This window comes from Rattus norvegicus, chromosome 18, assembly GCF_021556685.1.
Source record: "Rattus norvegicus strain SHRSP/BbbUtx chromosome 18, alternate assembly SHRSP_T2T, whole genome shotgun sequence".
NCBI classification, from domain to species: Eukaryota; Metazoa; Chordata; class Mammalia; order Rodentia; family Muridae; genus Rattus; species Rattus norvegicus.
In genome coordinates this window covers 5551149-5695327 of record NC_141551.1, presented here as the reverse complement: position 1 = coordinate 5695327, position 144179 = coordinate 5551149, and the positions used below count along the sequence as shown (strand labels likewise).

The 144179-nt window shown below is 43.2% G+C and overlaps 4 long non-coding RNA genes across 4 annotated transcripts; 2 read left to right on the top strand and 2 right to left on the bottom strand.

The window, feature by feature from the left end:
* Positions 1-33078: 33078 nt before the first annotated feature.
* LOC147999664 (uncharacterized) lies at positions 33079-35402 on the top strand. Its single transcript, XR_015642480.1, has 3 exons — positions 33079-33345; positions 34415-34494; positions 34567-35402. It is a non-coding gene; the product is annotated as an uncharacterized LOC147999664 (long non-coding RNA).
* An 862-nt stretch (positions 35403-36264) lies between these two features.
* On the bottom strand, positions 36265-45418 carry LOC108348747 (uncharacterized). Its single transcript, XR_015642479.1, has 3 exons — positions 45222-45418; positions 41309-41496; positions 36265-39293 (listed from the first exon to the last, which is right to left on the bottom strand). It is a non-coding gene; the product is annotated as an uncharacterized LOC108348747 (long non-coding RNA).
* Positions 45419-45537: 119 nt separating this feature from the next.
* On the top strand, positions 45538-53005 carry LOC108348847 (uncharacterized). The gene is made up of 4 exons (XR_015642478.1): positions 45538-45672; positions 48017-48241; positions 50270-50411; positions 52190-53005. It is a non-coding gene; the product is annotated as an uncharacterized LOC108348847 (long non-coding RNA).
* A 21533-nt stretch (positions 53006-74538) lies between these two features.
* LOC147999663 (uncharacterized) lies at positions 74539-106310 on the bottom strand. Its single transcript, XR_015642477.1, has 3 exons — positions 106155-106310; positions 84083-84336; positions 74539-75926 (listed from the first exon to the last, which is right to left on the bottom strand). It is a non-coding gene; the product is annotated as an uncharacterized LOC147999663 (long non-coding RNA).
* Between the last annotated feature and the right edge of the window lie 37869 nt (positions 106311-144179).

Sequence of the window (144179 nt, the reverse complement as noted above, 5' to 3'; positions counted from 1 at the left end):
GCTCATGTGGAGGACTTCAGGGTGGACTTCTTTACTGCTTGAGAACTTCTTACATGCACATGATAAGTTTTGATCAAATCTATCTCTATCCTCTCCCCTTGAACTCTCCACCCCAGTGCCACTGTGGTTCTCAGTACCATGTGCTCTGCTTTGAAAAGATCCACTGAGTCTTCATGGACATGGGGTTGGAACAGGGGTTGCCTCTCAAAAGCCACATTTCTGAATAAAACTCAACTTTCCTCTTCCCCACAGCCACAAACTGCCATTAGCTCCTCAGCTAGAGGTGAGATTTTGTGACTTCCCCATCTTGGGACTTTCGTCTAGCTTGATCACATATAGGTCTTGTGACTGCAGCTATAGTTGTTGTGAGTTTTCATTTGCAAATGTCTTGTCATGTCTGGACAACACCTGATGTCACAGAGGACATCCAATGCGAGTGGACGGAGAAGGAGTGGAGAGGCTTTCTAGGCATGGGGTAAGAATAGCTAGAGCTTTGAGGAGCCAGTTCTCTGCATCCTTTGCTTAAATCCTCCTCTGAGGAAGACAGAGAAGCCAGGCAGACTGTCATAAACAGGAACAGTGGACTCCCTACTTCTTTTGGCCACAAGAGGTTTGCATCCAGCTTTTGATGGGGCCCACATCCTGCACCTTACAGACAGAGGGAAAAATCAGATATGTGACTTTTTGTGGAGAGAGCCCCCAAAGGAGGAGGAAGAGCTGCATATTATCCACTTTCCTATGCTCATGTCTCTCTGCTTTCTCAGTAGAAGCTGAAGGTAGGGTTAAATAGTGGAAAGTATTCAATTTGTGAAGCTGGATGCCCCAGCAGTCTGAAGGCCCAGAAAGTGGCTGATCTTCAGTCCACATTGAAAGGCTGAAGAAACTGGTGTCTGACGTCAGGGAAAGATGATGGCAGCAGGGGTGACGGCAGTGGCGGCAGCAGTAGGATAGATTCACTCACCAGCATAAGCCAAGGCAAAAAATTGCTTGGGAAATTGCTTCTGTCTGTAAAGTGGTATGAAGTCTAGAATTAATAAAATAAAAAAATGAATAAATAAAAATTTAAAAAAACAACTGCTTATGTACATCAGACTACACTTAACCCAAGACTTGTTCCTCAGAGCTACACTTAACCCAAGACTTGTTCCTCAGAGAGGGAAACCACCGAGGCCAGTTTTATCCCTTCACTTTTGCTCTAGACACAAATTCCAGGCTAGAGGGACTAGGTGAGGGAGATGTCAGATGGTGTGGTGCTCAGAGCTCAGGGAGGAGACCCTGGCTAGAGGCTGCAGGGCAGAGGAATTGGAGAGAACAAGTAGCTACTTTGACCAAAAACCTGGAAATGTCCAAGGAGGTCTGCCTGTTTCTCTGTGGGATCCCACAGTGTGTGTAAATAGAGGATGTCACATCCTGCTGAGCAAGGACTGACCATAGTGCCTCAAGGTCACACAGCAGGTAGGAGAGTTGGGCATTCAGACTTAGTCACCTATCCATGAACTTAAAGCCAGTTAGGAATGACGGCATATGTGGACTCTTAAGTTTTCTGCCCTTGAAGCAAGAAATATTTTGCTTCTTGATACTTCTTATACCCTTGCTGCTCACTTCTCTCTTCCTCATAATATTCCTGGAGCATAGTATGTGCTGAAACACAGTAGGTGGTGGAACATACTAGGTTCTATATTTGTTGGTTAAATCTATGAAGTTCAGCTATGCACTTAACAGAGGGTTCTGGCGGATACAGACCAGACCCAAAGAGCTGTGTGTTTTGTAAAGAGAATAACAGATACAATCCAGGCCAGTCATGGAAGGAAGGCGTTACCCCATCCCCTCCAGTGATACGTGTGGGTTGCAGGCTCTTCTACCTAGACCTGATTCAGCTTCAGCACCTGCTTGTGGGAAGGCTGCGGGCCATTTGTCTGGCAGGGTTTGAGCTTCTGGGAAGTATGGAAGTTCTTATTAGATTATTGACCTCAGGCAGCATGTTAATAATACTGCCCAGAATTGTGAATTTTGAGTCCCAATGTCTCATAACATATTCATAGAAGTTTAGAAGAAAAATTTACAAATCCAACAGCCCTAAACATCAGGTCATGAAGAATGTTCCTAATTTTAGGCAAGTGTGAAGTGATGTCATTAGGGTAGTGTCGGGGTTGGGAGTCATGAGTCACCCTAGAAACTCTTTGATTCAATGGGGTACATTCATTCTGTTGAAGAGTCAGCTTCAGCATTTCAATGGACTTGGTTTATAGATGTATTATTAATAACACTGTTAAGTTCCCAAGCTGACCTGACTTGACTCTGGTTTGCTTTCATTCTTTATAGATATTATAATTGTACTCTTTGTTGATTTGCTTCTTTTTCAGCAACCTGGTGACTGTTTAGAACGCTGTTTTGAAAGGGTGTCACAATTTTCATTTATTATGAAATGCAGCATTCAAGCTCTGTTTGTTTTTGTTTTCTGAAGCTATGGTGCTGTGTGAAAACACACTCACTCAGTTCTCATTGTTATTGATATCCAGTCACTGAGTCCTGAGCCAGCTAGCAACTGAAAAAGTTCATGTGTGTGTATTTATATATTATTATGAATATATGGGTATTTATGTACTCAGAAAAGTTTATAAAAGTCACCAAAACCAGATGGGCAGGCACATGCCTGTAATCTCAGCACCCAGGAATCTGGGGCAGTGGCTTATAAAATGGCACTGTTTCAGACAAAGAAAAATCACTAATAATATGTTCTCAAAAATAAATCACTGTAAGACTCCAACCTTCTTGTTGTAAAAAACAGTCTTTCTATAACCTGAAATCTTTTATGAATATGAATTTTGGGTGGTTTTAATAGGACTTTTTCTCTAATTGATTAAAATGACAGTTCTATATACATAATCACAGTTGTTTCCATTTGAACCCATAAATGGTCTAAGGATGTTTTCAGAATGTTACAAGAGGATGCGAGTTTCCTGTGGTCATGCAGGCTGCACAGGCAGGCGTTAGAACATCCACCTGTGTCATGACTGCAACATACAAAGCCATCGTCCCAAGGAAAAATAGTCCTTGCAAAGAAATCACCCCTGGCAATGCTCAAGGATCTTTTTAATTAAGTGACATGCTACCCTTGGGGAAATAAAGTATGCCAAAGCATCTTTTTTTGCATTTTTTAAACCCAAACAGAAAACAGGGTCAATATTCTTGCTTACCATCTATCTCTCTTTAAAACCTTTTGCTACATTCCCCCCCTCTGTGTGTGTAGGTGTGTGTGTGTGTGTGTGTGTGTGTGTGTGTGTGTATGTGTATGTGTATGTGTACACGTGTGTGTGCATGCATGTGCCTGGTGCATGTGTAGATGTCAGAGAACAACTTGAGAGAGACCGTTCTCCTACCCTGTGGCTTGAACTCAAGCCAGGCAGCAAGCAGCCTCAATTTTGTTGAGCCAGCTCCCCATGACATCTGTTCTTTAAAAGCCCTTTACACCTTGCTCAGCTCTTACTAATGGACACACTTCTTTGCAGAGCATCTATGTGACAAAAGAGGAGCTCTTCGTTTCAGGTGCCCTACACACTAGTGTACCTGGCTGTGTTGCTTAACACTTTTATTCCTTTTTTATAGTAATCCTGTTCATTACTGGAAATGAGATGTGGTCTTTCAAGTATAACATTTTGTGTAACTTGGGCCTCCCTGTGCATGTTTAACCCTTGATGAGAATCATAACTATGTAGATGACTAGAGAATGTAGATGGCCTTGTTAAATGTGCACTCATGTGTCACTAAGGGGATCTTTCCTTGGAAGCTGGAGAAACTACGGGCTCCACTCAGTCTAAAGTTGTAAAACAAGGAATCCTAGTTTCATGGTGTGTGGCTTATTTTCACCCCAGACACTGAAATTTCTTATTCAAAAATAACTAACATAAATTGATAGGCTATTTAGGTTTTGTGAATCATACCTACTGGTTTTCAGGAATTATGGGGCAGGTGCATCAGGAGGAGACCGATGGCTTTTTGAAGGATATAATCTTTATATATAATCTTTATATATGTATGTGTGTGTGTGTGTGTGTGTGTGTGTGTGTGTGTGTGTGTGTGTGTGTTTATTGGCCTACTGCTTTGCTGCTTTCACTGCATAATTTTGCTACCATCGGGGCTATCATAAACAAAGAATGACTTGTGATATATGATAGCCACAAAAGCCCTATGTTTGATATTATATCTTCTGATGATAATTAAAGCTATCAGAGAGGATTCAATATATTCAAACAACCCTCATAAAGAAAGTGATATGTACTCTTGTTCCAAAACTCTGATATTGATTATCAAGATGAATCGATCTCATCTTGATATTCGTATATCTGGAGTCCATTCACTCGTTCACTGTGGTAAGACAGTGAGAATACTTTAGTAGTGAGAAGAGAGCCATGCTAGTACTGTGATGCGAGATTATACATCAGGAAGCACTTTGCCAGACATCATTTCGGTTCATTCTTACGGCTTCTCAGTAACTTTTAGGCACCTGTGGCCAAAGCAACATCTCCCTAGCCTGAGCTAATTCTCAAGTCAATTTGCTGTTTTAAGTCTATCATAATTTCATAACAGAAAATTTAAGGCAGAAACCTGCAAGTTATGTGTGATCTATGGTAGAATGGTTGATAACCATGCTAAATCCTGGCATGCATGTGTGGTTTGACAGGGGTTAGACACTCTCAACATCTCATTACATTACATTTTCCATGCACCTGCTATTTTAGTGCATTTCTGATAATATCTGTGCTATAAAGTAGCATGGATTAAAGAAGCCATTGGATGATTAAAATACTTATAATAGAAATTTGAATCACTTCCCAAAAGTAGGCATAAAATAATAATCATAGGTGATGTTTTAATTAATTGTAAAAATGCACTGAGTTCTGGCTGGTTCGTGAGGGTTCCAAGAGAGAGAAACATGCTTGAAAAGTCTACTTCTCCAGTGCTTTGTGTTCCAAGGTTTCCCTGCAGCACTTGTGTCCACATAACACAGATCATTCAATTTGTCCGAATCTCATCATCACTTGTACTCGTGTTGCAGTTGTAGAAGGTCTGAACCATTTCTCTAAGAGTGGAAATTGAGAACAGTTATGTGTCACGGAAACATACCTTCTCCGGCCCATGTACTGAATGAACACTTGGACCTCAAATGGCAACACTATTTTTGGAAGGTTCTGAAAACTTTAGAAGTGGGGTTTTATTGAAGGAAATAGGTCACTGGGGTCTGCTTTGTCACAGTTCTCACCTTCACTTCCTGTTTCCTAACTATCGTGAAGTCAATACATTCTCTCTTCCCCTACCGTGATGCTCTGCCTTAGCAGAAGGGCAGACTCAACAAGGCAGAAGACCACGGTCTAACATCTCTAAAATCGTGACCCAAACTAAACATCACATCCCTGTGAGTTGCTTCCATCGGGTATTTGATTAGGGCTGTGCACAACTAGTGAATACAGCAGGCATTTCCAGTTAACGTGTCCACAATGGAGAGCCTAGCAGACACTCACGGAGTCATTGGGTCATATGAGTTGGGAGAGATATCTTAGGACTCCCACAGAATTTGTGGGAAGTTTGCCTCATCCCAAGGGAGTCAATTATTTTTCTGGACAGTGTAACTTGTTAAACAAGCAGATCTCTTTCTTCCCAATATCACTATAGGTCTTAGATCTTCCAACGAAGAATCTCATGTGAAGTCACTCTCACATCCACAGGATTCCCATTCAGATCCAGACCATCACTATCTGATGATCCATATTCTAGGATGTCCATCTTCAGGTCTTCCCAATGTTGGTATTTAGTCCTTTGTTTGACTCAGACTCCTCTGGCCAATACCAGACCTTGTGAATGTCCTTCCAGATGTAACACTCAGCTGTGGTCTGACCTATGAGGAAAACAGTGAGAGAGACCATAACGTCCCATAATTGGGCTATGATTTTTCCTATTAAGGCAGCCTAAAATTGAATTAGTTCTTCCCATTTCTGTAGCACATTGTTGGTTCATAACGAGGTTATTGTCTAAAACAATCTCTAAATCTTTTTCAGATGAACTGCTTCTTGAAAACTGTGGCCCATCCTCATCTTTAATTTATGAAATTCATTGTTTTAAATCAAGTTTAGGGCTTTTATTATTTAGTTCTTTTTTTAAATGATCAGTTTAGCCCATTATTTTGGGTGTAATTGTTTGCTATATTTTTGCTGCCTAGAATCCCTTTGAAGAGTGACTCCTTTCCAGTGTTTAGTCCTTGCTCTCTGTGAGGACACAGACTTACCAGCCCAAGGAAGCATTCAGTCACCACACTTGGTTCAGCAAACAGCACATGGCATCAAAGTCAACATCTGACTTTGTCAAGTCTGACAAGTCAAAGTCTGATTTACACCTAAGCCTTGAATTGGAACTCTTGAGCAAAGGATCAACTTCCATTGTGGCTATTGAGCTAGGAGAAAAGAAACCCGGAGATGCTAACTGCCATTTTGACTTTACTTGGGAGGAACAATCCAAAATAAATAAATAAATAAATAAATAAATAAATAAATAAATAAATAAATAAAGCAAGTAAAAAGAAAATGCCATCAAAGTTGTATTAGCAGAGTCTGATTCTTGATCACATTACTGGCGGATTAGCTCTCTATGCCCAAAGTGACTGATGAATCTGAGGGGCTTGTTTTTGAAAATTAAGACACAAGTGCTCTTTGAATCAAGAGTATTGAGAACAAGGTGGGTTTAGTTAACAATTCCAGGTTTATTTCCTTCGTAAATCGATCAAGTAAGTATACTTTCTGCATTAACCCTAGTTATTCGTAAAAATGTCAAGTGGAACAATATCTTTCCATGTTTTTATCAGTTAACAATTTTGATATTATAATTGTTTAAATCATAGGGAAATTAATCTACCTTCTGACTTTTTCTTCTACATTTTTTATATAGGGAAAGATTGGGGGCATTTAAAGTGTGTGGTTAAACAAATTTAAAGAGATGTTATGCCTTGAAAATATTTATAAGCTAGTGTCTGTAACTCTGTAGTGATATTAAAGTTAGATTGGCCAATATTACATTCTTAGGAATCCCCATAGGTTTATTGACTCAGACTGCATTTTTGAGCATAATTTACTATTTAATAATTCTGCTTTTGCATCTGCCCTTTGAAAAAATATCACATTCTTCAGTCTGCTTGCATGGTGTGTGCGTGTGTGTGTGTGCGCGCGCGAGGGTATATGTGTGGTGCGTGTGTGCATGTGTTGGTCTATGTGTGCATGTGTACATGTGCATATATGGGTGTGTGCATGTGTTGGTCTGTGTGTGCATGTGTGTGTGTGTGTGTGTGCGTGTGTGTGTGCGCGCGCGCGAGGGTATATGTGTGGTGCGTGTGTGCATGTGTTGGTCTATGTGTGCATGTGTACATGTGCATATATGGGTGTGTGCATGTGTTGGTCTGTGTGTGCATGTGTGTGTGTGTGTGTGTGTGTGTGTGTGTGTGTGTGTGTTTAAACTAGAAGGAGACATTATGTCATTTTTCCTCAATCGCTTCCACCTTAGTTTTTAAGACAGGGCCTCTTACTGAATCTGAGTTTTGCTGTTATGACTAGAAAGGTTGACTGAAACACAGGGGTCTCCCTATTTATGTCCCCAAATGCTGAGGTCACATGTGTGCATACGCGTGTGGTACCTAGCTTTTAGGTGCATTCTGGGAATGTGAGCTTATGTCTTCATGCCTGTGCAGCAAGCCGTTTACCATTGTGATATCCCTGCTTCTCTCTCTCCGTGTGCATGTCACTGTGCACTCAAGAGTGCAGAAGGCATCAGATCCTCTGAAGTTACAGGCTGTTGAGGATGCCTGGCTTGTCACATGGGGCTGGCTGGCATCTGAACTCTGGTCTGTAAAATCGTATTTGTATGTCAGATGTAATCGTCGTCTCCAGATTTACTGCTGAATAAGTTTACTCCTTTTAGTTCTTTCTGAACTCTCACTGGCTGGTTCAACTCAGCTGTTCTGGCTGAAACTCCTCTCCAAGCTGACTGATTCAAGTTGACTTTTCTTAGCTTCTGCCTTTTCCTTTCTTGCTCTGCCTGGTCTCAAATGAATTCTGGCAATATGTTCTAATATTCTGGCTCCTTTTCATTCTCTGGCTTGTTCTGTCTTCACCTGTGTCTAGCTTGTTTTCTCTGCAAACTTTATAAAACTGTCCTGGTAAAACATACAATCTCCTCTCTGTCTCTCTGTCTCTCTGTCTCTCTGTCTTTCTGTCTCTTCCTCCTCTTCCTCTTCCTCCTCCTTTTCCTCCTCCTCTTCCCCCCTCCTCTCTTTCTCTCTCTTTCTGAAATCTTACTCTGATTGATTATTTTTGTCTGCCCCTAAATTAGAATCACTTTCAAACATGTCTGCTGCCTTCTACAAACCAACTTGACCTTTATTGTTTTGGATTAAGTGTGTCTACTAAGGATGTGTCTGTATTCCAGCTAGATCATACTGTAATCCAGGGTGTGTGTGTATCTGGCTGGAGCATATCTTTGGATGTGACTACTTGTCAGAGCTGTCATGTTGTAGATAAAAATTTCTCTACAAGCTCTTCATGATTTTGCATCAAGCACCTTAAGCTGCCAGACCATCTTTCCAGTGTTCCTTCTCCCTGTTTTAATATCCCTCAAAGGTGGCTGAGCAATACGGACCACAAATTCCTTGAGTATACTGGACAGACCTCTTTGGAACTAGAAACTTGTATTATTTTTCACCACATTCTTCTGCTCCTTTTAGAGAAGATAACCTTTTCCTTTCCGCATGGGATGCTATGTCTTTTCATGCAGGGGAAAAGGCAACATGCAATTTAATAGCCTCACCCTTTGTCACAGCATTAACCTTAGCCTGTTTCCCTAAGGGGTCTGCTCCCTCCATTCCTTTTGTATCAGGCAGCGCTGAGGAGTCATCTGTTGCTTGTGTTCAGATTGCCTTGCGGCCTCACCTCACTGCAGGCCATGGTCTCCTTCATTACCATCAGGCACGCCAACCTTTCACCCTGCTCCGGACAGCTTTCTGACTATTTCTTTTGAAATTCTCTTTTAGAGGCTGATTTCATTAATGAATTCTCTGTAGATGTGTTCTAACATTCAGTGATGTCTGCCTGCCTCTTTTCTTCATTGTTTATAGAGTCATATGGTACAGCCAGGTTTCATTTTAGAAGAATAACCTTCCTTCCTGAACACGGAGGCAGACAGAATGGAGCGAATATGCTTAAAATGTGAGAACTGTGAAATTATTAAAAATGCCAATCAATGGGACTTGTCTTAGAGTGTTCTTTAGCTGTGTGTTCAGCTCAGTAGTAAAGCACCTATTATCGTGTGTGTCTTTCTATCAATATAGATATGGATTAATTCTAAAACTACGCATCATAAAGCCTGATATGGTCCCAGAATTTAGAAGGCAGAGGGAAGGGGAATGTGAATTCAAGTCAGCCATTGGGTTGTAGCAAGTTTGAGGGTATCCCAGGCTGTAAAGACAGACTGTGTCTTTTCAGATGCGAGCCTAGGTTTTAGTGGTGGTCCCATCTCTCCAGCCTAAGAGACTGTATCTTAATCAAGCAAGCAAGCAAGTAACCAACAATGAGTAACAACAAAAACAAACAAAAATTTAAAATTAGTAAAACTTGTAATGTATCTTTTAAATTTTAAGCATTTAATTTTTTTCTTTAAATTCTATGTGTGTCTATGTGTATCTGATTGTTAATATGTGCATGTGTGTACTGGTGTGCAGATGCCAGAGGTTTGGATCCAGGTGTGTACAGCCAACGTGGGTGCTGGAAACAGAATTCGGGTCCTCTGCAATTGTACCAAGATCCCTTAGCTGTTGAGCAATCTCTCCAGACCCTGGTTTCTTTTGCTTTTAACAGTGTGTATGTGACTATGTGGGGGATGTGTCCATGACTGTGGGTACCCTCAGAGGTCAGAAGAGGGTATCAGATCCCCTGGAGCTGCCTGACATGGATACTAGGAACTAAACTCCTGTCTTTTGCAACAGCTGACAACTTAACTACTTGAACCATCTCTCCAGCCACTAAACATGAGACACCAGTGCTTTAATAAAATTCAGTGAGAATAAGCTATCTGCCAGTCATTTTCTATTGATGGTTTGAATAATTTTTAAAACTTCTTCATTAAATCTGTTTGACTTGTTTTTACTTGAATTGATTCAAGAAGATATTTTTGCTACATGTATAGAATCAGGGCATTGAGCAGGATTCTAGACAAAAAGTGACAGTGTTACGTCCCAACCCAGCACCAACCCATCACATGTATCAGTAGTTGGTATACAATCATGACAGAAAGGATCCTATCACCGGAGGGAAACGAAATCATCTCGTTCAGTTCCTTTCTTCTCAGAATGAGTACTCAAGGTTGTGAAGTTGGATCATCTGTCCCAGGATGTACAGCTGAGAGGAATGTCTAGTGAGGTTTGCATTTCCACACCATGAAGCAATGATGCCAAGGCCTCCTGCTGACCAAGATATGAAATATGGCCACAGTTCTCTTAATGTATACATTACAATTGAGACTGGCTTGGCTTCTTTAATGAGCCAATCCCCTCTTGTGTTCTGGAGACTCCCTAGAGATGCTAACACTTTCTTCAGCCTGTCATTGATGGTGCATGGCCTCAGCTAGCTGGTCATTTTGGTGGCCTGTCACTGGTGGCTCCAGCCTGTGTCCTTGTGTCCAGTGCAGTTGGCTTTCTGTCGATGAGGTTCTCAGTTCCTTCCCAAGCCTGTTGCTCATTCATTACATTACCTCGTGTTAGGAATGGCTCCAATCTTCCTGTTAACTTTTACATCATAAATTCTAGGGCCATCATATCATATTTTTCAATTTTTACTGAAAGTTGGAGGAAATCAGAAGGAAATCACAACATGGGAATATTAAAAGTCATTGCTAGGTGAGATTCTGTTAGGAGTGTAAGCTTCCCCAGAATATCCTTTACTGGGGATGCCCATGTCCTTTTGGTGTATCCCATTGGGAGACGTTCATTCATTCATTCATTCATTCATTCATTCATTTATCATTTGTTTCTTCTCTGGAGTGTGGGTCTTCAGACTTCACAACTATCCTCCCCCCGGATAAATATATAAATAAATAGGACACTATCTGTTGCTATTATCACGTGGGATTGCAAGGCTTTTGTTTATTCTCCATAACCCGATGGAGTAATGCTCTGTTGATGACAACATGATTTTTTTTCTGTTACTGAGCATGGAGAAACCAAGCTGGCACCCAACTAGGAGCATCACTCTTACTAGCACCCACGCATGCTACTGCAGCAGAAAAAACAATTATCAATATCATCCAGCTACAAACTCCATGACCTGCATAGCTATGTGCCTGCAAGATATACTAGTGCAGTAATGCCACGAATGTTATGGGTAGCTGGCCACTTTTGGCATGGATTTAAGGCCCACTTCATGAGCTGGAATTCATATTTGATACTGCCAAAATGACCAAGAACCTGAAACTTGCCAGGCCATGAACCCTGGGAGGAAGCTACTGTGAGTCTTCTAAAGGAGCATAGCAGTAAAGTGGCTGCTAATGCTATAATGCTGTTCACCAGAACATTTCTCAACCCTCATTGGAGACTCCTTTTCTGCAGTGGATGGTAAGTAGCACAGAGATCCAGGACAAGACAGTGTGTACAAAGTGAGAGGCTTTGGAGTGTCCTTATCTCTCCCCTCAAGGCTCAGGGATGGTTTGAGGAGGCAGAAAGGTTGTAAAAGTCAGAGGTGGTGGCTAACTCCAAGGAAACAGTGTCATACAGAAGCAGCAGGACTAGGACTGATGCCCATTTAAACTCACAGAGAGTGGGGCAGCATGCACAGAGAAAACGCCATCACAGAGCTAAAGAGGGAGACACAGAAAGCCACCCTTCACTGCGAAGTGATCTGCAGTTGATACCTGCTGGGAAAAAGAAAATCAGTTTTCTCTAGTGAAATGCCACTGGGTATATTAACCACAGTTTATTCAGGCCCAGTGCCCAGGAGTAACTGGCAAGCATAAAATGGATAACGTGTTTATTTTTGTATGCTTTTTGTTTTGTTTTGGGTATTTTTATCTTACTATGTTTTTGTTTTTAGAGTTTTTTTCTCCTTTTTAATTTTACTTTTTTTTTTGAAAGAGAGAAATAATAAGACTTTGGGTAGGTAGCATCTGAAAGGAGCAGGGGATGGGAAAGAATATCATGGAAATATACTGCATGAAAAATTGTTTTGTATGTGAGGCAGTGTCAGATCCAGGTTCTTGCAATATATTTAGTAATGTTTCTGCGCTGGGGTCAAACTCAGGGTTTTATGCATGCTAGGCAGGTGTTCTACCATTTGCACTACCACCTCAGCTTCCACGACTTACAAAGAACACCACTTGTGGTGGTTTGGATGTGAATGGCTCCCATAGGCTCATAGGTCTGAATTCTTAGTCACTGGGGATGGAACTGTTTGAGAAGGATTAGAAAAATTAGTAGGCATTTCCTTGTTGGAGGTGTGTCACTGGGAGTAGGCTTTGCGGTTTCAAAAGCCCGTACCAGACCCAGTGTCTCTGCCTGCTGCCTGTAGATAAGTCTATAAAGCACTCAGCTACCTCTCCACCACCATGCCTGTCTTCTTCACACTGTGATGACCATGGACGCCTGTCTTCTTCACACTGTGATGATCATGACGCCTGTCTCCTTCACACTGTGATGACCATGGACGCCTGTCTCCTTCACACTGTGATGACCATGGACGCCTGTCTTCTTCACACTGTGATGACCATGGACGCCTGTCTTCTTCACACTGTGATGACCATGGACGCCTGTCTTCTTCACACTGTGATGACCATGGACGCCTGTCTTCTTCACACTGTGATGACCATGGACGCCTGTCTTCTTCACACTGTGATGACCATGGACGCCTGTCTTCTTCACACTGTGATGATCATGGACGCCTGTCTTCTTCACACTGTGATGACCATGGATGCCTGTCTTCTTTACACTGTGATAATCATGGACTGACCCTCTGAACTGTAAATAAGCTGGAAGCTAACTGCTTTCATGAGAGTGGCCTTGGGCATGGTGTTATATCGCAGCAATAGGAAACTAAGACAACAACCTTATTGTTTCTGTTCATTAAGTGTTTATAATAGGGGTGGGGCATTGTCTGGAACCAGACAGATGCCCAGCAGTTAAGAATACGGTTGCTCTTGCAAAGGACTTGGGCTTGATTCCTAGCATTCACATCAAATGGCTCACAACTGCCTGGACTCGAGTCCCAGGGAAAATGATGCCCTCTTCCAACCTCTGCCAGCACTGCAGTCCACATATTACACTGAAATAAGCACAGATAAACACACACTTATACATAAAACTTAAAAAATACACATCAAAAGAAGAAGGAAGAAGAAGAGGAGGAGGAGGACCTAAACATATAAGAGATTTATTTATAAAACAAAGAATCCTAGTGGATTGTATCTGCATAAATGTGACCTTATTAGAGTAAAATTTAAAATGTAGTGTGTGTGTGTGTGTGTGTGTGTGTGTGTGTGTGTGTCTGTGTCTGTGTCTGTGTGAGTGCAATGTATATGTGTGCAGGCGACTGCAGAAACCAGAAAAGGGGGTTGGATTCCATGGAACTGGAATAAGAGGTGACTTGTGGTCCTCTATAAGAACAGTAAGTGCTCTTAACCATTGAGTCATCTCTCCAACCTACTAGGCTTACATAACATTATAAAAACTAGGGGTTCTGGTAGTTAGTTCTAAGACGCACTCATTTGCTTGAATTACTCAACATGAAATTGTAAATGAAAAGGGTTATATTCTCCAGGTTTGAAATATCTTGACATTTTCCATTTCATTTTATACTTTTACCCACAATTATTGACACAGTGCTACCTTCCTGTTTCTGAGTTCCTACTGTGTGCTGACTATTGCACTAAGTGCCTGTTGTACATATCTGTTTCATAGTCTACAATGAGCCTATGAAATACAAAGGTTAATAATAGCCTTGCTCTTTGCCCCAGACACCTTTATATGCAAATGCTCATTGCAATTAAGGATGTTTAGACAAAAGAGTATACTGTGTGACACAGTGTAGTTTGTTTGTCAAGATTTTTGTTGTAGTTTTGCTTGTATGTTTTTGTTTTCTTTTGCAGGGGAGGTCGCAAGGACGGAAGGCACTTACAAAGGAAAGAGGCAATGAGTTGGATTGGGATACCTTATGTGTAAGCCACAAGGAGTTAGTGAAAACTTTTTTCAAATGTCTTGCTTCTAAAATGAGAAGATTAAAGTTCAGAGATGCTAAGTGATTTTGACAAGGAAGCACAGCCAGGAAATTATGTGGCAAAGGTTGGAAAATAGGTCCGAGTGGACCAATGCTCTGTCTATTTCCACTATTAATATGTCATCATCACAACTGAAAATCTGCTTGTCATGACAGTTGTGGGGCTGGCCTTCATCCAGGACTGTACTGCCAGTGTACTGAGCACTTGAGATGTAGCTTGCTTGAATCAAGATATTCCGAATGTATAAAATATACACTAGCTTCCTAAGACTCCATACAAGAATTCAGAATGCAAAAACAAGACCCTCATTAGCTATGTTTTATATTGATTACTTGTTAAAATGGTGCTATTTTAGACAGATTAGATTAAATAGTACATCTTATTAAAATCCATTTTAGCTGGTTCTCTTTATCTGCCTTGATGTGCTATTAGAGAATGTAAAATTGCATAATTGGCTCACATCACAGTTTCCATTGACCTGATGTAGAGGCTTCAGCTTGAGGAGACCTGTGGAGGTGCTTCAATGCATGGGATAACTGCTTTCTTTTAATGTCAGTTTACAACTTCTAGGGACAATTCTGCACGAAAATATCAATGTGTCTAAAATGGCTTGACCGAGTGCTATAACAAGAACGCCTTGTTTTAGATTTTGGACTTTTGTAATCCCAGGCACATGCTCTTCTTGCAAATAACTACATTAGTAAGATAACCTCTGTATACTCCTGAAACCAAGACATGGAGTTGGTGCCACCCAGGACTGCTCTGGAGTGAGTGCTGGGGTAGCAATCACTTTTCTTATCGCTATAACAAAACACCTAGTGAGAACAACATAAAGGAAACAGGGTGGTTTTGAGTCCAGGCTAAAGAAAGTACAGTGTCTACCATGTCGAGCAGGCAGTGTAGTGGGAGGGTAGGGTCATGTTGCATGCCCATTAAAGATGTGGAGAGAGATGACTTCCGGTCAACTTACTTTCTCACTTTTCATTCATTCCAGGACCCCAGCCTATGGGAGGGGCAAATACTGTTCAGGGAGAGTCTTCTTGCCTCAGTTAACCTCTCTGGAAATGCCTTCTTGGATGCCCAAGGAGGTTGCCCCCTAGGTGATTCCAAACCTGAAAACTGACAAAGGAGATTAATGGTCAGACCTGGGAACCCACAAAAGCTTGCCTGGAACGACCAGATGCTGAAGTCGGGATGATGGAGGGGCAGCCCTGCTCATTGAATTTGCTTTGACTTGTTCTGTCTGTAAAGGAGACAGACAGCCTTGTAGATATTGGCATATGGAGTACTGCAAACATTGACTTTTATTATTGGTTTAACCAGTTCACTGCTAAGAAATCAAAATGTGTAGGGCTTCTATATAGCAGGCCAAGAGGAATTACAATTTTCTCTTTCTCCTAAAAGGCCAGACGTTGGAAGCCCTGTCTAATAGCACATGAAAAACATCCTTTACAATACAAGGTACCTCCTCTGCCATCAGCTTCTCCCAGCCACATCCTCCTAGCTCCACAACACAGATGCGAGGAAACAAATCTTTGGATAATGGAAGAGACTGCCTTTGCTGTGATGCTCTTGGCCCTAATAAGAGAGAAACAGCTAATGATCCCTGCAGATTCATTTTAGTCAACTTCAGTAGAGTGAACAGAGCCACCGAGGAGACAGCAGGGCTAATTCAATTAAAAGAAATAAAGAAATACAGCCTCCTGTCAGGTGTGCTGCACCCAGTTGTAATCCCAGAAGGATCTTGAAGCCCAGGTTAGCCCTACCTCAAAACAACAACCAACGAACCAAACAACAACAAACAAGTAAGAACAGTGCCTTTTTAAAAATTAATTAATCTATTTATTTATTTATTTATTTATTTATTTATTTATTATTTAGTTAGGGTTTCACTGTTGTGAAGAGACATCATGACCAAGACAACTCTTATAAAGAACAACATTATTGAAGATAACTTACAATTTAAGAGGTTCAGTCTATTGTCATGGGAGAATTGCAGCGTGCAGGCAGACACGGTGCTGGAGGAGCCGAGAGTTCTCCATCTTGATCCGAAGGCATCCAGGAGGAGTCTGGCTTCCACAAGCAGTGAGCAGGAAGGCCCCTTCCATACTGGGCAGAGATTGAGCATAGGACCTCAAAGACCACCCCCAAGTGATGCACTCCCACCAAAAGGCCACATTTCTTAATGGTGCCACTCACCATGGGCCAGGCATATTTAAACCACCACAGACAGAATGAAGAAGGGAAGGGAGAAAGGAAGGCAGGGAGTGGAAGAAAAAGGCAGCCTCCAACACTTCTCCTTTCTGGGTCTGTGGAAGTCACTCTTGGATTCCGGGTCTGAGTCTTAGGTATGTCTCTGAGTTCAAGTTACGTTGGTACTTATTTGACCAACAGGTCCACACTCTTGACTAAGAAGCTCACACTGGTCCAGACTTGTCAGCAGTGACTTTCCAAGGAGCAGGGGAGACAACACAGCTTCCCCCAACAGAGGTGAGAAGAACGCCTCCTCTGTGCTGTTCTCCTTACACCAAGGCTTGCAAAGTCTTGCCCAGTCTTTTTTCATTCCAGTGGCTGCTCAACCGTGTAATAAACTGGGCTGCATTGGAAGCTCCTGCTTGGTGTGAGGCTGGAGCTGGGTCAGGAATATATATTTTTCACAAACATTGGCAGAATGGCTGAAATGTTCAGATTTTCAGAGTCCTCACTAAGTTGCTTGTAAGTGTTTCTGTTAGGATGAGAAAAAAATATTTATGGGGGATGTATAATGAGTAAGAGGAGCCTGGCACAGAACCATAATCTTCCACAGGTCCACAAGCAGAAGAAGATGCAACTCGGCTAGGTGTATGGGCTCAGGCGAGGGGGAGAGAACTCAGGCGGGGAGTGGGGACAGCTTTTGCCGCGTCTGCTGCTGGTCCTTCTCCTTTCTGCCACTTCCATTGCTGTGGCTGGGCTGAGCCAGCAGGAGCCTTGACTACCTGGTAAGGGGTGATTTGGGGAGAGCAGATCTCTTCAGCTCTTATGACAGAGGCTCTCAGATGATGGAATAATTCCTGTACATTTTTAATCCTGAACGCGATTCTTAAATACAGTTTTTGGATGGGTCAGTGCCTGACAGCAGGTGCTTCCTATTGGTTTGACCTGAGAGCTTGGGAAGACCTCATCTACATATTTGGGGGCGTGGTCCTGTTTCTATGACTGGTCTGTCTTGAGCCTACCTGACCTGTGGTCAAGTCCTCACCTGTGGAGGAGGGGCTTGGCACTCTTCCCTAAGGACTGTTCTTTCTCAAACCTCTCTACAGAGGTCAGTTGGGGGCTGCAGCTAGTGAGGCCTTGATCTCCTGGGAGACTGGGAATGCACATGTGGATTGGACCTATTTCAACCAGGAATCAGGGTACCTTTCACAGCCAGCCATCCCACATGTGTGTATGAAGGTCCATGTATGTGTGTTTGTGCATGTGGGGACCAGAGATCAACCTCGGGTGTTGTTTCTGAGGCCGTCCACTGAGAGAGAAGGAGTAAAGGAGGAAGAGGAACAGGAGTAAGAGGAGGAGGAGAGGTGAGAGGAGGAGGAGTAAGAAGAGGACGAGGAGTAAGAAGAGGAGGAGGAGGAGAGGTGTGTGGAATGCAATGTGCACACGTGTTAGGTGTGCATGTTTTTTAACATTTGCAAAGACCTGAGGAGGATGCTGTGTGTCTTGCTGTTACACTCCACCTTGTTCCCTAAGATGGTGTCTCTCATTGACCCTGGTATTGGGTTACCATCGGTGATCCTCCTGTCTCTCTGTGCACAGCACTTGGAGTGTGGATGTGATGACTGTATATAGCTTTTGATGTGGGTTTTGTAAATTTGAGCAGAGATCCTCCTGACTGTAAAGCATGTGGTCTTACCAGCTATGCTATCTCCCCGGTCCAACTCCTTTTAAAGAGGCGGAGTCTCTCTCTCTAGAACTTGCTAAGTAGGTTCAGGGCCAGCTGAGCAGCAAACCACAGGGACTCACTGCTCTCTGGTTCCCTAGGGCTGCAATTATAAGCTGGTACCATGGTGCCTGGCTTCTGGGAAACCAAGTCAGGTTCTGGGGCTTGTGCAGAAACACTGTGTCAACTGAGCATCTCCCCAGCTCTCCATTCAACAAAAGTAACCAGATTCTAAGGGAAATCCAGTCTTGCAAGGGCTGTTACATCTGTTTATTGATTTAAAAAGTTGTCCTGTAAAAGACATTCAGAGGACCTTTGCCAGTGGTTAGATGATCTGTGTGTAGAAATTACTGTCTGTGCCTCCTGCCTTTGCGGAAAACAAACAAACAAACAAACAAACAAACGAACCCCCAACAATTAGGCAGCCAACCAACCAGGGGACTGCAGAGATGACTCAGAGTTAAAAGCACATACTTTATTATTATTATTATTATTATTATTATTACTATTATTATTATTACTATCATTATTATTACTATCATTATTGTTGTTGTTTTATTGGATATTTTAAATTTACATTTCAAATGTTGTCCCCTTTCCTGGTTTCCTGTCCATAAACTCCCATCCCATCCCCTCCTTCTGATTCTATGAGGGTGTTCCCCCACCCATCCACCCACCCCTTTCTGCCTCCCCACCCTGACGTTCCCCTACACTGGTGGATTGAGCCTTGGCAGACCAATGGCTTCTCCTCCCATTGGTGTCCAACAAGGCCACCCTTTGCTACATATGCAGCTGGAACCATGGGTCTGTCCATGTGTACTCTTTGGATGTGGTTTAGTCCCTGGGAGCTCTGGTTGGTTGGTATTGTTGTTCTTATGGGGTTGCAAACCCCTTCAGATCCTTCAATACTTTTTTTAATTCCTCCAATGGGGACCGCATTCTCAGTTCAATAGTTGGCTGCTAGTATTCGCCTCTGTATTTGTCATGCTCTGGCAGAGGCTCTCAGGAGACAGCTATATCAGGCTCCTGTCAGCATGCACAACTATGGCATCAGCAATATTGTCTGGGTTTGGTGACTGTATGTATATGGGCTGGATCTCCTGGTGGGGCAGTCTCTGAATGGCCATTCCTTCAATCTCTGCTCCAAACTTTGTCTCCATATTTCCTCCTATGAATATTTTTGGTTCCCCTTCTAAGAAGGACTGAAACATCTGCACTTTGGTCATCCTTCTTGAGCTTCATGTGGTCTGTGGATTGTATCTTGGGTAATATAAGCTTTTGGGCTAACATCCACTTATCAGTGAGTGCATGTGTGGGGTTTTGTTTTGTTTTGTTTTGTTTTTTGCGATTGGGTTTCCTCACTCAGGATGATATTTTCTAGTTCCATCCATTTGCCTATGAATTTCATGAAGTCATTGTTTTTTAGTAGCTGAGTAGTATTCCATTGTATAAATGTACCACATTTTCTGTATCCATTTCTCTGTTGAGAGACATCTGGGTTCTTTCTAGCTTCTGGCTACTATAAATAAGGCTGCTATGAACATAGTAGAGCATGTGTCCTTGTTGTATGTTGGAGCATCTTTTGTGTATCAGCTCAGGAGAGGTATAGCTGGGTCCTCAGGTAGTACAATGTCCAATTTTCTGAGGAGGCTCTAGACTGATTTCCAGAGTGATTGTACCTGATTGCAATCCCACCAACAATGGAGGAGTGTTCTTCTTTCTCCACATCCTTGCCAGCATCTGCTGTCACCTGAGCTTTATATCTTAACCATTCTGACTGGTGTGAGATAGAATCTTAGAGTTATTTTGGTTTGCATTTTTCCTGATGACTAAGGATATTGAACATTTTCCAGAGGACCTGAGTTCAGTTTCCAGCCCCCATCATTTTGAGTAGCTCATAGCCATGTACCTGTTTCCAGTTTCACGATTTTCCATGCCCTCTTCTGGCCTCTCCAGGTACCCACACTCATATGACAAACTTAGTATTCCCTCTCTTCCTCTCTCCCTCCTTCCACCTCTCTTCACAAACACACACACACACACACACACACACACACACACACACACAATGTATGCATAAATGCACACAAGCAAGATGCCAAGAAATAGAAATAAAATAACAGCAGGACTAAGGGCAATGTAGAAAACAGTCACAGAGTGAGTAGGAGGAATGCAATGTGATAAGCAGGTGAACCAGATAAAAGCACAGGTCAAAAAGAAGACATAAAGGATAGTAATAATAAAAGAAACAAGGCAGGAGATGTGGAGCGAGTGAATGAATTTTCAAGAAACGAGTTACATACAGCTGCTGAAGCATGTGGTCGTAGAATGACCAGATACCCAGATCAGGGGCTGTTGGCCCAGTGGCTTTGTCTGCCCAGTGGAGAAGCCTGTCTATACTTTGCACCCTGCCAGAGTGGGTTTCACTCAAGCTGGTTCCAGCTGGTCTGAGGCAGGGTGGTGTGCTCATGGGGAAGGAGATGTGTACTTTCCCTTTTCTAAATGTTTAGAGGAAGCTTCCTTCAGACACATTCTTACACAGACTCCTGTAGCAGGCAGAAAGAACAACCCCTCCCCCTGTCCCCCAGCTCTGCCCAGTTCAGGGAGGGGTGGCCCTCGGACTTCAGCTGTTTGCCTAGAATCCCAGGCACAGCTGTTGAGCCCACAGAGTGTAATTCACCCAGGAGGCCTCCTCTCTGTGGCCTAAGTAGGAGATGACCTCATTAGCTCAGGAACAGCTGCCACTGTCAGGACCACTCATGAGGGAGACTGCCTTCTTTCCTTTGAGTCAGAGAAGTCTATTACAGCCCCCACACTCCTTGGCACCCAGAAAGCCACATGGAGGAAACTGTCAGCAGAGGACATCTGGGCTGTAAGGCTGTCATGCACATGTGTTTGTCTACACTCTTTTCCCAGCCTCTTGCTCCTATGTGGGTCTGTACTGAATCATCAATCCCCAGGAGGGCAATGGCCATTGACCAGTTGATTTTGGTTAACTAGGCAATGACATTGTCACAACACCCATCACTCTGTTCTCTCTTCAGTGCAGGGAAAGGCTGAATCACAGAGTCACCCTTAATGGACTTTGATTTCCTTCCGCAGCCCTTTTCTGACTCCCTGCCATGACCAGGCCCTTGGTGTCTGCTTCTCTGGAGTCCTCACAAGGAAGGGCAGCAACAGCTACACTGCCTCATGACTACAGATCGGCCAGCGACGGTTGGATTCCATAGACATACTGTTGTCTGCACCAGGCAGAAGGCTAAGTTGGTCCTCAGCAGATGCCCTTGAAGATAGGTGGGACCTATAATGTGCTTCTTAAAAATTGAAGCCGTCCAACTGATGGGATGTTATTACCGTCAGTGGGCTGTGGTCTGAAGGCATTGTGAAGTGTGCTGCTGCAGAGTATGCTCTCTGTTTAGTCGACTTTCTGTTAATGAGACACTATCCTGGGTAGGTTTGATCTAATTAGATGATCCCTCTGAAAGTAAAGGGAGAGGTCAAAGGTGAAAGAAGCCAGTGAGTCTAGCACCTCCTGGCCTTGAAGATAGAAGCTATCACAAATTCTAGAGTGATGAAGAAATGAATTTTGGGCAACTACATGAGCATGGAAACCACAGCCCAGACTTCATGCCTGCCCAAACCTTAATTATAGTCAGCAGCTGAGGACACCCAGCCCAGGGGTTGTACCCAGACTCCTGACTCATAGACTGTGGGATGACACACACTAGTGTCTGTCACTAAGTAACAGGAAAAGCCAACAACAGAAAGAGCTATGCATCAACAGCAATGGAGATGACATCCTCTGAAGAAGGAAGGAAGCCATCGTCACAGTCTATAAATAGTAACAGTAGAGGAGATGGGGCCACTGCTTTGACATTATAGTTGGGGCCTCCTATATGTGATCTCTAGCTCTTACAACTACTTAAGCAGGACAGATCGTTTAAAGGGGATACAAACAGCCTTGATAACGTTCAGTGGTATTTATACTTTGTCAAATGCTGGAGGTGTGGTAGCATTGGGCAACAGAGATGCTTCCAAAGTCATTGCTTTTGTGAGAACTTTCCTTGGCAACAGCAAATGTGAGATGGACAACGTCCTAACTATGTTTATATAAAGCAGTTAATAACTATAAAACTTTCAGAATACCCCTGGCCACCTGGTCAGAAAAACATCATCAGTTACATACATGAGGTATCATACTTCTGAGTCAATGTTCTTGGTAGTGGCCATGGACAACAGCACATTATTGTATTAATTTACTTCCCTGGCAAACACAAATACAAAATCCTTACAAAGTGTGTACACTGTTCCTGCCATTGTGGTGGATGCTATTAACACAAGTGAAGGACCAAAGAAACAAAGACCTTAGCTTGGCAGAGCTTTCTCTCATGGTAGATGTGATGGCTACTCTCAGTGATCATCCTGGTGAGATCTGGAATCACCTGGAAGCCTGGCCTCCAGGCATGCCCTTGGGAGAATTATCTTGATTAGGGCGACTTAGATGGTAAGACTTGCCCACTATAGGTGGCACCATTCCCTAGGCTAGGATTCTGGACTGTTATAAGGAGAAAATGATCTGAGTGCTAACATTCATCACTGCTGGTCCAGTGTGAGCCTGCTGCCTCAAGTTCCTGCTGCCCTGATTTGTCTCCATCATGGAATATTACCTCGAATTGTAAGTCAAAAATAAACCCTTTCTTCCTGAAGGTGCTTATGTCAATGTATTAAGTATGTTACCATAACAGCCAAAAGAGTAACTAAGACACGTGTTTATAGACAGTAAAGAAAATGCATGATAGGATACCAGCATTTGTTAGTCTGCTTCCTGATCTCCTGCTGTAGATAGAGAATATGGGATCAGTGAGAACCTAGTGAGAGAGTTTGCAGTGATCCCACACAAGCAAGAAAGGATGGTGTGCTAGGTGCGTTATGTGACGATACATGAGAAACACTTATGAATGAATGAGGTAACAGCTGACTGTTGTAGCAGAAAGGAGACCCAGGTACCAGAAGGTGGACAGAGAACCAGAGACGAATAATAACAGTATACACTCCCAGAGGCCTCAGGGCAGTGCCAGCTTCCTTCCTTTGTCCCCCAAAGTGGTCTCATCCTGCACAGGTCGAGGCCACAGGCAGAGCTGGACTAATGTTAGCACACAGATGTTTGCTTGGGAGAAACTGTTTAAAGGCTTACATTCCAGTTTGAATAGAAGTGACTTCCCCAGTAGCGGAAATCACAGTTCAGGTTTCACTTCTGATCTGGAAACAGCCTGTACCTTCGGGGAAGGAAAATTTCATAATGAGTATTTTGTCAAAATGTAAAGTCACATGCTAGCATAACCAAGTCCAGGTTGGAAGTCATGTTTTGTGTGTCTAGAAGATAAAGAAGAAAGCTCACTCCAGGTCAGCTTTCAGGATGTAGGTACTTCCTTTCTTGGGTGCTTTTAGGCTGTGTGTGTGTGTGTGTGTGTGTGTGTGTGTGTGTGTGTGTGTGTGTGTACTTTCCTGTGTCTGTGGAGGCCAGTGATTAATGTCACATGTCTTCCTTTATTACCTTTCACTCTGTGTGTGTATCTATCTGTGTTTTGTATGAATGTGTGCATGTGTACATGAGTGGCTGTGCTTGTCCCTGCAGGCATGTGTGTGGAGGCCAGAATTTGATATCCCAGTGCAACAGGGTCTCTCTCTGAACCTGGATCAGCAATTCAATCAGATTGGTCAGCTAGCCACAGAGCTGCTTATCTCTGTCTTGCCTTCTAGAACTGAGCTACAGTGGTGTGTTCTACATGCGTGTGAGCTATATGAGTGCTGAACCTCAGAATTTAAGTCCTATGTAAGCGCTTTACCCACAGATACACTGTTGACAGATGCACCTTATTATAACCAAACCACGGATCCTTCTTTGGAAGCACCCCATATTCAGTGAGGGATCTCAGAGCTCAAGCAGCTCCACCCACCTGTGAACCCAAGTTCTCACCTGGTCCTTTCTCATATCAAGGGCGTTTGATTCACTGATAATGGATTTGATCATTAGAGCTTGTTTCCTCCCCGTGTAACCTCAACCTGCTTCTCTATCGTTTCTATTCATTCTTTTCTCTGGACAGTAACTTGGACCTTAAAAATGAAAGACTAGAAAAACAAAATATTCTGATGGACCTCGCATCTGATCTAACTTTTATTTGCAAACCAGGGAACCTTTTGAGTCTGTGCAGGGGGAGAATGATCAGAGTTGGTATTAAATACATAGGTTTTGAAATTGCCTTAGAAGTTTCATCAAGTTAAATCAAACCTGTGGTGTGAAGTGACAGCAAGAGGGTTTAGAGATGTCTGGGCGAGCTGGGATGAGATTTCCTTCTTCTCTCCCAAGGTGGTTGTCAGCTAACAACATTTCTGAGGTGAACTTAGCCAGTTTATGTTCAGGTCTCCTGAGCCAAAAATTGATATAAGAAGCCCTTCCCCTTTTGTTAAATGAAAAATAAGTAGCCGTCCCATTTAGAAGGTCTACCTCCTTCCCCAGCCTTCCTGCCATGTCAGGAGACCCTGGGAAAGCATTTACTCCACTGGATCAGTTAGACCTAGCTGAGAGAATTGCAGATTCCACAGTAATTGATGGAGATAGAGCTTTCTGGGTGTGGGTACAGAAAAATCGTCCATCCTAGGATACAAGGCAGGAGGGAGGGAAGGAACACAAAAGGGGGAGGGTAGGGAGGAGGAAGAGGAGACAGAGTAAGGAAGAGACTGGACCTCAGTAAATCCATTTCAATAGACTACGGGCAAACTAATGTTACAAATACTATGTATATGTTTATTAGCTACCATGGAGGTCGGGGTGGGTTTGCAGTCCTATGTTGAGACTTGTATTGGATTAGTTATAGGACAATAGTTTTACAAAACAAATTTTGTTTAGTTGTTCGCAAACACACACAGACACACACACACAGACACACACACAGACACACACACAGACACACACACACACACACACAAGCTTGTAAGACTGCAGGCAAGTGTGCATGCACAGGTGTTTGTATGCATGTGGCAGCAGGAGTACAACCTTGCTTGTGCTTCCCCTGGAGCTATCGAGCTATTGACATTGTTTACTGAGACAGGATTTCTTCATTGGCTGGGAGCTTGCCAATTCGTCTAGGCTGGCTGGCCATGAGGTCCTTATCTCCCTATGCTGGGGCTACACGCCGGTGTCATCGCACCTGGGCTTTTTTCTCATGGACTCAGGGATCAAACTCGGGTTCCCATACTTGTGTAGCACTTTACCAATGGTGCCATCTCTCCAACCGTAGCGTCCTCCTGTGAAGAAATTCTGGGTGTCGAGTGCATGGAGAACACTGTGGGTCTCCAAACCTGGCTAGGTGCAGAATGCAGGCTGTTTCCTTTAGTGAGGAGCGAGTGACTATGTCAACCTTCCTGTCCTGTGACCTTCATGTTAGGTAAGCCTTTTATTGCAATTTAAACAAAGATTCTCAGGACAAAACATTTTATCTTCAAGGATCTTTGGAGGAACCAGGAGGCAAAGTATTTTGCCCTCAATATAAATGAGCCTCTCTGGCGGTTTATTGGCAGATGGATCTAGGTGACAATAGATTTCTAAATTGAATATTCTGCCTTTGGAATGGCCTCTGATATGCATTAAGATCGTATTGTAATAACCACACCTCTCAATTTGTGCACATACACTATCCTGATTACATTATCCATCAATCTGCAGGACAATTGTCAGACGAGCCTGCTAGCTGAGCGGGGAGACTAAATGAATGTTTCTTGGCACAACCCTGACTAGTTAGGCAAGGAGAATCTTTTCCAGCATCCGGGAGGATGCATCTGACACTGCACCATTAGCACTTCTCTCTAAGTGCTGTACGTACTGAATTCCTTTACTCTTTCGGAGCTGCAGCTTCTAGACTTTTCCACCATATTGTTGGCATGTGTAAGGATTATTGGAAATATAGATTTCTGATGTGTACTGTCGTGTATTTCCAGGGGTCCTTCCCTCTTCTCCCCCCACTTGCTTTCTATCTCCTTCCTACCTTCTTGTCTTCTCTTCACTTTTACTTGACTTTTGCAGTACTGAGGATGGAACCCATGTCCTTGTGCTTGCCAAGTACGTGTTCAACGACTGTGCTGCACCCCAACCCCTTCTCTTTCTACCAAGGGCGGGACAAGTGCCAGTTGCTGTTAAGTAACACCAGTGCAGACTCTGCCCCCTCTGTGAACTTGCAGAGAAGTGTGACATCTGTCTGACCTCATCTTCCTCTGTCTGTACTGTCTGTAACTTAGCCACCTCTTCACGCCTTGGACCTCACAGGCACAAAACAATCTCACCTGTATCTAGGCATGGCTGGACTGTCTTATATATCCCTTTGTTATTGTGGAAATTAGCATTGTTCTTCTAGGAACCACACTGTGTGTGTGTGTGTGTGTGTGTGTGTGTGTGTGTGTGTGTGTGTGTGCATTCCTATGCTCATGTGTGCAGAGTCTATACAGATGTATATGGAGGCCAGATATTGAGGTTTGACGTCCTTCTCAGTTGCTTCCCACCTTATTTTAAGAACAAAGTCTGGACAGTATTTTCCTATTGGCGTGACTGTGTAGCTATGCCAGGAGCTCTGCCTCCCAGCAATGCATCTGGCTTTTTAACATGGGTGCTAGGGAATAAGACTCTGGTACTAAGCCATCTCCACAGCCCCACGCTGGTATTCTTATATGTATCAGCTGTGCTTTGAAAGTATGTGTGGACTAAATTTAGAGTATCTGGCTTACTACTGAGAGCATGGTCCTTCAGTTTGGTCCTTCAGTTCTTCATGGCCACAGTTCTTCAGGAAAGCAAACAAAACTATAGGGTCTTTCAGTGTCTGCAGTGGATTGGGTTAGGGACTCTCTCCAATGACCCCAAATCTGTCGCTAGCTGCTTATTCCTTCTAAAAATGGGTTAGTGTTTACACATAGCCTATGCGTGTTTTCTCTTGTGCTCGAATCATCTCAAGATTCCTACATAACCTAACACAATGTCAGTGCTATGGTGATAGTGATTACAGGATGCCATATAGCCAATGACGGCAAGACAAATAGACTGTGCCAGTTCAATAGATGCATCTTCTTCTGAATATTTTCATCTCGAGGTTGATTGACTCCATTGGAGGAAACAACAAATGTAGAAAGCCAGCTGTATATTCAAATCACACCAAAACTCTTGATTACTCTTGAAATATTTTTTTATTTTATTCTCTTGCTAATTGGCTTTTAAATTATTTCCCTTTATCTCCATAATTGGGTTATTGGTCATACCTGTTTGTTTCATATATAAATGGTTGCAATAAGATGTACTTTTTCCATGTTTAATTTGCCCCAGTCTTCTTTGTACAGCATTGAAGCTCTTTATGGGTAATGGGAGAACCAAACAATAATATATCTTGCTTTCCCTTTATAGTTCTTTGAGCTATTATCATATATTTTATTTTAATCCAATTACAAGTTACATACTAATGGTTATTATCATTAGATTGCTAGTTATATATTAAACGGGCTTAAGGGTATAATTTATATTTTTATCTTTTAGGTTGACATAAATGGAATTATTTATAGGGTATGATATTGTAATTTATAGACTGGGCATGGTGGCATATGACTTTAATTCAAACACTTGGGAGCCAGAGGCAGGCAGATCTCTATGAATTTGAGGCCAGCCTGAGTTCCAGAACATCCAGGGCCATACAGTGAAATCCTGTCTTGAAACACATGCACACACACACACACACACACACACACACACACACACACACACATAACACACACATTATATCTATATCTATATCTATCTCTATCTCTATCTCTATCTCTATCTCTATCTCTATCTCTATATCTATATCTATAATCTATATATGGGGCTGGGTGTTCCCATTGTAGATTAAGACAGGTTGGAGCTGGGCATGGTGGCATGCACCTCTCATGGTAGCAGTTACAGAGGGGAGCAGGAGGATCAGGAGCTAATGATTTGTGGGTTTGTGGACCCCTCACACTTCACTGTGTGGAGAGTTTGAGTACAGCTTGTTCTGACATGGCGTAGTCTCAGAATCCTGGACAAACAAAACAAAGAATATAGAACAAGACAGGCCACCTGAAGGGGAGGAGAGTTGCTTCCTCTAGTCTGTGTTATGTTTGGGAGGAGAGGTAGGAGTAGTGAACAAATTGAAGTGAGCAGTACATGGCAATAAAGTTGATCTGAGTAATGGGTCAAGACTTGGCGAGAGAGCTTGGAGTCTGGGAGGACTCTCAATGGGCTCTACCATTGAGAGAGGTGGTTTACCACCACTTCAGAGGGTTTTGTTGTTGCTTTTGTTGTTGCTTTGTTGGTTTCCCTTTTCCGACTTCCTTGAATTTCAAGAGAGTTAGAGGAAAGGACTCAGGTCCGTTTGGGAATGTCTCTCCAACAGCACGTCTTGCTTATCCCTCTGGATTGGGACCCAGTTGCATTCAGGGCAGAAGCAGCTGGGTTTTTGTTTGTTTGTTTGTTTGTTTTGTTTTGTTTTGTTTTTTTGTAAACATGGCAAAGAGCATGGTGAGACTGGCTGGGTAACGTGTTTGAATTTTGAGTACAGGGGTGAGTGCTGTCAACTCTCCTTTCCTTGCAGATGTGGACTCTGTGGGTGTGAGAGGCCATGTTCAGTGACAGCTGAGGAGACTTTCTCCCCGTTCAAGCATAGTTTAAGATGTGTTTCCTGCAAGTGAGCTTTCACATCCCATGTTGCATTCCCACCCACCTATAAGTATAGGTAAAACTATACTTTTTGTGATCCTGTGATCACATGTGGTCCCAGTGCGATCAGTGAGAACCAATTGCAGTGAAGAATACCGGTGAATGCAGCTTGGATGGAATTCCTCACAGTTAGGCATTTGGATCAAGAGATAAGTGTCCTGCTCATGAAGCCCCATGACTAGGCTAGCAATCGGTGTGCAGGTAGCTGAAGTTGTACATGTATCATCATCAGCAACTGCATTAGAGAAGCCATCATTTTGAGGTCTCCCAAGAGAGGAAGTGATATATGGCAAGTTCAGCTTATTGTTCAGTTAATTTTGAATATGTCCTGCTTGCACACAGCTGCTACAGTGGCCTCAGGTTGAAACAACAGTCTCCTGGACAGCCAAGCTATTTCCTCTTCTTCTTTCCCAGGATAGGGAACTGTTACACTGTGTTACCCTGTGGAGCACAATCGGACACATTTGACTGGGGGAGGTCTGTTCACCTTTGCAGCATTTGGCCTCTTAGCAACTATGACTTTGTTGCATTTGTGAACTCTTGTAGGTTTACTTAAGTTTCTATTTTTACAGGGTAGTGGAAATGGCTCAACTGTCCTGACATTTGAAAGCATAGAGTCCAAAGATGTCCTCCTGGCAGGTCGCAGGAGTCAGAGTCTCTCCATCCTGGGCAGTTGATGAGCTTCAGGCATCAGATGGTCATGTGGCAGGTGATGAAGACAGGAGTGCCAATGCAGTAGAGGCAGCAATGGGGACACTTAGAGGGCAAGGAAGCCTCTCACAAGGGCTCCCTGCCTAGAGAGTTTGTGGGACCACTCGGGACCACCGGTTCCTGTAACTTTGAGTCCTGGTGTCTGGTTCCTAGGAGGTAGGGTAGACTACAGAGTGAGAGTGTGACATTATCAGGACTAAGCTTTGATGGTGCCGGGGTCTCACCAAGCTCCCTGACCCCTGATGTGTATGTTGTCAACCCTGTATCCTCTGCTCTATAAGCAACTGCCCGTTCACTTCATTGTTTATTGTTGTTTCTGAATGTTCAGTTTTTCTTCCCTTCCACACTCAAGTATTGTCTGGGCATGGCGTGTTGAATAAAGCTCTCCACATACATCCTGTTAATGAGGGGGCTTTGTTCCTTTTTTAAAAATGCTATTCAAATTACAGCCCTGAACAATAGGGCAGCATACATATACCAGGTCCCCATTAAATTATTATTTTTTAATAGTGGAAATGTTTCTGAAATTGACAGGTGCAATGTACACACCCTGTGTAGTCATACATTATTACTTTGGGGTAGTGGGAGGGGCTGAGAATATGGAATAAAACAGTTCTCAGACCTCAGCAGTCTATAGTGAGGGCTCTAAACATGTACTTACGCTTTTAAAAAAAAATCTAGAAAATGTAGTGATGATGGGGGCTGAGAAAATTCACCTTGTAACAGTGACTAAATTATTACCATTGGCAGGCTATTTGAGAGAGACACACATCCCCAAAGCTAGCAGTATGTTGGTTGCTTTTTGATCTGGAACGTGTCCTTTGTCCATCCTTTCCCACATTGCAGAATTTGCTAGGTGAAGATAATGACTTGGAAATTTGAAAATCACCCTGAATAGCTGCCCTCGGGTCAGTGGCACCTGGTTAAGATGAGAAAGAAATTGACAAAGATCAAATCCCCGACCTCAGCCTTCAAGATGAATGGCTGCGTTTCCCGGCTTGCCTTGCCTTCCCAGATTCTTCCATTGCTCCCGAGTGAGATGCTCAGTCCGATAAATCACAGGCTGCTCACCAGTCACCAGAGCAGGCAAAGAGAGCCATATGGAAGGAAGCGAGGATGGCCCTCTGTCACTTCTGGCTGATTGCCATCACCTGGACACTCAGCACTCTTTGCTGAGGGAATGTCTCTGTCTTGCTTGCATAGAGGGCTGGCCATCCCAGAGCTCTCCAAGCAGGATACAACATCGAGCCATGTTGTCATGGTTACTTAGCCATTTCCCCAGAGTTGTGACATCAGTATCTCCAAGGGGCAAGAGCTCTACCTCATGCATATGCATGTACCCGGCAGGGGCCTGGCCACATCTGAGCATCTTACAATGTTTCTAGTAAAAAATGGCGGTGAGGAGGGAGAGGTGACATGGAGAGTGGAAGCAATGTGACTGGAGCACACGTTGCTAAGTGAATAAATAAAGGTGTTTGCTGCTTGCTTTGGAGCAAGGCAGGAAAGGTTAATGTTGAGTTGGGATTTTTTTTCTTTTTCTGGTTTTAAAATAACCATCTGATGGCTCACACTGGGCCCTCGCACTTTCAAAAACCTTATAATTTCTAGGGCAATTTTCGTTCCACTCCCAACACACCTCGTGGCAAAAATATGGTTGGAGAAACCATGGTGTGTATCTGATGGGAGATGGAGCTATCCTGAGGCTCACAGTCAGTCATGAGGCTTAAATGGAGACTGCTGATCTCAGCTCCGAGCCCTACGCTTGTCCTGTTTTGAAGGGCTCCATTCTCTAGGATACCAAGAACTTACAGGCAAAAGACAGGGACTATTCACTGGAAAATGCCACATGACTGCCTTTTCTAATGGGAAGTGGTTTCTTCCCATGTGTGGAGATTGCCAGGGTGGTGCCTGCATTTACAACATCTTGAGTGTCATAGTAAATATCGAACTGAATACATTTTGCATCCTGGGGATTCAAAAGAAGGCAGACAGTCTCCGTCCTGGACACTGCAAATTTAGCAACAATAAACTGAGAAGTTAACATTTTGTCAAAACAAAACAGAGATGCTTAAAGAATGGGCACTGCGGGGGACAGTACACTCTAGGAGATGTCATGATGCTTTAAATGGGTGACATCTCCCTGGCCTGGTAGCCTGTATCCTCATGACCATGCCAGTTAGAACCACCCAACATGGGCTCATCTGACAGGAGCCGGGTGTGGGTGGTGAGGAAGGGAAGCTGAGAGCCTGGGAGCTACCGGGCCGCAGCACCACAGCATTGCCAAATAGAGCAAATCCTGCAATTGTTTCAGAGTGGTTTAGCAGCTATGGAAACAGAAACTCATAGGGAGTCAGGAACATGACCTCCAGGTCACATGTAGGTCAACTATCAGTGTCAACAGAAACGGCCCTCAGAACTTCTGTGATACCCTGCTACTGAAGCTAGCCCAATGGGAGTCTTGGCTTTTTATACTGGTTTTCTGCTGTGGCTGTAACAAATTGCAATACACTTAGCAGCTTCAAACAACAAAAGGTTAATGCTAGACAGTCCTGTACACCAAAGTACAGTGCAGGAGTTCTTTACGATAGTTGAGATCAGTGGCTTCCTGTTCTGCATTCCTGCTAGGTGATCAAGGAGACCAGCTATTTCCTCATTCATTTGGGTTTTGGGGGAAATTTGGGTCTGCAGATAGACATTCTCAGCTTGTGGAGACACCCTCTGCCTTAGCTCATAGCTTCCTTTATCCATCCTCACACATGATCCGGTAAAGTGATTCTCACATTCTGAGTGGTTTCTCTGTGCAGCCCATTCCTTCTCTAGCTCTACCTTTCACCTCTGCTGCTGCTAAAGGCTTGTGATTACTACACAGGTAACCTAGAAGGATTTTTCTATCTTAATATCTGTACCCTTAATTCCATCTGCAAAGGCCCTTTTTTAAAAAAATAAATATTGACTCTCACAAAACCTGTGGTTTTGTTTTGTTTTGTTTTTTGAAGATTTTTATTTATTTTATGTATACGAGTACACTGTTGCTATCTTCAGACATACCAGAAGAGGGCATCAGATCCCATTACAGATGGTTGTGAGCCACCATGTGGTTTCTGGGAATTGAACTCAGGACCTCTGGAAGAGCAGTCAGTGCTCTTAACCACTGAGTCATCTCTCCAGCCCACAAAGGCCCTTTTGAGCCACATGTCACTAGCATGCTCACAGGTTCTGGAGTGTCTTGGAAAGGTTGTTATTCTGTGCGCCATATAACCTTTCATTTGTGAGCAGAATGATGACACAATGGAACAGTGACCTATTGGCAATCATGACTTCACAAATGACAGAATGCAAAATAGCTTTGTCATTTATGACATCAGAAGCTGGGGGTGAGAGAAGCTGGGACATTCCCAAATGAGGATGACACTGTTGTGAAACGGGCTGGAAAAGAATGAGATGATTTTCCCCTTTCCTCTTTAAAAGGAAGCTTCCTTTTATACATGATCTTGTTATGTAGCTCAGGCTCGACTCCTGGCAATTCTCCTGCCTCAGCTACTGGAGTAGTGAGATTATAGGCATGTGCCACCACACTTGGCTAGAAGGAAGCCTTTTTGAGAAGGAAGGAAATCAACTCCAACATAAACAAAGATTGACAGAAACTGCTAGTACCCCAGTAAGTACTTGATTCTGGGAGCTTTGCCCATGTATCCAGGGACAGGATCAGATCACATGACTACAGCAACTTCTTATACACACTTTTGTGCACACATCTGGGTTCTTTTTCCTGTAGTGTTATTTAGTAGAGGCTGTACGTGTCCAAGACAAAGGTCAGTCAAAGGATGATGGATTGAGGTGAATCCAAATATGTTTCTGGGGAGAACAGTGTTCCGGAGTTCTAGCTGTTGGTAACTCACGTGGATGCTTGAACTGCAATGAGCCACATGGGAAGGGACCACATGGATGCCAAGGCCATTGTTTCAATGGAAGATGCTGCCCCCTATGGTGTACCCGACCCTGAATCAGATGATAAGATAATGCCTGTGTCTGCTCCTAAGAGGAGCATCTCAGATGGGATAGATGCACCTCAACCCAGGAAATAGGCTGAACATGGAATATAGCCAGTTCTTCTTTTGCTGCTTACATTAAATAAAATGTATATGCAGAATATTGTGCAAACAACCAGCGCAGGGCTCGTCGAATCTTCACAAATGGCACAATCTGTAGAAGCAGCAGCCGGATCAGGACAAAAAAACTTTGCCAACAAAGGGGACTATTCATTTTCCAGTGTCCACCATCACTGTTTACTCTGCCTGGGATCTGGAGTGCGTACCCTGGCCACAGTATGAGTGAGTGAGTGAGCTGGTGCTGAGGCCTTGGAAGCAAGAACACTACATCCTCCAGTTCATTGGAGGATGTTCATTGCCACCTCTGGTGGGAAGCACACACACAGTTTTCATTTCTTACGAGTCATGACTATCCCAAAATATAGCAGGGAGTAAACCAGTCAACTTCCATTTCAAATGATGCTCCAACATTCACTGTAGAATATAAGTATTAGACATGGTTCTTTAATAATAATTTACTTAGGATACACAAAATAATAGAGAACTAACATGAAACACTGTATGAAAATATACATGAAGACGTAAGCCAGAGCTTTTGATCTTGAGGTCTTTAGAGGTTTATCTGAAGTCGTTCTGGTGGTCTTGAGAAAAGTGGGGTGTGCCTGCCTTCCCCCACAGATACATGCAAAGAGGCTCTCAGTCATCTTCTCAGCATACCAGGGTCCAAAGAAGACATTATGTGGAAAGCAGGATTTGGGGTGAGTGGCACCTGGTGGCACTGGGGTTAACTGGGTGATAAAGGCAGTAACATTTCAGTGGGTTCGTTGCAGGGTTAAGCAGGGGATAGCCGAATTTAGGAAGAAGAACAGAGGAACACCTTGAAGCAGCCTATGAAGAGGGAATCTCTGAGGCCTCTGAGCGCTATGAGGACTAACTTCCCATGTTCATCCAGGCCAGGCAGGGTCATTCACAAATGACCCCAGACCGAGAACTGCAGCAGTTGAGAAGGCTGGCCCTGTTTCAAGGAGAACCTGGCATTTAGCTTCACTGCTTCTTTGATGATTTCAGCCCAAGGAAGATGGATGGATATTCAGAGAGATGCAGACTTCAGCTCACTTAGGTCAACTACCCTGATCTTTAAATACTGGCTCACTGGTTAGCATAGTCCTTGAAGGGACTAGAGGGAGAGTTGGCTTTGACTATGAGAGACATTGAGCAGTATGTCACTTGTTAGAGTGACATAGAAGCCTGCTGCACCTGGGTTCGGTGCCTCCCCTCAAATTGACACGTAAATATGTTTTGATCGGAACAAGATGGCTTGATTAACTGTGGAAAAGCACACAATAACTATTTTCTTAACAAACAATCAAAATCTGCTAAGGAAAAAACATGCCTTCTTCCCCTTCCTGATCCTGGGGTTTCTTGTATTTGTAATGGCGGTGGAGGGTAAGTGGTGTTTTCCTCTGTAACTGGGACTTGCGTTGCCAGCTCTGAACACCTACACAGCTTCCCGAGGTATTGTCGCTTTTGCTTTGTTCCACAAATGCTGACTCCCCGCTCCCCCTGGCAATGTATGAAAATGTTCCTAAGGATTACTGATAACCAAAACACTATGCCACATACCCGGTACAAAACTGATCATTCCAGTAAAAGAGGGTCAACAGTATGGTGTGGTGGTACATGCCTGTAAATCCCAGCACACCGGAGGCTAAGGCAGGAGGATTGCTGTGAGTTTACCACCAGCTTGAACTACATTGCAAGGTCCTATCTCAAGCTCCCATATTCCCAGTGACAGAATCCATGCCATCCTTTTGAGGAGTAGGGAGCAGCTGCTTGGTCTGTGCTCCCGGGCTGCAGTTTGTAGAGTCCAGTGAACTACTGAGACCCGAGCGCTAATGACCCTCCAGGAGCCCACTGTCCCGGCTGTCATCCTTTAAAGCCTGTACACACATAGACAGAGCTGCAGAAAGATACCATTTGCTTTTCCATATGAAACCAACTTGGGTTTTATCAAACATGACCCTGTCCATTATACCTGTAAGTGAACTGCACTCTAGTAGGCCTCCAGGCTTAAAAGCAACCTCCGCCAGATCCTTCCAACCTACGAACAGCAGCAGCAGCAGCAGCACTGAGAGCTGCCCTCTTCCCTCACCAAGACCCAGAAGACCTTAGGCATAGAATGAGCAGATGGGGCTGGCCTCAGATGTGCAACAGATGACTAATTTATGTTTTCTTCCTTTAACTGGAAAATAGTTCTCCATTAGAGACACACTGCAGTTCAATCTGCCTTCCTGCTTCTCCCTGGCCATGATCAGACCATGTCTTACTTACTCCTTGGCTTGCCTACTCTCTGACTAATGTCTGTGGTCACACACAATCTTAACCCCTAACAATTGTCTTCCAACACTGTTGTCTCCATTCCTCCTAACACCTACTGGGTTGGTTCATCTCTTTCCTCATTTCAGAGCACTCAGGACTGTGGAACAGGGTGGAGTGAGTCATGGTTTTTAATGACAAGAACACCTGAATGCTGGGAAAGGAAAAGCTGTGCACTCATATTTAGTTTTAATAAACTTCTACAATTAGTGGAAATTTGATAGAAAGGGACAGCTTGCGATACATAAAAGACGTCCAGCTGACAAAGACAGAGCCGATGCCCATTACACTAATGTCTGTCTCCTCACCAACATTGGATTCTTCACTGTTTTGGCATTTCAATTACAATACACAATGGTTTTATAAAATTTACACATCTGTGTGGTTCTTTCTTGTTCTTCTGAAAGCTTGAAGCTTTTCACACGCATCCCTTGTTTCCCCAACATGCACACGTGCTATGATTTCACCAGATTTTCGAAGAGTTATGTGTTTGAGTGCCTGTACTGGATCATAGCATCTAAGGATGGATGTATTTCTAAACTGGGTAGTAGACAAAATAGATGATGTTGGTTGGGAGATCATAGATAAACTCTGTGAGAATAAAGGCCTAGTTGATCTTGTTACAACAATCTCCATCTGAAACAGCACAAGTTTTGATAAAATTGAATAAATGAACACATTAAAGATCACTTACAGAGACAGTAGTCTGGTGGTGATGACCTCTGTAGAAATGTCCATATCTAAATCCTTCAAATCTGCTACTATGATCTCAGTTGGAAAAGATGTCTATGCATATGCCATTAACTTAAGGATCTGAAACTGAGAGCAGCCTAGATTATCTGGGTGGACGCTGAATCTAATGACATGTATCTTTCAGAAGGCGTCGTGGAGCATTAGACTGAAGTTGAAAGAAGGTGCTACAAATGCAGGCACCAGCCAAGCACTGCTTGGAAGCTAGTGGAAGACAGACTCTTTCCCAGAATCCCCACTGACATCTTGATTTCATAATTCTGATCTCCATAACTGTGCGAGGATACATCTCTGTGGCTGTAAGCCGCAGGCCATGGTAATTCCTTATGGTAGCCGCAGGAAACTGAAGCATGAGGCAGGGAGTGCTCTGGAAGATGGTCCTGGCAGGACTGAACACCGTCTGGTGGATTTCCGGTGAGATCGTGCGTTCCCGCATCCCTTTCCAGTCGAAGCAAGGAACGGCAGAGGCATCTTTGAAGTGTCCTAAAGGAGTAGCTGTTTAGGCGTGGGCACACAGGCTGGTGGTGTATAACTGTAACTCCAGAACTGGGCAGGCAGGAGCTAAGAGACCTCCAGTTTGAGTCCAGGCTTGGCTGCATAGAAAGTGCCTGCCTCAGAGGACCAAACAAAACCAAGGAACCAAAAAACACATAAAAGAAAGGGGGAAAAAAGAAAAACGGAAAGGAACACGGAGTCGGGGGGAAAAAACCTAACTCTTGACTCTGGTAAGTCACGCAATGCTCAGGTCTGGGCCGAGAGCTGGCACTGTGTGCAGAGGGACCTGACCCTCCCAGCCCTTGGTAAATATGGAACGCCTTTAATTTCTAGAGCTCTGAGAAGGGTAGAGTCGAAGAATCCCTTTTTCAGTTGGAAGGGAGACTCACGATCATTTTCAAAGCTAGATAAATACGATGGACTAAACGCACACTCCTTTCCAGAGGAAACACTGGAAGGAGGCAAGACTGCCCCAGCCAGGCGGCCACACAAGACAGCTTCACCGGAAGTGAGAAGGATGTCTTCCTGACGAAGGCCTCTTCATCATAGTTTGTGTGCAACCCCAGATACCTGGATGCTATCACCGGAATCTTTCCTCACTCCTCGATAATGGTAGCGTTTGGAGAGAAGACAAAGGGAAACAGACAGACCCGGCTTGGCTTTGTCACCTGAGGCAGCCAAATGGTGCAGGCATTGGCTTGTGACCAGCGCTGCGGAGCCCGTGGTGTGCTTCTGGTCCAGCGGGACTGGCTGTGCTCTAGAGAGAGGCTGTGAGGCGCTTGTTTTTCACAGGGGCTTTAGCCTACAGTTAAGTGCAAACACCTGCTGAAGTACTGGTAATTAGTAGGTAATTAGTAGTTAATGTTCTTAGAATTTAAAAAGAAAGCTTACATAAGTAATTACTTAGTATTTCTTATAATGTGCTGCTTTTCTTGAGATTTCATATCCCCAGAACATTTGCCAACTTCCTAGGTTCCTCAACACACTAAATTGTTTATTAATTACACACGTATATTGCTTTCAGGGAAAAAAAAAGAAGAGAAAAAAATACATTAAATGTTGGAAATAGGAATGAGTTATCTTTTGAATTACAGGGAAAAAAACCGCTCATTTAAAATTATAGAATTTGTGATGGGTAATGACTCTGGAAAGTGGCCTTGATTTAAAAAAAAAAAAAAGGTTGACTGTGTCTGAGAAAGAAGAGATATGTAGAGAAAAAAATCCCAGACCATTTAATAAAACACCGAGTGTTCAACACAGTTCACAGAAGGGATCTTTCATGTCTGCAGAAGTATGTCTCTGTTTTAGCTTGTCAGAAAGACCACCAGGGCTCCATTCTGAGGGGCGAGGACTGCCAAGCCAGGCTAAGTGGCAGTAACAATTTTAGACTCTCGAGGTGACTGAAGTGGAGGGATGTCGGAACACGTTAATTAGTGCGCTGTAACTATATTTTTGAAAGGGTTTTTTTTTCTTTAGAGAATTTAAAGCTGCAGACTCTCAACCTTGGAGCCTCTCTGTGCCAACTTGAAGTGGGCATTCAGTCACTGGTTTTGTTTAGAGGCCCGGGCTTTGTGGATTATATCCGAAGTCTGTTCTTCACTTCGGGCAGACTTGGAGAGCTCAGTTAAGCAATCTGACAATTTAAGTTTCCTTGTCCGTAAGTAGAACCAGCAGGCCTTGCTTCCCTTTCTCTTTTCCTGTAGCTTCACTATACACAAATAAATCATAAATCCCTCTTATAGAAATATCTAAGTGCATAATGTCTTCAAATCGTGGCGAGGAGTTATGGGGAGGGGCTCCCACCGCATCTCTCTACTTACTATCACCGTGCCTAACGGTAGACTTGTATCCAAACAAGCTGGTAAAATGTGCGTGCTGCTCATTGTTTATTCCAAACAATGTGTGTGTGGCTTCATCAGATTTCAGCTGTTTTTCTCTATAAAAAAACCCAAGTGAAAACAATCTTCTGAGAAATTAGGAAGATGGGGTATCAGAATGAAATAGAAATGATGAAAAATATATTAACAATTCTAAAGCCCAGATCTGAGGGGGTAGTTCAGTCTGTAAAGTGTTTGCTGTTCAGACATGATCTGATTGTCAGTTCTAGAGTCCATATAAAAGCTGGTACATGTTGTAAACCCAGTACTGGGACAGCAGAGGCAGGAGGACTCCTGGGACTCAATGGTCAGCTTAGCCCAGTCACTACCCTGGCTCCCAGTGTGAGACTTTGTCTCAGACAACAAAGTGGCTAGCTCCTGTGGGGTGAAGCCAGAGGTGGACCTCACATGCAGAGACTCCCACACAAAGCCACAAATGTGCGGGTGTGCATGCGTGGACACACACCTAAACCTCTACCCAGAGATTCTGAGTGCAGAAAGGCAAGCATATCAAGTCCTTGTCCACTTGATGCTGTAACGGGCCTTTTTTTTTTCCTGTTAAGGGCCTTCTTGTAATTGTTTAAGGGGACATAGGGAGAGAAGGAAAATAAGCAAGAGGGGAGATTTAGGGAAATAAATAGGTCCTGAACAGGCAGACACTTTAAGAATGATGTTTGTGTTGGCATCTGAGAAAATAAGCCAAGGAAAAGACAATCTCTCCTTAATAACAACTACCAGAGGAGAGGTATTTAACTCTGGCCTTTTATGAATGTACACCTTAAAATACTTGACTAACAAATTTTACACAGTACTAATCTCTCTCTCTCTCTCTCTCTCTCTCTCTCTCTCTCTCTCTCTCCCTCCCTCCCTCCCTCTCTCCCTCCCTCCCTCTCTCTTTCTCTCTCTCTCTCCCCCCTCCCTCTCTCTCTCCCTCCTGTATGAACATGCACACATGTAGGAGTGTGTGCCTATGTGTGCTGTGCATACAGTTAAGACTTTTTTTTTACTGCATTCTCCCCTGCCAATCATTATCATTTGTTTGCTGTTCATTGCTGTTCTAACTCGTACTAGATACCAATCCTCGGTGCTAATGAGAACAGTATCTCCTGGCAGATTCTATCTAGTAATAGTCAAAAGCAGAGTCTTCTGCATCGGTAGAGTTTTGGGCATATTGTAATCAGTTAAATGACATAATTCGTGGAATAGGATCGAGACTACGACGGAGTCCTGGATGCATCACAGACACTGCTGAACTTCTGTAGCCAATGTTTGCTCATAGACTAATGAAGAGCATTCAAGATCAGTCCGACAGGACAATGGCTTTCACACTGTTCTTCACTAGGTACCGAGTCAACTCCATATCCAAGTGCCCCAGTGGCTTTCACAGACACTGTACTTAGCCTATGTCTTACAGCAATCCATGGTATGGAAGACACAGGTCAGGCCCTGCAGGCTGGCTTGGTCCTATTTTCCTGCCAAGCACATCCTCTCCAGCCTTCCATGTCTAATTTCTCTGATAATATAACCTTTGAGGCACGTGTTCTCATTTTATAATAAATATGCAGAATTATCAGCATCAGCTATTGTATATAAAGTTATACTAAGTATATATAATGTATATATTTATTTATATTAAAGGAGGCAATGAGATTGTATTTTTAAAAGCTTATAACTAAGCCATCAGGTAGAGATTTCCCAATCACAGTAAATACTGCAACCTTCGCTATATGCTGTTATCAAACATATTGACAAGGAGATACTTGGAAGAATAAGCATGAGTGAAATATTTTGAAGAAGAGAAGATTGGGAAGCAATTAAGAAGTAAGATTGGTACTTAGAAAAAAATATTTCTTCTAGTGATCAATTAATGCAAATTGGAATGATTTGAGGCAATTTTGCTAATCCACTTGGCAAAGTTGTGAAGATTTACTGATTTTTTTTCAGTATCAGAAGACCTTCTGATTTATATCTGTTCTTGTTTTCATTTGAGTTTTCAACTTCTTTGGGAGTTTATCTTTCTTAAATTTATTCACCCTCCTTTTTAACACTTTATCATAGCTATTTCTTTTTTTACCTTCAAAACCGATGACTCTCTTGTGGGTTGCATTAATACTCATCACCCAGGACATTTTTAGGAGCATTTGGCTGCATGCCTGTGGTTCATTTATCCCTTACATATTCTGCGTTCTGTTTTCGCCTCATGCTGGACATCTGAATTTGGAGTGAACTTCTCAAGAAGTTTCGAGCGTATGTGCATTTGTTCTAGAAAGGGAGACAGACAGATGCAATTTGACTTTTAATGTGTTGTGTGGAGAGGGACTTGGCACATTCACTTGAACCAGAAGACTCAGTGTCGTCCAAGTGGAAAACGCCTAGTTTTTGAGCCTCAGTGCTGTGCAGACATGCTTGGAGGAGCCCCATTTCACAACCAGAAGAGGGACAAATGTGCCCTATCTGTCTTCAACTCATGCTAAACTGTAGTGGCACTGCTCCAAGTTGCAAAGAAGTACCCTAAGCCTGTGGTTCTGTTGGAATGTAGCTGTCTGTGGCTTTTATGGTGCTGAGATTGCCTGAGCTTATGATTCTCTAGAGTGTAACAAGGACCCGAGGAGTTTCACGCTGTGGCTAGCGCTGTTTGCTCAAAGCCATCTTGGAAGTTCATGGAAATGGGGGCCAGATCTTTCTATCCTGGCTGCCTAGGGGTGGGGGAGGGGGATTGCTCACAAACACTAATTGAAACGAACGACTCAGAGACAGTCGATATAGATACAGTTTTAGAGCAAAGTGCTGCATCATGTTCAGGATGAAATTAGTGCATGAGGCTTCATTTACTACTTTTAATAAAGAACAATAGCAGCTTTTTCTGCTGCCTGTTCCCAGTGAAATAGTCCATGTATAGAGTTTCCCTTTTCAACAGCAGTTGTGTCTACAAATGCTATTCTCAAAACGACAGCTATTCTCAAAGCCACCAGGCGTGCTATTGCCCGAACAAAGAGGTGCATTAAAAGAGTCTTGACAATTTCAGCTCCTAGAAACACAGGGGTCACAAATCTGCCAAGTTGAAAGAAAACAAATCACTAGGGCAAGACATTTTATTTAGTTCTAAACAGCACCTAGCACACGGATAGCATTCAAAAGCATTAATGCAGCCATAATGCAAATCAACACGGGCCTGCAGACCAGGAGCTGAAAGAAGTTAGACTAAACCCTAAAGAAATCAGACCATGGGTAAAGAGGAATTTCAATAAAATGATCAAGCGTTACTCACTAGAGTGGCAGCCAGTCGAGCATGTATGGCTTGTATACTGGGGTGAGTTACAAAGGAAGTCCATGCTCATGGCTAGAGACTTAGACTGTAATGAATACAGGACAAACAAATAAACAGAAACAAAAGAGGGGTGGAAACACTACACCATGAATAATTTCAGCTCTATAGAACCAGGGAGAATTCTGAGTATTTATGGAAGTAGGAAGGTTGCTGCTGAGTTAAAAAGGAGACTTCTGCATGAGGGTGTGAGGTGTACTTCTGTTATTAAACAATCATAGTGTACCTCTGTCATTAAAGTAGATAACACGCACACACACACACACACACACACACACACACACACACACACACACACACACTGTGTGCATATGATGTCAGACAAAGCTTCAAGTACGCAGAAAGCACCCGCAAATTCTAAGACTGACTCGGGGATTAGGCTAATAGGACCTAGAGCTTACTTTTTCTGATTTCTTATTTCCTTTACTATTAAAAAATGACCCATTTTGTCTATTATAAATTATGCTAGGCACTGAGGAGGTACAGAAAAAGGAGTCATGCTCAAAGTCCTTAGGAAATGTAGTCCAACAGTTGAGAGTCACAAGGAAAGCAACTCCAGGGCTGAGCACTCCAAAATGGGGGGAGGAGGATGTCAAGGGCTTGGTGGTATCCAGCAGTGGAGGTAGGTCCCCATGGCCATCCAGAGCCTAAGGCTCAGAGAGAAAGGGAGACAGTGACAACCTGTGAAGGACACTAAAAGCTCAGCTCCCTGTCTTAGAAATCTCTCTGCTGGGTACCCAGCTAAAGGAAATAAGCCCAGCACTTCTGAGAGATCTTTGAGCTCCCATGCTCTCTACAGTATCCCTCACGATGGCTGTGATATGACGTCAGTGTATGCATCTGTCAGTGGATGAATAGATAAAAAGTTATATACAGCGGCCAAAGGTTCCTCAGTGGCAAAGCACACGATCAGTATGCAGAAGGCCTTGGGCACAACTCCTAGCTCCAAACAAAACAAAACAAGGAGTTGCTACAATAAAATAGGAGCATTCCCCTCAGTGAAGTATTTATGACCCAGCCTTCAAAAGATGATGTCATTCATAACAATGGAGTTGAACCTAAAAAAAAATTCTCTGCAGTTTTATTTTAATGCATAATCTAATGAGAAGTAGGGAGAGTTTGAAGCAGGGTAGAACAGTGTTTTCTGGAGGTGGAAATGAGAGAGACAGTGAAAGTGTGGATCAAAGGAGAGACGTTTGTCATAGACAGGAGGGATGATGGGTAATCTTCAGCCTGTCTGCGGTCAATATTGAACAGATTTAAGTGCTTTGACCAAGATACCTGTTAACTTGATTGACACTTTAAATACTTTGACACTTTTTGACATTTAATTTGACACACTTTATATTTACAATATAAAGTTACAATATAAAGCAAAGCTTGCCTACAGTCTCTGGTCCTGGTAATATAGGCCATTAGAAGGCTTAGGAGAACAAAGAGAAGACCAAGAGCAGATCGGGGCAATCCAGAAATGTTCAGGGACATTGCACTTGAATGGCATGTCTTTATATTTGTGAATGTTTTAAAATTATTAGACTTCCTTTTTATGCATTGTTTCCTCTGGATTTCAGTTTTATTTCTTTCTGCTCATGCCTAGCCATGTTTGTCTGAATTGTGGATGTGTGAATGTCTAGGGAGCTGTGCCAGGTGCATTGAGGAACCAACTCCTGTCCTTGGATTTGGTTCCCTCCATTTGTCTAATTTGTGGCCTCTCTGTTTTGATGGGAGCTGCCTTCTTCTTTGGATTTCGTGGAGCCACGTCTATCCTGGGAGTATTCTGTCTCTCATGCCCTAGTGTTTCTGTTTTGTGCTTGTATGGGTAGAAGGAAATGCTGCATTCATGGAGAGCTAACTGCCCACCATTGCTCTGTATTCTGTACAGCAGGAGCTTTGGTTTATGTAAGGACAGATGATGGTCGCTCTTCTAGTCACCAAATAATGCAAAACAGAGATGTTATGCTAGTACATGAACTTCTAAGTTCTTCGATCTTTAACTCTTCTCTGTAAGGGTAACGGTTGACTTGATCCTCATAAGGACACAGAGGTATAGAGAGGCTTAAAGTACCAGGTACTGTAGTGAACATTCCTCATTGTTGTGACCAAATCCCTGACAAGAACCAACCTAAGGGAGAAGGATTTATTGTTGCTTTGTAGTCTGAGGGAGTACAGTCCATCACAATGGGGAAAGCATGGCGGGGTTGCTGTATAGTAGAGGGAGGAAGGGAGGGAGGGAAGGAGGGAGGGAGGGAAGGGAGGGAGATGAGGGATGAAGGGAGGGAGGGAGGGAGAATGTGGCAGCTTGCTTACATTTCCGTGGTCCAGGAGAGAGAAAACTGCATGTAAGCGGTGGTGCTCCGTATTGTCTATGCTCTTCCTATCAGTAACCTACCTCTTCTAGGTAGTAGATTTTTGCCCATAAGGCTTCACAATCTTCCAGGGTGGCACCATGACACATGGGACTAAGTGGTAAAATACACAACATTCATATTCATAGCATAACACATCCAATGTATGTGTGGACAGAGTAGAATCCAGGCTCAGAGAAAACAGATTGAAAGTTTGGACTTATTGACTCTGCAAGGCATTAGATTTCAGTCTGTCGGGACATATATTGCCACTTTAAAAAATCTTGGACTGATTTGATCTTAACCATATCACACACCTTTCCAACATAACATTCCAGCATTGGGCAGCATAAAAAACGCTGAGGTGTTTTTTTCTTGCAGAAAACAGTGGTCCACTTCTTTGAAGTACCAGTCTATTCCATTGACTTCAAGCTTTGAGGCCAGCTGTCGAAGCTTGTCTGACCCTTTCCCAGGATAACAGGCCTTTGGGATGTGAAGGATGCTCTCACAGTGTGAGCTTGCAGAACTCTACATCCACTTTCTACATTATGACCTCACCTCCAAGTGACCACCTGCTTTTTCCAATCCCCTCTTAAGAATGTTCTTCCTGGAATGGAATATGACTTCTTAAGTGTGGTTTGGCCAAAAGAGACTATGTATCTGTCACGGCGGTTTTCTTCTTGTAATAGACATTAAGATCCTTTAAGAATCCCTGGCCTTTGTTGAACTCAGTGCTCTGGTTTTGTTGGCCCAAGGAGATACCAAGAGGCGGGATATAAATGAATCCAATGCAGGGGTTGTGGGCGGTGAGATGAGAGGGCGTGGTGGACTTTAGAGCTTATGTGAGTAGATTGAGAAGAGGCTGAAGTGTTCTGAGAAAGGGAGTGACCCCAAGCAGAGTCGTTTTGGGGTTCTCTGGGCATGTGGTGTTGGCTCCCTTCACCCCATCAACATTCAGGATGGGAACAATAGAGAAGGCCCAAGAGTCTTCTGTGGGCCCATAAAAGGGTTTTGGCTGATAGGTTTACTGTATCCTATCTGTGAGAGGCTCATAAATAAATGATGATGAGAAAGATTTGGAAAAGTGTGCTGGAGCTTGAGGCCAGGTACTAGGCTGAGAGTCAGCCATTGTGAATTCTTTTCTAGACATGGTCTGATATGTGGTTTTGGGGTATGTCTACTTGCCCTTCCCATCTCTTCCATCAGACTCACCTCTTTGCACAGTACTTTGCCCTCTTTAAATAAAATATGTTGTAAAACATTTAAAGATTTATTTGCCAAAGATTTTAAACTAAAAAGATAATACAGAATTCAGCATTTGTGAGGTAAAGGTAAACTGATTCACCATGTCAAGTACAATCTCACCAAAAATTTTTAAGCAGTAAACTCTCGAAGGAGGAAGAGGAAGAGGAAGAAAAGGGAACAGAATTATGGTGACAATGATGGTGACAAAGCCCTTGCTGAACTTTATGTCATGTGCTGAGTATTTGGGGAAGACTCTTCTCATTTAACTGCCACCACAATCCCACAAGGAAGGCTCCTTTGTTTCCCTTGCTCTACAAGAGGAAACCTGAAGCTCGAGGATACCCAGAGTAGTAGAATTAGAGATGGAGGTGTAAGACAGAAATCCAAAGCTGGAAGGCTGTTAAAATGGAGCTTTGAAAAGTGGACAGTTCTTAAGCTTGTCTAAATCCAAGGGCAACCTATAGTCATTATTAAAGCCCATGTCACTCCCTGGAATTTCTATTTCTTGGGGCTGGAACTTAGAAATACATTCATTTAGAAACTCTCTTCATTCATTCTTCATTTGTTTAGAATAAGGCACGTAGGAGTTAGCATACTGGACAGAAGAGGTAGGCAAAGAATTTTCTTCAAGGAGCAAATGGCAAATATTTTAGATCCTGGGAGACATGTGGTCCTGGTCGTAGCCATTTTTCCCCAATTCTACCTTAGATGACACAGAAGTGAATGAACACAACTGTGCTGTGTGTGCTTTATTAAAGAAGACAGTAGCAGTTTGGCTTTGTCCTGTATTACTGGCTGCTCTGTGCTGTCTTAATTTTCTCTTAAATAATCCTCTGGTACATTCCTGAATACTGTCTGAATACTTTGCATGGGTGAACTGTATATGGTTCCATTCAGAATGAAGATGACTTTATGGGTACAATTTTATCCCATCCCCTTATTATTTCTTTAGATTTAGTGTTTTCTAGAGAACTGGAGATAAACTCTGGTCCAAGGGACCTCATTCTCTGGTTGGTCAAGGGCTCACACTGAATTATATACAATCAACAGAGTTAATACTTATTAAATGTTCATTATTTACCAGGCATCATATTGGACTGAGTTTGAGGTTGAGATGGCCAACAAAGTCTTGGAAATGCCTATATAGAAAAGCTAAAAAAGGAATCAAGAATGAAGACCTGGGATCACAGAGGGCTAGATTGATCCATTAGAAGAAGATTGTGGGGAGAACTTTGGAGAAAGGCAAAACCAGAGCAGTACAGGTAAAGTTCTGCTATGAAGAGTCCCAAAAGGAAGACTCTCATTAGACGCTGGAAACTGCATGGAGACCTAATTTCAAGAGAAATGGACTGCTCTGCAATGGCAAGTACAGAGAATCCCAACAGGACAGGCATCAACCATGAGGAATAATTTTCAGAATGTTATTTAGAAACATAGACCCATGACCCAGGTCCTCTGCACCAGAGTCAGAGTACAGAAACAGAGAGTTAGCCAAGGTGGTAGATTACAAGGTGGTAGAGTTCTTGGTCATGATGGAGTTCAGGGTGGTGTGTATGACATAAAGTGAAGGGAGATGACGTTGGTTGGAAGTAAGGGGATGAATAGAGGATAGAGCACAGTGAACAAAATGGCAACCCAATGATTAGTTTCTTCCAGAGGGAGAAAAGTGTTCGGAATGTGAAGGGAGCACATAGGGAAATCGCATCACCAAAGTCATCCCAGGCTTCTGAAGAGAAGGTCTGTGAAATGCTGTGTCAGCACAGGGACCAGGAAGGGTGGCCTTTCATAAACTTTTATGGATGAGACCTGAGCTTAACGATAAAGTTTGAGGTGTGTTTTTTATTTATCTTATTTTCATCTACCTTAGTTTCTGGCTAGGTGACCCACCACTTTCAAGAGGAAAACAACACAACACGACACAACACACAAACGTCCGCTTCCATCTCTCACAAGCAGACGTTGCTTCATGGAGACCCTGTTGTTTTCAACAGACCACGCTGTGCTGGAGATGAACTTTCTGTTATTTGAATGAAAATCTTGGTACTTGAAGAGATCAAGAAAATGGAAATACAAGCATAGCCACATTGTATAGGTAAGCATCAGGTCAAATGCCTTGCTCAGTAAAGTCAAGAAGAAGGGCTAAGGCAAAGACTGAAACCTCTGGAATGAGTGGGAGGAGACACACAGATGTTAATGTAACATCTGCAAGAGACAGGTCTACAGAGAGCTGTATGCTCAGGTGAGGCTTTGCATAGTCTCTCTCTCTCTCTCATATATATATATCACTATATATATATATATATATATATATATATATATATATTACATGTCCTCTTATCTATCCTGTCTTCTAACATCTATATCTATCATCTACATATCTATTCTCTATCACCTATTACTTACTTTTATTATCTTTGTACCTTATAATTAATCCATCAACCAATCTGTTGTATATGACTTATCTAGCTATTATCATTCTACCTGCTACTTAAGTATTGAAGAAGATGCTATCTAGTTATCAGCCTCAGAAAGCAGTCAGAAGATGGATGGATTGACCAGGGTAGGGCACAGGAAGAGAGAAAGACTGAGAGAAAAAGTAGAGAAAGACTGGAGAATTCTGGTTCCTTCTACACAAGATGGCAGATGTGTGCAAGGGTCCAGTGAATACTCTGTTTCTGAGAGGAGTGGTACACAGCCTGGCCCAGGGTTCAGCAGCCATTGTGATGACGGTGAAGTGATCAGGTAGGCATAGCACCTTGCCAGAAGTTTTCAATGCTCTCTATGTGCTAGAAACCTGCACCCACAGCCTTTGCAACTTGGAGGCATACATACTTCCTGCAAAACTTTATTGAAATGATTTTCTTTTTTTACTCAATAATTTATTTATTTTATTTAGTTTACACTCCAATTGTAACCTCTTTCCTCTCCTCCCAGTCCTCCCCCCACTTACAAATCCCTCCAACCACTATCCCTTCTTCTCAAAGAAGGGGAAACACCCTTTGGGTACTGTTTTACCATGGAACATTAATGATAACCCCAGTAACTGTGAAAATCTTTAATTTCCACTAGAATCGTAGTGGAGCTGGAGAGGTTGCTCAGTTAAGAGCTCTTGCTGGCAGAGGACTAGGGTTCAGTTCTTAGCACCCATGTGAGACAGACACCAGTTCTAGGAGATCTGATGCCATCTTCTGGCCTCTTAAAGCACTCACATGCATTCTCACAGACATTGTATAATAAGTATTATACATAAATATTATTGTATAAACAAATATTATAAATAAATATTATATATATTATATGTCTACCATCACTTCTCCTTTAACCAAGTGACAATGTTTAGAGCAATAGAAGTCACATAGTGCAAGCAGAACATATTTCTATACCTCATGCTCCAGCAACCGGTGCGTGATAAAGAATTCCTGCTGCATATAAAAGAGATGCACATAGACAAAGAAAACTAAGTTTCAACCCAGTACAGCTCCCTGAAAGCAAGTAACCAACCAAAGCAGTTGTTTGTATTCAGAGGAACTTCATGAACACATAATACAGGACCTGCAAATGATTCAGGGGTCTATGTCAAAGAAGGCCAGGCAGGGAAAACAGACCCAAGGCAGGATCAACTGGTTGGTGGTTGGGTAGGAAGAGGTAGAAATGTCTCAGAGATTTTCTTCATACAACAGCTGTTATAATTTTGAACACCAATGAAAATTTATTTGAATTGACTTATCTGAATGTATGGTAAATATCAATAAAATGTAAAGAATTGTTTTGATAAAACGCACCAAATTTTCTCCACTATCTTTAATAGTTGCAATCATTTTATTCCTTACAAACTAGTTGGCTTTCCCCATCCCCAGTGTAACCTTTCCTCACACTTCTGGAACTTTCCATGTCGAGAAGAGTTTTGTGAGGTGATGGGTCTGGATTATCTACCTCTGTGACTTGAATCCTTGGTCTTCTCTCTGAGCTGTCTGGAGTGAACAGTGTAAGTGTATCTTCCATGCAAGGTGTTTTGGAGGCAATGGTTATCTGAACAGCTTCATATCTAGCAGTGCTGAGCTCTTAGGAGGCACTGGGTACGCTGGTGGCCAATTGCACTCTCCTTTCCTGCTGTTACCAGGCAAGGAGAAGACTTCACTCAGGTCTCCAAAACGAATCATAGGCTCATCCTTCTTGAGGAAGCAGAAGTAGAGACTCCCACATCGAGAGCTTGGTGATGAACGAGCACAGCCCAGAAGTGCACGTCTCAAGTCTGGTAGCTCGTAAGTTGTTATTATCCGTCCTACAATTTCTGAAGCACTGCTTATTGCTTTAGCTGTTTGATTCCCATTGACTTCCAGCTATTGCACATTCCCATAATGGAAGCAGTTTGTCCACATGAATAAAATGCCAATCAGGTGTATGTATAAGTACCATTTAGGAGGAAAAAAAAAACAGACACGGTAAAGCCTACTTGTATGCAAAAACAGGGAGGCAAAGGGAACAATTTTCCCGTTAACAAAAGGTTCTCACCTAAGTAATGTCTCAAATCATCCCCCTGTATCAAACTCAAATGGGGACATTGTACCCGACATGCTCAACAAAAAGCACAGTTACCCATTTGGAAAGTATGACCCCCCTAGATAGTATTTTTGTTATAATGAGGTTTTCATGTTTTTCCTTTTTAAAATTGATTTTGAAGAAGGGCATGGCTGCCGGAACCTCTGGATGACCTCTCTAACCCCTGAGCAGGAGCTAACAGCTGGCAGCCACAGCTGGCTTTCCTTCCATCCCTAACAGCTCTGGCTGAAATGAACTCGGCTGAAACACGGGCCGGGGCTGCCAGTGGTCCAAAGACAAATGATTGTTTTTAAGAAAAATCCCAGCCTCATACAATGAACATTTGGATTTGGATTTCAACTTCGCCCAACAAGCAAACAAAACAAAGAACTGTTGGAGAGATGACGTTTGAGGCTGCCAATGTGCCACTCATTATAGAAGCCCCCGTGTCCATGGCACTAGAGTGTGCAGCCTGGAAGAGAGGAGAGGCAGAAGAGGTGACACTAGCATACAGGCATGGTGACATGCAAAATGGTGACTTGGAAAATGCAGTGCAGACTTAATGTGCTTCCCTGGCGTATGTGCTGGACATGGCTCATGTGCTCAGATTCTGAGCAGTTATTAGCATCTATAAAACACAACTTCTGTTCTCAGGAGCTTAATATCTACCTAGAGAGCCAATGAGGTCACTCAGCAGGTAAAGACACTTGCTATCAAGTCCTCCAAGAAGGATACCACCAACTCCGCAGTTGTCTTCTGAGCTCCACCCCTGGGTTTAAGCACACAGCACACAGCACAGACATGCACATACATACCCAGACATGCACACGCGCACACACACACACACACACACACACACACACACACACACACACACGCACACAGAAAGAGGGAGAGAGAGACAGAGACAAAGAGACAGAGACAGACAGAGAGATGGAGAGAGAGTGTAAAATGAAAATTTAACTTAAATCTACCTAAGAAAGCAAGGCTTAAATACATAAGAAACAACATTAAATTAAAATTCAATATTATTTTTTAAAAAGGTGTTTTTTGGCTGTTTTGCCTCAGTGTATGCCTGTGCACCTCATGTGTGAAGTACACATGAAGACCAGAAGGAGGGGTAGAATCTTCCAGAACTGAAGTTACAGCCAGTTGTGAGCTGCCATGTGGGTGCTGGGACTGAACCCTGGTGCCCTGTAAAAACAATGTTCTTAACTGCTGAGTCATCGCTCCAGTTCCAAATTCATTTTTATAAAGTCCTGGCTATGTTATACTACCTAGTATGTTTAAAAATGAACACATAAGTATTTACATTGCCCACACAGGAAATCCAGCAAATCCAGCAGCAACCACAAACCAGTCATCTCGTTTCGCCTGGTATTTCCTTCTAAGTCATTGTTCAGAGTTAGAGTCTGAATATTTGCAGGCTTAAGCAATTCTGTTTGTTTGCTATCCATCGCCAGATAGGAGAACCACTTACCCATATCAAAAATTGTTTCAGGTAAGCTGTCTAGGCAGTCAGTAATGCCTAGGAAGAAGTCTATCCACTGGCCATAGAAGACTTTCTGGAGGGGAGGTGGAAGAGTCATGTGGGCAGCCGCTCAACCTGTAGACTGGAGGTTACAGACAAGTCACAGAGCTGGACTCAGCGGAAATGCTGAAACTGGAGCGTTTGAATCCTCGGGTGCTCAGACTCTGACCCCGCCCTTATGTCACGCAAGGGGCAGAAAGGCATTCATTACATTTGTCTTCTCATTGCCATGACAGGAACACTTGACAGAAGTGACTTAAAGGGATGGCAATTTTAGCAAATGGCTTCAGGGGAAGTCGCCCATCATGGAGGGAAGAGGGGGCTCCTTCCTGGTCAGTGGGAGCATGACGGCGGCTGATCTGGGAGCAGAGAGCTGGACCAGAACTTGAAATGAAGTCTAAATGGTTTATGGGTTCCCAAAAGACCATCACTGGGTGGGGACATGGACGTCTTTGGGCACCATTCTGATTTAAGTCACAACAGATAGGATGGTTGGAATGAACAGAGCTCTGAACCTTGGCCCCTGTGTAAACCTAAAAAGTCTGAGTTTCTTTGGGGATGACATTAAGTGAAGGACAGCTGCCATCTTCTGTCATCCTCTGTCCACGCCAGTCAGGAGCAACATAACTGTAGGGCAGACCACTACTCTCTTTGCAGTGACAGCAGAGCAACTTCCCCCAAACGTACGCTTACCCCAATATTTGTGGTAAGAGAACAAATGGAGCCCCACGGGCTAGAGTGTAAATGTTGAATGCATCGTTAAATAAAATATGCCCTGGCCACTTACTTAGTCAACTCTTCTTTCCTAATGACTTTGTAGATCAGGTTTGAGTATATGTGTTTGGATTTCAGGAAGCTCTACGAAAGATTTCCCACAGGCACCCTGTGCCAGCCGCACCCCCCTTTTTTCATCTCCCTGAGTTTTGTCCTGCTCCACCAGAGGCTATGCAAGGGCGCCTGACATCACGTATCTAGTTCCATCTCTAGCTCAGGCAAATGGTGGCTGCTTGGCTATCCTAGAGTCTAGGGACTCCTGTGTGTGCTAGCTATTCAGAATTTTGCAAAGCTGCACAGTGTGTGTGGACTCTGGGTCCTCATTATTGAAGAGAGAGCCAGCCTCAGAGCCTTGCTATACCTCATGGTGTTTGCTCACCAGCAGAGGCAGCAACTCTGTCTGAATCATGACTATGCCCTTCATCACCTATCCTTGACTCTGATAGGAACAGCTTAGAACTTACCTTTGCACAAATGAGGAAACCGAAGCCCAGATTAAAGTGATGGCCAAAGCACATAGCTACTGGGTGCTGGCATCAGAATGGTATTCAGTACTGTGTGGCCCAAAGTCCAAGGTATTTTCACTGCTCTATGCTCATCCTTTTCGTTATAGAAGGCCTCCCACAATCTAGACTTGTGTTTAACTTCCACCTGAGAGATGACAGCATTTTGCTTACATGTTACAAAGTCTTGTGTTGTCCTTTCTAGATTATTTTCTTCTGAAGAGAAACACTGTTAGAAAAATAAATCTAAAGTAAGTCAGCCAATGCCAGTGTCAACCACTGTGCTGTTTGTTTGTTTGTTTGTTTGTTTATTGTCAACCTGAAACAAGCTAGGGTCATCTAGGAAGAGGTAGCCTCAATTGAGAAAATGCCTCAACCAGCTTGGCCTGTAGGCAAGCCTTTGAAGCACTATCTTGATCAATGATTGATGGAGGAGGATCCAGGCAAATGTGGACAGTTGCCACCACTGGGAAAGAGGTTCTGGGTTCTATAAGAAAGAAGTTGAGTGGTCCACGAGGAGCAAACCAGTAAGCACACTCCTTTATGGCGCTGCTTCTGTTCCTGCCTCCAGGCTTCTTCTTGAGTGCCTGCTCTGACTTCCCCCTCCTTTTGGACTGTAAACTATATGATGAATCAAACCCTCCCTTTTCCTTTCCTCCTTCACCAGTCGCATTTGGTGATGATATTCGACCCAGCCAAGAAAGCAAACTAGGAAAGCTGCTCATAGAAGCATCCTATTTCAGTTTCAGTGGCATGGAGGGCCAGGTAGGTCCTCCACATAGGAGGTCCTATGTGGAGCAGCTCAGTCCAGTGGGGCCCAACTACAGCTGAGTGGTCAGGTTAAAGGTCACAAGAATGCTGGAAGTGTCCTGGAGGAGGGGCTTAGTAATGAAGGGTGAGGTTGTTTGGGCTGAATCTGTGATTTTTAGCTGACATTCTGAGAGTAAACCAGGTGGTCTTTTTTCGTTGGAGTCATTTAGGAAAACAAACAAAACAAAACAAAACAAAACAAAATCATCTTTTTAAAGTAAATTGTCTCTAAGTTAGACAAATAGGATTTCTATGCATTGAAATGGAGCATTGAATTCACAAGAAACTTCATGTTTATCATTGGTGGGTGTAATCACACACACACACAAATGAGAGACTCGAGCACAGTAAATGTTAAGTGCTTTTAGTTAAAGGCCACAGAGCAGTGGAATACCCAATAGATGCAAACAGTAGGTTAGGCCGTGTGAGGAGCATGATTAGAATTACGGCCAGAGTCGGGGATTCCCATAATGCGTTCTGGAGAATGTGATGAGAAGGTAGTTTCGGCCCCTTCTACGGGAGGTGCAGAGCTGTGCTGTGTGACTATGAGATGTGCAACCATTGCACACACTTGAGGTAGAGGAACCGACTCTCAGGTAGCCTAAGCAGTTACATAGATTGATAGACGTTGTGTATTGTGCCGTGCAGTTGGAGCCATAGAGCAGCCAACAACACACTTCAGAGTTGGCTCCATACAGAACACAGATTTTTGCCTAACATATCATTATAGTTTGACTGAAAACGACACAAGGGCTCTGTACCGAGGTGGCAGCAAGAATACCCTAAAAGTGAGTGGAGTGCAATGCTGATTGATGATTCTGTATCAATTTACTAACAATAACTGAATACACTTACCCAGGTTAATTTAACAGTGTTCAGATGACTTCTGATAATATTGTTAAAATGCAATTATGCTACATACTTAACATCAGTAGTCAAAAACCTCATACTCTAGAAATGAAAACAAATCATTTCACTAAGTAATTCACAGGTCCCGAAGCAAACGGTGACACTATTAAAAGGAATACTTAAGGTTTGCACAATCATGGAAGCAAGCTCGCCCCACAGCGGGATTTGGGTGAATGTCTCACTTAGAGAACGAGTAGGCTGATAAGGAGCTGCATTCGGAGAAGGGAATTAGAGTGGGACAGAGAAGGCAACAAAGCCACAGAAGGCAAGAGAAGAGGTGGAGCTGGGAGAGAACCGGGAGGACCCAGGTACAGTGCTTGGATCAACGTGGCAGTTCTCAAAAGCACAGGGAAACTGAAATCACTGGCAAAACTTATAAGAAAAGGGAGAGCAGCCCCGAGAACTGTGGCAATAGAAGTTCCCCACCTCATAAGCAGAGTTTATCGCCTCAGCTCAGGCCTCAGGTTAAGATTACAAAGGGTGTTCAGAATAACCATGACAACTAAGGGTTAAAAATTAGATGAAATCAACACGTTCTGGAAAAGAAAAAGTCAAACAGAAAACTAGGATAGTTCTGTAATTATTGAAGACTTTTCACTAAATGTCAAGTAGCAGTTCCAGGCAAGCCGTAGTGAGGTTCAATCATGAAGTCAATGGAAAGAGGACCTGACGGTTCATCGCTTTGTGTGGAAAGAGTCTGTCTACGCTGTCCCGGCTAGCCTGGGCTCTCTACGGAGGTTATAAATGGCTTTACTGTGGATGGAGAGGATCTAATTCTATTTTGCTTGAGACCCCAGTGAATTACTTTGCGAGTAGGCGAACAGACCCAGTAGAACTGAGGAAGAGTTTGAAGCCCTTAGGTTAAGAGGCCACGAGGAAGAGTCTGTGGCTAGACATATTTTTGATGGCATCTAAGAAAAGTTCTGAATGATGCATGAGAATATGAGCCTGGGAGTCTTCCAAGCTGTGCCACCAGGACAGCGTGCTCAGATCAAATGGCACTGTGGGCAACTTAATCCAGAGGCCTTTCAACTCACAAAGCAACTTTGAATCTTTTATGATTTGTCAACAGCTACATCATAAACAGCCTGGAAACTGTCTTGCTCAGTGTAAGTAAGCGTGTTTATGGGTTCCGTTATTTAAAAATCAGAATCAGGCATTTCCTTTCAAGATGGTGAGAAAAACAGAACACACAGCCATAGAAGGATTTATCTTCTGTGGCAATGTTTTGCAGCTTATGAAGCACCATCCTTGGGCTGCTCCTGTTTCCTTCCAGAACCATCCACTGAGTACATTTGTTCCACTCACTAACACTGAGGTCCTGTCAGCACAGTCTCCTCTGTCATATCTGTACCTCATACCTATGATTTGGTTATTCGTCTCCGAGATCATGACATTAGATGTGCTAACTTTTTTCACACCACAGTAACATAGCAGTTCAAAATTACAAGCAAACTAATTATCCAAAGGTGAAGAAGCAGAGTTCCTGCATACCACATGCACAATGCACTGTTACAAAGTGTATCCCATTGGATAAAACCCCTCCTTACGTACAATTTTGAATAGTAGAAGTATTTAGAGTGTATGTTTATACATAAAAGTCGTACAAATTACTTTTCCATAGTGGTATTAGGAGTCACTTCAACTGTATTTCTGGATATTTGTCATACGTTTATAATGTTAAAATTATTAGAAAAACATGCTCCATATGTTTATTTTATTTTATCTACCTGTTTATTTTTCTATTTATTTAATGTGCATAAGGTGTACAGGTGCTGTGTGTACGTGTGTGCACCCTGTGTGTGCCTGGTACAGACAGTGGGTGTAAGGAGACATCACAGCCCCTGGAACTAGGTGGTTTAAGCTGCCATATGGGTGCTAGAAATTGGACCTGGTCCTTTGGGAAAGCAACCAGTGCCCTTATGTCATCATTATGGGCCCTAGATAAATACTTTTAAAATATCTTCACCCTGGGAGATGGCTCAGACCTGATTTCAGATCCTCAGCTCTTCTGGAAAAGCTGGCACAGCAATGAGCATCTTTCACCCAGGGCCATGGTGAAGTTGGAAAGACAGAAGCATGCTGGGGGTTTGTTCACCAGCTAGTCTTGCCAAAATAGCAAACTCTAGGCTCAGTTAGGGAACCTGTCTCAAAAACTAAGGTAGAGGGTGATAGAGAAAGATACTGGACATCAACCTCGGACTTCAGCGCACAACCATGAGAAAGTATATGCATATTCACACTCAGACACGGAGACACAAATGTGTAGATGGATGGACAGACAGACAGACATACACACCACACACACACACTCTCTCTCTCTCTCTCTCTCTCTCTCTCTCTCTCTCTCTCTCCATCTAAACATCAGTGAAACAGTCTTGATAAGTACCCATCAGTTTCCTCCCAAACACGTTCACACTCTGAATTGTTACTATGTTGAGAAGGGTTGAGATTGTATTAACTACCTACCACACTGTCAGAAGAGCAGTTCAGTGGACTATAAAAGGGTATCTGTCTATCTGTCCATTCATCCGTCCATCCATCCATCCATCCGTCCATCCGTCCATCCGTCCATCCATCCATCCGTCCATCCGTCCATCTGTCCATCCATCCATCCATCCATCCATCCATCCATCCATCATCCATCCATCTGTCCGTCCATCTGTTTGTCCATCCATCCATCAATTCATCCATCCATCTATCTATCTATCTATCTATCTATCTATCTATCTATCTATCTATCTATCTATCTATTTTACTGTATCTTAAGTAAAACACATGGGCAGATCAGTGAGCAGTACTCCATGAAACTTGGGGCCATATCTCTCATCTACACCTGTCTGAGCTTCAGCCCCTCAACTACCTTTTGAAAATAAGTCCTAGGCTTGTTTCCATTGTTGTGAATTCCAATACGCTCCATTGACTTTTGCGAGACCTTTATGATTTAATAAACTCAAGTGGCCTGATAAAAAACCAGTGTAAATTCAAGCCAGGAAGAAATTTGAGCTGAGATATTTACACAGAAATGATGTGTATTGAAATCGCCTCAGCGTGAGGAAGAGGAAGCCGTGTGCTTCCTTCCTCCAAGGGAGCAGTTGAAACACACATTCAGCCAGACCATAATACTTAGAGTCAGGAAGACACCTTGTGCCCCTCAGATGCTGCTCCTGCAGCCTGGGTATCAGCCAGTGTCAAAGATAACCAGGGCCTGTTTCCAAAGACTTGTTTTTATCTCCAGTTGAACAACATTTAAAATCCTGAATTTTCACAAACGAATCCAGGCCTGGGTCTTGACCCAGTCTTCTTTGGGCTCCAAAGTTGGGGCAGCAGGCACTGTGCTCTTTGGGGGACTCTGTTTTAGAGGCATGTCCATATCTGTGGCCTACAAGTTTTTAAAAATTAAAAAAAAATTAATTGACTCACAAGTTTTAGAAACTCTTATAGCTTTTCAAAGAAAGTGTGCTTCAGTGATTTCTCACCCTACACCCTACCCTTCCTCCATCACCCCTACCCCCAATCCTCCCCACCCCACTCCCCACCCTTCCTCCATCACCCCTACCCCCAATCCTCCCCACCCCACTCCCCACCTTTCCTCTATCACCCCTACCCCTAATCCTCATTTCCTTCTCTTTTTCTCTGCCATGTCCTCTTTCCTCATCACCTCCTTTCACCCCCTGTTGCTCTCTTGCAGCTTTTAAGGCTTCACCTACACTAATATTTGTCTCTGTGTATATGTATGTATGTTAGATGTTTGTTAGATGTATGTATGTGGGTTAGATGTATGTATGTTGTATGTATGTATGTGTGTTAGATGTATGTATATATGTGTGTGTGTGTATACATGCATACATCTATCTGACCTATCATCTACACATGGATACCATAGTGGGATCTACATGTGAGAGAGAAGATACCAGTTTTCTCTTTCAGACTTTGGATCCCTTTGCTTAATATTGTATTGTTCAGATCCATTATCCTTATTTTTCTTGAAAGTGTCATGATCTCATTGTTCTTTAAGCAGAATAACATGCCATTGTGTACATATACCTCATTTTCATCCATCTGTTGATAAGCCCAAGGTGGAGCTGCAGTTTTTTAGATCTATTTAGTTTATGTGTATGAGTGTTTCCCCATGTGTATATGTGTACCACATGCATTCCTGGGGCCCTCTGAGGTTAGAGGAAGATGTCAGATTCCTGAGAAGGACATTACAGACAGGGTAGGCCATTGTGTGGGTGCAGGGAACCAAACCTTTGCAAGAATGACAAGGCTCTTACCTGCTGAGCATCCTCCTAACCCCCCGAGATGTCACTCCGACATCTTTTGTTGTTCCCCTTGCTTCCTATCCCATGCACTCTCTCCTTTTCTGAAGCAAGCTTTCTATGCCTGCTTCTTCCTGATCCTGTCTTTCAGCAGTCTCTGGTTTGACAGGAGCTCTCTGTCCCAGCTCTTTAGCTCACACTTATCTGTATGAGTCCAGCCCATTTGAAGCTGCTGCCCTCTCCTCAGCCTCTTGGCGGATCTGGTTATCTTCTGGCTTTCAGCAGAGCATTTTCTCTTATAATAAATTATGGAATCAGTGTTTTAACATGCATCTTTCCTGCTAGGATTGAAGCTCTAATGAGGTGGGAACCACCCCAGTGTGGTGCACAGTGTAGTGAGCCATCCGTGGGCTTGATGGGAAGCACTCTTACCCAATTTCACAAGAAACAGATGTCAGAAGGTGAAAGGGCTCAGGCAAGTGCCCAGGGTGCCTAGGATAGAATCTTTACAGAAAGCTGTAGGGCAGGCAAGGGCGGGGTGGTCTGTCCATCAGAGCCCCACCTTCTCAGGATGACTTACAAACATTTTATCCAGACAGAGTCTTGCTTTGCAGTCATGACTGACTTGAAACACCCATAAATCCACCTGCCTCTGCCTCCCAAGCTTTGATATTAAATGTGTGAGGCACCATGCCTAGCCAGTTCATAGTTTCTTAACATTCTCCTATCTAGATTTGATCTTTTTTTTTTTTTTTACAATCTCACATTAACTGTGTTAGTCTTTGTCCTTTTGGGCCCCCCTTTTTACTTTTCTTTTTGAGTGAGAATGTCTGGGACCACAAACCACTCTGTTCTTAACAGAGCCAAAGTCTACAACCAGGACCTTAGTCCTTTCCCTCTGCGTTGCTGTCACCTTGAGTGACCAGTAGAAGGATTGACCAGACTACTAAGAAAGTATCTGCCCAAAAAGCATGAAAAAAAGGCCAGGCAGTAGCACCTGTCCTCCTATACACTTCTAGTTCCATTCACTCAGAAACCAGAGGCCTCTGTGCAGGCAGCAATGACGTCTCCGTCTCCACAGGAAATACCAGATTCTTTATTGCACTGTTTGTACAAAAGCCCTTGTAACCCCACAAACATGCCTCATTAAAAATTTGCATTCACATTATCTTCATAATGATGTGTGGGCAGAAAGTCCACGGGTATTTTGAGTGACCTTGTCTGAGAAGCCATATTGGGTTTTTACCCAGTTAGGGCACAGCTATGAAGAAACAAGACAGTGTGGGATGACTGGTTGTTATTGGAGCTCTAAATCAGTTCAAGATTCAATAAAACTTGGACAAATCTGCAACGACGGTAGACAAGTATTCAAAGACAGACATCTGCAGGTAAGATAAATTTGATCAAATATGAATTTTGAAAAATTGCTACAGAGAAATGAAATGCAACCAAGAACAAAAGATTATTGAATACCTGTGAGAATGAGCAACTTTTCTTAATTCAAAATGCTTGAAAATCAGTCAGATTCTGAGAGACCACAACAGGTAATTCGCATATATGATAATACAAATAGCAAATACTTATATAAAATACATTCAAACAGATAGAAATGAGATACTGATAAATTCATTTGGGAATACAAAATCTGTTATAATACATGCAGCATTCACGAAGAGCTGCTGGAGATTCGGCTCACACACTGCTCTTACAGAGGACCTGACTTGAAGTCCCAGCACCCATGTTAGGCATCTCACAACTGTGTGTAATTTCAGCTCCAAGGCTTCTAAAGTCTCTGGCCTCCACAGGCACTGCAGTCACATTCAGAGACACCAAGCCCCATAATTGACAATAACAATGAATGTCTAAAAGAGCGCATGGGAGCACAGGCCCTTCATGCTCTTTGGTCGGCTGTATCGACTGGCGCTTTTTATAGGAGCAAAACACCATTTGTTAAGTATATATAAGAACTCAAAATCTATACACCTTTCTTGACTAATTTTACTTCTTGGCCCTTCCTTGAAAGACATGCTTAGAACTAAACACAGATGTGCACGTGAACGTGGTTGCTATTTCAACAGAATAGAAAACTTAAAATAACAAGAGGCTAGGGGAAAAAGCCAAAGTGCTCATCTTTGGAGGTTAGTCAAGTAAATTATGCAGCCTGTAACCTTAAACTAGTAAGCAAATACCATGTAGCCATTAAAAATAATGAGATCTGTATTGACTTGAAAAGTCACCTACAATGTTATAAATGGGAAAACACAGATTAGTGGACTGGATTGCTATTTAAGTTATGTAAAGAAAAGGGGTAGACAGGGGTTGAAACGCACAGGAAACATTAGAAGTTTGAACAATCGAAAGGCAGTGATGTGAAGTGTGGGACGGAAAGAGGAGGCCTGCTTTCAGTTTCAATTTACTAATTTTGTGTTAAAATAATTTATCTCTTCATTCCCATATCAAACTCACCTTAAATGAACAAACAAAAAGTTATCAATGAGACAAATTTACATTGTAAGCCATTAAAAAGTAGGGACACTTTTCTAGTCTAGCGTAGTTAAAAGTTTAATTGGACAGTTTTTGGGTGCCCAGTAGTTCTCATGAAGTATCCTGGGAATTTCCCAGGACAAAACCAGAATAAAAACAGGAATGGAGCCCTCTCCCTTACTCCCAGCAATGATGTTCATGCTTTGTGGCTGTGTTCCTCCAAATAATACTAAAGATGTTGAATGCAGTAAGAGGGACCAAGGGTGGCCATGTTCAAAGGATGCAGCAATAGGCTGGGCTTGACAAAATCATAATGGATGTTTGCTTTGAATCTTATGGAGGAGTAAGAGGGTCATTCTCTCCTGTTTTTATAGACTCTAATCAGTTGCCTCATGTCTCATAGGTAGATGCAGAAGGCACAAGTCTCCTGCGTGGGAAACAAAGGACTACATTTGACAAGCTGAGTATGAGCATGGGCGTGCATATCTCGTATTCCCTGATCATTGAGCCAGTGCCAGAAGTTTAGACCAGTTTGTACGGCAGCCAAGGAGGAGTGGTATTAGCGACTCTCCTATCTTGTAATATAAAATAAGCAAGTATGCTTGCTGGTCCGGAGGGCAATCTCTTACATCTGAAGGTTGCTCTCTGCAACTCTGAGAAAAGCCTAGACAGAGTCTGAGAGCGTTGTAACCCAGCCATCTACAGTCTGAAGAGCAAAGGAAGCTGGTGGACACGCACACCTCCAAAGCTGTGACAGGAAATGGACCACTAGCCTGTCACTACAGGAACAAGAGCAAAGGGAGGGAGGCTGGCAAGGCAGCCAGAGAGGAACCAGAGCAGGTCAGCAAGGATCAATCCCCCTGCACTCTCAGACTTGTCTACTCTGCATAGCTTTGGCATCTATCAAAGATTTTTTTAAAAATTGTTGTTGTTTATTTGGTCAAACTATACAACATTGCTATTTTTGCAGCTCATAATGAGTAGAATGATAACAATTCCATTCTTTCATCGTAATACATTTCCTTAGCACAATATGGCACATAAATTATGATGTATAAGCCCACTGATGCCCTCAGTCCGTGGTAATAGCTAGCAGTGTCTAGGGAATAAGAGAACGCATGCTGAAAGGATGGATACATAAAAATTGAGATATTTTTCCTGCAAGTTGATGATTGCGTTCTAATAATAAACAAACAACCCAAGGATACTGTGGTAAGTCTTTCAGTTCTGTTGAAGGTCACTGATGCCAATCAGGTGAGGCTGGAGGAAAACATTATGTTGTTTCAAATTCATTGCATCTCTCTGTGTGGTGTACACCATGCTTTTGGAAACAGAGTTAGTCAAAGGTAGTAGCTCAGTATAGGAACTCTTGGAAGGTGTCAGCTGGTGCTAGTCCTCCAGTGTGACTCTCACCATCTATAAAATGATGAGAATTTACCCATCTCCTGCATCATGGGGATTCCAGGAAACAGACCATGTAGTCAGCTAAGATAGTGTTTGGAATCGAGTGCCACCTCTTCATCAGTAACATCTGCTTAAGACAGTAGACAGCCAGCACTAGCTGCTTCCTGTGAAGTCTCACTGCAAAGTGGCCTAGAAGCTGACGAGTCTGTCAGGGACTGAGAGTTGGACACACTTCAGTGCTGAGTTGTCCGAGGATGTGGATATGTTGATGAATCTTAGTTATCTGAGAACACAAATGAATCATTGTCCGTCAAAGTCAATGAGACCAGAAAGTGTTACAATGCAGAGAGACGAGGAGAGATTGTTTGGGAAGACTCACAGGAGCCTGTGTGCCAACTTCAACTGTTCCTAAGGTTGCTGTTGGGTCTCCAAAATTTGTTTCTCTTAAATTAAAAAAATTCTGTATTTGTATACAGTATATCTTAATCATATCTGACCCTCAAATTCCTCCAATTCTTCCTGAGTTCCCCTGACACATCTTCTAACTTTGTGTGTTTTCAAAAGACCCTAACCCACTGAGAATAGTTATACTGCGTACATGTGCGTGGCACAGAACCAGCCACTAGGGCACAGGCCACATACTGATGGGCATACTCCCAAGGAAAGTGTTTGTTTCTCCCCCAGCAGTCATCGGGGTGCTATTGTGAAAGATCAATAAATGCACCTAGACATGGCTTCTTCTAGGGTGAGTTTCAGAACCCTACTGAGACGTAATCCATCGTGACTCTAGAAAGCTGACCTCCTTTATGTTATCTGTCGATGTTTGCATATGGGCCAGGCAGATCCTCTCCTGTGTACTTTTATCTCTAGGTGATTTTCAGTATCAACATATTACTTCTTACTGCTTTACGCAGGTTCAGCATGATACTCAGAGTACAGGAAATTCAAATTTCTTTGGGAATTTCTGGAATTATTTTCAGTCATTAGTTGTATGAATTTGAGGCTGGGGGATCCGATGAAGGGTCTTAGGAAGTGGCCTGCTAACTGAAAGGCACACGTGTGCCCACCTGCAGAGTTATAATTAGGCTATTTTCTATGCTCAGAAAAAAAAATGAGAGTGATCTTTTAAGATCGAATTTACTTGATCAAAGTGAAAAAGACATTTAGGCATGTGCCAGGCTTCCAAACTAGGTAAGTCCAGTTTGCTGCTTCTGCCTGGGTTAGAATGCAAGACTGCTAGGGTAGCTTAAGCCAGCAGACATCACCCAGCCCTTCCCTTGGGCTCCTTTGTAAGGTATTTATGGACTCCATGAGTTTGTTTTTGTGGTTTATTGTAGATCATTCCTGAAGGTTGCATTGCTAATCATCCTCCGTGCCTCAAACACTCTTCCTGCCAACCGTACATGTCACCCCTGCCCTTCCACGATGAAATTTGGCTATGCTTTGTCACCTTACACCTTGCCCCTAAGCCAGTCCTCCGTCCTTCTTGGTGGCTTTTCACACATCCCGGTCCCTTCTGCACACACTTTGGGAGGGCTTGATGGAAGATTGGGCTAGAAATGTTGCTATGCCCACAACAGCCTGAAAATAGCCACAGTCTGAAAGGTATGTTTGTGTGTGGGGTACAACTCAGCCATGAGGTAGCAGAGGTTTATGCAGACTGTATCATGCCTCATGCACCCCGAAAAGATCCTTTGCAAGGAGATGAAAACGGAGGCCTTTGGGCTGAGTTGAAACAAAGAACAAAACCCAAGGCAAGTCAGAAAGAGGCTATTTTTGAGCCACAGAATTTCAACCGAGGCTAAAAGAGATGATTTCCAAGGCTCAGCACTGCTCTTGGCCTCTCGCAATGTTAATAGTAGGCTTCAATGCCAAGGCCAAGAAAGGGGGTGATGTCACTTTAACCAAAGGAGGGAAGCATGCGGATTTAGTGCTGGCCAAGAGTAAAGTGGAAAGCCTAGCAAAAAATAATTGAAGCCCCTGCGAAATATTTCAATTTTTTTATTGATTGAAGGCAATTATCCCTTAATTGCATATTTAAATGAGGTATTAGGAGGTTTAACTAAGCAATGCCTCTTAATTGCTGCCGCACGCTAGGTGTCACAGGCTGTGTTTATTTCATATGTTAATTAAAGAGAAAGGGGTATTTTATTTTATTGACTACAAGGTTCTCCAAGGCTGTGTTGTTTAGGACAAAGTACGTCTCAGGTGTTTATCGCACGCTGGGTATTAATATAATCATTAGCAAGAGGTTAAAGTTTTTAATGAAGAGGTGCGTCTGTCTTATCGGCTTCTAGCCACATAGGTATCTCCAAGGTGGGGGAGGGAGAAAATCCCCCAAATCCCAAGAAAACAATTATCTTTATGAAAGAAATATAGAGCCCCCTTCTCAGCCATAATAAAGCAAAGTTCTGATACAAACAGAAAAACGGCACCAAATTATTTCAGAATTAGGGTTGTGACAGGGAAGCTGATGGCTGCAGGGGCTCTGTTGTCTACAGCTTGAGCAGTAGCAGCTCCTGTGTGAGCATTCATGAGCTGCTGCAAGACTTCACCACAGGGAAGGCTGGCTAGGAACAACAGGCTCCACTGAGGTCTTCTGTAGGAGTCCCACCTTCCCCTTTGAAACAGTGTATGGGTGCTCACTTACTGAGAAAGGTGCCTGAGTTTGGGGTATTTGGATGAGGTCTGGTATCCCGAGAGGTCATAGAGGGAAGCAAGAAAGAAATGAATAGCACTGTCTACCATGCTTGTCTACTTCTTTGTGCCATGCAACGATTTATATACTCAATCAGTTAGTGTGTGTGTGTGTGTGTGTGTGTGTGTGTGTGTGTGTGTGTGTGCATGATGTGCACAGGAGTACTTGTGCTATGGAACAAGTGTATGGAGCTCTGAGAAAAACGTTTGGATTCAGTTTTTTTCTTCTACCTCCATGTGGTTTCTGAGGGCTCAGTTACATATCAAGTCCTTCACCCATGGAGCGGTCTCCCGGTCTAATAGTCTTATTTATAAGTAAGGTTAACACCTACCACTAGCTCAGGCTGACTCCCCTGCCTCCTCAGATAATAAGGTGAAGGCAGGGGACAAGAAACACGAGGGACTGTATTAAAGGGCCTTGGCATTAGGTAGGTTGAGAAGCACCGACTTAGAATAACAGATGCAGGAAAGGAATATGTGCTTTTCTGTTGCCTGTTTGTGTAGTCACACACCTGGCAGACATTTACTGATCCTCCTGAAGTAGCCTGCAGTGGGAAGATGAGGACAGATAGGGCAACATGATGGTCCTACTGTCATGGAGCCTTTAGATGACGAATCAACAGGGACACGAGAGAAGTGGGCACACAAATTGCTCCAGCGTACATAGTGAAGGGCATAAGGAAGCTGACCTATATGGAGGGATAGACTGATAAGTTTAAGCTGACGTTTCAAGAACATGGACTTAGGAGTGGCTTATCAGACACTCTCACTCCATAAACATTTCCAAACACAGTGATTCTTTCACAAAACCCCAGTGACACGATTTATGGGATCTTGTGCGGATGCTAATATTTTCCCTACATCTGAAGAAAGAATAATAAGGGTAATAGCTTATTATATTGAAATATGCTAATGTCCATCAGAATCTAGAATTTTTATGAGAAAATTTAGCCAGAGGATAGCTTCTATGTTTTCTACAACCAAACTGCTATCTGCTGCCCTGTGCTCCCACTACCTGCTCCTTGAACAGTCTGTGAATAAGTAAGATTCAAGCAACAGAAGAGGTTCGAGCCAATGAAAAATGCCGTAAGAGAAAACTTCTGTTTGGCTTTGAAGAAAAAACTCTCTGGACTTGTGGGATGCTTTGTGTGGTGAAGGATAGTGCCAGTTTGCAGGCTCTCAGCTCCCGAAGAGCTTGAGTCCATCCTTATCTTTACAGTACAGCGACGGCAAACATGATGGGTCTCTGCCGGCAGGATTTTGAAAAAGTAATTTTAATGCTGTGAATATAAGAAAGTGCTATCAAGAAAAAATATTTTCCCTTCCCTGGAATAGAAACCATTATTTAAACTCTTAGGTGCCTCAGGGTTCTATTCATACTGAATCCATCTCCACAGTCAAAATATATTCTTTTCTAAAGATTTCATATGTGTGTGTAGATTGTACATTTGTGTGTGCATTATTGGTGGTGGGAAGTTCTCTGAGACCATGGGGTTTTTTTTTGAATATTTATACAATGAAAGAGATACATTTTATTTCATTACAAGTCTCAGTAAAGTTGTTTTTATTATTATTATTATTATTATTATTATTATTATTATTATTTGTGTGTGTGTGTGTGTGTGTGTGTGTGTAAACTTGTGCAAGTGAGACAATGCATGTAGTGAAGGCCAGAGAACATTCTCAGTATCTTTTCTCAAGCACTGTCCCCTTTTTAACTCCCTTTATTTGAGACAGGGTCTCTTACCCTGAATATGCTAAACAGGTTAGGCTGTCTGGCTGGGGAACTAAACTTAGGTCTTTGAGCTTATAAGACAAATCCTTTACTAAATGAGCTAACCCCAGCCCTGTATATCCTTAAAAATAAGTATGTTAGTTCTTTGGTTACTTGCAAAGACTGATTTTGGATTACGCATCTGAAAGAGCCCCTCTGCTGGTTTTATTATCAAGAGAAGATGTGTGTCCATGAGGAACAAGCTCTGAAAAGTTCCTTCAGCATCATCCAGAGAACACTTACCTGGGAAGAGTCTAGTTACGTAACACGGGGACAATAACAAGGTGGGGATCCCCAGTTAGAAGAAGTCACTTGTGGACTGTGAGATCAAGATTAGGGCCATGCAAACCTTCAAGGATGAAAAATGTTATCCTTCGGATGTGGCATGGCTGTCACAAACATTCACAGTAGATGTGGCTACCTACACAGGGCCTGCATAAGACTAAGACATGTAATGATGTCAGCATGGAAAGGGGAAGGGCTCGATAGACCTCACCCCTGGCTGAGATGGTATTTATACTTGATGGCTGCTGGGAGAGGTGAGGTGGTAACGGGTTGACCATGCCTCAGCGGATGATCTCATACCCATGAACATATGGACAGAAGGAACTCGGGGAGGTCCAAAATCCAAATCACAGGCTATTCAATCCATAAGTAAAATGGCTTATAGCAGCTTATGTGTACTTTCCTGTCCTCTGTAGGTAATTATAATATCTGATAGAGTGTAAAGATGTCCCAATAGTCTTTATTTTGCATTGCTTAGGAACTGATAACAAGGAAAAACAGTGCACCTATCCGGTACTGATGCAATGTTTTTTTCTCTTTCTCAATAGTCTTTTCTATGGTTGGTTGAAACCATGGACACAACCCATAGATGTGTATAGACCACTGTAGAAGATTAAATTTAAGGTGTTTTTTTTTAAACCTAGATTTCTAAGGAAAGTTTCTTAGGAAATAAGATAAAAGTATTAAAGTATGTTTAAGGAAGATTAAAAGGAAAAGAGAAAACAAACAAACATGCACACATTATATGTAGCTGGACCCAAGCCTGGGAGCATGACCTGTTGGTATTTCCTGAAGACTTTGCATCACCACTGTCTATGCAGCTGCTACAGACCCAAATCCAGATGTTGAACAAATCCTACATTTCAAGCAGCTCTTTGATAAGCACAGGAAAACACACTCTTGAATGTTACCCCATGGATGCTGCGTTCCCACAGCTTCTGAATACCATCAATATCTTTTTTTCTTTTGAAAATTTTGGAAAATGAGCAAACACAAACTGAGCAGAGGGCACGTCTGGAGGCATCACCTCCCGAGTGTGAACTGAAGCACCCAGAAGAAAACCACGCCTGCAGATTCTTTAGGTCTGACCGATTAGAACTCTGTGGTGGTGGAATGTTGCACGTTCCAAGCCAAAATATCATGACCTATTCCTTTTTCCCTTGGTGGCATTCATTGGGCTGATCAAACATTTCTTCAACTAAAGGATAAAATTTCTAAAATATTCAACAGACACTGGTTCCTACCAATCCTAAAGCTACTAAAACAGCTAACATAAACAGCCTCACTTTGACCTGCCTGCTTGCTGTCCCCACAAAGTACTTAAAAACACCTTGATTTGTGACTTTCATTTGCTCTGTGACTATAAAAGTTTATGTAACTATTTCTACATTGGGACAAATTATTCCCAGCCTCCTGAACTCATGTTCTCAGGCAATGGCTACTCATGTGCTGCTCAGAAAGTATCATCAATATATTATGCCATTTGAGGTGAGAACCATGCTTTGCTTCAACACAAAGATCTTTTAAAACATTGTTTGTGTTTGTGTGTGCGCATGTGTACATGTGTGTTTGTGTAAACATATGTGGAGACAAAAAGTCAACCCCAGGTGTCTTTTCTCAATTGCTCTTCGGGTAACTATTTTGAGTTAGGAACTCACACTGAACTTGTAACTTGATGGGATGGCCTCAAGCCTTGAGAATCCTTCTCTTTTCAGCTTTGGGGTTGCAAGTGCACATAGCTACCCCTGACGTTTTATTTTGATGCTGAGGATCTGAAATTAGGACCTCGTGTTTCCATAATAAGCACATGACTAGCTCAACTATCTCTCTTATTAAGTCAAGAATCTTAAAGTGGTGGGTTCTTGGCTAGGAGGAGCCATGCACAGATGACAGCATATTCAAGGGACAGAGCCTAACACTGGGACCAACCAAAACACCAGCGATGTGGAGAATTCTAGTGTGTGTATCACTGGAGCTAGTCCATCCGTGAAGATCCCAGGCATCAAATAAATGACAACGAGCCATAGGGTACTGTGTTGCGAATCATCTTGCTTAATAATGTCACAATTCTGTTCTTAATGGAAAGAGCTGAACAAGTCAGCTTTCCATACAACTGGCAGGGTCAACCAGTAAACAGAAATACGTATTCCTCCTTCCACGGAAAATACAGCGGTAACCCAATCACATCAGGCTGCTTCCTTCACAGGTCAGATAAATACTAACAAGCAACCAACTGTGACAAATGCCAATCAGCCAGGGGGCCCTGAGAATGTACTATTTGAGCCTGGAGGTTTTAGAATTTCTGTGCTTGTGGTAGGTCATTAAAGCTCCCTAACTCCTCTTTTAAGTTTCTTCCCCATCGGAACCATCAGAAAAACGGTCTCAGATGAATGATCCCCAAGGTCTTGCTCTGTTTCTGGCCAGAGAGCACAGGTATACTTGGAGATTCAGCCAGAAGTATTCTTCAGGCCCAGGCTTTTAGAAATCTTCTGAGCTATTTGAGGTGCTTCAGTCCCAGTCAGTGTCCCAGTCAGGCTACCTGGCTGCAGAACAGGAGAGATGTTCTAGAAGCTGCTATTTCCAGTCTGGAATAAGGTATATGTGGAGAAATCCCCCTTCTGCACACCGCCTCCTCAGAAATGTGTCAGCCAGCAATTGGGGCCATGATCTGGGGAGTCAGAATGAGTTTGATTTTTATTATTTTTATTTTTTCAGTGTTTTTTCCTCTGTGGACATTAGTGCTCTGAAAGTAAGCTCTGAGAATTAGGAATAGAAAAGCCCTGGCCACTGCATGGGAATTGCTTGGGGGCCTTGAGCCGTTCACACTCATTTAAACGCATTTCTTTCTGTTTTGAAGCTCTGTCATCTACAGTGTGTTGGCTTTTGTCCCCAGAGGGGCAAAATGGCTGCTATAGAGCCAGACATTTCATCCTCATAGTTTGGCAGTGAAAGGTTGGTGTGCAGCACCATTTCATTAGAGTGTGTGTTCCTCCCGGGCAAAGCTTTGAAGGTCACAGTCATTGCTGCGATGGCCAGCAGGTCTGTATCTGGAACCTGGCTCATGGCTCACTCTTGATTCTTATTTGTACAATGAGTGAATGAATGAATGAATGAATGAATGAGTGAGCCTCTTCCTTTGTGATTTGATACTATTTGATTTTGAAACAAAACTTCTGGTGTACAAAAAAAAAATGCAGTTCTCCTTTACCCAGAGCACTAGACAGACTAAGGATATATATCATCAACTCAGAAATAAATATTTCCATCAGCCATGTAACAAACATGTTACCACTGATCACTTCTATCAGTCACATAACAATCATGTTGCCTCCTAACACATTAGTCAGCCGTGTATGTAGCAAACATGTTGCCACCTATCACCTCTGTCAGCCACATAACAAACATGTTGCCACCTATCACCTCCATCAGTCACATAACAAACATGTTGTAACAAACATGTTACCAGCTATCACCTACTCTCCCTATCCCTTCCTGAGGTTCCTAAAAATGGTTGTTTATGAGGCTGGAGCGATAGAACTGAACAGAGATGCTCTCCCAGAGGACCGGAGTTCAGTTCCCAGCACTGGATTGGGTGACTCTCAGTGTTTCTAGGAATCTGGTGCCTTCTTCTGACATTTTAGGACATCCACACACATGGGTGGCATGTGTCCCTATATATGCAAATATATTTAAAAATTAAATACTTTTCTCTTAAAAATGGTTGTTTATTTGAAAAAGTCTTAAATGGCCAAATGAACTATAAGTAAGATATTAAGTCTCAGTGGAAAAGAGAGAAGCTAATGACAAAAACCAGGAGAAAAAAATCACAGCATTATATTTTTATTTGCTTGTTTGTTTTATGTGTATGCATACTCTGTCTTCAAGCATACCAGAGGCATCAGATTCCAATACAGATGGTTGTGAGACACCATGTGGACCTCTGGAAGAGCATGCAGTGCTCTTATCTGCTGAGCATCTCTCCAGCCCCTACAACATTCTTAAAGACAGCCATTGAGGAAGAAGTCTTAGTGAACAAATAGGAAATAGGTTTCTTTTTCTTTTTTTTTTTTTTTTTTTGGTTCTTTTTTTCGGAGCTGGGGACCGAACCCAGGGCCTTGCGCTTCCTAGGCAAGTGCTCTAACCACTGAGCTAAATCCCCAGCCCCAGGAAATAGGTTTCTTACGTTGGGCTCAGTAAATTAAATGAACACTGCCAGTTAAGAATAGAGACACTGTTTTAAGGCCAAGCAATTCACAGAATCTTTAAAATCTTAGAGACATCAGAGTCCAGAAAGAGACAGAGCACTGCTAAATTGCTTTTGAATTTGGTTTCTAAATTTATAGCTACATTTTAGAGAGTGGTGTGTGTGTGTGTGTGTGTGTGTGTGTGTGTATGTGTGTGTGTACTGGTATGTGCATGCTAGGTGGACAAGTAAGAGAACAACTTTGGGTCTTAAGCAAAATGCCTTTCAATGTACTTTTTGAAACATTTATCGATGCACTGGAATATTTTTCTGATGTGTGTAGATGCATGTATACTTGTGTGTGGAGGTCAGAGGTCACTCATTTTTCTGATGTGTATAGATGAGGGTATGCTTGTGTGTGCAAATCAGAGGTTAACTTCTGTGTCACTCCTCAGGAACTCTCTACCTTGTTTTGGAGACAGGTTTGCTCAGTGTCCTGGCTTGTCAGTGAGTCCCAGGGGTCTGTCTGTCACCTCATTCATGGGACTCAGATAGTAAGTGTTTTCCATCATAATCAGCTCCATTTATTTATTTTTCTGTGAGTTGTAGGGGTCCAGGTCAGGGCTACACGGCTGCATGGCAAGCCATGTTGATTCAGCTATTCTCCAGCCCCTAGGGGACTCTCCTGTGTGCAAATAAAGTCTTTCCTGTTTCATTCACTGAAAATAAATATTAATGTTTAATTCATATTAATAAATTATTTTGTTGATGGTAACCAAATAACAACTTAGCTATTTAAAAGATGTTGAATAATTAGCAAAACTTAAATCAAACCCACACTGAGATATTACATCACATCCATTAGGGTGGCTAAAATCAAAGTATAGCAAGGTTGGGAAGAAATTGGAATTCTCACATATCCTTAGTAATGGGATGAAGACACTACAGTTGCTATGGAAAACAGCTCAACACTTCTTTAAACTGTTCCTTTTGCAGTTACCATGTGGCCCCTACTTCTACTTGTATTCGTATGTGACTGTTTGAATAAGAATGGCCCCAAAGACTCATATATTTGAATGCTTAGTCAACAGGAATTAAACTCTTTGAAAGGATTAGAAGGACTAGGAAGGATGTCCTCGTTGAAGGAAGTGTGTCACTGGAAATGTGCTTTGAGATTTTGAAAGCTCACACCAGCCCCAGTGTCTGTCTCTCCCTGCCTGCTGATTAGGATTTAAAGGTCTCAGATAATGTCTGTGTGCTGCCTTGTTTCCCACCATGATAATAATGTACTAAGACACTAAAACCATAAGCAAGACCCAACCCCCAATGAAATGGTTCTTTTATAACAGTTGCCTTGATCATGGAGTTTCTTCGCATAAATAGAACGGTGACTAGGATAGCATATCTATAAGAGAAATACAAGCATGGAAGGGTGTACATAAATGTTAGCAGCAGAATTATTCACAATGACCACGTGGTCAGAAGAATACAGATGTGTGTTACTTTACTGATGAGCAGGTCAACCATTTACATAACACGGAGTATTAATTGACCATAAAAGGAAGTGGACATTGATACATATAATTTATATCTTGGACAAACCTCAAAAACAATATGCTGAGGTGGAAAATGGCCACATGTTGTATAATTTTTTATATGAAATATTCAGAATAGTGAAGTCTATAGAGACAGATGATAGATTGTAGTTGCCAGAGTCTCAGAGCAGGGAAAAATGGGTAAGAATTGTTCGGGAACAAGGTGCCAACCACTAAGATGAGTCTTGTAAAGGAGAGCTTATTTAAATAGCCAGGGATGGAAACAAAAGAGCAAGCATTGGCAGAACGAGCATGTGCTACCACGCCCAGCTTTCCCGGTGACTTCAGGAGGGGCAGTCTCAGGTATCATGATTGTACTTGACTGACTGAGCCACTTTCCCGGCACTGGGAGAGTTTTAGTGTGCGTTCTTTGTTACCTCCTGCAATCTTTGCTCAGCATGTGCGTCCTCATTGTATTCCACAGAGCATACAGTGCACCACTTAAAAATCTTTCTATGATGGAATTAGAACTAGACCCAGTGACCCTGATGTCCTCTTTCATCAACCAAGTTGCTTAAAAAGATGCCAGAGGCCAAAAGACAAACCACATTCCATTGGAATTGGTCTGTGTTTTGCCTACATGACCATATGTGCACATACATGATTCTGGCATATGTTAAAGATAAAAGAGAACTTTCATGCTCATAAGAGAGATACACTTGTTTACTTGGTTTTAAAATGTCATCATTGAGATTGTCATTTTGCATAAATACATAGTATAAAACAGAAGTAAGTCTAGAGTAATTTCAGAAATGGTTGAAAATTCTGTTCTGATTTTAAACCAAAATTCATTCAATGAGTTTTTTAAACTAAGACTCAAGTTAACAACTCCATTTTAAAAACGCAAGCATTTTAACACAATGTAGTAATTTGACACTTAGCTCCGAGAGATAGGAAAATATGAGAAGTGTTTGGTTTTACAGTTAAACCATTCTATACCTGTAAAAGCAGAAAGTTTTGTACGTGTAGTAAAGACACTGTTTTCTCACATACTGCAGTTTCAAATCTGAGCTGTTCCAGACCGCAGCCAACAAAGGACATGGCCGCACAGTGCACACCGTGTGAGAGTTCCATGATGTATCTTCCGAATCAAGACAGCGGTGAGGTCATGTGACACCGATGGGAGTACAACCCATCGCTTTCATGTAGGAATCCAGGGCTTCAAGCTGCTTCAGCCCAACGTTCTCCTAATCAATCATTTTAACGTTATTTAAGATGAGAAACGGGTGCTTGTTTTACAACGGCAGACTCGGGGAAAATACTTTCACATTAATTAAGTTGGAATGTTATTGATACTACTTTATATATTATACATTCCGTGTAATGAGAGTTTCTTATTGACTTTGGTATATTAATCATATCAATGTTTTATGACAATATGGAAGGCATATCTTCTGCCACTAAGCCCATTCTTTAGACTTCCTGTCCATATGCTCCTTCTCTCATATCTTGCTTGTTTTCCTCACTGTCCTTCCTTTTTACATCAGTGACTCCCAGTTTCTCTGACACATTCCTTTATCCTTTCTATAAGCCTGGGTTATCTGTAACGAGCCTGCCGCCTCTAGTTCTACTCATTTCTCCCTAGCACTTAAGTCTCATCATTGGATGACAAACGGGCAATATCTCTGTAGAAAATGTTCCTCAGTTGGGTATTTTGGAGAACCAAGTTTCTGCCTCCACAGTACAGTCAACATTACAATGCCAACTATTGAGTACAGAACAAAAAGGAATAGACAGAGGAAGAAACATTCAATGTGCAGAAATGAACAACCTGGTAGGCAAGGGAGGGTGACACAGGGACCCCGCCTTCTGGACCTATCTCTGGGGAAAGCCCTAAGAGAAGCAATCTCATCAATCTTGTATCACACAGACATAGAGCTGAGACAGATTTTATAGATGCCATAGGAAGGCTGGTCTACTCTATCCACTTAATTTCCAGTCTTGCTTGGAGGATGTTTCTACAAGCAGAAAATACACTCCAACCAAGGCTTCCGAAGCCTTGATCTTTGCAGCTCCAAAGGCCATCACTGCATTAGAAAAAAGAGAAACAATGCTTTAAGTCGTGATTAGTGTATATTTGTTATAGAAGATGAAGGGTTTTATTATGACACATTTGTCCACTCATCTCTTGTACTCCACTAAGCAAACCATGTGTTAGAAGATATCCTGAACTGAGGCACTTTACGCTGGTGGGAGCTTTCAGCTCTAGGGCTGCAGTTACTACTGACGGGCAGCCATGTGACCCTCGGAGATCCTTATGGGTTTATAGTTTTCTGATGATTTCCCATGCTACACCAAACAATGCATTGATGTTGATAGTGGGGCATGAAAACTGAGACTAGGGTCACTAACTGGCCCTAAACTTACATTTCGAGAATAGCTCTCTAGTACTTTTTTCTGCCAGCATCTTTGGGACGAAGCTCCACTGATGTGTGCATGGCTCTCAACACCATTGAGGCAGGCAGTCTCTGAGGCCATTTTTCCCATGCTAGTGGAGTATGAGACTCTGTATGTATGTCACTTGGGTGTCAGCAGAGAACACTGTGACTCCTCTTGCTTTAGTGGGGGCTAGTTTTTCCCCCTCTGTCTCAGCATGGACCCTGCGACAGAGCTGAACCATCCCAGCATCACTTCCAGGCAGCCCCTGCCTTTCTTGTACTGAACAGATCACCCCAGATACCCTCATTTTTATCTACGTTCATTTTAAACCTTGCTATTGATTATTAATTTATTAATTGCTTCCTGACTTTGGCCTCCTTGTTATTAACTACCGCATACTTTAATGGTATCTGGCTCCCTCATTGCTGGTATTTTATTGCTTTGCCATCAATTCCCTATTCCCAGCTGCTGTTTGGATCCGTGTTCTCCATTACTGTGTTTCTTGGTTCCCTCTTCTCTCTGTCACAGCTGACTGCCTGTTTACCTCTGCCTCTGTAGACTTTCTTACTCCGCTCTCCCTATCAGAGCTGCTACAAATACTTTGTATCACTTCCCTTTGGCAAGTCCTTCCATGCCCCTCTACCTCCCTTCCTGGTGCCTTGGGAAGCATTGCTTTTATGTTTATATTCCGTAAACACAGGATCCTCGTCCCTCCTACTCCCTCTTTTTGAAAGGTCTCCACTATGATGCATTCCCCAGCTTTAGCGGCTGTCTCCCAGGGTGGCCATTTGTGTTCTTCTTTCTCTGCCACACACAGACTTTAGGGCTGGTTCCCACCTCACTGCTCCACCACTTACACTTCCTTTGAATGTATTGATCTTTTATAGGCTGGTGACTCATCCAGCCATGGCTTTGCTGCTCTATGTACAATATTCCTTCCCCCACCCCCTGACAAAATCGACCCTGTGTATACCATTCCCCTAAAACTGATGCATCTGAGAACTGGGTAATTGCTTTATATCCAGACCCATACTTAAGGAACCCTTGGAGGAGAGACCCTGTATGCGTGCTGTCTTGCACCATCAGTAAGAATACTGGCAGTCCACAGGGTGGTGTCACTGTCTTGCAGATGGGACTCTGAACCTGGGAGAGATGGCATTCTGTCCCCTTTAGTTGTTAGTGAAGGTGGGCTGGGAGGCTCCGCCAGCGCCGCTCCAGAGCACAATATTTGACCCCGGTGCTCTGCCAAGCCTGTGAACAACTGCTGTCCAGACTGCGTGGAGGCGGCCTCTCCGTGTCCTTGGCCTTCATCGAAAGCCACTTCCTTTTCCTAATGAAAGAGTTTAACCCTCGTTTTTTTTCCCTAGCAGTTTAGCTGGCATTTTCTCTCGTTACAGTGCTTTGTTAAGAGCATTCCATCTGTTCTTACCCCTCCGTAGGGAGGATGGCTGTCTGGCAGCAGACGATAGGTGCAGATGCAGGCAGGCAGGTGGGCAGGCTGGCGGCAGGTGGCCCAGGGAATCTGTCACCAAGCAGCAGGAAGTCACAGGACTGGTGATCAGGCAAATCTCTGAATGGACTCAGGGACACAAGGACCCAGTCCTGAGGGACCTGAAGGCCAGGGATTGAGCAGGAAATAAGGCTGTGGAGAAACGCTAAGGCAGCTATTCGAAACAGGGCACGCTGGGAGATTTTGGTACAAAATGGTGAGACAAAGCCCGGGGTTTGGGCTGTGGCCGGGTCTCCGTTAGTAGATTGCTTATCTAGCGTGTGTGAGGCAGAACTGTGTCAAACCAGGAATGCTAGCACACAGCTCAGGTGCCAGCACTTAGTAGATGCAAGTGGAAGCTCAAAGTCAGTTTTGACTACACAGCGAGCTTGGGGCCAACCTGGGCTACAAGAGGCCCTGTCTCAAAACAAAACAAGGACAAACATAAAAACCAGCCAAACAAATATCTACGCAGGATCCAAGGTCGGGGTGAGAGGAGGTAACACTACCACGTGGGATTCACCTAGAGTCAGGCGCAGGAGAGTCTGTGCCCTCCACGTGAAGTGATAAGGCGTTATCATGGTCCTAGACAAGTGTGTCTGGGTACAAGCGATGCTGTGCAAGAAGGCAGAGAATAGGTAATGTTTGTAAGTACCTTGAGGTCTTCCTAATGAATTCCTGACAGGACCCAAACTTTATTTCTATTTTGTGTTCATTTTTCTAGACTTGGACCAATTCATCTTCTTTTAGCTCTCTCTCTTTTTTTTTTTTTTTTTTCCCCCGGAGCTGGGGACCGAACCCAGGGCCTTGCGCTCGCTAGGCAAGCGCTCTACCGCTGAGCTAAATCCCCAACCCCCCAATTCATCTTCTTACTTAGGGACATAAATTTGCTTTAAAGGGCTTAGGAAGTCTCTAAAAGAGATCCTGCTTTCTGAACGCCAAATAACCAGTAGCTTGGATGTGTATTTGTAGAAAACATTTTGCTTCTTGAAGTGGAAGAAATAATTTTTTCAAGCAAGGGTAAAATGATATTGAATGAGTCAGATTTTTTTTTGTGATTTCCCCTGTGGCTAAGTGCTGGCTGGAGTTTCAGGTTTAGTCTGTGTCTCTGAGATCAGAAGCCTTGCTGATCTACCCACACGGAGAAGTTTTCTGCTGCTGTCATTCCATCTACTTCTTGGTTATGTGAAAATAGCAAATGCCCACAGAGAAAGAGCTGTAGGCCCCACCTGCACCCCAGTAGCAGCCAGTGCAGTCTCCCCCTTGATTGCTTAAGGTAACAAGTTACCTTGCTCACCTCATGCAGCCTGCAGCCACAGCCTAAAGTGACACATGTACAGGAAAGGTTTAGGGTGGGGTTAATTTTCTGCTATAACTCAGTGCAGTTCACTGTCAGACTCCCTCATAACCTTCTAAAGAAAAACAAAAACAAAAACCCCAAAACAAACAAACAAACAAAACTGTCCTCCACTGACGGGCCATGAGCACCCAAATTTCTGAGGACCATGCAAGTTCCAAGGGTTGATGTACCAGCCATGCATAAAACAAAGTCAAGAGGGTTGACTATCACCCTCTGTAGATATCAGATCTGTTGGTGCTAACACCATGCCAACCTCATGTTACCATTGTGGCTAGATCTGAACTATCCACACACCCCTCAGGCAAACTGGGCTGAAATTCAACCACTTTGTAATCTATGAGTTGAAGTTTTGAATAGTCATGACAGAGATAAAATGCCATAGTTACTAGAAGCCTAATAATAAGATAATAAAAATAACAGCTACCTTGAATAGCCAACGTGTATTGGTTGAAGGCTTAATTATTTATCTCCATAATGCCTTTAACTTCCAGGATAACCCGACTGGGTGAGTGTAGTGGGGACTGCTGGTGCCCACCCAAATGCCCAATCTGATTTCAGAGTCATGCAGTGGAGTAAGACATCTGGATAAAGACTACACTTCCCAATCTCTTCCAGCTGGGTGACATCCATTGCTAAGGTAGGACCCATCTGGACCTTAATCCCTTTCTGCCTGTGGCAGTGAAGCTTCAGTGGAGCAGACAGGGACAGTACCCTGGGAATTCCAGTGAACTGGGTTGGAGAGAAACTCACTTTCTGAAAGAGCGGGGGTGGCAGAGTCGTCCTGCAGCGAAGGCTGCTTTGTGAAGTAAGATGCTTTTGTTCAGTTTGTCCTTGTGTTGTTTCTTCAGAGGAGGGGATCTCCCTTTTCCAGTAGTTTGTTCTCATTCTCCTAATATTTATTAATAACACTATTGCTTTGGGGTTATAAACAAAGGGGCTGATGTACGGCAAAGCTAAATGATTTTGAATGCAGTGACCTCAACCAAGATGGAGATTGACAAATTTCCTTTGGAAGGACAATTTGAGAATTAGTTTATAAAAGGAAATGAGTCCTTTAAATTTTAGAACCCAAAGTGTTTGTAGAGAAACCAGAGTACCATTCGGAGCTGACACCACAGGGTGATTCTGAGAAGCCAGGGTGGGGTGTTCTGGAGTGTGCCTCCAGTCTGGGCTCCATCAGAGGTCACTCGAAGTCATGGGAGCTTCATCCTACTATTTGTGCCCACCAATTGTGCCCTGAAAGAAATACCTCAACATCTCTTCTCTGCAGGGACCACAGGAAGATCTTAGTAAAACGTAGATTCAAATCCAAGAAATCTGGATTTCTAGTTCACAGACGGAACCCGAACCCTGCAGACCAGAGGAACACACTTAGAATAACAGGGGTCTGCATGACTTCCTGCTACTAGCAGCAGAATCTTATAGCTTAAGAGCCAACTGCATCGAGAGCTCGGGATATTGAAAGGAACACACTATATGTTAGCTGTCAACAACTACAATTCCAAGGATGAGGTGACTGTCCAGAAGAACACCTGGACTGTGCCTTCTGTCTGCTTTGAATGACTGGACGCACAGATTTTGCATTGCTGTTTTGTGGCTGATAGGGTTTTATAGTCACGAGATGTAGGGGTAGGCTATAGATCAAAATATATTTTACTTGTTTGACTGGAATCTATGGGGAAGGGGCGAAATGGCCAATTGATTATAATGCAGAATATAAAAAGATCAAGGTCCTACAGCACACAGCCACAGCGCTGTCCATAGACCGGGAGCTGGTGCTCACGGGAAAATGTTCGTGTAATATATGAGGCATTAAAAATTCTGTTACATTATCCTTGCCACCAAGATTGTAATGAAAACGGGGAATGGCCCCAACTTAACCCGTTCCCATTACAATCATTAGATTGTAATCTTGTGTTCTTTCCTCAAGAGAATGCTAAATGAGATTTTAAACAAAAGAGAGGACAGAGAAGTATGGAGAACAAAGCAGCAAATAGAAATTGGAAAGTTTAAAAAAATGATGCATGATAGACTTTTCTGTGTTCGTGGGAGGCATTCCCTTCACTTTAGAAATATGAACAGAGCAAGGAATGGTATAAAGGTTGAACAGCTGTTCTGTAACCCAAACATGGTAACTATTTTAAACAAAAAAAGGTCATGTACTAATTTGGTCTTACCCTTTATAGCTTAGTCCACGTTAGAGAAACGTAAATGAAATTGACAACCTGTCCCTTCAAAATACCAAGAACACTTTAAAAGACAAAAATAACCAAAAGCCACTGAGAGGATGAATTTTGATGGGAAGGCTGTTTATCTATACGTAGTTCATTTCCTAACTCCTTCCATTTGTGCCCCACCACACATAGACTTAAGTCCTATGACCCCTTGCTTCATTTGTTTTTATGTTACCTTCTGGGAAGGAAAGCTCTCTCGATGTGACACACAATTATGTGTAAATTAGTATTCTCATGAATAGAAATTTTCTGAAAGATACGTCCTCTGGAACTGATGGGAGACCATGGAATCCTAGCAAGCCTTGGCAGCTTTTCAGAGCCATATATACTAATCAAACTGTTTATTAAGCACTTTATAGGTCCAAGTATTAGAATGATGTCTATGAGCCTGCAATCCAGGCTCAGTTGCCCTTGATTGCAAGCATACTTACAGGTCATCTACATATGGGATGGGTATGGTAGCAAGAGTCAGGGAAATAAGTTTATCTTGGTTACTTTTCTGTTCCAGAGTAAAACCCCATGAAAAAGACAACTTATAAAAGAAAGAATTTTATGGGGTGCTTGCTTCACTTCCAGTTTTGGAGGATGAGTCATTGATCATCCTAGCAAGGAGCATGATGGCAGACAGGCAGGCAGGCAGGCCTGGCACTGGAGCAGTAGCAGGGAGCTTATACGATAAGACGACAACCATCACCAGGCAGAGAGACACAGACACAGACACAGACACAGACACAGACACAGACACAGACACAGACACAGACACAGACACAGACACAGACACAGACACAGACTGCACACAAACTGGGGAGATGTATGCTTTTGAAACCTCAGACCCTATCCTCAGTGACACATCTCTTCTAGCAAGGACACACCTCTCAATCCTTCCCAAACAGTTCCACTAACCAAATATTCAAATAGATACATCTATGAGGGCCATTCTGTAGACATAGCATAATACACTTTTCATCTTTTTGGTTCAATATTTTCCTAGCTCCCACCAGGATGTTTTTTCATCTTTCTTTTATTTCCATGATGTTTCCATTACATAGCAGCTCGTAGCCATTCATTTGTTTATTTATTTGTATAATAACAGTCCCCACTGCCTGACTAGCTATGATGTGGATCTTATCTTTCCTGTTCAGCACTGTGGCAGTTTGAATGAGAATGGCCCCTGTAGGCATATGTTTAAATGCTTGGTTCACAGTTGGTGGGACTATTTGGGAAGGATGAGGAGATATAGCCTTGTTGGAGGAGGTATGCTAATTAGCTGTATTCATCCATTCTATAGAATACATGTATGTACTTCATAACATTATATTATATATGATAAAAGAGAATGTACATTAGAGCTTTCTAATTGCTTCGAAACAATCCTAATGGAAGCAAAATAAAGGAAAAAGAAGAAATTATTTTGGCTCACAGCCTTTAAGGCAGGGAAGGAAAGGAGTGTCACAGCTGGGTACATGGAGACTGGAGTTCACAAGTATTGCTTTTGCTAATAAGGAAACACGTGGCTTGAGTTGAAGGCTAGTACCCTTAAGGTATAGCCCTCAGCAACTCACTTCCTCAAGCTAGATCCTATCTCCTGAATGGTCTACAACCTAGGAAAACATATACAAACAAAGTTGTCAACTATGTGAGCCTGCAGGGGCCATTTCTCATTTAAGAGTCATGACATTCTGCTCTTGTCCTGTGTAGGCTAATGGCCATCACATAATTCAAGATGCATTTATTCAAACTTCAAATGTCCCTATAATCTTAATAGACTCATGTCTCTTTTAGACTCAAGAGAAACCCCAAGCCGTGGACCCCTGTAATATAAAAAACGACCAAATAAAAGCAATAAATAAACAAAGAACCACAGCCAATTTCATATTTCTGATATACAATGGCACAGAATAAACTTCTTCAGTTCAGAAATAAGGAAGAGGAGAGAGGATCAAGGAAAGGCAAGAACAGAACAAGATCCCACACCGGTATTGCAAACACCAAACTACAGCTCCATATCTGACATCCTGGGTCCTGGTGATGCTTGAGGCTTTAGGAGACTTGGATGGCCTCATTCCTACAGGCTTAATGCCTGAACTATCCATGGCTTCTTTCTTTCCTTAATGCCTACAGCTTTCGTTGATGCATAACTTATATTCCTGGGATTCCCCTCTGGTCCTTTCTTCAGGAACCTGCCTCCTGCAGATTGTCTGGCATCACAGACATTTCTGGAAGCACAGTGTGAGCCTCCATGATCCAGTATTCTTGTATCCTGCATCTGTGTGTTTCTAGTTAGCACAATGTAGCCAGCATTGGTAATACTAAGTTCTGCTGCCAACTGAAGCTGAAAACTGACCCTAATGGAGCATGCCTTATACTGTCCTCCCTGGGTCCGTGTGGCTTAATCAGGGAAAACACTTCCCTAGGAGTTGTTCCCAGCAACAGCACCCTGGATCCTATTAAATGAATATTTTCCAACTAGGGTTTCATTTTTGTACCCTAAAGACCTCAGTGGATGCAATATTGCCCTGAACAAACCTTTCCTGTTATACTACGGTGACATTTGGCGTTTCTCTTTAGTGACACCGGTCTCTAACTGTTGTGGTAGTTTTGTCTTCACCAACCTAGTTGGCATCTCATTCAAATCAGGCTAAAAGTGGTGAGGACCCCTTGCCATACTCTAAGGGGTATATCGTTTTGAAATTTCCTCTGTTACGTAAATTAGTTCGTTACCTTTAAATTAAGGTTCACTCAAACAGTCAGTCCTGGATTGGATACTTTGCCAGAATATCACACGAATAGCCTCAAGCGTGACTTCTGAAACTTCACGAGCAAGGAGGACGCTCACCAGCTTCATGTCTGCCGCTATTCCAGTCCTCGGCTCTCTCACTGCGATAGCTCATTACTCTGATCACAGACTTTCTGGGCTTCTCCAGCCCTCAGCTCTGAACTCGTCCACGTTTTTCCGGTGAGCCAGTTCTAAAGGCCTAGGAAACACATGGCAGGCTCATCAGAGCAATGATCATGGTTTATGGTAGAGCTTTCTGCCACCATGACAGGACCTGGAAGAAATAAATAACTTAAGAAAGAACGACTTCTCTCAAATCATGGTGTAAAGGCCTTCGGTCCACACAGCAGAGAGGTACGGTTGCTGGGGTGGTTTGCTCCATGACAGTTGGAATGTATGGCACCCAGAAGGAGCTGCTACTTGTTGACCTGGGAGTAGAGAGCCCAGAAGCAGGGCTGGCCTATAACCGTCAAGGCCTGTCTTTTAGCAACACACGTCCTTCTAGCTAGCCCCTGTCTTTGGAAGTTTCGGTGACTCTCCAACGCTGTTTAAACACTTGAGCTTGTAGGGTCTATTTCATATCCAAGTCATGCACAGCACAATGTTATCTGCCAATTAAAAGGAAGAAACCACTGTCCGTGCCATAGGAGGAAACAAACACCAAAACCTGGGGAGAAATTGAGTGGGAAGTGATGTCATCAATTGCCATTTTGTATACAGGGATCAGGGATGGCTATGAGTAAGTAGAACCTATGGAAGGGAATACATGTGTGAGAAACGAAGTCAGACTTTGCTCCTCTTTGGGAAGGACTTACCAGGGAGAGGAGTCTCTGCATGGTGCTGAGCTGGGAGACAGCTTGGACAGTTTTGATGAGTGCATGATTGTGGTATGGCTGGATGTGTGTGCTGTGGAGGAAGGGATAGAATCAGAAATATAGAAGGAATGGGGCTTGGCAGATAGAACGCCTGCATTTAGTCCTGGTGAGAATTTTGGGTTGTAATCAAGGTGGCTGAGGAGCCACTGCAAGTTCTTGAGTAGAGGGGATGGCTTGAGCAGATTCAAGTATTTAAAGGAGTGCGCTGGCTGCTGTGTGAGAGCAAAGGGGGAAAGCCAGCTGCACAACAGGAGGACTGGTGTGCTGGCAAATGTTTGACGACCGGCTCTGCAAAGGCAAAAATAAGCAAACAAACAGAATTAGAATTTGCTAAAAGAGAAGGCAAAGAAAATAACAGGGGAGTGAGAGCAATGCAAAGAGGGAATCTAATTAGAATGGGTCGGAGGCTGGGTCTTCTCAGCAGAAGTGACATTTAAGGAGAGACCTGGGCAAGCCAGGTATACATCAAAGGTCACCAAGGCTGCTTTCCTGGATTCAAGTAGGACCATCTGTCAGCGAGTCCAGACGCTGGGAAATGTACTTAAGAAAAATAAACGAGCGTTCACTAGGGAAAACATATTCTTCTGCTTCCTTTGGTAACATATTCCTGTGTTTACTAACCCAAGTACTCAGGGGATTCATCCTTGCTCTAACTTGTGTCCACCCTACCACACTGAAAACCGTTTCTTTTCTGCAGAGAGGAGAATGGAGAGTATTCCTCAGAGCCCCAAATTTGGGCTCGTTACATTTGGACATGTCAGCGCGTGGGGCTGAAGCCCAGGGTTACAGATCTGCCGGCTTGCCACACTCATCCTGATGGCTGACACGTTATTCCGGCAGAGTTAAGGGAGACTATTGACAAATTTGAATGACGTTGGGAGTCACCTGAGCTGCTGCGACACCGCCTGCTCAGCTTTCCTTACAGCCTCCGGACACCAGCACTAAATAAGATACAGAGCAACCCACAAAGGGACTTGCCCTGAGGGCTTTTCAATTCCCACTGTAAAGCCCAAGGATTCCTGAAGCGAGTGGAAGGAAATGAGAGGAAAAAGCAGCTGAACAGTTCATTGAATCTGTTCAGAGTTTATGTGTCGTGTTGTTTTGACAGCTTTTATGGGTGTGTTGCATGGAGACAGTAATAGAGAAGCAAGGTGGGAACTGAGCAGGCACATGAATACAGAGAAATTACCAATGCAACGTATATGCAATTATATAATTATGTCAGGGCTGCGGCGCATTCTGTAACACCTCTGCTGTGTTTACTGTTTTTCAGGTCAAGAATTCAGTTTTGAAAGAAAGAGACTTTGAAGGGATAATGGATAAATGCGGGAGGAAAATGTAAATGCTGAGAGCCCGTGGTTGGTAAGGCCTAGGAAGAGAGAACAGGATCACCAACAGACCACTGGGTGCAAGTGTGGCAGAAGGTGGGGGAGGGGAGGCACGAGAGAGAATAGCCCGGAGAGACTTCCTAGAGAGGCAGTGATATCCGAGGGTGCTGGATGACTTCTCTGTGTGGGATGTTTTGGAGACGGGGGTTGGCTCTGCACCCATCTCATAGCTCAGACTGAATAAATGCTTATGAACAACCATATTGCTTTAGACTTTGGCTCAGCATCGCAGATACATGGATGACTACATACATACATACATACATACATACATACATACATACATACAGAATGATAATTTCCTAACTATCACTGAAATGGAAGCAAGGCAAATTCTCTGGCATAGCTTTACACATTCCTAAGAAACTACACAATGTAGTTTACAGGGAAGCGGGAGAGGATTCACTAACAGTCTTCTAAATTATTCCATAGTCGTTTGGCAAATAGGTTCACAGTGATGGTCATATTATACAAATATGTGTAAAATCGTAAGCATATTCTTACTGAAGAGATACACAAGAAACAATAGAGTAACTATGTATTAAGATTACTTCTTGACAATCTGACACAAACCTAGGGAATCTCAATTGAGGAATTCATTGGCCACAGACATGTGGGTGGGACATTTTCTGGATTGCTGATTTATGTAGGGGCCCAGTCCTTATGGAAAGTACCATCTCTAGGCAGATCAGCCTGGGCTGTGTAAGAGAGGTAACCCAGGGAAGCAAGCCAATAAACAGTATTCCTCTGTGGCCCCTGCCTCGTTTCCTGCTTTGAGATCCTGTCCAGACTTAGCTTCATGATGGACTGTAACCCACAAGCTAAATAACCCCTTTCCTTTCTATGTTGCTTTTAGTTAGCGTTTATCACAGTAACAGAAACCAAACCGTGACAGTGTGCCTTGGGGACACAAGGTTGGCATGGGGAACAGTTCCAGAGCACCAGAGATGACTGAAGAAGGCTAGAGGGAGAGTCTCTGTAGACTTATAGGTAAATTTAAAATTAAGCATGAAAATAAGACAAATACAAAAAAGGAAGGGACCGTGTCGTTTAGATGAGTTATTTAATCTTGACAATAAACTAGACTCTTGGATTGCGGTCAGTTTTTCCCACCTTACTAGTGTATCTGTCTGAAATCAAGCATCTGTTTTCCCTTTGTGTGCAGAAGCAGCATTTGGAAGTGGGATGTCCACTTGCACACACAGCTACCTCTCCCCATAGTCCATGGTGAGAGCACAGTTGGTCCCTTAACCGACTCCCTTATTCTTTAGGTGTTAAATCGATTGTCACTTCCTCCAGGAAGTCTGTCTTTAGTTAGATGTTCCCAACTGTTGTCCCCATCATCTTGTTTTGGAAAACCCAGGTTTTAATCACAAGTATATGTGTGCATGAACGTGTGTGTGTGTGTGTGTGTGTGTGTGTGTGTGTGTGTGTGTGTGTGTGTGTGTCTGTGCGTTGGATTTACTTTCTCTGTAAGGTCTGAGGACCTTCAGTGAGGTGCTTGTCTTTACTGCTCCTGCACCAGGTGCCAGTCCTCTGACTCATCACAGGCCCACAGTAAATATTTCAACTCTTAGATCATCATTGCTTTAAATTGCCAGGATTTTTTTTGATATAAAGGAAAGTACTTAACAATATATAAAAGACCAAAAATTGTAGTATTAATTCAAGTCCTAAGTTCTTCACCTGAGAGCAAGGATTCTCGCCGTTTTCCAGGAGTGGAAAACAGAAAACACAATATGAAACTGTTCGTTGATGTGTCCTTATTTATCTGGGTGAAGGTTGAAGAATGAGATCTGGCAGACGCAGGAATCGACACTATTGTTCCTTATTTTAGATTTTCCATTCATCTTATTAACCTGGATAAAAGGTCATTTGTTCTTTTATTTGGGGATCTTAGGATGTTCATTCTTACCAGATGGCACAGATTCCTCAATGTGTCCTTGCGTCATCTAGTTACCTCTCAGGGTCTTTGGTTCACTCTTCATTCTTCAGGATTTCTTCTGAAGCAGCCCTTGAGTGTGGAGTACACATAACAAGCACCAGCGGTTTCTACCTGCTTGACTAGTTCAAGCCTCTCTGCTCTCAGATATGATTTCACTCATCTGAGTATCTGTGTGAACACAGGAAACTGTTCTCAGGGCTGGTGCTTCAGTGCCTATGACAGTGAGGGGGAAGGGCAAATCAGATAGCATATGAGGACTGAGGGGAGAGAGAGTGTGTGTAGTCTAGCACTATACCAAGATAATTTGGATATCAAGTGCCCCTCCCAAAAGGCTAGTGTATCGGTGGCTTGGTTTCTGTTGCAAAAAGGCTTTAGAACTAACATTTTGGGAAGTGATTGAATTATAAGGACTCGATTTAATGGGTGAATTAAACTATTACTATGAATTTTGAATTATGGAGTTATAATTTGGTGACATTCTTGTGAAAATAGAATCTGGGGTTGGAAGGATTAGACCCCTGAAAGTGTACCTCTGTCCTCTGTCCACCATCACTCCTTCTTTCTGGACACCATGAGAGGAGTAAAGAGTAATATCATTCTTCCATGCCTGTCTGTCACTGTGTCTGTCTAGATTTGATGAAGGCAGCTTACGACAGGCTCAAATCTGCCTTTAAAGTGTTTCCCTTAGGCACATCTCTCTCTCTCTCTCTCTCTCTCTCTCTCTCTCACACACACACACACACACACACACACATGCACACACACACACACACACACACACACACACACACACCTGTTACTAACACGAATCTGATCTAAGAGTCCTGTAGCTAGACATATACAGGAAGGAAATGAAATCAGGACCTCAGTGATGTCTGTAGTCCATGTTTCCTGCAGTATCTTTCCCAACTGCCAAGTTCAGCAGACAAAGCTACTGAGGGATAATTTGGTAAATGTATAATTTGCGACAGTATGGTTATACTTGGAAGACATTATGCTAAGTGAAATAAGCCAGTCATGGAATGGCACTCGCCATTGGTTGTGTCCAGTGTCCAAGCCATTGAATGCTATATTCAGGGACAGGTGGAGTGGAATGAAAGGCTCAGAGCTCGTATGCAAGGTGAGTAGTGCTGGAGATGCAGTGTGGTGACTGAATGCCAAGCGTGAAATCCGCTTAAAGGGAACTAAGAAGGGTTCTTCTACATGTGGGAAAGAGAGGGGCAACTGTGTGAATTGTTGGATATATTGATTAACAAAATTGTAGTAAGATTATTTTATAAGTTTTACAATGCCAAAGCACTAATCACACACCTTTATTGTTACCAGTTTAATTTGCCAATGATGTCATTAAACAGCCAAGAAACAAACAAAAACCAGAAGGACCATGTCATGTACTTTGTGCTTCACTGATTCTTAGGTCTGACAAAACCCTATGAAATCCCTTCAAGTTTTTCTGTGACTTTGATTAAAACATACAGCAATATGAATAAATATAAATAAAATATGATGGTTTAACAATTAGCGTTTGTTGTCTCTCATACATGTGTAGCATTTGGTCATGACCAATTATTAATATCTGTAGGTAACTCTGTGAATAAACTTCTAGGTCATGTGGATATATAGTAGGTGCTGCTAAATAAATTATCATCCAAAGAATAGATGGCATTGAGCACAGCTATGACCGTTGCCGGTCAAGAAGCACTAGGTCTATAAAGGTATTGCCAACAGTCTCAACCATCTCCAGTGTCACTCAACATCAGGAGGTTTACTCACAGGGATTCTGGAGGTTTGTAAGTGATGTGCAGAAGCAAGATGGTGGAGTTGGAGGTTTGCAGTCTCCACAATAAATCATTCAGCAAATCTGACCAACATAGGCTGGTGAATTCTGACCAAACGAACTCTCCTTTTCCCAGTGTCTCTAGGCCTATACTTATCAGCTATTTGTTCTGAATTATTTAGAAACTGTCTCAACATCCATCTCCCATGTTGACAGAGATATATCCATAAAGAGTTATTATATAAGCAGTATTATTATTGTAATTATTGTTATCATTAGCTGCTTCATTTCTTAGCATTTTCCTTGTGGTTCATTGAGGGTCTTCTGAGGGCTATTAAAGAGCTTGAAAGAATAAGAATCGTACTAGTAGATATTTATTTCCATTGTATTATTTACAAGTCTATCCTAGGGAATCCTGCTAACTCCCAGTTGTCAAATCCACAAAAATCTTAGATTCTCACCCCACTCATCTGTAAGCTTTACCAGCAGCAAGATGGAGTGAAGGCTAGTATTACTCAAACTTCATTACTCATACAAAATATTCGTGAGCGCTCTCGGGCTGTGGGGTATGTACATAAATAATTAAAGCAGAGCTGTGCTCATCAGAAGAACAGAGGCAAATACATCCTCTTCTGTTTGCAGGCACTGTATCTGCAATGACTTCCTCATTAATGCAGCAATTCACTAAGGGCTGCCGTAGTTAATGGGAATTAGCAAAATGCTAGTGTGCCCTTACTCATCTGTGGAGAGGCTGTGCGATATTCGAAGTGAGAGGCCTGTTGAATGTCATTTACTGGAAGTGCCCTCTTCTTATGGTCCCTTTCGAGCAGCACCCTGGGACTCATGGTTTCACAAGTGTCATTGTAAGACTTTCTGGAGGGGCTGCACAGTTGCGGAGATCGTTAGAGTTTGAGTCCAGTTTTCCATGGATTCTCTCCTTTCTTTTCATCGAGAGAGAAGAGCTTTGGAAAATGACTTCAAGTTTGTGCACTATAGAAGAAGACCTGTGTATCTCTTTGTGTAAAACTGTTGTCTGAAAAAAAAAGCGAACTATAGCAAGTCAGCACTTAATCACACTAGGTAGATTAGGCAAGCACTTTTATAACACAAGAAAATAGATCAATGTTTATGAAAATGTTATATTTAAATTAGGCTAATTGAAATAATCTGTTGTAAGAAAATAAAGTTGCAGGCTTATTCGTCAGTAAATGTTAATTAAGTATTTACTGTGTGCCAGGAATTGTGTGACTTAGTGTAAAAGATAGCCCAAGGTTCCTTTCATGAGGAATGTTTGTGTCTAAAAGACCAAACATTGGCTTGACCAGTATGAATTTTCTTTTATTTGACTTAACTCCTTATAACAAGTTAATTTCATGTGCTTAAACTTAATACAAAGAAAGTGTTTATAGGGGCAAATAGTTGTGGAAGGAATGGCATGTTACCCAATAGGAGGAGGAGGGGAAAGCAGGAAATAGGCATCAGTCACAGCATGTGGTCCTGCTCAGAGGCCAGTAAGAGCTAATCACACCGGAAGTCTTCCAGAGCAGGTGCTATACTTGTTACTTTTCTCATCGCTAGGACAAAATGCCTGATGAGGGCAACTTAAAGATGGAGAGTTTATCTGGGCTCACAATTTGAGAGTGTAGTTCATCATGGCAGGCAGGAATGGGGACAAGAATATGGAGTGGTTAGTCACATTGCAGCCATGATCAAGAAGGGAGAAAGATGTATGATTGCTGTCCAACTCTCTTTCTCATTATGTAGTCCTGGACCCCAGATTATGGGATGACACCACCCACATTCAGGGTGGGTTTTTCTCCTCTGTTAACCCATTCTGGAAACTCCCTCATAGACATACCCAGGGGGCTGTTTCCATGCTGGTTCTAAAGTCTGTCAAACTGATGGTCAAGATTACCCATCAAAAGTACAAGAGGAGGAGGCCACACCTGGAAAGGGCCTTCAGAGGAAGGCAGAGTCAGATGGAGGAGGAACTATATCTAAACAACAGGGAACCACTTTAAGTAGAAAACCAAACCACTATAGCTTTCTTGGTAGAAAAATCACTTGGCTACAAAATCAGAGCGATGAAAGAGCAGCAGCATGTCCGACGGTGGCGTGGTTAGTTGTTGAGAAGCATTGGAGGTGGCATCAGACTTGCCAGTTGTGCGACGGTGGAGATGGAGAGAAAAGGGTGTCTGCAAGATAGAGTTGGCAGAGCACGGTGACCCAGTATTTGTGAGGAGTAGAAGGATTCCAGAGTCAGGGAAAGTGGTAGCTTCGATTTCATGGTGGTGTCTCTTGTTTTGATAGAAAACCCTGAGGGAGACTACATTGGACCAATATTGAGGGTGACTATAGATTTGAACATATTGATCATATTGGTGTTTAGTGTTTTCCATATTTCAGAGGGAAATTCCAATGGCCGTCAAGTAAACCACTTGGGAAAGAAGAGGCGCTGATAGGGAAGAAAGGATAAGAATCAACTGTAGGTAGATAGCAGTGCAGCTGGATAACCAGCTGTAGGTGCATAGCAGTGCAGCTGGATAACCAGCTGTAGGTAGATAGCAGTGCAGCTGGATAACCAGCTGTAGGTGGATAGCAGCGCAGCTGCAGAGCCAGCTGTAGGTAGATAGCAGTGCAGCTGGATAACCAGCTGTAGGTAGATAGCAGTGCAGCTGCAGAGCCAGCTGTAGGTAGATAGCAGTGCAGCTGCAGAGCCAGCTGTAGGTAGATAGCAGTGCAGCTGCAGAGCCAGCTGTAGGCAGATAGCAGTGTAGCTGCAGAGCCAGCTGTAGGCAGATAGCAGTGCAGCTGCAGAGCCAGCTGTAGGAAGATAGCAGTACAGCTGCAGAGTCAGCTGTAGGAAGATAGCAGTGCAGCTGCAGAGCCAGCTGTAGGTAGATAGCAGTGCAGCTGCAGAGCCATGAGGGCTTCCCAGGGTGCAAAGTATGAGAAGTGAAGAAACAGATGGAGAAAAAAAGATGAGAAACTGGGATAGGCAGGGACAGGAATTTGATACCGAAATCCAGTAGAGATGCTGTGATTTGAAAGGTATGAATTTTTATTATTTTATAATGTTGGGGAGGCCAGGAAAAGAAAGATGAATGAGTAATTGTAAAATTTCAGCAAGTATCTCTGGTAACAAAGTGGGCGATTGGCTTAGAGAAGAAATTGGTGAGAACTTTTCTGGTTAAATCTTAATGACTGTGGTGACTTCGGACATTTTTTCAAATTAAAAACTTTATTTCCCAATTGATGTTGATTGACCAATCATTGATTAACTTCTGCATTTATCATTGGTTAGGTGACAGTGAGACATAGGACCAGGTTTAAACCAATCCCTCTGTCTTCAATTGCACAGTTCATTAATGGATGACCACACTATGCCTATTTTCGCCAGGATCATCACACTATATTTATCATCACTAGATTGTTTTACTCTCAGATGTGTTTCTTTTAGACAGAAAAATAGAGTAGTTTTCCACGTCGTGGATGCACGGCCTCTACTTTCTTCCAAAATTCATCTCTTGCTGCTCAGGTGGGAACATGAGCCATTCACAGACCCTGATTTTGCTCTGTGCTTCAGGCCTAATTATAAGAAAATCATGGGAGACATATTTATGGATTTTTTAAAAAATGAAAACACAGTGAGAGGCAGAGTATGAAGGCAAAGATTATTTTCCAGCTTTGAATGAATAATGTTCAATCATAAATAATCAATCTTATTGACCACCTATTATGGTAAGGGACCGTGTTCAGAGTCTCATGTTCTGCTTGTGCCAGCATTTAACTGTTTTGCTTTGATCCAGTTAGCAATACTTGGTGCTGGCTCTTAGCGGCCATTACATCCTTTAGGTTTTCTACCCATTCTCTTCTTTCAAGTATTGCATATGGAATATGTCTGTAAATATAGTGAATGGGATATTACAGAGGTATGGGAGTGACTCCTATTCTCTTTGTGCTACCTTGGAAATGAGATGTTTGTAACTGACCTACAACGCCTTTCAGCAAAACTGCATCAACACAGAGAATCTGGAAAGGAGAGATCTTCTAGAAAATACAGAGCATTTCCCAGAGGAAATAGCTATAGGATTTTTCCTTCCAGCAGTTTTGGAACTAATAAAGGAAGAGAAAGAGAGAGAGCTTTAGAGGCACAAGAAAATTATGGAGGACACTCCCCCTCCCTTGTTCTGTATTTCCCTACCAACCCAGCCATAGATTGGAGGCCAAGCTCCCCAAAAAGGAAGGACAACTGCATGTAGTCTCAGTAGGAATATCGAGAACCAAAAGACTTTCAGTCAGAATAAGAAACTGGGGCTTTAGTCACAGAGGTTCATGATAATGCATCAGGAACACTGTGCTGGTTAGTTTTGTCAACTTGACACAGAGTCACCTGGGAAGACAGAGCCTTAGCTGAGGAATTTTCTCCATCAAATTGGCCAGTGGAGGTGTTATTTCTGGTCTATTTCCAGTTATTTCTATGTCTATTTTTCCTGGGATGATCACACCATATTTGTTACCCCATTGTATTTATCAATTCTAGATGGTTTGACTCTCAGATGTGTTTCTATTAGACAGAAAAATAAAATAGTTTTCCACGTCATGAATGTACTGCCTCTACTTTCTTTCAAACTTCATCTCATGTTCACGTGGGAACATGATCCATTCACAGACCCTGTTTTTGCTCTGCCCTTAAACTGGTCAGTAGGAGATATTTCCTACCTGCTGATTGATGCAGGAAGGCCCAGCCCACTGTGGGCGGTGCCATTCCTAGGCAGGTGGGCCTGGGATGTAGAAGAAAAGTCAATGAGCAAACCTAACAAACAGGCCAGTGAGCAGCCTATCTCCACAGATTCTGCCTTAGCTCCTGCCTCAGCCTCCTGCTTTCAGGTTCCTGCCTTGACCATCCTTGAGCATGAACTACAGCATGTAAGAAGAAGTTAATGCTCTCCTCCCCAAGCTGATTTTGGCCAGTGTTCTATCACAGCATCAGAAAAGCAAGCTAGGGCACACCAGGGGGACTCTAAAGATACAGAATCAAGGCAAAGAGAAACAGTAAAAAGCTGTAGCAATGAAGGTGTCAGGAGCAGGCATCAGAAGGGCCTAGGGTACCTGCAATGGGGCATGGGGTGAAGCCCTGTCCAATCTTGGAAAGAACGAAGGCAGAACTTGCTTGAGCATGTTGTGCTTATATGCATCATTATATGTGTATTGTAAATATGTGCCAAAAAATTATACATCCTTAGCACAGTAACAGTGCATTATGTAAATATAAAACGTACACGAAGACTTTTCTCTTTTGTAAAGAGGCTCAAACTAAATGTAAAGGGGCTTTCTATCTCCCTCTAGACTGTCGGCCACCTAGGATACCTTTAACACAGAAGAGGCAAGTGAACAGATCAGAAGAGGAGCAGAGAAATGACTCAGGATCCCTTGAGAACTGTTAGGGAAATCACCTCAGAAGGTAGGGTAGGCAGTAATTTCTGTTTTCAATGCCTGCGGGTTTTGGATTCTAAGGCCTTTATTACACTAAGAAGATGATGTGAATATGTTCCATCCGGTTGCTATTCCTAGGATCCACTAAGGATCGATTACTTATTGAAGAGCTTTAACACTTGTCCTTGGTTGCCTGGAACGTTCACTCAGCATTGGTAGAACACCTTCCACATTCCAGCGAATGGTACCCCAATATCTAAAGGAGATGAGGAAAGCATCATGGAAAGTGTAGGCCTGTCCGAATAGAGATAATTTTTCCCCTGGAAACACTCTGTTCATTGGCTTGTTTCTCTACCTATTAGATTTATAATTTCTAACTTAGGGAAAAGCAAATTTTCCCCAACTTCAAATGCTTGTTCTCACTTGGTTCTCAGGTGTAAATGTTGAACTGGTTCGTGCAAGATATCTCTTGGTTTAATTATACTTTTATCTTTATTTCCTTCCTCTATTTCTACTACCTTTCACTCACTCCAATAACACACACACACACACATATGCATGCATACACACATATGTATATATGTACACACATATAAAATATGTGAATGTGTGACTATGGAGTATGTGCTATTAAATATGCTAAGTGGTTTGTGTTTTAGTTACTGAATGAGGTCATACTATAGGCCTTGATCTTAAACATATTTTCACTGATTTCTTTTTCCTATCTTTTTCTGCCTCTGTGCATATATACAGTTTGGGGCTTCTCAAGGCTTTATAGAATTCTGTAGTAGCAACTGCTTTCTTTCACCCACATGCTTCTCTAATGACATATACCTCTGTATTCCTTTGCCACAACCAAAGGTCTTGAAAACTCTTGTTCATGAGTCGGAAGCTCAGTAGAACTGTTGAGTTTTGTTTTACATTTTACTTAATTTTATTAATGTATTTCCAGATACCTTCTGGAACACCTTTACCTGTTTATGTGTTTTATCAATATTGCCTGGGAAAGCCTGATCGTCTACATCTGTGTAATATACGGCTGCAAGTGGCAGCCAATGGTTTAAACTTGCGTTTTTCTAACGGTCGCTAGGTCTGTATGCTTTTCCTACCTCACAGCAGATGCCACAGATCTTTCTTTAGGAATGAACTTGTTCTTCTGGGAGCTGTGGATACCTCTTGCTGGCCATTTTCTAAGAATCCCTGCTAAGAATAACAGGGGAAGGAACTCCTTTGCCTGGCTCACACATCTCTACAGATATCTCACCCACTCCAGCTATGTCAGCCTAACTCATGCCAAGTCAGGGCTCTCGGACCTGGAGTATTCTCTGTGTGGTCATTCAACACCGTGCTGAGTCTACATTACCTCTCATCTCCTCTGTCCAGTCTGGCTACATCCTTTCCTTACCCTCTGGCTATCTGGCTGGTAGAGACCTCACACCAGAGGTGAGGACAGCATAACTAGTGTCCACAGAAGGTATCGATGATGTTAGAAGTTCCATTAGTCCTGCACCGAAATGCTGAGTGTCAGAAGAATGCTAGGGACTGCCACACATCATTGTTTAAGAAACACTAGAAAACAGTAAACTTACAGACAATGAAATTAGATGGTTGTTTCTAAGTGTGCTATAGGAAAAGACAGAGAATAGTGGCAAGGGGTTGATCAACAGCTATAGCTAAATTGGAAATCAAGAAAACTCATTTGGTTACCCAAGAGTAAAAAGAGACTAAATCCTAAGATTGTGACTCAAATATAAGAGCAGGAAAAACACCTAAGGAGAATTTTCATTCTCAACCTAAGTAGGTCTCCCACTTCCAGACCAGGCACACAACTTGGGAAAGAGTGGGACCTTGAACTGCCCAAGTAGATGCATTTGAAGATCTTGACGTGACTACTCCATCATGCTAGATGCTGGAATTCCCTGTTTCTGGAGATTGCTCAAAGCCCACAACTAAAACCTCCTCTCAGGACTTCCTCTACCCCTTTCTGCCTATAAGCAGTAGCCTAGCCAGAGAAATACTGGAATAAAGAAGAGGTGGCTTGGGTCTGCACATGTAAGTAGGACATGGGAAAGGTCGTGCAGGATTGTTCATGCACACAGACTGGACGAGGAAGATCCACCAGCATGGAGAGGTCTCTTGAGGAGTGAAGGAACTGTAATACTTGCCTAGGAATGGGAGATGGCTCTAATGCAGAAGTAGTGCTTCTCAGGACCATGGTCCAGAGTACACAGGGTTTAAACATTGGAATTATTGTGGTGATTAAAAGAAGACGTAAAAATCAGTAGGGGGTACATAGACTCTGACATATTTGACGAACCTATAGGCCCAGAGGATACTCCATCTAACAACAAGCAAGGAACGTGCTTTTTAGAGTAATGCTAGGATTTTGGAGAAATTTAATAGTGGTTTCAAGAAGCTTAAGGGACTTTGAGATTTTATGCTATTTATCAGCTAACAAGTTAGCTACCACAGTGTCATGGACTCTGCAGAAGATACGTGATGCCTAGGTCAGAGAGGGAGGATTTCATCGTTCATGGCAACAGCAGTGGCGAGCGTATTAACGTTCATTCCTATTGGCCCCTCTAGCTTCAACTGTGTCAGAGCAAAGAGGTGCAGGTGATACTTGTTTGTATAGTGAGCTGCTTTGCAGGAGACGAAGTTTTCCCTAAAGCTCTACTTTCTCATGTGCAGTAAACTTGTCTGACTTTTGCTTTAGGGAAAGAGGTACTACATTTAGCAAGGCTGTTGGTACACACATAACCTGTACCTCCCCCCGCTCCCAACTCCCATAAAGAGTCAGTCGCTCAGGACTTCAGAAATTTGAGAGACCAATAGATAATGTAACACTCTCAAAAGGTGTTCTTAGGTAATCAAGGACTGACAGTGAGATTCCATTTGTGATAGTTTAAGGTTGGGCTCAAGCGCTCTATCTGCTGTCTATGAGATGGTGTTTGAATTTCCTTTTGCATTCGGACAGGACTTGGCAAGCTTCCTGACATTTCATACACAGGGCAAAGGAAGTTCTGAGGTGTCAAAAGTCTAGAGCATAAGAAACCTTGCACAGTTGTTTTGGGCCCAGTAGAACCTTGAGCAGTCATGCAAGAAGTTCAACACACTAAAGCAAGAGAGGGAAGGAGGGAGAAAGGGAGGGAGGGAGAGAGGGAGGGAAAAGGAGAGGAGAGAAGAGAGGACAGAGAGGGAGAGAGGGAGAGAGGGAGAAAGAGGAGAATCATTTAAATAATACAGCCCTGTACTCCGATGTACTCAGCAATCAGCTCGATGGCTCTAAGTGACCCCAGTTGATACCACTTAGAATAGCCCAGTCGAACCCTGCCTGAGTTGCTAACTACAGTATCTTTAGACAGAATGAGTATTGATTTATGCCAATATGAACAAACAGATAATGCAACACATTATGGAACTAGGCTCAAGGTGCCGAGACTGGACACTGAGATGTCTGCCTTGAACAATCAGAAGCAAGTCAGGCATGATCTGGGTGGCAGCCATAGTAACCTCACTGAATTCAAATTACCTCCCAAGGTACCACATTAAATACTATAAAAATATGAATTTGGGGGTTAGATTTCTGACACATGAACTTTTGGGAAGATGTCAACCCTTATAGTTACATTGATCAGAAGAGGTCCTGTGGGTGATAGGGATCTAGAAAGGGTGGCAGGGGACAGAGCTGGCATAGTCCTGCCTGCCTGGAGTGCCTGAAGACCCCCACAGTAAGGACTGGACCCAAGTGCTGCAGGAAGAAACTGAAGGATGCTATGCTCTGCCTAAAGGTCCTGCAAGGCTGGGGTGGGGGTGGTTGTTTACCTCTTGAATTTCTGTAAGTCCTGCCAGCCTTTAGCCGACAATCTCTTTGGGAAATTGTCCTTCAGTGAAGATATCCATTTTGCTTAAAGTAACTCTTGCCATTGGGTCAGCTGTTATCCAATGATTGGTAGCATCTAAACTTTAGTTTGGGCCCTAGTTCAGGATGATTCTGAAAGGCCATCTGTTCTAGTTATCCATCCCAATTTATCAAGTCACTCCAAAATCCAGTTATTTAAAGAATGACTTGACTGTTTTGCAATGCTTATGTGGGCCAGGAATTTGGGGAGGGGGATTAGGAAGAAAGTTGGAACTTGGGGACTTCTGCATTGTTTCCATCATCATAAGCTAAATCTAAAACAACAGAAAATCAAGCTGACTACCTCTCCCCATTCCATGTAACGTCAGGGCCTCTGTGTCAGCCATCATCTTCCTGCAGGCTCTGTCTACGGTATCCCACATTTTATAGAGATCTAGAAATTGTGTGCTTTGAGCATGTATTTTAGAAAGTGTCTTCCCCAAAAGTCTTAAGCAAGCTTTGAAAACTTTCTTTTAATAATAGCTTTATAATTTTATCTTGTTTATATGTTCATTTCATTTTTTATTTACTTTTTATTTTATTTATTTATTTATTTTTAGTGATTTAAGAGAAAGTCTTGCTATGTATCTCAGGATAACATGGAACTTACTATGTAGTCCAGGGTGGTCTCAAATGTATGATCCTCCTGTCTCCACCTGTGCTGGGAGCGTTGGCGTTCATGACATGCACCACCATATCTAACTCTGGCATCTGCTTTTAATATTATAATTTAATGTTCAAGGTTATTTTTGTCTACAGAGTGAAACAGTTTTCCCTCTATTTTTATATCTTTTATGTTTTTTAATCAAATTTCTCTTATTGTCATGTTTTTAATTACTAAAATCTCAGATATATTATTTCCCCCTTATCTTTGTTCTTTTTAAAAATCAGTTTGGTACTTTGTAATATTTATCCTTCTTTAACCATTACACAATACATTTGCACAGTTCTTGGAAAAAAAAACCCTCCTAATCCTGCTGGGGATTTTTATTGGAATTGCTGGACACATGGAGATTGGGTGGAGAAGATGTGGTCTCCATAGTGGAAACACGTAAACTGTTTACCTAGAGATGCAGCCACTATGCCCCATTTGCCTTTCAAGACCCAGACTGAGGAATCTATATTGTTCATTTGATACTAGTTTGAGAATGAAAAAACGGACCAACTAAGTAAATATAGAAATACTCCCCTAGAATTATTTAAAACTTACTTTATAACTAAAAAACTAAAACAATATATGGAAAAAGACTATGAGCACAGAAGTTTTCAAATGAGAAAAAAATGTTTTGAAGTGTAGGAAAAGATGCTCAATTTCTCCTCAAAACAGAAAAAAAAAAATCTGAGTTTTAAAAACAACCATAGAGTATAGTTTGACCGTGGCGGTTTGCAAAGATTCACGATACCATCAAGATGAGGGAAAGCTGCTACTGCTTCCACCCCTAGTGCGTTGTGAACATTTCTCCAAGTTGCAAATGTGAGGAGCCTTCCAACTCGCCACCTCTCCAATAAAACTTAATCCTTAGGAATACTTCGTGTCTCTGCAAAGTCGTGTGGTGAGGGCTTCCATTATATCATTACGGGGCTAGAGGAACATGAGAGCCCACTGATCAGAGTCTGTAACTGGGGCACTGTTTACGTGTCCGTACAACAGAATACCTGGCAGTCTTTGAAAATAATTAGATGCTCTTTCCATGATATAGAGTAATCTCAAAGACTTTTAAGTGGAAAAGACACAATACAAAGTATGTGGAAAGTGAAGCCCAGCTTAATAAAGAAAAGAAAGAAAGATAAGATGCATTAATATACATGTTTGCATTCCCATAGAATATCTCTGGAGTGATAATTAAGAATCAGATAATAGTGGTTGCCTCTGGGAAGGACAGCTGGGGACTGAGCACTGAGGTAGGAGACGTTCTTTATACTCCTGTCCCTTTGAACTCTTTGATTAATTTTTAACAATATGTATGTATTATTTTTAAAAATAAATTAAAAACTGTTTTAAAATCGTTTCCTCCTTCCACTTAAGTTGTAAAGTGTCACGTATTCAGAAGTTTTTTTTTTTTTCTGTGTTTTGATTTGACCTAGAGGTGTATCCAGTCACTTCCTTGTGTGTTCTTGTGTTCCTTTCTGCACACTCAAAGGAATCACTAAAAGAAGTACTTTCTACTAAAAGTCAAAGAAAAAAATGTCATGGTTTAAAGTCCATGACAAGGTAAGTCCTTCTACTTAAAATGAAATGAAAATTACAATGTGTCATTGTCTTTGAACAATGTTGAAATGAAATCTGAAGAATTCTTTTAGTTTTCAGGACTTACGATCAAACCCACGGTCTTTGCTTTGTGAGGCAAGCTTTCTACCCCTCCATTCGAGCTCAGATTCTATCTGCAGACATCTTCGTCTTTGTGTGTGTAAGCTCACTGCTACCCGTCACCTATCCCCTGTGTTGAAATACCAACCCCTCAAACCCTACACAGTAAGTAAACTGGGAAATAAAGTCCTTGAAGAGGACATTAAGTCAAAATAAGATCAGAAGAGTGGGTCCTAAGTCAACATGACCGATCCCTGTGTAAAAAGAGACTTGGGCAGAGATGTACCCAGGAAGGAAGCTTTTGTGAAGGCACAAGAACGTAGACATAGATAAGCCATGGAAGAAGGAAACCAGCCTGGCACAAGTAGGTTTCAAACCTATACCTGCCATAGGCACACAGCCATGCATGCTTGTGTGTGTGCATGTGTTCGTGTGCATGTGCGTGTGTGTGTGTGTGTGTGTGTGTGTGTGTGTGCGTGCGTGTGTGTGTGTGTGCGTGTGTGTGTGTGTGTGTGTGTAATATATGCACTTGTTGCATACACCACCTGGTTTGTTTCCTTCACCCTTTTAAATGATTACACAAAGTAATCTCATGCAGTAAACAAAAAGCAGACATTTAAGAGATGAGTTTTGCTAGGGTTGGGCAATTGCAGGTAGAACAGCCTTTGCAGTTTTTGTGGTGCTTTCTGGAGGCAGACAGAGTCATGTCTACTAGTTAACACGCTGGCCTCTGTTGAGAGGACAACACAGAGAGATGGGTGTTTTTAATAGGCGGGTGGGTCGGTGGGATATTTTAAACATGGGTGTGACTTCAAAGTCCGAGTGTGCTGGAAAAGGGGAGAATTTCTGTAATCTCAGGAATGAGGTTTTAAGACGGATCGTAAGAAACTAGTGACTAGGTAGACTACTGAGCACAGGCGGAAATCTGTTTCGTAAATTATTACAGAAAGTATATTTAAAAATGAGAATAGGATACTCATACTCCTTGCTGAAAGTGAGGACGGCCGTTCTAGAAGAACAAAGGCAATGTGGGGCTTTCACTGCCAAGACAGACTGGATGGCTCTGCTGTCAGATTGCAGTTGAGGTGGCTGGCCAAAGGCTCCTTTGTGCAAAGGCCATTCCATCAGGAAACATCCCAACCCGGGACACCTGCTCAATAGCTGCTCAGACTGAGTGCCACAGGCAATCCTACTGTGAAACTCCAACTCACATGCAGCAGAGCCTCATGCATGACTGGACTCATGCCGCCCATGTTCTTCCTCAAGTTCATTGCTTCTCTGCATCACAGTCTTTTTCTAACACTGAGAGAACCTTATGGGTCCCTTAGGATAAACACCACCAAAAGTGTAGACCCCATCTGTGTACTCCAGGGTGACACTCAATTCTACCTTAATGATGTCCTGTCTCAATCTGGGAAGCACACAGTATGCTTCTCAGAGGCAATCAGGTTGTCTCCAAACACTCCCTGACATTAGCTCTGTTCACTTCCCTATGCCACATCCTCATCTCTGGTTTCTAAGAACTCCCTTCAGATAAACTACTTGCAATCCTTCTGCAGGCTCTGTTTTGAGGGAGACTGAACTATGATGATTTATGACAGACATTATCCCATATCTCAATATGGTCAATGAGATAGAGTTAGATGATAGATGATAGATGATAGATAGATAGATAGATAGATAGATAGATAGAGATATAGGTAGATAGATAGATAGATAGATAGATAGATAGATAGATAGGTAGATAGATGATAGATAGGTAGATAGATGATAGATAGGTAGATAGATAGAGATAGATAGGTATAGGATAGATAGATGATAGATAAATATAGATATAGGATAGATAGATGGTAGATACATAGATAGATATAGATAGATATAGGATAGATGATAGATAGATAGATAGAGAGAGATATAGGTAGATAGATAGATAGATGATAGATAGATAGATAGATAGATAGAGATATAGGTAGATAGATAGATAGATAGATAGATAGATAGATAGATAGATGATAGATAGGTAGATAGATGATAGATAGGTAGATAGATGATAGATAGATAGATAGATAGAGATAGATAGGTATAGGATAGATAGATAGATAGATAGATAGATAGATAGATAGATAGATAGATAGAGATAGATAGGTATAGGATAGATAGATGATAGATAAATATAGATATAGGATAGATAGATGGTAGATATGTAGATAGATATAGATAGATATAGGATAGATGATAGATAGATAGATGATAGATAGATAGATAGATAGATAGATAGATAGATAGATAGATAGATAGATCTCACTGACTGACACGGGTAGAAACATTTGATGCACCATAAATGAAAAATAATAGAAACAAAAATAATAATTTAAAGAATATTATAGGAAAGGTTTTATGTTGCTTTTTTTTTTTTTTTTTTTTTAGACATAACATTCCAACAGGACAAGTGGCAAGAGGCTCAGGAGAACATCTTTTATAACTTTCTAGAAATGAAAAACATCATTGCTGGAATTTAAACCCATTCATGAAATGTGTTGAGTAGTATCCTGGCTATAGCTGATGAACAACAGGCCATCAGACATAAGTGAGGGATTATTCCGAGGAAGGACACGGGATCTCACCTGTCATTGCATAGAACTGACAGGGGACAGCACTGGGAGAGTGGCGGGCGGTCAGTCCGCACAGACAGAACTTATTCTAACCATTTCAAGAAGTGATGAAAGTTTCAAATCAAGTTTGCTGAGAGCCGCGCAGAATGCAGAATAAGGAGCAAAACCTACTCATTGATGAGCATGTATTTTAGGGACAGGGTTGAACAGCCTGGCTTGACTACGGCATTAGTCACGTTCGTGTGGGTAGGTGGTTTTCAAAGATTTTGCTTTGATTCTTGACAAAAGCTGACAGTAGAAACAGAGGTAACCTGAAATGAATGTTGAAGTAATGAGGGGGTAAACAGAGGCTTTCAGGGAAGTCTTATTAATTTGGGTTAGGAAAAGTCCTACTTTTTTTCTACAAAAGGATTGGGTGGTTAAGAAAAGGTTGTGTAGACTATGGGATCTGATCCTCTGTCTGTGGAAAACCAGCTTTTAAAAGAAACAGCGCCATTCTTTCTGGTTAATTGGACCGGGTCAAGATTAAGGAAGCCAGCTCAGGGGAGCAAATGGGCTATTGCAGTCCACACTACTGGCTTTAGTCTCTCCTTCCCACACCAGCCACACTCCCCTCCTTTGTCTCTGTAATGGAGAACAGAGGTCTAAACCAAGAGCATTGAAGGTTTCCCTTCAGATGACTGATTTGGCCTAATGGCAGTGCCCACATGATACCCTAAACAATTATTCACCCTAGTCACAGAGAGAAAGCAAACACAGGGGCTGGGTTACACATACAAACCATTTGTTTCTGTTGAAGTTTCCCCCTTCCATTGGTGGATTCGACAGTGTGCAGACAAAGGCTGTGCTTGCACTGGGCCTGCCTTTCCGCCTGCCCTCCTCTCACACTCAGGCTCTATTGGTTCTGACCCAGTGGTGGCGGCACCTCTTTCTCATAACTTCGTGCTGGAGGTGGATACATTCACATACTGCCCGTGGTCTAGACTTCCTTTGCCACATTAAGCAGATCCTGCCCGGGACCTGGAAGAGCACTAGATAGCTGAGCCATGAGAAGTAATGCACACGTCCCACCATGTCTTAAGAGGAGCTGCAGTTTGTCGGTGATGTTTGATGGCTTTCTTCTTCTCCGCACAACCATCTCTGGGGTGCACTACCGTCTCTCAACATGTCCCTATTAAGTACACTTCTTGCTCCTAGCTGCCTAGGCGCAGCTAACCAAGTGGTGGTAGAGATGCGGAGAGGCGACCTTAAATCATCCTCATTTTCCCAAGTTCCTCTGCAGTTCTGGGATGGAACATATGGTAATGTTATGTCTATTTGAAAAAGCCTCTGCATCATATGTTTGCACAACTGCTCACTATCCCAAGACAAAAATTCTTTTCCTGTTATTGCCCATTTGCTGACTAAAGAAATTATCCTCTTTATGTATTCTGGTACTTTACCTTGATATCTTACATTTAATTATGTAGCCCCTCAGTCCATAATCTACATCTTTATCAACTCAGGCCATTTTGTTTCTGTGACTCAAAATCTTAATGGTATGTTAGGAGATAAAAGAGATGCACTTTTTAAAAAAATTCCTCTAGTCTTTCAACAATTTTTTTTATAAATCATAGAAACATAAAAACTGAGTCAATAGGGAAAGATTAATAAATTCGTAGGTGTTCCTTATCTATTCCCTAATTATGGTATTCTAATAACAACAATAAGACACCTTAAAAATTTATACCAAACGCTCACACTTCTATGTCACACATTGTTTAAGTTCTACTTACCCCACAGAGGTTGTCACCGCCAAGACTGCAGGGCTCAAGGAGGTCACCATTTGACCCATGCTAGTTCTGAACTCTATGGAGAAGCAAGTTCCTGAGGACGCCAGTTTTTAAACAGTGAATTTCATCTAGGGGAGTAACGGGGAGGCTCCCCATTCGTCTAAGTTTCAGAACCTAATACTGGAGGCCTGTTACGGGTTTTTCACCATAAGATGTGCAACCTGACGCCTTCATGTAATATAGATCCCGTCAACCATGGTAGCATCTGTGGATGGACAGTCTTTGCTTTGCCCCTGTGTTGTGCTATTTGCCCATTACCCATGTCACCCCTGAGTGAACGGTTCTAACCTGTGTGTTTTTTTCTTCTTATGATATAAACCTGAGTCTGCTATACTAATGGAACTAAATGTCAACTCTAGCTTAGGATTTTCATGAGAGCCCATCAGGAGTAGAAGGTTGTGGCAAAGGATCATTTAAATATTTTAAGGTTGAAATTCTACAATTATGTGGCCTCTCAGCACTCTGTGGATGTTTTGCTGAGGTCTCACATCAATTTGTATTTGAAAGGTGGAGGTTAAGCTGCTCGACCTGCAACTTCTTGGAGAAGTTTTAGTACATTAGCTAATGCAGTGCAAAAACCTAATCAGAATCGGGCATCTCGTTCTGCATATCAACGAAAGCTATCGAATTTGTGGCTTTTGCTAGCTTTGCAGAAAGGGACTTTTAAAAATACCCCTCTTGATAGTGTAAAACTAGCAAAAGCCACAAATGGAGTGGGTTTTCGCCTCATGGAAAGCCTTTCGCATCCTGGAGCTCCAAGCCAGCCTCTGCACTACTTTGCGGTTTACAACTCCAATCTTCGAAGCTCCTGAGCTCTTGTTGAAGCTGAACAAGTTCCACACAGACCACCAGAGTGGTCTATGGGATACTGCCCATCGCGTCAGTGGCTAATGCTTCTCCATCTGCTTCCAGATTCATAGCAGTAGGGCCAAAGAGTCCTACTCGGGAAAGCAATCTGATGACCCCAGGTGAGTCAGTGGTGGGAATGCCAGGCACTGGCATGTCTAAAAATGGATGTGGGGCGGGATGAAATGGAGCGGTCCAGCTGAGAGAAGTGAGAGAGCTTCAAGAGGTCATGAGCGACATTTGGGAATATTTCAGTATTTCGAGCATCAAGTTATTCTTGTGAACAAATCTGCATGAAATATACGATAGGGGACAACTTGGCTTTGGGCTTGTCTATCATCTGATTGCTTGTCCCTCTACTTATCCACTTAAATACCAAGAAAATAAACAAAAGAACCCTAGATTACCCACATACTTATCTGAAGAGTAGGCCTAGAGATAGGAAAGAAAACTGCAGAACTTCTTTTTACGGCATGCCGTAAGAAGGCTCGGTTTAAACCTTAGATTATGACCTCTTTTTAAACTCTGTTTAAATTCTTTTTAAGTTCTGTTTAAACCTTAGGCCAGTTGGTTCGATTGCTACGTCACCATTAGAGCTTGGTAACTCTCGCCTTGATGTTGCTGGCGATGACAGTTTTAATATTCACTGAGAAAACTTGTATGGTGAATTGGAAGGGGACAGGTGAGTCCATTGGGTCCCTTTTAGAACTGCACACTGTAGGAGAACATGAGGAAAGATGAAGCTTGGTGAAGAGGTGTACTTTAAACTGACTATGGGTCGAGTTGCGTACTGCTATACGATTGATTAGATAAATGGTGACCCTTGACTGACTGGAAAGTAGCCATGTGCACACTGCATGCATTACACTGTAATCTCTGTGTGCTTATGTCAGCGGTCAAGGGTGAATGAGTCACTCACAGACAGTGTAATAATCCGTGTGATCAGTGGTAACAAGGGCGGGGTATTGCCGCTATGACATCCAATCAAGAGCTGCCAGGGAAGTGGGGCTAGAAACCCGGTTCCTGGGCTGGGGTCTGCTGGAAGAGCAGGAGTTCACCAGACTGTGAAGAAAGAAGGAGTAACACATGCAATGGCCCCATGGTGTGCAGAGGTCAGTGCCCGTGACAACCGTGAAGGTACCCATATGCACTTCAGAAAGTTCTGTTCAGGAAAAGACACTGTATGTATGTAGGGGACCCAAGGTCTTTCCAGGTGGCTTAGCAATGGAATATCGTAGTTTTGAAAATAGACATTCAAAGAGCCTGCTTCGATCAGGTCCATGGTGCCGTGGAGCCTGACTGAGAAAATCCACTATAGCATTTTCCACTTCCCAACCCCAGGGATGCTATAAAAAATGAAGACAATAGGCATAGACCTCAGGGTTTTAGCATGCCCCAATCTAGTTCAATACAGCCTTGTGTATCTTATTTAAAACCAGACACGATGTTTCCCTTCTCAAAAAAGAACTTACTTAGACTTAGTTTTCAACCTCTGTCGCTTGGACAGTGGGAAGCACGGTATCAGCGCCAGGCCTCCGAGAAGAAATTTGCAGCTGTTTCCCAGAGGTCAGAGCTGCTCCACTGTAGGACCCTACACGCAAACATCTAGACAAGCCTGGAATGGCCGTGTGGCACCAGTATCGAAGCTGTGCTTGATCCGGAGAAGCATGTGAGCTCCAGTGGCATTGCTGTCACACGGGACTGACTGTACAGCGTTGAAGAGTAAGCAAGGTGGCTGGGTGGCGTGGAGACGACGGCTATCTAGGTTTGATCTCCCAACGATTCTCTCTGAAAGCTTGTATACCAACGACCTTTCCTACCAGGGTAAATTTCTGAGTAAGAGATTCGTTTTAATAGCAGTTGTGCTTATTAAACAATCCACACCGTTTGTTTTTCTTCTTGTTTACTCGTTACAGCTATCACAGAAGCGGAAAAACAAATCAGGCTAATTCTGCTGTGAACTTTGCTTTTGACATCTTTCTATTTTTCAAAGAGAATAAATGTGCTGCTACTTGACTGCTCTCTCTCAGACTGAAGAAACAGAGAGCTATTTTTGAAGCTCCTTAAATCAGAAGCTATGGCTTTCTACAAAAACAGCCCCGCAGGAGATCGAGACTGTGTTGCGAAACATGTGATAAAAAAAAAAAAAAGGAAGAAAGAAACAAACCGTAAAAATGAACTGGGATCACCCTGTAATTGGGCAGAGAGGGCTTCCTGCAGTCTTCCTTGTTTTTCTAAAAGCCACTGCTTTTGCAGCCCTCACCTTTTGCTGTAAGACATTGTATACAAAAATCTCCAATTGCCGAGCAAATCATAGCCAAGAGTCAGACCCCCTGTTTAGAAGAGACCTTTCTCCCCTCAATATTCTCTTTTATTGATGTTATGAAAAGAAATTAGAGATACACAAAGAATCAACAGTCGCTCTGGTGGAAATGCAAGCCCTGTACAAAGAACTCCGGGAGGTTCTCCCCACATATCGGCATCTATGCTTGGGTGGGATCAGACCGAGTTGTAAAGTTAATTGTTTTACAGCTGTGCTTCAAGACAGACACCTTGAGCGGCATTGGCAGATAAGTGCTTTGTAAATAAAATGAGTTATCATTCTTATTATTTTCCTTAGTTTTGCTAACTAGTTATCTCGCCAGCCAGAATGGAGACAGGAAAAGCTATAGTTCTGTGTGGCTCCCAAATGATGGCTATCATTCATTTATGCGTCTCATCCCATAATCCTCCTGGGATCCTGATGATGGTTACTTCAGTAAGCTTGTCTGTCTCCCGTTTCTCCTCTGAAGCAGGTCCCCAAATAATTGCAACATTTTCCTTGCAGAGGGAGGGCAGAGCAGCAGGAAGTGTTGAATATGCATGCAGTTATTAACTACAGGTAATATTTAGTGGCTGCTCACCCTTTTGTGGCTCTGAATTAGAATACATTGAGAAACGCACACATAAAAAAATGTGCTAAACATTTAAGGTGCTTCCCCATCTTCTCGTTATGGTAACAATTTCTAAGTCCCATTTTATGGTTTTTGTATAGGCGGGGACAATCATCGTTCTAGAAATCCAAGAAACATGTATATCCAGAATTTTTAGGAGTGAGTGTTAAGAGGGTTCATTTAGAAGACACGTTGGGATTCCTTCTCTAGTTATAATTTCTTGTTCATATATTTTTTTAAATATAAAATGGTGGGTAGCAATGTTCTCCTTAAAAAGGCTCTTGCTGGAGAGAAGGCTCCATGGTTCAGAAACATATTCTCTTGTAGAGGCTCTGAACTGGGGTCTGAATATTAACATGAAGTGGCTCGCAGCCTCTGGTATCTGCAGCTCCAGGGGATATGACAACCTCGTGGGCACTTGCACCCATGTGTGTACACTGCACACAGACACACAGCATACACATGATTAAAAACCCTTCTTTTGAGATGTTTCTGTGAAAAACCTATTGTACAAAGTCCTAGCATGAATAAAAACACGTGCAATGCCTTCCTTCCACTAGGCTGCAAAAGCTTATAAATCTCACTGCTTTATGAAACTAACAAATTTTGCTTGACAGGGCACACTTTACACTGGCTTTTCTGAATGTATTTCACATGAGTAAGGAATAGGGTGCAAAATTATGGGGCAGGGAGTTAGATCTTACTTTTAAAAAGTAGGTTTTAAAATTTACTGTGGTTTCTCCATACTTTAAAAAGCACCTTCGTGTGATGCTAGTGAATTACAGTTTTTACCCATGTTTATGGCATGTAAACTTCCTGGTACAGATGGATAGACAGGAACGTTATTCTTGGAATTTGTTGACAACATGGGTACAATTTTTCACTTCTCCTGTTCTTGGGGAATTCTGTAAAGCCATAAATTAAATATTAGCTGGCTAGCATGTTTCTTGTTAGAAATAAAGGAACTTTAACACAGTGCACTGACTGGTTCCAGTGAAGTCTTGGTGCTGAATGAGAAAAATGGATGTGTCTCTGCTGCCCTGGTGAACACAGACCTGGACGCTAGAAAGAAAATCTACTGGACTTGAACTAGCTTCATGTGCCATTGATGATGCCTTCTCTATGGTTCTGAAGTTTGTGTGCAAAACAAAGTCACAGAAAGAACACTGATATCCTAGGCAGGAGAAAGTGCAGCTGATTAGGCACTGAAAACAGAACCCTCTGGAAAACTGGCCTCTTTGGCATAGTCAATGAAAGCAAGATACTAATGATAAACGCTCCAGTTTAACAACTTCTGATGCTGCTCAGTGGCCAGGAGTAATCTGTCATTGAACCATTTTCTCTGTGCGTGGTGTGTGTACATATGTAATCTTGTGGCTAGAGGTATGGTGTGTGTGTGTGTGTGTGTGTGTGTGTGTGTGTGTGTGTGTGTGTGTGTGTGCAAGTAGAGGCCAGGGGTCATCATTTGGCAGAGGTTTTAGGGTTACTATTGCTGTGATGAAGGGCTAAATTGGTTTACATATATCCTAAATCACAGTCCATTAAAGGAAACACACTAAGGCGGAAATTCAAACTGGGTAGGAACCCAGAAATAGGAGCTGATGCAGAGGCCACGGAGGAGTGCAGCTTACTGGCTTGCTCCTCTTGACTTTCTCAGCCTGCTTTCTTATAGCACCCAGGACCACCAGCCCAGGGACGTCACAATAAATTGGGTACTCCTGCATCAGTCATTAATTAAGGAAATGCCCTGCAGGCTTGCCTGCGTACAACATGATTCATGGAAGTCAATTTTCAGTTGAGGTCCCTTCCTCTCAGATGATTTTAGCTTGTGTCAATTTGACATAAAATGGCCAATACCTGAGGATCATTTGTTTTGAACACTTGGCCTCCAGCTTTGAAGGGTGTGGCATGTTATGACTCATAGTGTGACTCAAACAGTGTGACTTTGAGTTATACCTGCCCGACTCTGGCCACAGACTTTGCTCCCTGCTAATCTGCATGCTGCTGTTGACAGAAAGCTACGGTGGCTGCCCTTGTGCATGGTCAATGGCTGCACTGCCTTTGAAGCCAGGTGTCCAGACAATTCTCTCCTCTCCCCATTGCTGCCAGGTAGTTTGTCCTGTTAACGAGAAAAGGAAGCAGTATAATCACATCTGTATGTTTGTGTGTAATACTTTTTTATTTCAAGATAGTGTAGAGTTCCAGCAATGCTCTACCCGGACGCTCTTGACCACAAGCTCTTGCATAGCCACAGAGAACTCCAGTGCACACCAAACCCAGGAATTGGAAAGCAGTGCAGTATCGTGTGTTACTCAAACTTCCCAAGTCTTCTCATGAACTTTCAAAACCATGTGAAATTTTATCATAGGTACAGATTGCGGTAATCAACACAATTAAATTATAGAAATGCTTCATCCACATAAAGAAAAAATGGTGTGCATTGCCCTCAACAGGTCAAAGTCTTCTGACTCCAAACTTGGCAACTCATCATGTCTTCTCCAACGCAGAACCTTGTCTATTTGAGATTGAGATTGTAACTCAAGAAACATTGTAAGCAGTGTGTGTGTGTGTGTGTGTGTGTGTGTGTGTGTGTGTGTTCTTTTTAAGATGACTTTTGACTCTCAAAAAGAGAGTCAAAAAACCGTGAATGCGCAGCTACCTTAAGCTGAAAATGAAGAGAGTCATAAGCAACATGCTTAATGTGTGAAATAACAAGGCTTTACTCTATGTGACCTATAGGACATTCACTCTACATTTAAGGGAACACAGAGGCTTAAAGTGAAAGTATGGAAAAGGTATTTTGTGACTGGGAAAGCCAACCACAAGACAGCAGAAATGTTCATTCTTCTCTCTGACAGACCTTCAGGTAGCAACTGTCAAAGGGCACAGAAGCATCAGCAAGAAAGGGACACACACACACACACACACACACACACACACAATGCACACCCAATGTTAGACTATATGAACACACATGAAGTAATCACTCATGGAACTGAGAAGAGACGTGGTAGGCAGCACAATTGGAGATTACCAATACCTTGCTTTCAGTAATGGATAGAAAATCAACAAGGAAAAGAGCTCTTGAATACTACTGAGAACCACATAGTCTTTAACAGCAGAGGGATACATGTCCCGTGCCACCCATACATTAGGTTAGAAAATAGCCTTTAAGAAGTTTAAGTTTATTGAAATGCAATCAAATATGTTCTCTGATCGCAATGCAGGAAATTAAAAAAAATAGCAGTGAGAAAAACTGAAAATTCATAGATGTGTCAAAGTTCAACAACACTCTTGACTAACCAATCAGTCAAATAATCAAAGAATAATAAGAAATCCCTTTAAAGAAGTTAAAATCTGAAAAACCCACAGACTCCATTGAAGGGTAGGAGATACAACAAAAGCTTCTAATAACAATTCATACATTAAAAAAATAAGAAATATCTCTAACAGATAGTACATCTCGGAGAACAAGAGAAGTAACTAAGCAAATTCTAACAGGAGGAGGGGAACAGTTAGGTTAGAGGAAAGATAGATGAGGGGAGAAAACAAAAGAATTGTTAACATTGAATGTTTTGTGAAAAGCTAAAACTCACAAAATCTCACAGGATTATTTGAAGAAAAGAAAGAAGGTTTAAGTAAAGATGAGACTAGAAAGATAGTACAGCTGAAATCATGAAAATAAAAGAATTTTAAAAGACTTTTTAAAAAAATATATGAACCTAGAAAAACACGAAGAAATTCCTGAAGACTGATCATGAAGAAATAGAAACTTTGAGCAATTGGTTAATAAGAGATGTAATTAGCAATCAGAAACTCCTTTGCCTTCCAAAACCCAAAAATTTCCAAAACAAGAAAAGCCTAAGATATGGAGGCTGCACTGGTGAATTGTGCTACATATTTTAGATCAATATCGGCAGTGGGAGGAGAGATGGCTCAGCTGGTAAAATCAGTTACTGCTCCTCTACCTGGAACTCCAGCTCCAGGAGATCTGACGCCCTCTTCTGGCTGCTGAGTGTGTGTGCACACACACACACATACACACACACACACATACACATACACACACACACACACACACACACACACACACACACACACGTCCCTATTGATATAATTGAACTTGAATAAATCACGAGAAGAACAGCATCATTATTAGCATTTGAAAATCATCTTCTGAGACTGGGATTGCCTCCATGTTTATGTTGGTAAAAGACACTACCGGATAGCCTCATATAATATCCTGGATGGATGCAAGTAGAATCCTCAGCCAAATGTCATAAGCCAAATTTAACAGCACATTTAAGATCATCCATCAAGGTCAACAGCGTATATCCCTGGGCTGTAAGCATAGTTTATCATACAAAGGCCAAACACAACATACCACAGTAGAAGAACTAAGGATAAGAAGATGTGAGCATTTCCACTGATACAAAACATTTGACCAGTGTCCACTTATTTGCATTATCGAAGCAGATTGAAAAGAGCAGGCGATGAGATCAGCCTAAGAGAGACGACATGTAAAGTGCCCAGGTGATGTCCCACTCTTCTGTGACCAAAAAACAATGTCCTGTAAAGTCAGGAATAATACAGGAGTACATTTACTATTCAATATGAATGCTTATTACGTATGATAGAAAAATCAGGCAAGAAAGAAAGCAAGTCACATTCATACCATGATGTCTATTCATACATGATATTACATAGGCAACATGCACATATATACACATGAATACATACAAACACACACGTATCTGAAGTGAAGTTACAAGAGGCAAAGCAAGCACGTGCGCACACACACACACACACATGCATGAACACACACACACACACACACACACACACACACACACACACACACACTGTGGGTTGCTGCTTCTTTGGCAGTCTCCCTGAGAGTTCAAGCTGGCCTTGAGTTCTGATTCATCCAGCCTAGGTGTTCTGAGTGCTGCTATATGCCATGCCATACCTAAATTGTTAGATTTTTATACAAATCATGAATAACCTCAAAAGAAAGTTAAATAAAATACTCGTGAACAAATTTAACGAAGGAAGTAAGAGACTTGTTTACTAAGAAGGAGAAAACAATGCAGAAAGAAACTCAAGACCTAATTAGATGCAAAAAAACAATAGCCTTATCTAGAAATCAGAGGTTTAATATGAAGAACACTATCCCCATTGTCCAAAGCCATCTCCAGCTGCTTTTAAATGAAAATGTGGAAGGCAGTCCTAGAATTCTTCAGTCGAGACAAAGTACACCAAATAATCAGAGTTGGTTTTGAGAAGGAAGAATAAATCTAGAGGCTTTGCACTTTCTGCTTTCAAAACATGTGACAATGACTGGCCCTATTTGAGACCCGTGAGAGAGAGCCCACCACTGACGCTATTAATGGTACTCTGCTGCAGTAGCAGACAGAGCCTAGCATAACTGTCATCTGAGAGGCTTCACCCAGCTATTGCTGGAAAGACATGCAGAGACCCACAACCAAACATTAGGCAAAGCACAGGGGATCCTGTGAAGAAGGGGGGAAGGATTGAAGAAGACAGAGAGGTCCAGGACACCACAAGAAAACCTACTGAATCAACTAACCTGGGCCCCTAGGGCCTCACAGAGACTGGACCACCAACCAGAGAGCATGCATGGGACAGACCTAGTCCCCCTACACACAGGTAATGGGTGAGCAGCTTGGTCTTCATGTGGGACCCCTAGCAGCAGGAGCAGGGGCTGTCTCTGCCTCAGTTGCCTGCTTTGGATCCCTTTCCTCCAACTGGGCTGCCTTGTCTAGACACAGTAGGAGAAGCATCTACTGCAGTTTGTCATGCCAAGGCTGGTTGAAATCCACAGGAGGCCTCCCTTTTCTGAGGAGAAAGGAAGGCAGGGTAGGGTCAGGGGAGAGAAGAGGATGGGACTGGGAGGAGAGGAGGGAGGGGAAGGTTCCATTGAAATGTAAAGTTAATTAATTAATAATGAAAACAAACAGTAAAAAAACAAAACAAAACAAAACCATGTTACAGCAACCAAGCTCAACCGTGCTATAAAGACCAAAAATGGCCAGGATAACAAAACAGAAAAGCTTATTGCATTTGGTCAAGAAATTTAAAATATTTAGATTTATTCTTATTTCATGTGAGTGAGTGTTTTCCCTGCATGTATGTGTACCATGTGTGTGCAGATGGGGCAGCATATCCTCTGGAACTGGAGAAACAGACAGCTGTGTGTCTTCTTCTAGTTAAGCTTTTCTTCCACAGTAGCTACTTTTCATGGGACCAAATGGTGCTGTACAGGCTGCTGGGGGAGAAAAGTCATAGCCATCTTACCACGACGTAAAACCGGTGAACTACAGCAGTGACCGCCTGCTAAGACGTGTCCATTGGTACAATGGAGGCACGAATGCTATGGGGTGTGTCAGTTACTTCTCTGTTGCTGTGGGGGGACGAGACCGCAAATGACTTATGAAACAGTTTATTTTGACTTATGGTTTCATAGAGATAAATGTCCATCGTGGTGAGGAGGCATGGAAGCAAGCAGCAGCCTGGTGGCTGAGAGGACAAACTCGAAGCAGGGAAGGTACAGACCTTAGCGTAAGGTTATATCATTTCTAACCCCATCTCCTCCAATGTACCTCCTCCAGCAAGGCCGAGCTATTTAAACCTCCCCAAACAGCGCCACCAACTGGGTCAAAAGTCGAACTATACAAATTTATAGAAGAGAATTCACATTCAAGCTACACGGGGTAACTAACAGCCTTCTGACTGGATTTGAGCCCCACTCTACAGGATGGAGTGCTCTTGGGACTGTAACCTGGGAAGATCATAGGCCTTAGGGGAGAACTACTATTATTTTGCTAAATGGATGCAGTAGCAAATGGCCCTTTAGATACTGACCTTTACACCATAGATAGTGCCGCTCTCAGACCGCAGCAGAGAAGCTCCTCCTGTTAAAACAGAGGCTCGGGATCTGTTAACTACAAAACACAAGTAGCTGAGGAATATTCAGTCCCAAATGAGGCATGTATTACACCCCTCCCCCGCTAAGGCTCAGGGATCATTGAGGAAGATGAACAGAAAGATTGTAAGAACCAGAGACTGGGAAGGACTGCTGTGTAGCCTCGGGTGCACACGTGACCTCACAGTAGCTGTTGTTGCCCACACAGGGCTGCACAAGGTCAAGCCAGGGAAAATGGGGGAGGGGCTGGGGAGGGGCTAGGGGAGGGGCTGGGGATTGAGGAAGGGGCTTCCGAAGTTACTATTGAGGGTGGTGGATTCTGAGTGAGGGACAGTCATGTGGCCTTGGGTAGGTTGCCCACACTCCATGGCCTCCATCCATGAACATATGGGTAGCACTCATTGTATTCAGTGACTAACCACAGAAAAGGACACGAGGGGCGGGAGAAATGGTTCAGTGATTAGGAGCACTTGCTGCTTTTGCAGAGGACCTGGGTTCAATTACCATCATCCACATGGTGACTCACAGCTGTCTGTAGATCCAGTTTGGAAATCTGGAACTTTCTTCTTGCCTCTTCGGGCACCAGGCACATACATGCTGCACGAATACATATACAGCATGCCCATTCACCCCTAAAGAAAAAATTAATCTTTTTTAAAAAATAAAGGACATGAAGTTGGGAGGGAGGTGAGGCAAGGAGTCTGGGAGGCTTTGGAGGTTAGGGGTAGATATGGTCTAAATACATTGTAGCCATATATGGCATTCTCAAAAAATAAATAACATTTCTAAGAGTTTATAGGCACACTGCATAAGGAAAATAATCAAAACTCAGTCTGTGAGCTCACCTTGGGGTGTTTATGAAAATCTAAGCCAAGATACTTACACTCTCATGTCCTCTGCAACATCATGCCTAATGCTCAACAGATACAAGCAACCACAATGCACGGTGAAGAGGGGGTACATACACACACACACACACACACACACATACATACACACACAAACACACACACACACATGCACACACACATGCACACACATACACACACAAACATACACACATGCACACACACACACACACACACACACACACACACGCACACACTGGACTAATGCAGCCATCAAAAGAACATCCAGGCCCATGCTACAATAGGAATGGCTTGGGGACATTTCCCCAAGTGAGAGAAGCTGTTCATGAATGGGTGGGGCCTACCTACACCCATCTGGGTAGCTGAAGCAGTCAAGCTTGCAGGAACAGAGACTGGAAGTCACCAGAGCCTGGGAGGGGTGGCAGGCCAGGATAGAGCTCAGTAGAGGAGACCTGCAGGCCTGCAGGATGGAAAGGCGCTGGAGCCAAGCTGAGCTGTACCTCACTAAGCTCACACTCACGCTCACGCTGCCATGTGCTTCCCCCGCGACTGCATCAAAGCAACTGGTTCCTTGTAATGCGCTTTTAAACAGTTTTATTTAAACAGTGTAGGAAGTAACACATTTGGATACCTTCCTAGGCTAGTTCACAACCGACCCCTATGCTCTTGTGTTTGACACACTTAAAACAGCCCCAGTGTTTTGGTGGGTCTCAGAATTTAGGGATGGTGTGCTAAGCAAATTAGTCTTTCTAGGAAAGACAATACAAAAAAAATGGTCTAAGTACTTAAGAGCTCGTTCGATATTGAAAGTGACAGGAGGTAATGGAAAGTCAGTTTGCTCTTCTAGGAGATGACTGAGGGCTGTTTGCAATACTCGGTTCTAAATGCAGACGGCTCGTGCCAATCACAACAGCTCTGGGAGGCAACTGATTACAGCATGTGTGATTCTCTGTTACCCCCTAAGCTACGTGAAGACTGGACCTTTACATGCCTATTAACTATTCTTTTTTGAACTTATACATGGTTACATTGCCTATCGTAATATCCCTGTATAAATGTGTCATTATATAGTTAGAAGATTATCTATGGGTGTGACAACCATCGTTAAGTCATTTAGAAAGCGTTCAATATGTTTAATGATTGCTTCAGAGAGATAAAAAGAACATTTCCATGAAATTATTTAGTACTTTATCAGGGGAGAATATGTTGCTACTGCAGTACTATTTAATATTTAATAATGGAAAATAAATTTTAAAAATTCGTATTAAAACTTCAAATAGCCATGTAAGTTCATGGATGCCAATGATACGACAAGAGTCGCAGGCAGGAGCAGGTCATTGCATTTGGGGACAAAGCAGTCCCTGAGGGCTGGGTTCTGAAGCTTGCCTAGGAGTTTGGGAGCCTCTAGAGAGGCAGGGTTCTTTAGGGCAGAGTATCAGCAGCCTGCACTCCAGATCTTAGACCCTGTGTCTTCAGACTCTACCAACTGCGGATAGGCGGCATTTGAGAGTATACTGAACAGGCAGAGATGATTTTCTCTTCCTTACTTCTTATCAATGCACTCTATTAACATACCATTTGCATTGCTCTGCATGCAAGTGACCTGGAGACACCTGAAGCACGGGGAGACTGTGTGGAAGAGGCATGCAGACACTCCCCATTGTGTAGGAGGAGCAGGAGCCTCTGTGTATTCAGGTAGTAAATCAAACCTAAGGTGGTCTTCCTGTGTGTGCTGTGCTCTTAGGTGACCCGTGGCTTTCCGTGAGCCCCGAGCCCCTCTCACATACCATGTGATACTCTATCAAGAGACAAAACTCCAGCCAGCGCTGGGCTTGGAGTCTGGCTTGCCAGTTCTTAGACAAATGACTTGAACTCTGCCTAAATTTCCTTGTCTGTAGAATGGGTGGGAATTAAGAGCATTACTTTGCAGGGTCAATATGAGAATTAGAGAAGTCAGTAGAAACCAGTAGTCAAAATTCTTAGAGCAAGCAGGAGCTATATTTATATTTGTTAAATAAATAATAAATTATAATAAATAACCCAGAGGCCACAATTGACCTTTTTTGTCAGTGTTGTTGCAGGCAAGAGGATTGTCCTAAGGACCAGACTGACTTCATCATTTCTCTGCCCAGTGTCTTAGCAAGAGAGAGAAGTAGCTGAGGCTCCCAGCTTCAGTAGCAGGCATGTTGCAGAAGCAGGACAACAGTTCTTACCTTTTAGCTTCTTTTCTTTCTTCGTTCTGTTACTATGTTTCATTTTGTCTCTGAAGTTTGGTTTCTCTGAAGGTCTTCTGTAGCTCAGGCTGGCTCTGAACTTGCCGCATAGTCAGAATGAGTCTGACCTTGTGAATGACTTGCCTCTATCCCCTGAATTCTAGGGTGACAGGTGCTCAGCTTTGTGTATTGCTGAGGATAGACCCAGAGCTGTGTGCGTGCTATGAAAGCACTCTCTTATCTGAGCCCCAGCCCTAGCCCAACATTCTGTTGTTATTGATTTTTGTTTTGTTCTGTTTTGACTATTTTGATACAGTTTCCTTGTGTAGCACAACTGACCTTAAACTTCTGGTCTTCTCCTCTCAGTCTCCTGAGGGCTGGGATCATAAATGTGTCCCACTAGGCCTGACCTGTCACCTTTTATAGTTATCTGCTGTTTGTGTCAGATGTTCTTGATACTCTAGTCGTGGCAATTATATTTAGCTTTCTTTAAAGTTAACTTTAGTCAGAGTTCTGATCAACTTAAAGAAGGCTAATTTACTTTTCTAAGGTTTATTTTCTTTTCGTTTTGTGTATCTATGTGTCTGTGTATCTATGTGAGAGTATGCACATGTATGTTTGTGTGCACTGAGGTCATAATGGCATCTGATCACCCGGAGCTGGAATTGTTTGTGAACCACTGAACCTGGGTACTGGGATCTGAACTCTGGTCCTTGTGATAGAGCAGTAGGCACACTTAACTGGTATGCAATCTCTCTAGCCCAAGGCACCTAATTTGAAAAGAAGTTTGGAAAAATCAAACAACATTAAAAAGAACATAGTTTCTTAAAGAGTGAAGTTTAGAAAGCTTTGACTCACACAAAAGCACAAGCCTGTGGCTCTTACATGGTTTGAGACAATGCTCTCAAGTTCTTCCTTTACGCATTGGACAAAGTACATGGTTTGGTCTGTTTGCCTCCCCACATTGCCACTTGCCTAGTCTACATAAGCTGTATCCTGTATCGTCAAGCAAAGTGGGCGGGGGGCATAAGCACTTTGTGCTGTTGCCTGAGTGGACCTCTCTGCTCTGCTGAGAGTGTTGGGTCCAGCTATCTGAGGAGTTCTGCTAATTGCCTCATTAGGCAATCTCAGTGCAGAGACAATATTTAAGTACATCAGTGCAACTCCTGGGTATATGTAGGACTTAATAGCAGATGAAGCCAAATGAGCTGAAATGGAAAATTTATTTCTTTTTTAATAAACATTCTTAAATTCTCATTAAAAAAAAAAGGCAGTAGACAATGCATGCTTTTCGGCAAGATGAAGTTCTTGTTGTAAACGCTTCTGAGCCATTTGGAGAGGCTTCAGAATAGCTTCTGTAAATTACCCAACACTTCTAAGCATCGGGTACTTAACAGGAGCTTTATATCCCCTGAAATTATATGTACAATGTGTGATTCATAACAACCTGACTCACAATGTGTAAATTTAAACACAGCATAGGCCTTCTCCAAGAGATGGCCATCTTTAAAGATATTAGGGGCATTGTTTTATGCAGAGCCATCTTCAACAATGGGTATAGAAACCCAGACCTTGTCCTGCAGTTCCTTGATGTCCGTGGTGTCCCTAGGTCAAGGCACAATGGAAATGGAACACTGGCAGACACAAACAGGCTATCTGCACCCATCCATTTGTGTTTTAAGTTGATCATGCAAAGGGAAGGTGCCTGCAGAACAAAGAATCCCCAAGTTCCCCCAAACCCAGCTCTCCTAGCTCTTTGCTGGCCCTGCCCCCAACTCCCCATCTTGCTTTACATCCCTGATTCCCTGGTCCCAGTAGCCTCCCACTGAGGTCATCACAGCTGCCCACACCCAGGCCTTCAGACTTCAGCATCATCCCAACTCGCTCTCAGCAGAGAAAATCCCTCAGTCCCAGACTCACCCGGGGACCTCTGTCCTCCAACCCTTCTCTGCTCTCTATTGACTGAGGCCGAGGTTCCACAAAAGGAAGTGTCCTTGGACTTGTTTTATATTGCATGTGGTGACCTGGGTGGGGCAGCGTTTCTGGAACTGTCCTCTTCTTCTCTTTACCCTGACATCTCCCTGGCAGGCAGACAGATACTTCTGGGGATGTCTTTACTCTCCCGATTTGGGACAAGAAAGCAATGTGCGCCCTTCGTTTTGGCTTCTGGTCCTCATTTCATACCTGTGTGCTTTCTTTCCTCACGTTCCTGTCTCTAACTTAGAAGACCTGGCCTCAGGTCTGCTCCTACCATTCAGACAAACCGCTCAGCTCACAGTAAAGTCAATCCTGAACTTGCTTAGTGGCACACACTTTCTGTGCTACAGGTTGTGGGCTAGCTTCTTTTGCTTCTCTTTGGCCAAACATCCAACAACCCAGAGGAAGGCTATATTTTTGGTTCAGAGTTCTAGAGAATTCGGTCTCTACTCACTTGACACCACTGGCTTGGTCAGAACACGACAGGTGCAGGAATATGTAAATACTTCACTTCCTGGTAGGTTGGAAGTAGAAGGGAAAGGCAGGAAGGACCAGGTCAAGATATAGCCCCTAAGGATAGCCCTCAGTTATCTGCTTCCTCCAAAGAGGACCCACGGTGTTTACCTCTAACCCACCGCCCTGTAACGCCTGGTATTCGGAGTCTGTCAGGGGATTGACTAATTATCAGAGACCCCAGGATGCAGTTGTCTCTGGAAATGCCATGACACACACACACCCTCTAAATCCTTGGACCTTTCTCCTCCAATCAAGTTGATTATAAAAATTAAGCACCACTGGTTGCCACTTAAATGTTTACATGTGCTTGTTGTCAAGTGTTTTGTGATTGAGCTTAGGGTGCAGAAACCACACCCTAGCATCTGTTTGCTGTGAGTAGACGGGGCATTCGGTTCCTGGGTAAAGTATTCTCAACAATGTGCTTTCCTGGGTTTTAGAAAACAGCTCCATTTGGGCAACTATTAGATGCTTCTTTTTTTCCTTGTTGTTGAACTCTCTACAGCCAAGGATAACCTTGAACTTATAATCTGTTTCTACTTGGTTATGCCAGGTTTATGTGGTTCTAGGAATCCAGGTTCTGTGCATGCCAGACACACACTCCGTCCTTCGTACGTTCACCCCAGGAATCAAGATCCTGGACTTTTACGACATTCCTAGGGCATCTATATCCTACCATTAGGATGAGATTTCCCTTTCATTGGGCCTAGTAAAGAGTGGCAGAGTCAAAGACAGTCAACGGACACTGAAAGTCGGGAGTAATAAGCAGATGACTGCAGCGCTGAGCTCCACAGCCCAGTGTCTTATGTTTACAGTCGCTGATTATAGTCATCCTCAGAGCCAGGCCCAGATGCACATGTAGAGAAATAATCTGCTTGTGATAAGTGCCGTAACTCAGGTGTGGTAAGACAAATGATACACTTTATCACTTATGTGTGGGAACCAGAATGGTGGTCTCAAAGACGTGTTAAAATAGTGGGCACCCGACCCTGGGAAGGGTGCAAAGAATCGAGAGTAAAAAGCAAATGGTGAAGAGATACAGGAGTGTGGCAGGGGGAGGGGAAATTGTATGATTAATTAATTCATTAAATATTAATTGTGTGAACACATGTGTTTCTGTGCAAGTGAGTACAGTGTCCACAGAAACCAGAAGAGGGTGATGTAGCCCTTGAAGCTAGAGTTACAGGCAGTTGTGAGCCGCCTGACCTGGGTGCTAGGGTCCAAACTCAGGTCCTATATAAGAACAGTACAAGCTTTCGACTGCTAAGCTCGCTCTCTCTCCTGCTCCCTCCCCCCACCTCTCTCTCTCTCTCTCTCTCTCTCTCTCTCTCTCTCTCTCTCTCTCTCAATGTTGTTCGGCATGGTAGAACCATGTCTGTCAGCAACAACTTCTTCAGACTAGCTAGTGAGCAGAGTGTCCAAGGTACAGAAATGTCAACCCCTCTAAGAAGTAAGTGTTATAAGTGTTAGGGTCAGGAAAGTCAAATCTTTGCGTTTGGATAGGATCTGCTATTTGTCTCTACTTTGGATATATCCGTATGCAGACTGCTGCAGAAAGAGGCAGTTGATATCAGGGTGGAGACAGCAGCATAAAGCAGGGACCTTTCAAAGACCAGGTCCTTAGAGTGTATGATTCCATGCCATGGAATTCTGAATGCACATCAATTCTTGGCCCTGCGTGTCCTCAGCAACGTTTTACTCACATTTGCACAGACTGGTCAAGGAACTTTATTTCCTGCATAATAAAAGGCATTGTAATGATTAAAAATAAATTTGGAGCTTTTACCTAATAGTTAACACAATGGTAAGAAACTGGCAAGTGTGTCCTTAATTAACAAACAAACAACGTGACCACCAAAAGCCACGGCATAGGCTGCTGTGATGACTTGGTAAAGGTGCTCTCTCCTGCAGAGAACATGGACGAAGAGAAGCAGCTCACAAGTGGTCCTCTCCTCCCCACGCATGCACCATGACACATGCACTCAATCACACACGTGTGTTCATGCACGTACCCACACACAACAGTTATGAAACGTAAAAATATTATAGTATGGTTTGGAAAAAGTGATTCGCTGTAATAAATTTAACTGATGTTTACATGTACATACAACATATATGTACAAAGGTTATGTCTGCTAGGGAGAAGTGTGAAATTTTTCACCTGAGAAATTTTTGGTTCTATGTACCTTCTAAATTTTCCACAACAGATGTGATGATTTAAAAGCACAGATGTGGAAATTAAATCGGTGCTTCATGTTTTGTTACTGGGAATTACTGTTTCGTCATTTGTATCGTCACATCTGCCATCAAGCAGAAACATGAACAAATGCATCCTCTAAGAATGGCTACTGCTGCCGCCTCTCAAAGCTATGGCCCTCAAAGCCTTTCCGGTTCCGAATTTCTCTTACAAAAATCTCAGCAGTGAGTTTAGGAATTTAATAAGTAAGATTTAATTCAATACAGAAAAATTTTTATAAACAAAACACAATAGAACAAACAAGACCCCATGATCTTTTGATCTTTTATTGTTTTTTTGCCTAAGATGGAGATACATAGACCCCTAAGATTTCCTTCCAGTAAGGGAATTCTTATCCCAGCCACCAACACATTCTAAGACAGAGTCTGCTGTCTGATGAAAGGCAAGCACCACCTTCCTCCGGGAGCTGGTGGTGGCTGCCTTCTCTACCTGGGGGCTCTGGGACACAGCCTACTCAGTTTTCACAACTTGGAAATTTCAAACAATAAGGACAAAAAAAATTCTATAGTTCTACTTGTTCTTTGTTTCTTTCCCGATCTTTTCTTTGTCTTTCTTTCATCCTCTGTCTTCTTTCTCTTCTTTTTCTTTTTAAAAATCTCCTAGCCCAACTAGAAATGATGGCGTTAATACCCACCAGAGGGAAGCGGTCATGCATAATTAAAAAAATAATTACCCTCCTTTTCTCCTCTTCGGTCTTGCTGACATCTCCTATCAAAATTTGGGTTTGTGGAGCCCAGTTCTCCCAGGGCGGGCCGAGGTCCCTTCCAGATTGGAAGGGAGGCACTTGGGGAGAGAAACATTAACACTTTCCAGTCAGTGGGGGACAGAGTCGCATAATGCTTCAACAGACTCAAGTGCCACTGAACCCCTGTTCTGCCCCGTGCAGGGGTTCAGCAGACAGCGGCAGAGAACTGATTCAAACATACCTTGGAGGAGGGAACAGGGAGAAAGACATTCCCCTCACCTCAGTCTGGTCTTCATGCATTGCTAGCATGTTCTCCTCTGCCAGGAGTATGTAACACATTGGTTTAACCTGCTCCCTTAATATTTGGCTGGACTTTTTTCTATCAGAAAGAGGGCAACACAAACATAAAACTCAGAGAAACAACAGGTTGCAGTTTGGTCTTTTCCAGGTGACTGAGATCGTTTATTACTGCAAAGGGACTAAATGGCCATTGAGTGAGGAACCAGGAGAGGCGATGCTTCAAGACTGGGAGGGCAGACTCCTACAACTTCTATTTGTATGAAACATGGGAGAGCCTTAAACATCAAACTGTGTAAGCCACACGAGCAAGTGACAGAGGGTAGCAATTACCTCTAAGAGGGAGTCTCTGGCTAATGACGGTAGACAAGGAGGACTCGTGGGGCAATTAGAAGAATCACAAACATATCTGACCAATTTTTCTTGGTAAAAATAACCCACCTGACCGGAGCCATCCTCCCCTCCACCTGGAGCCTCTCTGCCCTGCTGACACCAAGAGCCCTTCTAGTTGAGCCGAAGTGTGCTGAGTGGGAGCTCCCAGGCAAGGTTGCTCTAGTTCTGCTGAGGGCTTTGCGGGCCTCCCTCGGCCTCTGAGAATTCGAGCGCAAGGCTGTGATAACTTAGGGTTAACATCTTTGCATTGAGAATGGTGTCAGCTACTCTCTTATTTCCATCTATTTACACAGCAGGCAGCCTTGCATTGGGTTGTAAAGAAGAAATGCCCCAGTAGGTTTTTTTCCTATGCAGAGAGCCTGCTCCTGGCCCTTTGTGGGTCAGACAGAAAGCAGAGGGGTGAGCTGAGGGAAGAGCGTTTCCCATGTCTTTGATGGCAGCCCCCTAACTAAGCAGAATCCATCGGAAATATTTCATGCTTTGTTCTCAACGAAGTGATAAATGCTGATACGCGCTCTATGTCTATTTCTGTTTATTTCGCTCTTCCCCAGCCCTATGGAAATTTAGGAAAATGAAAGATTGCTTTTCTCAGTTGCTGTAGGCAGTTCCCGTTAGGCTCAAAGGGCTATGGGTGTGTGTGTGTGTGTGTGTGTGTGTGTGTGTGTGTGTGAATGTGTGTGTGTGTATGGATAAGTATGTGAGTGTGTATATGTATAAGTGTGTGTGAGTGTGTGTGTGAATGTGTGTGTGTATGGATAAGTATGTGAGTGTGTATATGTATAAGTGTGTGTGAGTGTGTGTGTGTGTGTGAATGTGTGTGTACGTACAAGTGTGTGAACGTGAATGTGTGTGTGCGAGTGCAGGGTAGAGATCAACACAGATTATCTTCCTCCGTCACCTGCCATCTCATGTTTGAGACTGAACTGAGAACTGACCAGTCTGCAAGACTGACTGGTCAGCAAATCCCATGGAGCCGCCTGACTCCACTTCCCCTGCACTGAGAATGCAGGTAAGCGCTGCCCTTCCGGCTTTTTAAAATGGAGGATCAAATTCCTGCTTGCAAGGTGCACACTTCACCACCCGCGCCACCTCGCCGCCCACGATTGTGTTTCCTGAGATGTGTTTACGCTCATCGGGTCTGAATTTCGGGAATCATTTGAAGAAGAACCATTACAACAAAGTCCATAAGGAACTGAGTTGGGGATATGACCAAACTATGCTGTATAAATGTGTCAAGTTTTAAGAGAATAATTTAAAAGAAAAAAAAAAAACTAACAAGGCTGCAGAGGTGGGTGCTTGGGAGTTTTGCTGCTCTTCAGACGGCCTGGTTCCCATCATCCTCATCCAGAGCGTCACAACTGCTTTTAAGTCCAGCTCCGGAGATCTGACGCCCTGGCTTCGCACGCACGCACGCACGCACGCACGCACGCACGCACAATTCTTAAAACAATATAATAAACAAACAAGAGCCCAAGTGAATAAGAAGGTGTAGGTAGCAGTGTCGTATTCTTGCTTAGGGTAGCTGCCACGGGCAGAGTAGACAGCTGCCTCGGCACGGCTTTGTGTCCATGCGGGACTTGGGGTTTGAGGTTAAATCAAAGCCCCGCCTGCCCGTGGACAGCACAGCCAGGCCTGATGCTCGGTGTAGTCCATATGATTTTGGGCAATGCTAAATTGGAAGGTCCGTTGCTGTTGCACAAAAACCATCAGTGTTATTTTAAGCTTGGGTTTTATTTGGTCTGGAAGGATTGTCCTTTGCCTGGAAATAGCCGCTGCAGCCACAGCCGCCACCCGTCAGCAGGAATATCTGCCAACTGCCTTCCTCAGGGAACAATTTGGTGTCCCGGGATAAGTACAAATTTTATTTTATTATTTTAGCTGGCTGGAGTCCTTGTTTAAGGGGGCATTGTGGATATAGAATGGCTTGTTTTGTTTGGAATGGCAACTCTCAAACTTCAGTGTACATCCGGGTCTCCCAGGGAGTTTGTCATAAGGAAGAGTCTGGAGCCCCACCCTACAGGTCCAGATTCAATGGAACCCAAACATTTCACCAATGCTCCAAGTGATGTTTTCCAGAAATAATACGGTCTGCACTTTGAAGAAGCGCTGGTTTGTGAATCGTATTCCAGGTGAAACCTTACGAAAGAAAGCGTTCTCTTCTGTTCTGAAGGCTGTTGGTAGATCTTCTTGGTCTGCTCCCTAGTGTAAGTCTGGTAGGATGACTTTCTCAGCAGCACAGACTGTCCTGAGCAAAGTCACAGGGAAACACTGCTCGATACTGCAGCAGAAATATGTCAGTGTTAAGTCTGTGACCCTGCCCACACACAGAAGCTTCAGGGATCACCGTGCTTACGTGCATGCTGAAGTCTTCAACTCTGACAGTCTACAAGAAGACCTTTCAAAGACGGGGATCTCTTAGCAATGTCAGGAGGAAAAGCGGCATGGTTTCTGGACCATTCAAAGCAGTTCTTTTCACTTCCGTTACTTAATATATTAATTTTTTTGTCCCATGTGATGACTCCATGTGTGCCTCCTTTCATACTAGAATGTTCTTGGAGGCTGAGCTTGTCACATACCACCGAAGTGTGCCACAGTGAAGGCAAATACTTCATACAGAAAGAGATTTCTTTAGAAAATAAAATAAGCACAGTTTAGAAGATGTGACTTGCGTGCAGCTCCTGTTGAGCTGCGGCTGACATCCGAAAGCGCCCAATGCTTACCTCACGAGGCGTTTGCAGGTAAGAATCTATCTGGACACCCCCCAACCCACCCCCAACTCCACCCCCACCGCCACCACTGCAATTTCTGTTATGAGTTTATCCATCACACCCAAAAGCCACCTTTTGAAATCATTATTATGACTATTACTCTTGGTGTTAAGAACATTTATAATCTATGCTCTGAGCAAAATATTTAGTATCCAGTGCAGTATACTCAACTGAGGCCACTCCGGTAAATGCCCGGGGGTCTTTAATGTCAGAATTGGGACTTTGCGTGATTTAACCATTTAGATTTCCCTCTCTGATCCCTAGACTCCATGTCCTCCAATTCTATTACTTGCCTCTAGGAGTTGGGCTGTTTTCAGATTGGTTAAGTGTTAACTAGTAGCTAATTTCCGTGGTCTTTTTCATTTTCCATCTGTGTTGCAGCAGATGGCAGGAGCTCTCTGTGGTACGTGCACACCCCTTTTTCTGTCGAGCCATCAGTGGATGTCTATGTGGTTTCTATAAGCTGAACACCCTGCAATGGACTGAGGCTTTGCGTGCCTCTGAGAGTGATGCTGGGTCACCTTGAATCTCTTTAGTCTTCGAGGACCTCAGGACTGTTTTCCAGTAACGGCTGTGGTAGTTACCCCCTCCCCAGCAGTGCACGGAATTCCATTTTCTCTGGGCCTTGCTGACATTTGCTGTCTTTTGTGTATCTGGGATTTTGTTTCTTTTGAAGTTGTTTTATTTTGTTTTCAGTATTGAGGATTCAACCAAGGGCCTCTCACATATTTGGCAAATACCCTACTACCACTGGCTCTATTCCTAGCCCTTCTGAACTTTTATTTGAGAGAGAGTATAAGTTTGCCTAGGCTGGCCTTGAACTGATGTTGTCCAGTCTTGCCTTTACATTTCACTCTGGTCAGACTTCTGTCATTGAACTATAGCCCCTGGCAGTGGCCTTGAACTTTGAATCTTCCTGCCTCAGCCTCCCTGACACCTGGAATGACAGACAGGCCTATGCCACTGGAGAAATATCTGAGTCCTTTGCCCCCTTTTAGCCTGGCTCTCTTGTTTAATTGCTGGAGTGTTACAGGGATTCCTTCTAGATGCTCTGTCTTCACGGGGTGTATAGATTCCAGATGTCTGCTTTGATAGTATAGATTGTCTTTCCATGCTGTTGACCAGGCCTTTGTTATTAAGTCAAGGCTTTGACTTTGGACCAGTCTGTCTGGTTTCACTGTTTTGGTTCAATTGCTTGTTTGTTTTTGTCTGTGCTTTTGGTGTGGTGTCTAAGAGACCACGGAGAGGAAAAGGCCCATCTCAAGGAGATTTCTCCCAACGCGCTCTAGAATAGTGCATGACGTGTATTATGAAGATACAATTTTCATAGTTTCAGGCCTTTCACTTGCTCGTTGGCTTATTTTCATATCTTATATAAAATAATGATGCGATATCAATCGGCGTGTACAGCTTACACTTTGAAAACACATGCTCTTCCTCCTCCGTGTCCTCTTAGCAGCCTTATTTTTTAATGTTTTAAAAATATATATTTCTTTGGTTTTTATTCTATTTTTTTTTTTTTTTTTTTGGTTTGTTTTTTGAGACATGGTTTCTCTGTATATCCCTGTCTGCTCGGGAACTCACTCTGTAGAGGCTGGCTTTGAACTCACAGAGATCCATCTGCCTATGCCTCCTGAATGCTGGGATTAAAGGTGTTCATAACTATGTCTTGCTTTTTTAAAAAAAAGTACTTATTCGTGTGTGTGTGTGAGTGTGTGTGAGTGTGTGTGTGAGTGTGTGTGAGTGTGTGTGTGTGTGTGTGTGTGTGTGTGTGTGTGTGTGTGTGTGTGTACAGGTGCCCACAGAGGTCAGAAGAGGATGCCATCTGACATACGTACAGGGAACTGAACTCTAGTCTTCTGGAGGAGGACAGACAGGAAGTAGGGAAGGGTAAAAAGACCTTACTATGCTTTTTTCTGCTGGAAGAGGTCTCTCTCTGTAGCCCACTCTGGCCTTGAACTTGCTAGGTAGATTAGGCTGATCTTGAATTCATAAGGTCCTGCTTCTGGCTGATTTTGGGAAGTGCAATCTCATTGGAGGAAGTGGATCACTGAGGGTAGGGATAGCCCAACCCCACTTCCTCTTCACACTGTCTCTTTAGTGAGGGTGCAAAGTGACCATCTAACCACCGTGCGTGCCTTCCTTGTCTACAACCATGGATTCTCCTCCACAATGCTCTGTACCCTTTCAGAACTACAGGCTCTTTCTCTCTTAAGTACATCTATCAAGATATTCTGTTGTTGCAATGAGAAAGTAACTAAGACATCATTGCTTATTCTTGTACTGGCTGGTTTTGTGTGTCAACTTGACACAAGCCTAAGTTATCACAGAGAAAGGAGCCTCCCTTGGGGAAATGTCTCTGTGAGATCTAGCTGTAAGGCATTTGCTCAATTAGTGATCAATTGGGGCAGGGCCCATTGCGAATGGTGCCATCTGTGGGCTGGTGGTCTTGGGTTCTTGCAAGCTGAGCAAGCCAGGGGAAGCAAGCCAGTAAGTAACATCCCTCCATGGCCTCTGCATCAGCTCCTGCGTCCTGCTTGAGTTCTAGTCCTGACTTCCTTTGGTGATGAACAGCAATGTGGAAGTGTAAGCTGAATAAACCCTTTCCTCCCCAACTTGCTTTTTGGTCATGATGCTTTGTGCAGGAATAGGAACCCTGACTAAGACAACCCTTTTTCAGAATGAAAGGTAATTGGAATCTGTGTATAAGAAGTAGTTCTCTGCTCACTTTATAACATGCTCCGAGGCCCTTCTCAAGGAGCCTTCTCGATCCTTTTCAGGACTCAATGGCCACTGCTTCGAAGCATTCAGTTATAAGTACATGTTATTTCTCCATGGATTCCCCGTGGCATTCTTAGTTCCAGGCTAGGCCAGGATGAATAAAGCAGTTGTCAAGGGCAGGTTTTCATGTGAGTATATTTGAATTCTTCTGGGTGAATAAAAGCTTAAGGTTCAGAAAAACAGAGTTATTCTGGTGGTTTTTTTTTCTGTCTAATACTCAAAGTATTGTGCATCTGCTTTCTTTTATCTCTATAAAACTACCTGCTTGAAATTATTTTAAAAAACCGGGGCTTGGGTTTTGCCATTCATCAACTCTGTGGGCGTTGGATAGTTTATGCGACTACCTTAGACCTGAGGTGAGGAGAGCAACACTCGCTGGGCTCAAGTGGTAAAGGGGCATGGAGGTGACAATCCCTGCCTTACAGCCACTCACAGACATCTCTATGACATTAAGGATTGCAGGTCTTAGTGCCTTTTAAAGAAGCAAGTTAGGAAAGCAGGTTTTGTCAGGGCTTATGGGTCACAGTGATGAAGTCTGTCATGGTGGGGAAGCCACAGTAGCAGAGCAGGAGTTGGGCACATGGAGTCCACAGTTAGGACACAAAGACGAATGCTTGTGCTCAGCCTACCCTGTCCCTTTTCTTCAGTCTAGGACCCCAGAAATATGTGATGGTACCACCCACAGCCAAGGGCGTTCTTCCCATCACAGTTACCCAAATCCAGAAACTCACCTACAGACATGACTTTGTCTCTAGGTGTCTCTAGATCCCGTCACATGGACAGGACCAACTCACGTGATCTTCAGAGTGTAGTTTAGGCTGAAAGGAATCCTTTCCTCTCGTTCCTCGAGATGTCTGCTCTGTAAGATGTCTCCTTCCTCAAGATGTCTGAGCTTGAATCTGCTCAGTAGACCCCCAGACAGGAAGATAAAGCCGTGAAGTCCAAGGCCTGAGGACTGCTTGTGAGATGTTCGAGTCTGCTCCTTGAGTGGTCCGTGTGTCACCAATACCAAACCCTCCATCTCCACCCTGCTTTAAAGATGCTGCCTATGAATGAAGCCAGGACATTTGAGCACTGGAGCTTCCTATCAGTTACTTCACATCCTGGAAAGCACTAAAGTTCGCACTCTGTAATGTGTTAACTAACTTCCTGAAGATGTCTTACCTGTCCACGGAGATAGTAAACCCCAGGGAAGCCAGAAAGTGTTTCAGTTTCTTGAAGGAAGGTGTAGTTAGTGTAAGTTGGAAAGCCACTTTTCACATTGGCCTTACCTCCTTTCTTTCCTTCCATGCTGTCTCTGTAGTCTGGATAACTAAGAAAACTAGGGTACATGAAAGAGGAGATCATCGGGTAGAAAGAGACGTGGTTCTGGAAAATGCCTCGCTCAAATGAGCTTCCCTAATAATTTTCTCCTGCCCTAGCTCTTGGCTCTCCTCTGTGAGGTTCCCCACGGCTCAGCATGGTGTTTTATGACAGAGCATTACCTGACTGTGCTGCAGGCTCGAGCTCCTGGAGAACAGCTGCATGTCTCACACAACAGTTCCCCCCAGCATCTGAGGCAGTGTTGGGAATATGGCAAATGTTTAACATGGAACCAGGTGGAACTAGATGGAACTGGTTGGAACTGGATTTCTGTCTCGGTGCTTTGACTCTAGTTAAACTGTGCTCCTCCTCCCTCCGCCATCACCCCATTTCTAAGGCCTCAGTTGCTTGAGCTTCAAGGAAGGCAAGCAAATCTTCCCCCATCTTTACAGCATACTTTTCCAATCGCTCAGCTGGCAAGGGGTACGTCTTTCAACTCTTCTAGTGTTCAGTGATCATCTGTGTACGGGCACCATGAAGCCCACCTATTCTTGACAACTCACAAATGCCTCACTAGGAAGACCGAACCTTTGTGCATTTCTGCATGGATGTTACCTGGTTCTTTAGGACCCATTGTATTGGCACTCACACAAATAGAGTGTGGTAACATCAGTCATCGCTTTGACATTCTTGAGCCTCTGACCAGAAGATCCCAGAGGAGAATAACACCAAAACCTTACAAATCCCCTTTATTCCCGTCTTGGGAACCACGTAAACCCTCATGTTTAATAGCTGCGTTGGAAGCAGTTGCTCTTAAGAGATGGAGTTTAGAGAAATCATGAAGCAAAAGCCATTCTCTTCTGTATCCGGCTGCAGCCCCCTTTCGCAGTTTGCTTCTCTATGCAATGGTAACCGTGCTGGGGATACCTGTGGACAGACACCCAGGCCAGGAAAAGGCAGATCTGTGCAGTTGTCTTCTAATAAGGTCAAAGGCGCAATGTATTATGCAGCTCTGCGTGTGGCCGGGCTCATTAGAGCGGGAGTGGGCTGTGGGACCTGTGTGGGAGATTCAGAGGCAGGGTTTCATTTGGGGTCTGTGCCTTGTGGGTGTCCTGGGTTTTCTTCACAGAACATGAACTGGGGGAGGAGTGGGGGTGTTAGGAATACTGAAGAAGCCCTGGGGGCATCTGGGAGTCTCACAGGGGCCCTTCACCCTCTATATCTGTGGTTTGATTTTTGCTGGTATTCAGTAAAGCTGGAAGCCAAGCAAACTGCAGAAACCCTTCTTGCTGTTTGTGAGAGATCCCCCCCCACCCTGTTTCATTTCACCAAAAGCTGCTGAGGGCTGTGTTTTGGTGCACCTCAAGAGGAGCAGGAGGCAAGCACTGAAGGCCAAAGTCTGACAGTCTGACAGGCCTGATTGTCATTTGCATGCACAGAGCAAGTACAAGTGAGAGGAGATTGATTGATTTGTTTTTGCTGAGACTCCTTTGTGATCTTTTGGGTGGGTTTCTGGCCCCGCCTCCCAGCCTCCAAGCCCTTGCTTCGCCTGCTGTTGCTTTTTTATTTGGGGGTAATGAAAATTTGTTAGACGCCTTCCCTTTCATCTGTACGTGGCAGGCTGTCACGGCAAAACGAGCCATTCGGCAGTCTTGCTTCTGTCCAAATTGCTAAATGTTTTTTTTCCAATTGCTTCCCTAATGGGCCGAGATAATGGGAGCGGCATGCTCTCTGCCCACGCAGGAGATGCCAGAGCATTTGTCCAGCACACATGTGTGGTGGGCACCCTGCCCCTCTGGCCTCCGAGGGGCCAGCACCTGGCAGCCAAGGGCCTGCTTGTGCACCTGCCCTTTGCCCTTGAGGCCACCAGAGGCTCAGCACCCAGGAATAGCCCTAACTCACCAGGAGGTCCCCCACCAGGTGAGCATCTGTAGAAGAGACAGGTGATCCAAGCAAGAGTTCCAAACCTCAGTCAGCTAACAACCAAGGACCGGCGGCTTTCATGGACTCCAGTTGCTTTGTGCAGAGGGGCGGGCTTCTGGCACTCCCCATGGCTGCCCGTTCTGTGTTGGACACTCAACTGTGGCTGACCTACAGCTTTATGAGCCCGAGTGCGTACCCAGGAACAGAAGTGAGGAGGTTGTGTGTGATAAGAAAATAATTTGCCAAAACTGCAACTATAAAGAGGGCCTGGTGGGATCTCTTATGGTCGGAATAGCCCCGAGCAGCTGCGGATCCTGCTCTCTGCTTTCACAGTTATTTCATTTTTAGAACAACTAAAAAGCCAACTGCCTTGTATGAGCCCGGTGCATCTTGCTTCAGTTTCCATCCAGTGTTCCTTTCTCTTTCTGGGAATCCTAACATCCGTGCAGCCTGGACAGAATGTTCCTTGGCTCGGCGGCTTCAGCTGGTCTGTTCGTTCCTTGGCTCGCTGACAACCGCTCTGCTTGGCTCCAGTGCTACCGTTCCTCAGAACGATCCCTTGAATACAGAGCGCTCCAGCCAACCCCTGTGCGGCTTGGGAACAGGTGCTCCCATACCGGACAGTGCAGTACACCCAGGGGGTAATTGACAAGACCCTTTCTGTTTCAGTGTGTCGACACTCTCCATTATAGGGAGGCATACGAAGAAAGGACGGACGTCAGACTGGGGAAGTGCTCAGTGGAAGCGGCAATTTTATTTTGGGAGCAGAGACAATGACATTAGTGAAGGACAAGAACTCAAGCTTTAGGAAGGCGCCCTTCTGAAGCGAGTTCAGACTTTATTGGCTGCCCAAAAAGAGCTTAAAGAATGGTGACTGAGCACTGTGGTGACCTAAGGAAAGTGCTATTGTAAAATAATTTGGCTAGCTCATTGGAGTGGGTAAGAAATGTGAGTTCATGAAGGAATGAATCCCTTGGTCATAGAAATAAAATAAGAGGAAAAATACATCAGGACGGAACACCCCTGGTTTGAATACTGGAAGAAGGGGCGGGCGGGGGGGATCCAAAATAGCCTTTAATGGTTTTTGTTTGTTTGTTTTGTTTTGTTTTAAAGTAAGTAGATTGACCTAGTGATGGGGATGAAAACGTGAGTTCAAAAACCTGATTCTGGAGAGAAGATGAATTGGTTTGAATGTTTGGAATTGATGCTAAGCTTCCACATACATGGTAGAAGCCTTTCAGACTGTAATTGTAGTCAGCATGGGTGTCCCATAGGGAGGACAATGTAAGGCAGAGGGAAGGCTGAGGCTCACACCTTGGAAAATGCCAAGGACACAGATGTAGAACAACTGTCTGTAAAAGTGTAAATACAAGCATGTGTTCAATGCATGGAAGCTGTTGGGCGTGGTGGGTTTTCACGAGATGGTAGAAGCCAGCCGTAGAGACGGACCAAAGGAAAGGAGGCTTAGACTGGGAACTGGAACTGAAGTGTTGGATACCAGTGCAGATATGGAAAGATCAATGTCCATGGACCACAGGAAGTGGATCGTCAAGGGTTAGGGGATGACAAGTTGAAGAAAAAGAAAATGGTGCCTTAAGAAATGGCTCGGCCGGCTCCTTTCCTGTCCCTGTGGCCAAAGGCCTGACAAGAAGCAACGTAAAGAATACTTTGGTTTGGCTCATTGATAGCTCACCACCAGGAAGCCATGGGGGCAGGGTCCCGGGGCTCACATATGGACAGATTGGGTTAAGGAGATGGGACAGGAAGTAGATCTGTGCACTAAGATTCAAGCCCCCAAACCCCGCTTTCCTCCAGCTAAGCCTCACCAGCCTATGAAGACACTAGATATGGCCTCTGTATTTGGGGGGCCATAGTCATCTCTGTTTCATACAAAACCATGAAGTTGATGGCAGGACATCGGGCAAAGAGGAAGGCAGAGAGAGGGTAGTCTATGGGTGTAAATAATCCTTCCAGTGGTCTCACTTAACTTATGTTATTGACTTTGACTCTGTATGATATAGTTACTTCCTAGAATACTTCAGAGCCTCACACAATGTGCCAAAGCCCCAAGGAGCTTTTATAGTCGTTCTCTTCTGTAAGACTTATCTTTATCATTCAGAAAAGTGTCTTCTATTTATAAGATTCTTAAAATAAGACTATAATGTTCCTTGTCTTGTGATACACTCAGTCTTTCTTTTGATAAAATTTTATGGTTTCTATTGCACTTGTTGTCCCAGAATGTCACAGAGAGATGAGCAAAAAGAAAGCCATCCCTTCTTCCATGGGGCTGTCGGTGCAGCTGGAAGGGGAGAAGGAAACGATAGAAGATCAGATCTTAGAGTAAAGCTTCCAGGCTGGCACCCGCTCTAGTAGGGGATATGGAACCCAGGGCGATGATAACGGTGAAGGGCAGAGGTGGGGAGGTTATGTGGAGCAGGAAGCTCGTGCAAAGGTGTACAATGAGGGGGAGCTAAGGAAAAGCTAAGGAGCAAGATGAAGAGACAGGCAGTTGCTTCCATCCAGAGTAGGCAGGGACATAGGTCAAGGAGTGTGAATTCTAGGTACAACAGGAAGCCACTGAAGGGCTTTCAGAAATAAAACGGCGTAGCCTGCTTGTGTTTGTGAAAGACAGCGTTGTATATCAGAGTGAGCACTGGGTGGCTGTGCTGCAAGCCACTGGAGTGAGCAGGGAGAGGTAGATTATTTTGTATTTGGGTGGGTCTGGAGAGTGGGTGGAGCTGAAAAAATGAGCAGAAGTGGGGTGGGGATATTCTAGCGCTGAATGATGTCTTGGCCAGTAAAGTGTTTGCTGTGCAAACATGGTAACCTGAGTTTGAGCCCCAGAACCTGCATAAAAAATGAGGCAATGTAACCTGTACCTGTAACCTCAGCACTGGGCAGGCAGAGCCAGGAATATGGGGCTTGCTGGCTGGACGGTCTATCTAATCTGTGTTACAGGTCCATTGAGAGACACTGTCGAAAAAACTGAGGGAGAGTAATGTTGATGTGGACCTCCTGCCTCTACACGTGCACACACACACACACACATACACACACACACATACAAATGTGCACACATACATACACACACACACAAATGCACACACACACATACATACACACACACACAAATGCACACACACATACATACACACACGCACACGCACACATGCACACACACGCACACACACACATACACACACATACACACACATGTACATGTACACACACATACACACACACAAATGTGCACACACACATACATACACACACACGCACACACATACATGCATACATACACACACATACACACACACATACACACACACACATGCACACACATGCACACACAGCTTTGCCTGGAAGAAGGTGAAGTAGTCAGACAGGAGACACACCTTCACCGGGTGGGTGGATGACCTCAATGGAGAGAGAATTCAAAGACTTCAAATATTTTACCTCAGCACATTTATGTACAATATCTGAAAAATGTAAGGAGCGTCTTGTCTCAGTCTTTCTAAATACGCACATGTTGGGAAGGCTCTTGAGTTACTAGATGAGAAAGGTTCCTCATTCAGTCTAGTAGGATGTCTAGCTCTGGAACATGGTAGCTGTGACTTAATGACTTCACATACTGTATCCTGGGCTGTGTTTGAAAAGACAAAATTAATAGCTAGGAAATCAAATGGTTACCCACCTGTGAGCATCCAGTCCTCATACATTTATTGATTTGAAGCTTCAGGTTTATGCTTCAGGTATCCTCATACATCAGACTTTCCACCAAAGAACATAGATTATGCTGGAGGGGAGGAGTTAAGTGGAAAGGGCTGGAAATGGGCTCAGAAGACTTGGGTTCCATTCTATACTCTGTGCCGCTCCACAAGGAGCTCCATCTGCCATCTGCTCAGAAACTTAGTGCCTTGAATGAAGGTATGACCAGTAACAGAGAACCTGCCTGGAAGAGGGTTTACATAGAAGATGGATTTTAATGCCACAAAATTGAAATAAAAATGGCACCCTATGATTAACAGCAGACACATATATGCAGTTCTTCTCAATTTCCAGATTGTTCTGAATTTCAGAGTAGACTTAAGTGTGAGTGGGAGAAATGAGAGAGTGTAGCACAGTCTCCTGAAAGGCATCCATTCTCTTCAGGTTGAACCAGAATACATTGTACTGAACAAGAATCCTTCCTATGTCTTTCCAATCAAACTGTTGAGCTCTGTGAAGAGTTTGACAGGGGGAGAGGTCAGGAAAGGCATTAAAAGGCAAGGAGTAGAAATATACATTCAAGGAAAGACTGTGGTCACAACACCAGCAAAACAATGCCTTTAAAAACACTGAGATGTAATCATTTTTATTTTATGTGCATAGGTATTTTGCCTGCATGCATGTTTGTAAGCAACATGTGTGTAGGACCACCAGAGGAGGATGTTGGACGGATTCCCTGGAACTGGAGGTACATACAGTCACTATCTTAGAATTTTATTGCTGTGAAGAGACCTCATGACCAAGGAAACTTATACAAAGGACAACATTTAATTGGGACTGGCTTACAGTTTCACAGGTTCAGTCCATTATCTTAATGGTGGAAAGAGTGGCAGGATCCAGGCAGACATGGTGCTGGAGAAGGAGCTGAGAGTTCTACGGCTTGGTCCAAAAGCATCAAGGAGGAAACTGAGTTGCCCTGGGCAAAGCTTAAGCATAGGCCACCTGACTTCAAAGCTCTCCCCCACAGTGATGCACTTCCTCCAACAAGGCCACACCAACTCCAACAAGGCCACACCTCATAACATTGCCACTCCCCATGAGCTAAGAATTCAAACACATGAGTCTATGGGCCCATGCGTTTTCAATCTACCACAATCACAGTGTGGGTGCTGAGGATCCAGTCATCAAACCAGGTCATCTGGGGGTATAATCAGTGCTCTTGTCCGCTGCATATCATCTCCAGGCCAGCAAAGTCATTTCGAGGGTGGGAGTCTTCTAAGATCTCCATAATCGTTATGATTGCAATTGTCAGCTAGAAAAAGTGTGTGTGTGTGTGTGTGTGTGTGTGTGTGTGTGTGCATGTGCACATGTGTGTGCATACACTCTCCTGTATATGAACAGGAAGAGGCCAGAGGTTGATTTATTTCAGGTTTTTTTTTTTCTATCATTCTACCTTGCTCCCTGAGGTAAAGTCTTTCACTTAACCTTGAGTTCACCATTTTAGCCAAGGCTAACTAGTGAGACCACAGGATCCACCAATCCCCTCCTGCCCCATGGCTAGATGCTCCATGGTGATGTGGAGACCAGGGGCAGATCTGGGCCTATATGCATGAGGGCCAAGCCATCTCCCCAGCCTAAACAATTTTGGAGGGCAGATTTCCATCTTGTTTTCCTAATAATTTGTGCTTCAGTTTTAATGGGTTGGAATAGTAGCCTGGGAAAGCCAAGAGTTGTGACAAAGGCAACTTGGATTTAACAGCTCTGTTTCTGGTTGAATTTGTGGAATAAGCAAATCCTAGAAAGTATGGAAGTTTACGAATTACATCCTTTGTGGTACCTTGCCCCATTCACAATGAACCTTGTTATTTGCCTAACAGAAGAAGCACTTATCTTTAGTGAATATGTCAGAAGGAAGAACCAAAAACAAACAAAGAAACCTGGAAACTCTTTTTGAGTTCTATAGTAGTGGATAAGCTGAGAAAATTATGAAATAGTATGTGGTCATTAAATATGTTTGGTGAAACAAACATAGGAAATTACTCTTTTAATACACTGTTCAGTAAAAGGCATGAGATGATAGTGTGTGTATATACGTGTAATGTTGCTCAACTACAAACTAGTTAGATAAATTTACACACGACATGCACCTGATTACAGTGTATAAAATATAAATACATAGAAAAATGTATGTGTATATGAATTTATATGTGTATCTGTGTACATATGTAATAAAAGCTTTTTATAGACTGCTTTTTATTAACACATTTCATTGTATATAATGATTTTTGGCATAGTTTTGTTTATCCATATAATATACAATATAGTTTCCAAATCAGTGAATATCCAGCAAAATTATGAGAGAATTTTTCACTAGGTGGCAAATTTTCAGAATGAACATGTGTTGCTTCTACAATAAAATACCATCGTTAATTTTTAAAACTCTTCTATGGCTCCCATGAGAAGCACTGTTGTAATGTCAAGCCCCAGAGGTAATGGTCTCAGTCTCAGACTCACATCCCTAAGGGTGTGTGTGTGTGTGTGTGTGTGTGTGTGTGTGTGTGTGCGCGCGCGCGTGCGTGCGTGCGTGTCAGGATTTAGTGTGGCAGATTGGAGCTGTGTCTCTGCAAAGCCGGTTCCACTTCTGAAGGAGAATATGTCTTGTTTATGCTGCAGGCAAAACAAGTTTTTCTTTTTTCCAACCTCAGGTCCATTGTGGAAATGAGCCATCTGTGGCCACCCCGGTGTGTTCCCAGCTTAATGGCACCTTCAGGATCAAACTCCTGGGCTTTTCCAGGCATCTCTGACAGCTGCTGCATTCCTAGCGTTCTTAGATGTAACAAATGGTAAAAGGTTGTGCACTGGGAAACCGTGCCCGTGTATGGGCTGTGGGGAGCAGAGAATAAGAGTCAGGTGAACCCCGTTTGGTGTACCACACAGAAGACAACCGCCCTGGCCTTCACCAGGCTGTGGCAACACTATCTCCTGCCATCTGCACTACACCCAGAGAAAGCCAAAGCACTCGAGGACTCTTTATTTTACTAGCTAAGAAATGATTGACTTTTCTATTGAGTCCTTTCTTCCTCTGTGAATAGAAAACTGAGCTCCCAACCTTCCATGTGCTTGAGGAGCAAGGGAGTTCTTTCTGGTTGGAAAGCAGGGGAAGGATCTCACTGCCCTTTCCACCCTTAGGTGAGCACTTAGAAGCACACAGTCCTCAGTCTCGCCAGGGGAGCGCTGGCCCCACCGGGGTTGATTTTAGGGTAACCTATATGCATCATTTTCTTGCTTACAATTGTGCCTTCTAAAGACCAGGAAGGTTTGCATGGGCTGCTGCTGTTTTAGGAAATACATCTGGAGCAAATCTGATGGCCAACCTGCTTTCAGAGTTAGCCCATTTGCAGTCCCCAGGCCTCTCCTAGCCAGCCAGATATGCTGTTTCCCTGCTGGCCTGCACCTTTAGAATTTTGAACTTCTGCTGCTTTCCCTGTGGAAGAAAGCTAGAAGTAACTCTTGCTAACTTTCCTGGCCTCATCATTGTTGCTCCCCTCACTACTAAGCAGGGGAGAAGGATCATGGGCAATTTGGATTTACTCCCTTAGGGATAGCTGGGGAAATCCATAAGGTGGCGTCAAACAAAATCCAAGTTGGCTTAACTGACTAGACACTTCCACCTATGAATGAAAAATATCTCTGACAGTCTACGAAAGTATTCCTTCTGGGCCTTCTTTGTTTAAACTTAATATTTCCTGTATTAAACCTTATAAGTCATCAGGAGGAAAGCTGAATGCTAAAGAATTCAGAATCAATTAGGAATCCACCAGGAAATCAGAGCCTTCTGTTAAGCTGTAAAATGGTCTGGGATGACTTGGTGTCACCTGATAATATTGCACCAGAGATGTATTGTAAATCCAGGTACTCGAGGCCAAATGTCTCTTCCCACAAAAGCTACAATCCCCTTACTGTGGGAAGCGTCTCAGCGCAGGGGGAACAGAAACAAAGAGTGATTACACACACCTTCAATGGCTCCCCTCTTCACCAATATTTGGAGCAAAGATTCTTCACCCGTGTGAATACTTGTCATGCTCTCAGAAACAGATTCTGTAGTAACAAGAAGGGGGCAGGACAGTCTGGCACCTGGTCATGGGTGTCTAACAGCAAGCCTTGTCTTCTATTCTTAGGTGTAATCTCAAGATCAGCAACTATAGATTAAAGTGACCGGCTCTCAGAGAGTGAGGGTCAGGCAAGCCCACACTGGCTAAACACAAGGTCAATGTCCTGATAGGTTCGCACACATACCTAGCTGTGGGGTAACCGGAAAGTACTTATGCCTTTGCATTAATGGGTAAGCAGAACTATATAATTGTCACAGAAAAGAAACTGCCCAGTGGGGTTCTAGCATGTCATCAACATGCAAAAAAGCAGCAGCGCTGTTGGCAGGAATCTCCTCTCCACAGGAAGCTCCAAACAGAAACTTTTCCTAGGGTGGGTAGCACAGTTCTTACTGTAGGAAAGCAGACTTTAGAGAATGCACTTTGCCCTCCATCAGTCAGCAGTAACTATGAGTCTGGTGTTCTTTATCCAGAGGGTTTGAGATGTGTCTTGGAGGTAAACACCACACATGCTAAGTACCTTTTCTCGTTGCTATTATTGGCAGAAAGCAGGGTTCCTTTAGCTCATGGGTTATAGGTGTGGTCCATCAGAGTGAGGAAGAAGCACCACAGCAGAGCTAGCTGTCAGACAACTGGTCACGTTATAGTTACGGAACAGACAAATAAACACTAGCTCTCAGCTCGCCTTCTCTCCTTACTCTGTCCAGGACTCACACCCACGGACAATGGGGCCCACTTAAGAGTGTCTTCCCTCTCCAGTTCAGTTGCTCTAGAAACTCCCTTGCAGACACACCTCGAGGGAGGGTTTGTTTCCTAGATGACTGTAAACTCAGAGAAGTTGACAATGAAGACTGTCGCATCAGAGCAATCCTGGTATGGACGAATGCTTCAAGGCAGTAATGGCTGAATGCTGGTCCATGTTTTCTGTACCTTTTGTTAGCTTGGATTGGGGGCTCTTGTGGGGCTGGCTTTTCCTTTAACAGACAGACTTCCTGTTTTGATTCCCTGTTATGGGAAAAACTATTTGGTCCATAAAGCCTTTCTGGCTTTGTTAATGAGGCAGCCATGGTGTTTGGAGCTAGCAAGTAATTTTAGCAGGAAATAGGTGGCTAATTCCATTGCCAAGCATGCAGAACTGTCTGCGTGGTCATTTTTCCACGTCCTTACTCAGAATACAGACAGAGGTGACTGCAGAAATGCACAGCTCCCCTCCGCACAGCATGCGAGCTGTTAGCAGTCTTCTTTACATTACCTGAGGCTCACTCCATCACCTTCTCACTTAATATGATAGATTGCAGGATGTAATATAGAAAAATGTAGTGTGTGTGGCATATAAACTCACAGTGCATATCGGATTTAATATATAATGCACAGAAGCCGCTCTATAATACATAGTCAAAAAGGCTGCAAGCTGCTGTATTGCTGCTGTGCCCAGTTTGGGAGAAAAG